The 144,179-nt window shown below is 41.2% G+C and overlaps 2 protein-coding genes across 2 annotated transcripts; one reads left to right on the forward strand and one right to left on the reverse strand.

Annotated features, from left to right (window-relative positions):
• Positions 1-28,963: 28,963 nt before the first annotated feature.
• gli2a (GLI family zinc finger 2a) lies at positions 28,964-110,414 on the forward strand. Its single transcript, XM_029459660.1, has 14 exons — positions 28,964-29,422; positions 44,920-45,059; positions 74,743-74,848; positions 83,065-83,270; positions 87,585-87,785; positions 94,212-94,413; positions 95,163-95,361; positions 97,510-97,620; positions 98,149-98,289; positions 101,050-101,199; positions 103,922-104,086; positions 104,222-104,503; positions 105,686-106,052; positions 106,257-110,414. Exons 2-14 carry the CDS (start codon positions 44,945-44,947, stop codon positions 108,542-108,544), a joined length of 4,533 nt encoding a protein of 1,510 aa, XP_029315520.1. The 5' UTR covers positions 28,964-29,422; positions 44,920-44,944; the 3' UTR covers positions 108,545-110,414.
• Positions 110,415-131,977: 21,563 nt separating this feature from the next.
• On the reverse strand, positions 131,978-143,793 carry LOC115026786 (sterile alpha motif domain-containing protein 9-like). The gene is made up of 3 exons (XM_029459752.1): positions 143,578-143,793; positions 137,532-137,596; positions 131,978-137,359 (listed from the first exon to the last, which is right to left on the reverse strand). Exons 2-3 carry the CDS (start codon positions 137,553-137,555, stop codon positions 132,842-132,844), a joined length of 4,542 nt encoding a protein of 1,513 aa, XP_029315612.1. The 5' UTR covers positions 137,556-137,596; positions 143,578-143,793; the 3' UTR covers positions 131,978-132,841.
• Between the last annotated feature and the right edge of the window lie 386 nt (positions 143,794-144,179).

The following is a 144,179-nucleotide window of genomic DNA, read 5'->3' on the forward strand; positions in this document are numbered from 1 at the left end:
CTGAGTATTTTGCACACTTTTAATTTTAATTTAATTAAGATATACTGTACATATTGTTCATTACATTCTGTACTTTCTTTTTTCTATTTTTCTATTCTTCTGTATTTGCTCTTATTTTAAATGTTAAATGTATCCTACTGTGTTTATGTTTGCACTATTACACACCAAAGCAAATTCCTTGTATGTGAAAACCTGCTTGGCAATAAACCAAATTCTGATTCTGATTCTGATTCTGATTCTGACATCATATTCTGGCTACAAATGGTGTTATAGGTTGCAAATGTGTCATTGGTCACATGACATGTGTGAAAACAAGTAACCAACCAAATATTCAACCATTTAACCCACCAGCAAAGTCATCAGTCATCAGTCATCAGTCAAGCTAATCAAACCAAGCAACAACTGCAGAGAAATTAAGAATATGTTGACTCTCCAGCCAGGCCAAGCTTAATGTCAACAGTGTTCTTCTCCACTGCACATTCCAGTTTAAAGTCCAGGCAACAGTCAAAGGAATTTATTACAGTACAGTCGCCTGCGTCACTTTTCTGTTTCTTTTCTGTTTCTTTCTAAATGTTCAGAAGTCTTTGAGCCTGTTGAAGTAATTTCCTTGTGTTAGGTGGCTCCCCTTCTATCTGAGGGGAAGAAACTAGCCTTAAGTAGTGTGTACAGTTCTAGCTGTGTGCCATGTTACCAACTCAGTTCCAAATGGGTTACAGTTTCCATTATGTCACCTCAAAATCAGACTTAAATGTCAAATGTTCTCATCGACTTTTTGTTTTCTGAGGCCTTAAAGAACTTTGAAGTTTCAAAAATGATTAGAGCTGACAGTTTGACAAGGTCACCATATATTCAAAAGATTGAAAAAGGTTCAAATTGTCCCATCTGATCATGTGCAGGGAAATATTAATTGTATTTAATTATTAATTATTTAAGCGCAGTGACACAAGCTAAGACCTGAGATGAAGTCTAATCAGCCAAGTGAAAGCATAACAGAATGCTTGTTTATTGTTTTTACTTTTTTAAATCACATCAGGACCCACAAATAATCTGATCAACTAATGGGCTTCCATCCTGCCAGGAGGGCTCCTGATCAGATGCCCCATCCACCTCATCTGGTTCCTTTCAATGCAAAAGAGCATCTACACCAAAGTCTGATGTCTGAACTCCTCATCTCGTCTCTTTTCATGGTGAATCCAGACAGTTTGTGAACCCTTTCTGTCGCTACCCAGAGGTTGGAGCTCCCTCATCAGCACAATCTTCCAGTACAATGCCTGCATCCTTGGTAAGGTATGTATCCAGGAGGTATACTAAACAGATCCCTGTAGCACCTCAAATGTCTCATTTTGATGCAAATATGTCCAATGAAAATTCTGATTCAAAACATACAATGCGATGTTATAATTTTCCTGGATAAGTGCCCTTGAAATCAAAACAGCAACATTAACATAACATTGTCCTTCAGATGATCAGCACAGGAACTGAAAAAGAAAAGGGATCTTTCAAGTGGATCTGTTACTGAAACAAACACGCTCTCTGTGGAGCAACTGGAACTGCCCGTGTCCTAAAGGCTTTGTTGAGTTTAGGGCCTACGGGAAGCCCCGGGCCCCCGACCAATTCAAGCAGGCTGCTCTCAGAGAGTGAAACCAGAGAAATGGCAAAGCTCATGGCAGCAGGGACAGTGACTCAAAGACACCCATTCACCAGCCAAACTCTCTTCCCAGGGGAGTAAGCCCTCCACGCAGAACTATACAAGGTGCTGACTATGGAGTTATTAATCTATAGTTTTGATTGATCACTATCACATGCTCGGTAAATGGTAGACACCATCTCTGACCTTATCAACTTTTCAGAGGTCGGTGTTTGTTCAATAAGTGTCTATCACTAACCTCTCACTCGCAAATACCTTCATCCCTTGGGACTGGAGTCATTAAACATCGTGTTAAAAAAGGATTAAATTAATGTTTGTAATTGCAGCAAAGTTACGTTTCCCATTTAAAATAGTTGTTTTGAGAGAATCTGGGTGAGTAAAACCAGGAAGGTCACATCAGAACATATCAGACAGTGAAGAAAAGAGAAAATGTAAAAAAAAAAGAGTGAACTCTTTCTCTCACAGTATTACATAATCACTGCGTGTGCCTCATTCACAGAACTTTCTATTTACGAATGTATTACTTATTTATGTATATAGCATCATCTGGTTGTATATAGTTTAGTTTGCCATCTGGGAAAACAAAATAACTAATTTTACTGGAGAACAGTGAAATGTAAGTTGCTATGGACTAAGTGTTTGCCAAATGACTGTAATGTGTAAGTATTCACATTATAACAAAGATTGTCAATAAAAGATGCAACTAAAATTATAATCCTGGTATCCTGTGGTGTTCATGTAAACAAACACTTGTGTTTAAGTTCAGTGTTTCTCACCAAACCGCTCACCATTGTCTTTGGACTGCATGTATCCTTGAGGCTTAACAAACACTGCATTTTGTTGCTCATAAAACAGGTACATGTACGGTGTGAGGGATGCCAAACTAAATGATTTATTTAGTTCCTTAAACCTCTCATAGGCTACTGGTAACAATAAAAGATTGTTAAATCCAGCGACTCCACGTTGCAAGCTGGAACAACAGAGTTTATTTAGAAGAATACATTTATTAATCAGAGCACTCACATAAGAAGGTAGCACTAGCAGAGCGCCAAATATATTTAGAATTTTTGAACAATTGTTCATCAAAATCAGCAGAGGGGGCGAGTAGAAACAGCTGTTGCTGCATGTCATGTGTGGCGCGCGCACCCACTTCGCTGATAATAACTGACTGTTTGTGGCAGTTTAAAGTAATTTTGTTTGTCTACTAAATATCAAAACATAATCCATTCATTTAATCCGGCTCTGCCAGCAGGTCAAAGTTTTCACTTACTCAGTGAAATAGCTCAACGTCTGCTTGATATATTGGTAGGCAACCCATCAGACTTTGTACAGGTATTCCTGGTTCCCAGACAACATGTTTTCTACTACGACTTTTCCTCGGGCACTTCTGGTACAGAGTGAAATGTTTAGATAACTATTCGATGCATGCATACCTGTGTTTACTGGAAGTAATGGCAAGTGTGATTTCACACACAGGTCCCACAGTTTCATTCTAAATGAGCCACTAGGGCAGCAAACACGCCTTGAGTGGCTACTTTGTCAGCAATGCAACAAGAGAAGCAACTTGAGTGTCTGTTTACAATGTACCTAAATTAGCCGTGTGCTGACAGGATTCATAGTGTCACCTTGTTTTAATAGAGAAAACAGTCAGCAGTGTTGAACTCATGATCAAATGTCTTCTGCATTACTTCAGTACGTGCATGCATTGTTCCAGTGAATCTCTTGTGAAATCTGCTGTGACGTACAGCAGAAAAGTAATTACATTGTGTAAACACATTGAAGGGCTATTGTTGAAAAAACAACTACTGTCATGAACAGAATCAAAAATGTATTTATTTTTATTTTTATTTTTAAGGATTACAACTTTAAGGTTGTTGTGTAAAATAAGATGTTCCTATTACAATCCTATTTCTTTCCTCTATGCGTCCTTCTGGATCATAACTGAACTATTGTTGGGGTTCCTGCAGATCATGTAAATCCTTAATCTAACTATTACCATAATCTGGATTGTACAGTAAGCGAGTTGTTTGTGAATGTTCTGTGTGAATATTGCTTTGGAGTATTATATGACTCATGTTTGACTGAAATAACCCCACCGCTGGCTGCCTGTCCCCTGCTGCCCTCCCAACCCAACATCACACACTAATCAATATCAAATATTAAGACACCATAATCTGTGTGTGTGTGCTTTCTCTGGGTCTGGGAAATGTCCAATGCCCAGCTCTCCGTGCTCTATACCTGCCACAGTCTCTGTGTGAGTCATTTAGCATACATTTAGCACATTAAACAATTAGACTGAAATGGGCAAACCCCCTTCCGTGTCCCTACATGTTCAACAGCAGGACTACACATAAGGGAGAGAAAATGTGCTGAAGACAACCATCCACAAGTGAAAATGCATAGATTACCTATACTGTGCATGCTGAAAGACACTCATACAGCACACACCTTGTGTTTAACATCGAATGGGACGTGTTTAGAGTAAAGTGGGAACCAGTAGCGCAATGGTGGTGGCGAGACGGAGGGGGAGGTTTGGTGGGGGCAAAGCAGCAGAGAGGGTTTAGCAGCAGCTGCCCAGAGAGTGACGACTGTACGAGAGGGAGGTGAAGGAAATAAAGAGCGAGGGAGGGAAGGAGGAATGGAGGGAGATGAGAATTAGTTGTCAATCAAGAAGAGTGGATGAAGGCGGAGGAAGTGTTACACTTCAAAAAATGCAGAAATTGACAATTACCTTTAGGCATTTGAAGTATTTCTCATGAAAACAAATCCACTGGGAAGAAAAAGAATGGCTTACTTAGAGCTAAAATAATATTTTTATTGTAAAATACTATCTGGGTCTTTGCTTATTTTGAGGGGAAAATGTGAAATCTACATGTTATATGACTAAATGACTAATTAATATGCCTCTTTTTTGCAGTGTTGATGGCTTCTGAGCTGCCGGTCCCACCAGCTGCCAGGAGTGTCACAGGGTTAGTGGGGCCTTGAGTCACACAGATAATCAGCTTTATTAGTGCTGCCGCTAAAACCGATTTAAGAGCAGACTAGAGGGATCAGACGGGCCAGCTGTCCACACCAGCGCCTCAACAGGCACCCCGGCCCCAACACCAAAACAACAACGAGCCAACTGTGTACACTGCCAATTCAACTGTGTGAACAGGCTTATTACCATATCTCAAACACTGGCTCACAGGATGTAAATAAAACACCGCAATTACAAAAATGTTTGCATTGATACATGTGACATTTAACATTAATTGATTTTTTTGTGAGCATGTTTGCATAGCACCCATGATTTTTTTTTTCCTATCTTGAGTTCAAATCAAAACACTTCCAGTTCTTTCCACAGGCCGACTAACTCATTAGCGCAGTCAAAACATCTCCGCATCATTAACTATTCCCTGACCCTGACCCACTACCAGCCTCATGACCTCATGGTGTTTCCTCTCTACATACAGTCCATCTCCCAGCCTGCCTCCACTGCTAATAACAGAGTGGCGAAAGGAGGCTAACTCCATATTAGACGGGGCAAGCGGGCAACTGTCAGCTCCAAGCATGACTTCAACATTACATCACGTTTGTGTCTGGGTTGACAACAAGACAGTGGGAGGGATTGGCAATCTGAGTCACAGCAGCATCCTTTATTTCATCCAGTCAGACAGAAGTTTCAAGGCCAGATTAGCCAGGAAAGGGCAAGTGAAAAACAGCACACACACTCCAATATCAGGGCACCACATCAGTTGAGATATTGCCTGATTACCCAGTTTCCTCACAATCAGTTATTCCCTTACCTTTTTTGATATACATTAAGAGTAAAACTTTTTTTTACCAAACACTCGCATGTGGAGGTTGCCTCATTTTCAGTAATATACAATTCCTCCTGATCAGCATTAAGAAATCAGGATTTCTCAAATCTTTTACAATATTGGTTAAAATATCTGCTTCCTTCTGGCTTCCAATGACAACAATGACATCATCCGCATAAGCTGATAAAACAATGCTGCTACTAAAACAAGGTAAAAACAGACCCTGTCTGAGCGTATTTTTCTGAGGAGAGGTTCAAGGGAGAGTGCATAGAGCTGCCGGACGCCTCTACACACTCTAAGAGGAGCACACACACACTATCATTGAACTTCAGCAGACTCTCAACTTTACTGTACAACATCTTGATTTTAGCTATGAATCCAGGGCTGAACCCAAACGTATCCATAACTTTCCAGAGGAAGTTGTCAAAAGCCTTTTCCTGATCTAGATATATCAGACCAGTATTTATGCCCAATAAACTGACAACCTCCAAAACATCCCGAATTAGGTAGACATTGTCTACCATGGACCTGCCGGGCACACATTAGGTTTGGTCCCGGTAGATGACCTGCTCCATAGCACCTCCCCCCCCCACCCCAGCCTGGTGGGAGAACAACACAGAGAGAGAGAGAAACAAGCAGGAAACACAGGGGACAGGGAAAACACTAGAACCACAAGGAAAGACAAGAGGCACGGCCGTGGCCGTGACAATTCTCTCTCATGTGGGACCATGTGTACTGTCTAGCATCTGCATGCATCCTCCATCATACATTCACCAGACCATGGGAGTTGACCAGCTGCCTCAGAGCAGGCTGGGATGCTCTTCGTGGTTGCGATGCATTTTCTGTACAGTTAAAATCCCCTACCAAGAATACAAAATCATCCAAGGCACAACCATTTAAAACATTAACTTTTTGCATAAACAGCTTCCTCTCTGCACCGATTGTTGGAGCATACACATTTATGAAAACAGCTGTAAAAAGGTCAAACTAACTAAAAGCAACCTCCCCTTGATAAAATGCTCAACCTCCAGTGAGACTTAAGACAGTAAAAGACTTGGAGAAGAGGAAGCCCACTACTCCACTGAGAGAAGTGTTGTGGCTTAAAATGACTTCCCCTTCCCACTCTCCCCTCCAGTCTATCTCATTAAAACTGTCGCTGTGCGTTTCTTGTAAAAAAAAAGTACATCAACATGTTTCATTTTCGCTGTTTCATATATTTGTGCTTTTTTTTTAAAGATTTAAACATTCACATTTAAAACACCCACTCTAAAAGTATCCATCACTACTGAGATGTTAAAAGCAAAAAACAAACAAATATATTAATTAAATCACGCATCATCAATGTTTATTTGTTTTTTTTACTTTTACCACAAGTTTCTTTAATCTACAATACTCTTGGTCAGTGAGTCTTTGACTCATATGGAATCTGGCCGAGGTATTAAAAATTACCAAATCTGGAAAGTAATCCTCCACCTTTACACCATGTTGGTTTTTAGTTTGTTGGAGGAACATTTTTAAACTTTCAGCCGTGTACATTTTTTTCTTCTGACTGACTTACTTAAATTAAAACCAGGCTGCTGTCCGACTCACACTCTTCCTCACTAAGACTCTCGTCCGTCTGTCCCTGCCTTCTCACAGTCTGTCCCTCTTCCCCAACTTTACTGTTTTTCGCATCACTGGATGCTTTCTTTGACTTATTCCTTCTGCATTTTGTAGCAATCTTTTGCTTTGCTGTTTCCAGTGCTGCTGCTGCCTCTTCCTCCTCCGCTTCCTCTACCTGCTCACTCCATGTAACCCTTTCTTTTTCTATCATGTTTACCTGCACCTCTTCTTTCTCCTCTACCTGCTCTACTCCCAAACCTCCTGCCTCCTTTACCTTCTCTCCTCCCAAACCACCTGCCTCCTTTACCTTCTCTCCTCCCAAACCACCTGCCGCCTTTACCTTCTCTCCTCCCAAACTACCTGCCTCCTTTACCTGCACCTCTCCTGCCTCCTTTACCTTCTCTCTTCCCAAACCACCTTCCCTCTCTACCTGCACCTCTTCTCCCTCTTTTTTTTTCCTCACTTCCTCCTACTTCACCGAGAATATCTTGGTCATTTTTTCCCCACAATTTTTTCCCACATGACTTAAATTAACACCACATACCAGTGGAGATCCCTCCGCCAGAGCCACGGCTACCACCGCCACCCCTCCAAAACCAGACGGAGTTGGGTCCCTGCGCTTCGAACAAGCTCTTGCGGTGTGTCCCTCCTCTCCGCAACCAAAACATTTCATACCCGATGAGGTGGCAAAAATCACGTAGTTGTCATTCACTCAAATCATCATCGTCAAATCATCCACTTTAACATGGAAGCGGAGGTCGAGCTTCACATCCCGGTTATTAAGAATCATATACAGCTGTCTACGGTGAGACACTACATGCTTCAGTAACTAAGACTTACATCCAGACAGAATATTTTTCAATGGGGAAACAACTTTCCCGTGTCTGGATAGCTCTCTGCTGAGAAACTCATTGGTTATGAACGGAGGGAGATTTGAAATAACAACTTTGGTTGCGGGTTGAGTGAGTGGCAGTACCTGCACAAACATCTAATTTACCACGATACCTGTCTCGATGAAGCGGAGCACCTTCTCCAACTGATCCAGGAAAATGACAACAGCGCCGTTCATCCGTGCCAGTGACTTTATACTGCTGTGTCCGACCTTTTCTCCCACAGCTAAACCAATCTCCTCTACGTTACACGGAAAGCCGTTTACCATGGCTTCAGACGCTGACCGGCAAGACACCGGCAAGAGAAAATCCCACACCACACTCACCAAAACTCAACAAAAGTAAACTAAATTAAACTATCACCAGTGAATTAAGTTAAATTAACACCCATTATTAACAAACTCATCAAAAAATATGAATCGAAAAGCACACACTCAGCGTCTCACTGACACACAAACTCCCAGCATGCACTGAGAGAGAGACAGAGAGACAGAGAGAGGAGAGAGAGAGACAGACAGACAGACAGACAGACAGACAGAGCGAGAGAGAGAGAGAGAGAGACAGACAGACAGACAGACAGACAGACAGACAGACAGACAGACAGACAACAGAGAGATACTTAAAAGCTTAGTATTATACCATTTGCTGTACTATCTTCAAAATGTTTATTCAACATTTAGTCAACATATTGATTTTCCATCTGCCTCTGAGATGGAAACAACGCAAAACAAACTCTAAGCCTTCAATATCAGCCTAATGCTAAATGTGTTTACACCTATTCACATACATATACGATCCATCAGGGAACCATTACATTTCAAAACTGTGGTTACACATGACAGACCAAAACTCCAGCAGCAATACCCAAGAGGAAAGCAGGGGTTTGAGGCATGAATGATTTGTGTGTGTGTGTGTGTGTGTGTGTGTGTGTGTGTGTGTGTGTGTGTGTGTGTGTGTGTGTGTGTGTGTGTTGTGTGTGTGTGTGTGTGTGCACACTCATAGCAGCTTGTTTTTTTTGTGTACATGTCATGATTTCATTCATGTGTGTGTGTGCACATGCTGTTTTGTTCTCTTGCATGGTCTGAGCGGCAGATTCTTCTAAACTAGGAGCGCAGATCTTACTTAATCTGCAGTTAACGGCTGTTTAAACAACCTCCATAAATGTTTAATGGTACTGCCCGTGCCCTATTGAATGGGAGGCATTTTACTTCATGCAAAAACAGGCCGCTAGGGGCCTCGAGGGCCCCCTCTGACTTGCATTTATTGTGTGTAAGAAGGCGGCCATTATCAGCCTTACAATGACACAATTCACCCAGGCTGTGTGTCTGCTATCCCATTTGGTTTGCATCAGGCCCCGAGTCCTGCTGATGGTTATCTGATTAAGAGCTAATGTCTGAAGAATTGAGGAGTTTGGACTGTACACGATGTGTTTTCTCTGGTAATGCTTAATATGCATGAAGATAATATGCACACACCTTTGTTATGTTTTATCTCTGGTAGGGCTCTTTATTTATTTATTTATTAAGTTTAATTCATATTTCATTGCAAACATTGTGTTGAAGGGTTTTTTCTTTTTTTCTTTACTCCGTCGTAGCTCACAGCTAGTCATTTTACATTTAAAGTAAATAAAACAATGACATTTAAATTTTAAATCACTAAACAAACCTTTTATGAGATCAAATATGTACATAAATGTCAGTTTTAAATATCATATTTAATAGAAAACCATTTTCCTTTCAAGATATAAGTCCTCTTTTTGTCATCAGCAAAAAAGAATTGCTTATCACCAACTGTATCCTTCATTGTCAGTGTTATTTTATAGATAGGGTATAAGGAAGTGTTTTTATTTTCAGGTTTGGAAAATTGAGTAAAACAATGACCTCCTGAAATGCCTCAAATTAAAGTGTACTGAAGCAAAGCATTCACACACAAACTCATACGCACACACAAGTTCACTTGCATTATAGGGACCACAGTCATAGTTAGTAACCCCTGATCTTTGGAGACCTTTGAACACAGAAACAGTAAGAAAATGGGCCTCTGCTCCCAAATTGTTGAGCACACACACACACACAACACACACACACACACACACAGTCAGTGGTGTGTGTAGAATGATGACCGGTGCAGTTAACAGGGCAGGACTCCCTCCACTCAGCGCTCTAGGGGAGCACAGTGATTTACTGTTCCTGTTATAAACGCTGCTCTGCTCCTTAATGAGCCTCTGACATGCTGTATGTTTTTACCATGTTTTCATTTGGCTCAGTGGCGACGGCTGCCTGATTGCTGCCCCCATTAAGAAGACATTCCCACTGACACCAGTGCACGCCTTTAGCCATACGCACTCAGGCAGAACAAGTAATCAACCAAGGCTAGGTAATAAGGGGGGTATGCAGCACCTGCTGTGCTACTGGTTAAAAACAAACACATCCTCCCACAGCCATGAGGATAATATATGATGAATAAAAAAATTTATCTGTATGAAATGTGTGTTTTACATACAGTTCAGTGTTTTTATTCAATAGCAGCAGCACATTCTGTCGTGACACAGTAACCAATTTATAATGTGATTATTTGGCCTTTCATTCCGGTGTGAGCACTTACCCATGCAAACACATTGCAATACTAAAGCCTGACTATCAAAACATTGACTAATATTTCATGCCGCAGCAGATGTAACAACAAATAGTGGCAAATCCTTAGTCTGGCCAATGAGACTAAGACTATAAAACATCTACTGGGATACTTTCACGTTCAGTTTTGTCTATATTAAACAAACACTTTCTCAGACTGGACATACTGTTTGTCATATGAATTGCACTCACCTGAGGTATGTACTGGTGCTCTAAACATTCTCCTAATCCATAGACGTTGAAAAACACATAAAAAAGCATCATTTGTAAATCTCAGTCATGTATATACATGTAACCTGCCCCCATTCACACACATAGTCCAGAGACCTACCACACAGCCAGTGTAGAAGCCAATCCAGTGCAAAGGCAGGTGGTGACTGACTGACAGCTGCCAGCACAACAGCTGATACCCAATATCTGCACGCTGCCTGTTGCAGCTGGACCAATGGGATGTGGCAGCAACAGTTGCTGGGTCGACCCAGGCTCATTCAGTAAAACCCAAGGCTCCTCTCTGAGGACCAAAGATCCCAGTGTGCCCCATTTTCCCACTCCTGCATGACCAAATCCCCTCTCAAGGTCTGTCTTGACCTGCCGTGCAGAGCCGCCAGTCCCGAGGAAGCTGTTCAGACGCCATACGACTCGTACTCTTACTACTCACAAGGCGGGATTATTCTTTTAACCTCCTGGACCTCGGAACGAAGGCACGACGAGCAGGTTTGAAAACATTTCTCTAGGAATTAAATTTATTCAGGAAGCACATTTCCCTTGAAATTTGAAAGCTGACAATCTTGACACGTATGCTGTGTACTACATATGAATAAAATAACTTTTTGTGTGCTGACTTTTGCACATTTCAAACACGTGCATATTCCAGGTTAACTCAGCATTATCTAGCATTTTCAAGATAAACAATGTGTTTAGCTGTTTCTATCCCACACTAATGACAATATTAAACACTTAAAGCAAATAAAATGCTCCAAATTGACATAACACGCATGAAAATAGATTATGTTAGAATCATACCTGTGCTAATGCATATTTGTGTGTGTGTGTGTGTGTGTGTGTGTGTGTGTGTGTGTGTGTGTGTGTGTGTGTGTGTGTGTGTGTGTGAGTGCGTGTGCGTGCCTGTTTGTGTGCTTAAGTGTGTTTTGAGGAGGAGCTGACACGAGGCAGAGACCGCTTAATAAGCATTAAGAGATGGACAGTAGAGGGTTCTTTGGCTTAGCTGTCACAGCACATGAGCTAATCCCCCCTTCTGCAGACTGACTGCTGTTTAGGCTAATTTGACCACAGGTTTTTTGGAGGGAAACATCAAGCTTCACAGGATAATTAGTGCTAATAATTTTTTTTACACATGCTTCTTGGAGTTTTCATGAGATCATAAGATCTCATAAAATCTCTGACAAGGAGAAGTGCCGGACCATCAGCCATCCTGGGAGCTCTGTCTCTCTTGGACTCCCCCTAAAAACGTAGTTTATTTCCCGGGGGCGGTGCCTCAGGTCTTGCGCCACACAGTGTGTTGTGTGCTTAATTTGCGTTCACGATTTCAGCCTCCTCCTTTGTCTGTCTCTCACTTGTGTAAAAGATGTCCTTGTCTCTTCTGTGTGTGTGTGTGTGTGTGTGTGTGTGTGTGTGTGTGTGTGTGTGTGTGTGTGTGTGTGTGTGTGTGTGTATTGTTTCCTCGCTCCCCTCTGTGTGCTTGAGTTTTGCCTAGTGTCCATGTGTAGTCTGTCCTCCTTCCAGATCTCCTTGTGTAGTCCATGGGGCTCAGGAAGTAGTTTGGCAGCTCCTGGATGTGGCTCTTCATCCTCCCAGATCATATTCTTCATACATGTTTACAATCTATCCATGATTTTGTCAAAGAAAACAAAAATATCCAAAGTAAAAAAGTAAAAGTGAAAGTTATTTCCAACATGGTCCCCAGATGGTAGAATACAAATAAAACACAACGAAGCACATGACATTCAACATAATTTTTTTTTAAACAACCCTGAAACACATCACCACAATTTAAGAAAAATACAAAATAACTAATAACAAGGACAGCTAAAATAAGAATGTCACTATAGTGTAATAAATCAGTTACAGTGGGAGAGGGATCTCTCCTCTTTCTGAGGTGTCTTCCATTGTTCACTCAGTATTTTTGGGAAGATTTTCCTTATCAAATGTCTGGTTTGTGATATTGGGCTACATAAACTGAAATTGCAAACTTTCTATTTTTTCTGCGATATATATTACGATATGAAAAAATACAGGAATTTTCACCCTAACTTTTGAAAATTTGAAAATACAGCATCAAGCTGCCGCATTTTTTAAACAAAATTAAGAGGCTTGATCTATAAATAAAGCGTGTGCTCTTGTATCAAAAGACCCACAAAGCAAGACGGGCTCCGTGTTTCAAGACAGGTCTGTCAGGTTGCCAACAATGCTGCAGCTCTGTCCCTTTCCGCAGGTACAGAGTGTGTCCACGGCCACCTGGAAGCAACGGAAATATCGTTTCATTATGAAACTATGTCATGCCTACCTAGACTGAAGGTCATTAATGGGAAATATTGCGCACTTCGCAATGTCGATGCTGAAACGACATATCGTGCAGCCCTGAAACACATGATGTCAACTGTCAGTAGTAAATGGAACACTGTTCCTGGAAAGATATGATGCTTTTCAATAAAGAGAAAACATCTATGTGCTGTAATTGAGGTAAACCAAACCGTTACAGCCTCTCAGCTGCCCAGCGGGAGGGTTTCCATTACATAGTATTGTCTCAGTTATGCAAGAGTTAAAAAAAACAATTTAATCCCAGACTATAATCCCAATGTCTGAATGTGCCTTTGCCTATGCATACAGTACGTTTAGGTGCGCATATAATAAATGTGTGTAGGCATGAGTTTCTGTGTGTGTGTGTGTGTGTGTGTGTGTGTGTGTGTGTGTGTGTGAACCTGTACCTGCATGTCCACAGGGGAGTAACACACACTACCATGACACTTCCCTCTGAGGAGTTGCTTATTGAGATTTGAAATATGTGTTGCATCATGACCCAAACACAGAACAATGCCTTTATAATTCACGTTATTGATACTACAGAGGGACACACAGGAACAAGAAGCCAAATAATCACATTATAGAAGATGTAAACTCGGCACTGTTTCACAACAGAGACCTTTCTGGCCTCTCACACGATTGGAACAAAGAAACAGAACATAGAGCTACTGGGTAAAAACACTGCACTCTAAAAGACTAACGTTATTGTCATATCAGTTGGCATACATTTTGTATTGTATTGTATTACAGTTATTATGGGCTCTGGAGAGAAGAAAATCATTGTTTCCATAATGGGTAATTGCGGAAAATCTCCTTAAATAACCTAAACTGTAGCAAGTGGTAACACGGATGATACCAAGGGGGCCCCACACTAATGTTCCAGCAATCTTCTCAGGGTCCAAAGCATTGAAACTAGCCACAACCTAAATTGATTCCAGTGAAGAATTAATGTAATGTTGCCCCAGTATCACCAGCACATAGCTAATAGATAGCAGATGAAGGATGGGAAAGAGCAATGTCAACACTGCAATCGGAGCTCCCCTTTGGCAGGCCTCCAGACCTGCTTGGCTCTTCAAATCAAGTGGTACTTTAGTGCTTTGCAATGCCAACTTGTGCATGTGGGGAGGGTCCACGAAGAGATGTCCGAGCCCGTAATCAAGCTCTCAGTCAGCCATCTCATGTGGAACACATTATTATGTGAATGCAGAATATGTGCAGATATTCGGCGTTGAGGTTGTGACCTTGTCACTCGTTGCAAGGATGCTCCAAACATAGTTCAACAAAGATTAGGGAGTGATGATATTGATTTAAAAACTATATAGGTGGAGGTGGAGGTGGAGCTTATGGCATGCTATATGAACAGCAGCAGCGTCAGCTAGGGATTTTAGAAAGCAGCAGACATGGCAAAAAATAGAGCAAAGCAGACACTGTAAATACAAAACCCTTATGCAAAGGGTGCATTGGGTATTTGTTAGGTGCTCACGATTAGTAGGTGATAATAAGGGACACAAGAAACACAATCAAGAACCAGAGGCCTCTATATAGTAGAGCTATCCAAATATCTGAACAGGGTTTAAAAAGCTCAAGAATCAACACGTAATTAGTTACATTCCGTCACTGTTGATGGTGTTCGGACAGGGGAACACTAACATTATACGCATCATTCTCTATGGACCTTGAACACACAAATGTGGCCAGTAGTTGTTAAGATATCATCTTCTGGACATCCCAATCATCCCACCACCAGCAAGGCAAAACTGCAGTATTACATCCACCTCATATTACCCAAGCACTGAAATGGAATGAATGTTTTACACCCGATATTTGAACTTCTTTCTGAGGACACTGTCAGTTGTTACAGTGCACACATGTTTCATTGTTAGGGTGCTGGTGCCCTCCATTTAAGGACAGCATCATCACAATCAGTGAAAACACAAAACACAGTTTTAACTTCAGCTTCGCAGAGGAAATCCAGAACATTTTCATCTGCCTGTCCTCAGGTTACAATGTGACCCTGTGTTCTCTAATCCACGTGTTTGTCTGGAACATGTCCCGTCTCATGAAGCAGACTTTTAAGCACAATCAATCCACTTTGCTCAGAAACCAGGGGATATACTGATAGGGGATGGAGGGTGAAAGTAAAAAAACTAAACAAAGTCGGTTAATGAACTCAAAGCACGTTCATACACAAATGTATAATACAGCTTAGTGTGACGGATTCCACTCATTCATCTCTTATACTGTATTTTTAGAAATATCGTAAATCCTCTGTCCCTCTATCTGATATCATGTGGGGTTATGCTGGGGTTTGATTTAGGTGGATTATGGCTGTGTGTGTGTGGTGGGGGGGGCTTCAGTTTGTATGTGTGGGAGAAATGTAATGACGTAAAATGCACTGATGTCATTTATGAGTAGAGCGTTTAGAGCACTGCAGAGATCACGCTGTCTAGACTCTGGTAGTGCTATAATGGGATTCAACTGGATTATTGTGATTACACTTGTAGTTGTAATACGGGTAGCCAGAAGGCTTCCGTTTCATTCACTGATGTTCCAGGTTGAATTCTTCAATGGCTCAGACCCCCACTTCATACAGGGAGGATTTTCTCTCTCCCCCTTTCTCATAAAAATGTCATCCCAGAGATGTTGGCACATCTAGTTTAGTTTATCTCATATATTTGTCCAGGGCCGTGTAGAACACCATTAATCTTTCATAATGATAAGAGATGCATTGTACCAGATTTAGCAGCTAGCTAATTACCCCCGGCTATGAGGCTAGGCTTTTTGTATATTGCTTTGTTTGTCTGTAGGATTACGGAAAAACTACTGGCCTGATGTTGATGAAACTGGATGGAAGGGTCTATCATGGGCCATGGAATATTAAGATAATGTTTTGACCGGATCTGAGTCACGGGCAAATACACAAAACTATTTTTCACTTATGGTAACAGCTCCCTGAGTCTTTTTTATATCTTCTTATAACAGAATATATGCACACTCAAGAGCACACATTTAAGTGCTGACATGTTTGTGCAAAATAATTGGTTATTGTGTTTCCTTCAATTCTACTTTTATATAAGCTTCTCCGTCCAACGAGGGGTGATGCCCGTGCAGCAGTCCAAAGCCCATACCGATATATAGTCCCTAGTGGCCATCACACACCGCCGTAATACCGTCATGGATCCAGCCCTGACAGTGGGAGTGGTCTCTATCTGCTCCTCAGCAGCGTCCTGTCGCTCCACCCAGCGCAAATCCATTGTCGCTGTTAGCTTTGGCTAACACAAGTAGCTAGCTACTGATTGATAAAAAAAAAGGGAAACTAGAAGAAAAATAGAAGTTTGGACTATTGAAAAGGCCTGAATGAAATGTCATTTTTGGTGAAGTGTTTCAAAGTAGTTCGCAATTTGAACTTTTTTATTAATTTTCTAGTATGCTACCGTATGAATCTATCTATCGCTTTGCTGCCAGTATGTCACACTCCATACAATAAATTGGTAGAGCATTAAAGATTACATTTGGAAATTATCATTGGTCCAACACAATGTCAATGTTATATATTCTGCTTGGTAATTGATTAGAGCAGACATCATCTGTTGGAGCATCATTTTTTAGTGTTTTGCCCACTGGCAAGAAAGAAAATACAGTAAGAGATCAGCAGGAGCCTGTCCTCCTCTGCCTCCAACACCTACTGTTTTTATATTTGGATCCCTCATTTTGATCTTTTCATAATACTTAAAAACACTTTACATTCACAAGTTAAAATGGTAATATAATGATGCACACTACACACACAACATTATTTGCACAATAAAAGTTATCTAAAAAGTTGTGAAGCGTTTTGATTTGGAATTATAACCTGGACAGATTGGTGCAGTCTCAGATGTGTTTGGGGAGAGAGTTCCGGGGGGGGGGGGTCCAGTGCTTGGTCCTTCCTGTGTGGTGGAAACAGGAGGTGGGCATCAGAGGAGCGGAGGATGCGGGAAGGAGTGTGGTGGTGGAGCAGGTCATGCCATGTGGTGTGACACCTGTTTAATCAGATTCAACATCTGCCTCTACACTATAGCTTCATGCTTTAAGTAGAATAATATGTCTTTGCTTTCCAAAAAAACTGCTTCAGGACTATAAAAAGTATAAATCTCAGTATCTGTCCTTAAAAATATCTACACACAGGGCATATGGTTAGGTAATAGGTCATGTGATAGGAGGCTAGAGTTTGCTCTGTGGATCAGATACCAGGGACCAGGGAGTGCTTCCCTCTCAGCCGTCAATCACAACGGGCCCTCAAGATGTTTTTTACACCTACATACTTCAAATGTAAAAGTTCCCCCGACAATAACGTGTCTATACAAGCATAAAGACTTGATACATAACACACTGAGTGACATAAAGCGTGGTCATTTGGGACTTTGACTCAGGAGGTTTTAAGTGCGCTCTTGAAGCAAATCCCCTTTGTAACTTGCTCAGATACGAAAAGGTGTTTTTACAGTAGGTCTGACAATGTTGACAACACAATGGCTGTTGTCTTTCATCATCACTCCCCTGTCTAAGACCTTCACTCACCTGTCTGAGAAAGAACCCCCCCCCCCCCCTCGTTATGTCATTTGCACGTTTGTCTAATGGTACTTCAAAGCACCTTGACTTAATCACCAAAGCTGCAGCAAGACACCACAACAAAAGCAAGAAACAGTTGGGAAACTCCCCAACCTCTGACCTTTTCCCTTATGAAACTTCCCATGAGGAATTAAAGCGCTCAGATGTGGCACACATGAACCCCTTATCCCCAGCCCCCTCCTGCCCCATGAGCTTGCATTTCACTGTAGCCACCCCTATGATCAGGGCTGCAGCAGAAACCAAGGTTGAGTCAGTTATGGTGACTGGATCATATCTGAGAGAGAACAAGTGGATCCTCTGGAGACTGCAACGTCCAGATTTCAGAGAGAAGTGGGAGGCAGAGAGTCTAAATCCAATTTCCTCATCTGTCTCGACCCTTGAGGTTCCCAGACGGTTTGGTCATATGGGAAAAACAGCCAGGTCTTTCAGTTGAGAGGAACCATCAAGTTGGCCAATCATCAAGGTTACTGCGTAATATATCACAGGCCGAGTATAATAAAAACAGAGGGAGGAAGGCATGTCAAAAAAGAATGGCCTTGATGTTATACATCTGCATTGTGTTTAGGCAACACCATTTGGACAGGTGTCTGAAAGCTCTCAGATGAAGTTCAGGTAGTAAAGGTAACTACTAATGGCCATGCAATGCTACAAAATACACAATAAAAGGCAGCAGCAAAGTTTTACTGCTGTATGCAAGACTCCAAATCATAAAACATAAAGAAAGCTGGAAACAGTCTCAACAATTTTGAGATACAGAGTTTTTCTATTCTATGATACATTTAGCTCTACATTTAAATGAAATCTATAGTACAAAGAATAGGATTATCCATATTAAATGTTTGATCAATGTATAAAATATGATTTAGACTGTGAACTAAAATAAATCTTTTTTTACACAGGACGCAAACTGCAGTCTCCTGGGTAAAAGTCCTGAGTTTGATTAGAAACATATTTGTGATATGTAAATCCAGAAGAAAGTATGTTTCCCTCAAAACTAAATTGACAATTTAGTTTTGATTGTACGGGAATGTAATTTATAGGAGAACAGGCTGATATAATTATCTGCTGCAGCCTAAAGTAAAGGTGAGCAACCTTTGGGGCTCATAAATGGACTGCATTTATATGGCGCTTTTCCAATCTTTGTGATCACTCAAAGCTCTTTACAACACATGTCAGTATTCACCCATTCACACACATTCACACAGAGTCAGAGGCTCCATACAAGGTGCACATCAGCTCGTCAGTAGTGATAACCATCGGGAGAAATGTGGGGTTCAGTACCTTGCCCAAGGACACTTCGACATGCTGACTGCAGGGGCTGGGGCTCCATGGCATCAAGATGGGCACTTGAAGGGCAGAAAAGTCACAGGGGAACGAAAGAGTTACAAAAAGGAAGTCTGAATGCAAGCGACGTGGGAGAGTGATTGAGAGATGAGTGAGAGTTTATTCCTTTCCCCTCATCTGCTGTCCTTTTCTTCTCCGAGCCTCAGACCAGCGATGTGTATCTAGATCTGGCCTGCATATCTTGGACTGATCCCTCCCCGGGGTTTCTCAAACTGCTGCTCTGTGTTTGGGCTAGCTTGAAAGAGAGCTGATAGTATTCAAAGTACCATGACAAGAGAGTGACGCACACAGTCGTTGACTTTTATCTCGAACATCAGGCAGCTGGGAGCGCAGTCCGACGCATGTCCGCCGTCTCACGTTTCTGCAGAGGTCGGTCCGAGATGCAAAACAGGACCATGGAAGGTGCTTCATAGGTCAATGGATAGGTGATTTATGAGACAGTGAAGTAGCACACAATAACAATACACTGCACGGTGTACTCTGGTGTCACCTGGTGAGATCCATTGAAGGTCTTGAAATTTCATCAGCTGGATCTCTGAAGCTCCCCTAAGCCACGGATAGATGAACTATGAATCACTAACTCTTGCAAAGAGCCTTGAGGAACAGTCAGCTGATAAGTTAATAATGTTAATGTGCCAAAGCAGTTGGTCTATTTTCAAACAGAACAACAGGATGTAGGCTTATGTTGTAATTTAGACCCTCCAAGATGCTTTCCTGCATTACTGTCAGGAAAACTGGGAATAGACTGAACGGATGTCACTAGAACTGCCTTTGGTGAAGATGCGTGTCTAACTCTTCCTCCACCCTATCAGCAGTTTAGATCACTGAAGATTGCGGGAAGGTTTTTCCCATACCAGGCTGGTCATTACATTGCTGCAGTTTTAATAAACATTTATTGTGTTTGTTTGATATGTTAATCCGTTTTCAAGTATAATAATAAGGCAGTGTATCTCTCTAGATATTTCAGGAATCTTGTAAAAGAAAGTCAAAAATACAACCTTTAATCAAATGTACTCACTTCTAATTAAATGTGACCAAAGAGGTGGTTACAAATACAGATATAGTAGAGATTCAAAGGTTACATAGTTTTATCCCACAGTGGATGATCTCACAGAGGGTCTCAAGGACATTGTGGTGTAGTTTTGGGAGTATGCTGGTTTGAGGTCTGTGTGCACATGTTGACTGTGTTCCCAAATGAATGCGGTCACATACATGTAGTGTTGGTTTGTATACCTATTTTAACAAGCCTGGATTACCAACTGGGCAAAGTGGGAAATTGCCCAAGGTTACCCCAGGTTTTCTGAGTGCCAATTGGTTTTTGGTAACTAAACAAATGAAAAGATGGTTAGTAATATCCACCATGAAAGGGATGGATTCTATGACACAATGGGCCCCTGATCACAGGCAAGTAGAAGGCCCCCCACCCTGTCTACATAGTAACCAGAGTACTGGTGAGTAAGGGCTTTAAGGTAATAATCGTGAAGATGAACATTTCAAACCATGTCAGGCAACATTTACCTTTTACCTGAGCTTACAAGCTCTGGCCTGACTTTACCTTTATAATTTTCTGTTTCTCCCTTCATGAAACACTAACTTGTCGACTTGTTTCCTTACTTTACTTCAGCGCGCGACATAAGGTGTGAGGTGACGGTTGGTGGTATTGATGCATATTAGACAAGGCTATAAGTCTTGTGATCGGACATCTCCCAGCCTTAAAGCATTTAGTAACACAATGCTGTAGTCTTTGTAGACTTTCAAGGACTCAGCAACAGAATTCAAACTTTTACCTGGTGAAACTGAATGACCCTCATCTTCATTAGACTCATTCCTTCAGTGATCATCTTTTCAATAGAATCTGTCAAATGTCCATCATGGAGGGTTTCTGTAGAAAGGGTTAATTCCAGGGGCAGGGCAATTTAATGATTGATTTGATTATTTTAAAATTAAATAGATCTATTTTCTTTAAGTTTTTATTTTATTTCTTTAAGTTTTTATTTTATTATTCTCTGATCCACAGGTTTGAATTGCTATTCTGTCTGTGGGAATCCAATGGAAGGTTTTTTTTTTGCCATCACTCATTAGGAAGGCATATGTCTGTGCTTGAGACTTGTCTTTAAACCTGCTAATAACAAATACATATTGGCCTGAAAAATTACCACGATACCAAAGCAATAAGAATTTCAATTCAGAAAAAAAAAAATAATAATGTGTTCCGAGCGACGAGCGACAGCAGATCTTTGGTTCCTCCTAGTGTTCACTGAAGGTAATCCACCTGACACTTGCACACACAACTCTGTGACATCTAAACTAAACACAAACAGTAAAAGCCCATTTATTACTTTCATTTAAAAAAAACATTACCTCCAGCTGAAAAGCTTTCTCTAATGTACGATTTTGTTGCTCCTCTTTACCGTAACAGTGGGGGAACTTTTTACTGGATCATTTGGAGACATCACAGAACTCCCTCACTGATTCCTTTCCTGAGAGACTGTTAATGTGTGATTAGTGGTCGTGGTGTGTGTTGACGTCTGATGCTTTTCCATATGCTCTGTGCCGCACGCTACCGTGACTCGAAAAGCCAGACCAGGCCATGAGTCAGAGGAGACAGGGCACTTGTGGCCTGCTACACAGCCTGTTGTGGTGAGGCATGGCTGTGAATAGCCTGACAGCTACTGTATCTGCAGCAATCTGCGGTCAGAAGTCTAGACCTCAAGTGTCCAGAACTACGTTCTCATGGACCTCAGAGGGGAGATGAAGGAAAGTCCCAGACAAAGTCATATCCGAGAGAAGCAGCTGTGTAATTCTTCATGTAGACAAGAGTAAAATTAGGGATTGAGTCATTAGAAATGACTTGTTCCCACCTGCTGGATTCTTAAAACCTCAAACAATGACAACTTCTTGACCACTTCTTCCAGTTAAGCCAACAAAATGCCTGGACCGGATGTTATAGAGCGGGTCCTTTGAGGTTGACCATGAGTCACTGAAAGGGGACAATACCCCCCCCCCCCCCTCTTTCGGTCCCCTCCCACAGCTTTGAAGTGGTGGCAGATTGTGCACAAACAACATAAACCTCCCTGCGACAAATGCTGTGATTTACCACCCAAGTCAAGGAAATGGCCACTAGGACAGTTCCATTGAGTTTATTGGGCTGTTTTGTAGGTTTCGTATGTCCGGACGGACGCTCTTTTGTGTTGGCCACTTTGAGAATGCTGGAAATGAGGATTCCCAAAGCTGAGCCAGAACAAATGCCTGGTTCCAGGCAGCTAACTGAGGCTCACACGCTCAGGACGAGTTTGTCACAACAAACTCACACTTTCCCTGCTGTGCTCAAAGACCACATGTCCCTTAATTCAGAGGTGAGGAGATGCTCTTTCAGTTTCAGGATTCACTCTTCACCTGTGATCCAACTTGAACACTGCAATCACACAACCCTAACCCTAACCCTAACCCAGCTGGAACTGATTTACCCATCTCATGAATTATAATCGTTTACTCAAAAATAATTTCAACATTAACTAAGAGGTATAGCCTAATGTTGCTGTCCTTATAAATAATATACTACACTATAGTGCAGGGGTAGCCAACGCGGTGCCCGCGGGCACTTGGTCACCCGCAGGGACTACGTGAGTCGCCCGCAAGTCATGTTCTAAAATAATAGCACTAGTCACCATGAAGCTCCGTCTAAAATTTGTATTTAATTATTTTGCTGTTTTGTTTTTTTAATCAAGAACACTTGAATATTCTTTATTTTAAAATGACAATATTGAATATGTGAAAAATGTTTTATGTAGGCTATATATGAGCTCTGACCCTGCGCAAGCTAAATCTACGATGGGGCGCTAGGTGCGTTTTTTACGCTAAACGTGGCAGAGAAGCGAAAGAAAACAAACTACTTTCACAATGATTGGGAGGAAGAATTATTTTTTACAACAGTGAAAGAAAAGTGTGTATGTCTCATTTGCGGGGCGACGGCAAAGCGGCAAATTGTGGAGACACTTCGGTACGTGTCACAAAGCTACCATGCTAACTAACTAACTAACTACCCACCTGCAGCACTGTGGGCAGAACCAGCTGAGAGTTAAAGGCAGCTTTGGGCAGCAGCATCTCTTTTCACGAGGCCGGTGAACAAGTCACAAAAAGCATCGGAAGCTTCATTTAGAGCTGCACATTTTTAATAAAGTACAAGAAAGCCTTTTCGGACGGAGAGGTCTTGAAAGGTGCAATGATGTTATTGAAAACACTGTTCTAAGACGAGAATAAAGGTTCCGCTGTGATCTCCACTCTCCGATGTTACAAAGTTAGTGGTTTGTACAAACAGGATATGATTTGAAGATGTGACAGTTAATGATTTCCTTCATTTGTTTTACAGAAGTGATACTTTGTACTAAAATATTACCGGTGTGATTTTGAACAAAATGCTACAAATGTGTTCATTCATACAAAACTGTCAATAAAGATATTTACAAAAATATCAGAGATGTGATGACTTTCAAATAGATTAAGAACATAAATAAATAATGTTGCATGTTTAAATATATCTGTTTCCTAACATGGTAAATCATTGTTAATAATTATTGTGAGGAATACTTGATATGTGATCAGACAATCTCTTCACATATATCAATATTTATTATGATTATTATTATTAATGATAATATTATCATTAAAAGGTGAACCGTGCAACTATGTTATTCAGGAAGTTTGTATCAAACAAGTAGCCCTTCGTATTATTCAGCACCTTGAAGTAGCTCTCAGTAACACAAAGGGTAGAGTATATGCATTAATGACTCTTTCATTACCTTTGTAATACAAGCTTGTCACATATGAATATTCCAGAAAGAATAGTGTAACACAAGAAAGAGCATTCCCCTACCTGTGTACCATTTTGAGGAGTGTGTACTTTATATGAGTACTTCTGTTACATGCTATAACTTTTCAGAAGGAAACATTGGACTTTTTACTCCACATTTATTTGACAGCTATAGTAACTTGTAACTTTCAAAATATCAAACTCAAAATATTATGCATTGTGAAAGATGAACTACCCAACAGTATGTAACACACGTACAAATTCTGCTTACATGTCATATTCATATATATATATATATATATATATATATATATATATATATATATATATATATATCACGTCATCACTAATACTATAATATAATACTAGAAGAATGCATGTATCTCCGCTGTGATTCGGATCCACTCCAAAATGTAAAAGGTTCTTCCTTTGCCCACACTACACCCTTCCACCAAGCGTCATGAAAATGGACCCCACAGAGTTCCTGCCGCATGAGAAACCAACAAACTAACTGAACCGAAAACACAACGTCCTTGGCATTGGCAGAGGTAATAATATAATATTATATTACAAAATATAATATAATTTAATAATGAAATATAAGGTATAGTACAAACTACAACCTCAGCAATAAACATATAGTTAAATGAATATCTCTCTGACTCTCTCAGTGTTATCTTTGTAAAAGTAGAATGTATGGCTTTAGTGCAGAAGTGATGTATGAAACACTTCAAATATTCAATTTGTAATTAACTTTTCATTCATATGGTCGTGACAAACAAGCTGCAATGCTTGGCAGACTCACTAGAGGGAAGCATTTTCTAAGAAGTGAACTCACTACTCTGTGACACTGACTGAGCAGATTCCTTTTCCTATTAGTTATTTGTTCAAAGTTATTTTTAAAATATAGCACTAAAGTATATTATAGTAAAGTACTGTGGTTCCTAAACAGCAGACACTTTTGTGACACAAAATAATGGATATTAAGTTTTTCTAATTCTAGCTCTCTTTTTTCCGTGCTTCTAAAGATCTCTCAAACGGAACAATGTGAGAAGGAACAATCAGTCCCTCTAATTTGTGAACTTGATTTGTTTGAACTTTGCATCATGGTGAATTAGATTCTCCGCACAGCACAGTACAGTGTTTGAAACATGCTTAATAAATAAAACTGACTTGCCTAATTATTAAGTACATGTAAATTAAAATGTTTAGTTTACCTTAAGCTCCTGTCTGAAAACTCATGGACGTGTATCAACATGCTGAACCCTCTTACCCTCTATGAAAGACAGAAAGGTGACCAGTCTGCTGCCGTGAGAAAACCCTGGCAGGCACAGAGCATGGTTGAATGGACTGTCAGGAGCTCAGTGACGGGCAGATAAGAAGACAAAGTCCTGACTGTGCTCCAGCAGAGGGCTTCCACACTAACCTCACCCTCTCTTCAAGGATGTGAGTGAAGTCGACCTTATTCATCCAGGTGTATGTCGTACAGATTGGAAAACGCTCTGAGCCAAAGTTGGGAAAATGTAGTTCTCCATGTTCATTGAGAACAACTCTTTGGTCCACATGTGTGTCGATCACACATCATGAGCAAATAATCACCACACCACAGATGTTATGTATCGTACAGGTCACTTTTGTTGACGCTATGATAGTGGAGGAGAATACAGCATATTAGGATCTTCACATTATAGTTATATAGATGTTTAAGATGAAGTGCACAACAGTATTTTTGCACCAATATCATGTTTACCCAATTTGTGCAGATACTTTTTTTCTCATTTTAAGCAGAAAACATTTGTTAAAACCTCAACATTTGTTTTAAAGAACTCAAAATGTGGTTTATTGTCATTTAATGCATACATTAAAAAACGAAATGTTCTTCACAGCCAGCCTAAAACAGTGAAACAAAAAACATATAAATACATAAAAGACGGTTAAAAAGGAAAGTTTCGTCCGTTGACCATTATCAGGCTTTACACAATTTTGCATTTAGTTTGGAAAAACCTCAGAAAAGCATTTGAATCATTATCAAATACTGAAATTATAACATTGGACCAAAAAACGTTTCCAAAAATATTAATGAATATGTATACAAAAAGAATTTCTCGACAATTAAATAGACATAAAAAAAATTCTGCTGGTACATTCGTGCTTTTAGCATGACTCATCACTACCCTACCAATCAATTAGTCAACACTACACAGCATTATAAAGACAGTTGATGTGTGTCAGTGAGATATTGACCACATCATCATATTAAAATTTGTTTCAGATTATCCAGTATGAGTTTATTTAAACATTATGTTCCCCATAAACATTTAAACTAATAATGAGTCACAGGCTGCAGATGCTATCACAAAGGAATGCATGAGGTAATATGATCAAACCTCCATCTTATGGCCTTCCTATCAAACTTCAAGTCATCGGCATCTCTTCTCACCTTCTCTCCCTTTTCTCTCCTCTTCCCTCTGGGATCCTTTACGGTCCGTGCTTTGCAGTTACATTCTTCTATTCCAATCAGAAAAGCCCAACAAGCTCATTAAAATTCCTGCTTATAAGACCATACCAGCACAGGGAGAGAAGGCCAGCGAGCCTGACACTGCCATTCACCCTCTTTTGAGGACGTGCGCAGGCACGGAGGCACAGGCAGCTACAGAGGTCGCTCATGTGCACAGGCTTGTTTTGAGAGTGACCACTCAGGCATGATGCAAGCACAGAGAGAGACAATAGGTGGCAGCACCTCGAGCCCTGAAAGCAACCAGGCCTGACAATCCTTCTGTGACTCACTCTCTTTTCATCCTCTCCATCTCTCCACCACTTTTTGTCCCTGCTGCTGAGCTCAACAGTGGCTCAGGAGTTTGTCTCACAAGGACCGGGGACCAGTCTGTGTGGAGGTCACATGTGATTCCCATGTTTGTGGGAAATTTCACCCACATATGAAAGACCAGGCCGGCCACTTAAAGATGTCAAACTGCCTCTTACACTTAGACTCTTTTTTTTTGGCCTCAGCATAGGGATGAGCAAGTCATAGGGAAAGATTGAAGGAATGAGTGTGAGGCCATGAAGGGATGCAGCCTCGTACTGACGACATCATTTCATTTGAGACCTGCATGTGGTCGAGTGTACGTAGGGCTATGTTACGTTACAACATTGTCGGGTTTACTTTTGAACTTTTACTTTACTTGTGTTTTTTTCCATTTCATTCTACATGGAACTCCTCATGCACTAGATTAGATAAGACACGATGCATTGTTATGAACTGCCAAACAGTATACAAAGACTTCTGGTTGGAATACGTGACCTGTAAGTATCTTTGTCATCATCTCGCTTATTTAAACATTATTTTCTTGCCTATGTTTTCAGTAATGCTGTCAAGATTGTTATTTTGTCTCTAGTCTGTAATCGCAACTCTTTTTTTTGTCTTGTTGTTTAGTTACATGTTAGTTATTTGTTTGATTGTTTGTCTTTGCTTTGTCATTCCTGTGTTATGTATTATTGTTGCTTGTACTTTTCTGTTTTCTATTTGTTTGTTGAGTGTTTGTGGTTCAAACGAGCTCCACCTCCACCAGCTACTAACAATACATGATATTATTACAACACGTCTGAAAGAGACAATGTTATGAAAGGAGTACTTTTACTTTTTAAACTTTAAATGCAACTTAAAAACTGTAGACTTTGTTAGCAAATGAGAGAAAATGAAATGTTTTATATGATAAAATACCAACAGGGTAATTCAATGTAACTAAACAAGATTACTTTTTGTTGGAAGATTTAATAAAAAATACTTTCACACCGTCAGAATGTGTTGACAAAGTAAGAAATAAAGTGTTGTGTACGGCAAGTAGTTTTTATATTGTACATGTGCAGTATGTGTATACATTAATGATGTCAATGAACGCCAGTAGTCTCCATTTATATTTAGTATTATTGTGTCTATATATTTTGTATTTCAATGACACTCAAAAAATAAATAATCATAAATTCATTCATACATTTTTTGCACGTTTTCCTTCAGTGAAATGCAGGACTTCTTTACGTTGTGTTTTTCCAGGGCTTGGTCACCAACAATATGTTTCTGCCGACCCGACAACCGCAGAGGGCCTGGAAGCTTCAGTCTGACTGTGATTCAACTGTTCTCTGATCATTTCATTGAAAAAACATTTACAAATAAAAGATAAAGACGTGTTTGCTTTAATATCTATATATATTATCTTACCAAGTTTAAAGAATTGCATCATTTCGCTTGTGTGCTTATATGTTGTGTATTCCTAAATGAACGTTTTAAGTAATAAAATAACTCGGCAAATGTGTGGCCACGCAGCGTAGAAACACTGTACACATTGCACAGAGCGGGAGGAACAGAGAGGGTTCTTTTCTTTTCTCTTTCCTTAAAAATAACAATGAATCATAAGTCACTAAATAAGTATGTAAATGCGCCGGCACGGACAGGGTTACTTTCGATGGAATCTACATGAATCCCATAATGAATGCTGTTTGTCCGCAACATATCTGTCTACTGCACCGCTGCTCTGCTGAATAGGAGGTTCCAGCTCAGAGGAAAAGGGATGGGAATAAACAAAGCATGAATTATGAAGATTGTTTGCCGTCTATTTTTTAAATCAACGAGCTTTAACTATAGGGTCTGGATGTGTTTGTTGGGGAATGTGCGTTTTGTTTGTTAGAGTGCCATGATTATCTGTCCACCCACTCACAGAAACACTAAAGAAAAACAATACAATTAGAGCTTCGAGAGCTCTTTTTTCCAACTGCAAGTAACTTGATGTTGTGTCAACAAAAGGCATTGGTTTCTGGAGCAACTGATGCCAATGTGTGTGTTTCAATTCCCGTGACCTGTAAACCAAAACTGGCTGCACTAGACATTCTTAACTGTAAAGCCCGTGAAAAATCGAACAATAAATGAAACTTTATCTAACTTTCCCCCCGTCTGCAACTGCTGGATAGAGTTAGCCCGGCCCATCTGGTGCAGCAAATGGCCCAACTCACCAGGGAGCAAGGGGAGTGAGAGAGGGGGAGATGGTAAAGGGGGGAGAAGGAGAGAGAAGGGGGGTCGGATTGAAAACAGATCAGCAGCCTGAAGATCTCAACACCACCGCATGTCTCTGCAACAACTGTCGAGTGAAGCCAAACCGCTTTTAGTTCCAAACTTTTACGCGTACTCGGGACAAAACAAAGCTTTTACCCATCATGTTAGTTTGCGCAGAGCACGCACACAAGAGCGCACCTCTTGGAGAAGATGGATTGTAAGAAAAAGTTCGGCTCGACTTCTGCTCCGCACTGAATCACTCTCCGGGATAGAGGAGGCGGTAATGCCGTGCAAACTTTGAGTGTCTCAAAACTTTTTCTTAACTCGGTACATGGAGTTTCGCGTCAAGTCCGGAGAGGCTTGTTTGCGCGTTTTGCGTTCGATGGTGCTGTTAGCTCAGTCCTAGTTTACGGGAATCAGACTCCAGGCAAAGTTTTCCTCGGACAAAAAGAGTGAGTGGAAGAGCCTCGGCTTCGCAGTGAAACAGACGGCAGCTAAGGTAAGGAAACTTTGTGGTGATGCTGACAGGAGCGGGTTTGCGAGAAGTCGCTTTAATGCGTCCTTGTGCTTCTGTGTTTTTTTCTTTTCTGCTCTTATACTCACACTTCAGTGTAGTTAAAAGTGTTTTATCGGTCACTTTCTTCTCTTTCTGTTGCCTTGCGTGTCACCGGCAGATGAGGCTTAGGGCAGCTTCACATCTCCTTTGCACTTTGAACTTATCTGACACAGGAATCCAAACATTTTTCGTCCTGCAACTTGATCCATATGGGAAGAGATGTGATCAGAAGGCTCGGCGCCAATCCCTCTACAGAGCTTTTAACAGTTCAACACTAACTGTTGTAGTGTTTGAAGTCTGCAAACAGGGAAGTTGCTTTTATGGTTCAATCTAAGATTTAAAAAAAAAAATCCAATTAAAATAGCATGCCTTTTAAATGTAAGTACATTTTCCAACATTAAGAACACCTGTTTGTTCTACCATCTCACCTTTCTAAGGCTTGAAGGAAAAATTATTAAAACAATTACAAAGTCAAACATTACGCTGTTGCAGTCTCCCACACACTCACTGCAGCACTTTACTTCTTTTAATCTCTTAATGACACAAAGCAAAGAAACAAACATGAGGCAGAAAGTGAGGAATGCAGTAGCAGCATGGACACATCAGTGACAGGACTGCTGGAGATGTGTACTTATTGTTGAAAGATTCAAAGTTTACTGTTTGCTCTCCAGCCTGAGCAGTCAACAAACACTTGACGCCTTTGTGGGGCCCTTAAGCAGCTATATTTGCTGTTGGCTTTTACTCCTATCTAACAGGCGCTGCTAATGATCTCCAAACTCATGTGTGGACTTATGAGTCCCACTTTTTTTCTTAGTTGTTTTTGGCCTACATTTAAATGAAAAAGAAACTGTTTTCTTAAAGATTTTCCCATATAATTCACATTTGAAAATCTAACTTGCTCCCTCCTTGGATGACGTTTTCTAGCATACTGATGAGAAACAGAAAAGTTGGAAAATTAAAAGAGCAGACTTTAAAAGATACGATTTAAGGACTAATTCAAGTAAATAAAAAAGTGTAAAAGTTTAAAATATCCACAATATTTGTAATCTTTTTTTTTAATTTCTAACTAGTAAGAGTATGTGCATGTGTGTTTTCCGCTTCACATGATGACAACCCCAGTCAGGGCTGAGGTGATTTGCATGAGAAAAAAAAGAAAAGGTTTTAGTGCATTTGGCCATTGTGAGGAATGAAGAGTTCCAACAGTTAGGGCCGACGGAGAGTGAAAGGAGTAAAGAATGGATGAGCCTATTCAGCTCATTCAGCCTCAGTTCGGGGGAGACCCATAGTGGCCATGTCACTTTCATCTCCACAGCCCAGCCCCTGTGTGCTGTTGTATGTATGCTGCTTTAGCCCCTCGTTTTCACACATCGCCTCTGTGCACAGGCCCCACTTTATTGATCTGGTTCCTTTTTCTCTTTTTTTGCCTCTTTTCTGGAAGTCCGCAGAAAAATTTAATGAACCAAATACTGGAAAGGGAGTGACTGGGTTGTGTGTGTGTGTGTGTGTGTGTGTGTGTGTGTGTGTGTGTGGAGGGGTATAGGCCGAGGAGGAGGAGGATGGGGGGGGGGGGGGGGGGGGGTTACAGCTTTTTTTGAAAGCAAATACCGATGAAGTCTAGCGTACAGGGACAGAGAGGAGGGTTGGAGGAGAGGGTGAAGTGGGTGAAGTCTGAGTGACTCTGAGGAGGGGGAGGAGCACACCCCACCACTCTCCCCCTCCTCCACCACAACCACCCACTCCTGCTGAGTAAACTCAAAAGTTGGAGTAAAAAAAGGAGAGAATGCCTTCAACCCCGACCCACCCCACTGCGACCCTCGTTTCACTGATACCGTACTGTACGGATGAAGCCGTTCAGCAGCCCGTCACCTCGTGTGGGGAGGAGGCTGGTGAAGAGGTGCTTCTGAGGTTTCTGTGGTTTTTGAAAAATGTTTGCACTGGAATTTAGTGGCTGTATATGAAGGGTAGCTGCTGCCTTTTCCCCTAAATCACTGTGAAAGCCCTGACCTGCTGCTGAACACACTGTAGTTGAGAGTGTCTATTATTCCCACTTTTAAGTCTCATCATCAGCGCGCTGAAGTCTTGAAGAACACGTTTTTAGAATCTAAAAATGCAGATCATTCTTGATTAGTTGAAGTAACAATAGCAAAACTATATTAAAACATATTAAATAGTAAATATTTGTAGTGAAAAATACACGTGTGAACATACAATAAATGACACTTGGATTATACGGCACGAGTGTGAGAGTTTGTAAAGAAATGTTTTGATATAAGTTTGCGGCCCACATTTACTTCCATTCATCAAGAATTGTGTGGGTTTGTTGATTCTTCGTTCACTGTGGGACCACGTGAAAACTAAAAACTAAGTAATAGTAGTAATTGATATACAAATTAAAATGAAAATATTCCTTTAATGTATTTCTGGAGTCATTTTGTGATGAGCTGTTGTTTTGGTGTACCAACCTTGCTCTTTGATCGGGAGGGATCAGAGAGAGAGAAATAAAACGGCACATTTCTCCTTCTGGCAACGACATCTTGCATTTTTTAAACTATTTTAAATTTCCAGGCACAGCAAAACAGTGAATCTGTGAGCAGCGAATGTTTGGTACTTTCACTTTAAAATGTCACTTTAACAAGTAATACTTGATGGTAATGAAGATTATTCTAGCATCAGTGATCTCGGGGACTCCGGCTGTCGTGGTGTCTTCTCTTCACAGAGGAAACAGGACTCATGTGCAGGGATGAATTGATGAGACTTGAATGGCCATTTAGGGGGCTGTAAAAGGCAGCTATGTGTTAAGCGATGGCACAGCGATCTTTCACAGTCAGCCTGCACTTGAAATGGAGGGAAAAGTGGGAGAGTGAGAGAGAGAGATGGCCGCTTACATTCATCTGTAGAGCCCTTCACTGAATCCCATCTCCTTTGCTTTGGCAGACGGCACTGGACAATCCCCGCTTGTTTTAGCGCCTGTTGTTTCTTTCCCCTCGAGGCATCCTGTTCACTCTACCTCAAGTGTGTGAGGTTAAATAGACTCACATCATATCTGGGTTGGGGTTGCACATTTCACACCCTCCTGCTTCCCCCTCTTTACACTAGAGCAGCTATGAGTGGGCACTCCAATCCCAGAACAGAAACAGAGGTCACGTTGAATTGTACCACCGGTTTCAAAAGAACACGTTCACACCATAAGGCCTCTAAAAACACACGTGGTTGAGAAACAGCGCAGAGCCTGATATGCATTTAACAAGCCATTTTAAGGGCTGTACCGTTAAATAACTGACAAGCTCATTACAGGCAGATTGACCTCATCAATCACTGGAGGCACTCCCTTTCGTCTGGAACACGAACGCACAATTGCAGCGGAAATAGGTTGTCTCTGGAAAACTGTAACTCCAAGTCATGCAACAAGGTCTAACAAGCCTCTTCAATTCTTAAACTGTAGAAGAAGAAGAAGAAGAAGAAGAAGAAGCACAAGCACAAGAAGCACTAAAGCATAGCCAGCTCTAGTATCTCTAAAAGGGAGGAAAGCTTAAACAGATTCCGTCTTGTATACAGTGTACTCTGTGTGATGCATGATGTGTCATCACCAGCACATCGCACAGATCTTCCCATCACATCCTGGCCGAACTCTTCACACACTCCTTCACTCGCATACTGAGTCATCGGAAACCCAGTTTCCCAAAAGCATTTCAGCAGTAACCTCATCATTGTCCATTGGCTTACAAAGGAACAATGGTGGTCGTAGCTCTGGGGTTTTCTGGGGAAACCCTGCCCAGGTCACGGGAGGTCACTTCATTGGTAGGAGGGGGATGGTGAATCTAATTTCATTATCTCAACACAAGATAAACTCCACTGACAATAGAAAGTGACAGGTTGTTTTTTTTATCCCAACACTTTGCATCTTTGTATTTGCCATCACTTCTCACAGCACATTTAGTCATGGGGTGATGGTTGAAATCACAATGTTAGGGTTGCAATGATTAGTCGATGAATTTTGCAACTATTTTAATCTTCTTATTTTTTATTTTGTTTTGATACATTTTTAGGAATAAAAATACCACAATACTCTGTTTCAAAACACTAGTGCTGAAATAACTAGTTGGTTGATTAGACAATAAACAATACATTATTTTGGCAAATCTTGGTATTCAAATTAAGTAGAAATAGCAATCATTTGTCTCAATTGTCATGGTATTATTCATTTTTTTCCTTTTTATTTCAGTTTGACTTGTCACTGTTGTTAACTGTTGTTGGTGGTTCAGGATCATCATATGTAGGATCAATATTGGATGGGCAATCTCCCAGATCTAGGTTTACAACTACAGATTATTCTCATTATCGATTAATCTGCCGATCTGTCCAGGGTGAAGTCTTTCACTCAGTCCAAAACCCAAATATATTCACTTTAATATGATATAGAACAGGGAAAACAGGGAATCTCCATTTGAGACGCTGAAACATAATGTTCAGAAATGTCTGCATTGGCAATTATTTTTACCAATAATACAAATAGCGATTCTTTATCTTTCAATTTACTAATTGATTAGTCGACTAATCGTTGTATGTATTGACTTTAATTGGACTTCAGGTTGACATAATTTGTTTTTTATTCCAATTTAAATGTAGCTGTGAGCTGGAATTATTTCATCCTAACAAATTGAATGAGTTGCTAAATGACTGAAATGCCCAAGTTCCAGGATATGGCCAGCCAGGACTGTGATATATAGTAATACCGTCCTGCATCAAGACAAAATAGGCAATTTTAAGAGATAATGTTGGTCTATAGTAAATAAAAATGGGTCATTGTTTTAAATAATTGGCAACATGTGTAATAATATGTTGGAATACGAGAGCTCATGGTTGCTTTTCTCTCTCCATCCTCCGGTAAAATAACTGAGATGTTAGCGCATCAGGGATATGACTGTAAGGAGAAGGATCATGATGTCCCTTCACTGTATCATTAACACTTCCTCGTCACACAAAACAGGCTTTGCTGTGTGACTGTGAGCTATTGAGATAGACTGACACTGGCTCACAGACAATGGCGTATTGTCTGCGATGTTTGCCGCGGGCCTTAATCTGATGCAGAGGCAGAGATTGGGGTCTATGCAGGGGCCACTGACAACAAAATGCAGCCAACATACAGAGAAAGAACGAAGGGAGGGAGGTGGGATCTGTTTGTGTTCCTAACTCAGGGGTTTGTGTGGGGGGGAGGGTAAGGAGTTAGTAAGTTATGATTTACACTAGGCCCTCCCATAGCTACAAAGTGCACGGAGCCTCAAGGGCAGGGCGGTTGGGCTCCTTTTCTTACGTTTCCATATGATGGGAGATATTAGATTCCAGATCGTGCTGACTCAGTGCCAGGCCACAGTCTCCTCTCGGATAGAAGCCGGAGACAAGATATGGAGAGACAGAGAGAGTCAGAGTTGAGCTTGGATATAGAGACATGTGGTTGTCTTTAGCGACAAGCTCCGCAACCGTACCCCTCCTCCCTCTCAACATGTCTGTTGCTGCCATCGTCTCCTCTCTCTTTTCTCTTGCTCTGGTGCATTGCCAAAAGGAGCTTTGCTCAGGTTTTGTAATCAGCTCATTAGAGAGAAAGTGGGATGAAAACCGCGCTGGTTACGTGTAGGGCCAGCTTGGCGTTGGGTTCTTTCCCTTGCGAGGTTCGGTAATGTCAGGCTGCTCTGAGGCTGAACTCAGCGGTGTCAACAGGTGGTCGTAGCACAGCAAAGCATTCCAGGAAAAAACTAGTTGGTAAAGAAATCTTCATGTCATTCTTGTTCTCAGTGTGGAAGTCTGTATGCATGTTTTATTTAGCAATAAAGGACACTATAGGAACCAAAGTTGCAAGTTAAAGAAGGCAACACGATTAACACACTCCTTGGGTTCACAAGGGATTGTAATGCGACTCTTGATAGATTTCATTAATGTCAGATCAATTACAACACACAATTAAAGGGCTATCCCCTGATTTTACAGATACATCTAAACGGACACAGCCCGGTTACTCAGTTGAGTCTCACGGCTCGTAAAACCTCCTTTCTGTCCCCTCTTGGTTTCCATGATCATCTTTTAGGTGTTTTAATACAGACAAACTCAGAATTTAGTCGCTCTCATTTACAACAGAAGGAGAATAAAACAGTAATTTAACTGCAGAATGCACTGTGGACGTAGTTAGATATAATTACCACAAGATCTCACCTGGTGAAATGCTCTGACAGCTGCTCCTGACACAAACACACACATACACTGACATCCCCCCAACTTCAACTTCCCGTCACCAGAGATCTGAGATCTGACTTGGACGTAGCAGCAGCTGGCTTGTATGGGCCAGCAATGCACAACCACAGACACACAGACTGTCAACTATCACTAGCACTTCTCCTGGAGTGGCAAATTCACCGCAATAAAGTGGAAGTTGAACCACAGTGAAACCTGAGTGTAGCAAATGCCAACTTTCATTTGGACAAATCTTTACTCACTGGCTTGTAGGCATATCCGCTGTGGTTCAAGCAGAGAGAGACACACACACACACACACACACACACACACACACACACACACACACACACACACACACACACACACACACAGCCAGTTTTGCTTAAGTAGTTGCAAGGTTATTGACAGCTGAAGCAGTCGAGAGTGAGTGCTAACAACACATTTAAGATGAATGACCCAGTCCAAATGCTTCAGAGAGGAAGCTGGCTCGACTCAGCAGCGTGCAATGTGGCACCAGTGACAGCTGTGACTTTTACACACAGACACACACACCTCCATTACATGGTTACAGGGTCAGTTTAGTGTTCATTCAGCTGTGAACTGTCAGCAATAAAAACATCACAGTTTAAACTCAAGATTATTTTTTACTATTAATGAATCTGCCAGTTAATGTATTGATAAAAAGTTCAGAATATAACAAATAGAAAAATGCACTTCTCAATTTTCCAGAGCCCAACCTGACATTGAATTTTTAAATTGTAAAGAAATGTTTTGATATAATTTTGCTATATATTAAGAATATCTGAGATGAGCACAATTGTTCACATTTAGCATTTTTAGCCACATTAGCAGCATGGCTCAAGGAATGACGATATCAGTTGGTCGGTCCGGACTAAATTATCTCAAAAACTATTGTATGGATTGCCATATCATTTTGTCCAGACATTCATGGTTCCCAAAGGATGAATCCTACTGATTTCGGTGAATTCTTCTCTAATGCTATCATGTGTCTGAAATCTGTTTTGTGAATTGTCTCTGCAACCATCGTGCATGAAACGTACAATCTTGGAACGCATTGGTTATTGGTCTGACGACGATTTAGCCTCTGGGGGCAAAAGCCAGCTTTTAAGGGGTTCTGGTGTAGCCCTCAAAAATCCGGGCCAGGACTTCCTTTTCCGTGGCTTATTTACTGTCCGATTAGCAACTTGAGACGCGGAAATGGAGTTGTAGTTGAGTGGCGATATCTACCACCCAAGTGTTTCAAAAGTAGCCAAGTAGTAGGCAGACTCTTAGATAACCGGTTATAAATTGTTGTCCATTCGTTTTCTGTCAATTGATTAATTGACTAACTGATCAAGCACTTCCTCCCGTAGCCATACCTACCTGTTGACATCTGTTAATTAAGGTTAAGTTTATTCTATACCATAGCATCAGTATCTGTTCTTTCACTGTAGTTTTTTGAAAACCCAAATTGCACCCATGTAGATTCCTCTCTGCCTGCTCGGGACTGTGTGTAGGCCATGAGCTCCACATCTGTTTTCTGTTGGTTGAGGGAGACGAAGAGATCAACCACAGGATATTGCCTTCACTAGCAGGAAAGGTCAGGTTCAGGGGTGGGGTAAGAACTCATCCACAGGCCTTTTCTTTGCTGTTTTAGATGCCTTTTATATTACATCAGTTGTTAGCTGCTCATTATCCTCTATCTTCTGCAATCCACTGGATGATTGGGTTTTGGTAAAGGATTTAAGTCCCCATGTACAGTTGGCAGATTGTAAAAGTTTGGAACTGATAGAAGATTATTTTGTCAAAGTGGAATGATGTGGAGAAAATATGTTTTTAAAACACTTAGTTTCTTCAATGATTACAAACAGGATTAACATAGGAACAGTCTTTCTCTAGGTCAATATGATAAATCATCTTGATTGGAATTTGAATCACCGACAGGTTAAATTTCCCTTAGTTACTGAGCCATGTGAAGCACTTAAACGGCCTGCTTATATAAAACCTGTCCCCTGGTTTGAGAAAGCATATTGTGGCAATACTCTCCTTCCCGCTTGAGTGACCTGGATCTATACATGTGTGACAGGCTGTAGTGATGTTGTTTCAACCTCTGAATCGGACTAATGGCTAATGTGTTTCAGTCAGACCTCTCACAATCTACTTCATGACCTTTTAGACCCAAGCTTCCAATCCTCACAGGGAGACGTTTCTCCAAAGAGTGATTCACTCATGGAGAATGTGCCCTGTCCCAGTCTAAACTTGTCTTCTCCCACAGGTCTCTGAAAGCTTGCCGTCCATTGCAGTGAACAAAAACATTCTCAGTCTGATATGAATTGCTCTTTGCGATGGCACCATGCAAATTTTGCTAGATTTTAAAAATGTTTTTGAAAGTATTTAGTTACACAGTAAAAATCATCAAATAAGACATTGGCTGATTTGGGCCACTTGGGGGCACCTGGAACAAGCTTAAAATAAAACAACAAATGATCACCAACTATCTAGCTAGTTGCTACTTTTGACTGCCATTTGGTGCTGGGCAGGTAGTGCACAGTGGGTTTCAAAAGCTGTTTCGCCGAAAACAGCTGCCTTGCTAGCTGAAGGATTCTAAAAACTCCCCGTTACCAAATCCGATCTTAGGGTAACTGCACAGTCGGGTGATAATTCTTGCTGAGTTTGTCGCTACGAGCGACACATTTCACATTGCACATAGTTATTTGATTATAGCTTCTTTAAAGGTTTGTTACTTTATCTCGTAAATCCAAAGGATTCTTCTAGGAATAAGCCCGATGTATGGGTACCGTAACATTAAATACAACTTATGATGGTGAATAGAACCAACCAATTTTCTCCGACTATATTAACTGTAAAAGAATACAAAAACCATATAGGGGTTAAGTGGTTTAATATACGATCTTGGTTTGTAACCAGCTTTTTGTTACATCTTCTTTCACCTGACCATGATTCCTTTTTCCTGGTTAAAACATTTAAATGATTGAAGTTGTCAGGAGTACAGTTTCAAATGTGGTAAACCAAAAGTGAAAGTTGGAGCTAACCTGCATTGCTGGCTTGACTTTATATGAAGCAGCAGTTGGAGGAGTATTGAGTTGGAATAAGAGGAAATGGATAACTATATAAACCTAGTGTACAGAGTACATAAACATGAGTTTACGTGTACAGAGAGGAAGTTGAGGTGTTATTGAAAGGTCTTGTAATAAGGATAAACCATCAGCTGAGATCTAAGTCCGATAAACACTGCCTTGTACCTCTCGGGTCAGACAGTTCATTTAATATTGATTAAGCTAAGAGGTGCCTCTCAAACTGTGGCTTACTACTCAAACACCATAATTCCTATTGTCTAAATATTTGTAAATTTTTGTACAAAAGATACGAACACTAAAAGTAACTAAGAAAAAGACAGAGAAACTGAGAAGACATGATGGGATACCATTTGACTTTTGTACCGTGTCAGCCAAAAACTAAAAATTAGCTGTGTTGTCAAAGGAAGGAAGTATGAAGAAAACATTTGGTGAGTTAAATTAAAGGTTTCTCATGAGACTGTTTCACAGTACCAGAGTTAGTCCGGCCAAGGAGGTTAGGGCTGGCCATGTGAGGGGAAAAACAGCTGTATTTTGTATGAATTATGCAAGGAGCTCTCTGGATTTAGTGAAGGTACAACTCAAGGACAGTGAAACAAGATGTCCGTGTGGACTCCCTCACCAACACCTAAACCTGTTCACCTGAGTGCCATTGTTTTTAGCCTTTTCCCCAAGGAAAGGGTTAAGAGCTGCAACAATGCACAACATGGATGGTTCTATTATGTATCACAGCTAAAATATGTTGTCATGTCTTTAAGAAAGAGTTACAGGTCACCCAAATAAGATAAGACACATATTTATTCATCCCCAAAGGGAAATGCAGGAGAGGTACAGGTAAAAGTACAAACCACACAAAGATAATACAAATATAAATATCATTTTAAATAAAAATTATGATAAAGTAAAACACTGAGTAGCTGGCCATAGATACCTGCACTGGATTTTGAATCGCTCTATCATTCAATCAAGATAGACTATCCCAGCCTATTATTGTTGCAAGCACTGTTGACAACAGAGACAACTGTTAGCACCTCTCTTAAACCTGTGGGTACTTCAGGACAACAGAAACAAGTTGTAAACACTTGACATATGAACACCTTTTAAAGTCGAACTTGTTAGTAAATGGTTGCCGATGTACACATGCAGCAGTTACAGTATGGAGCAACTTTAGCAATTATTTGCCTGGCAAAAATCAATTCACTCTCCTTTTAGCTCAGTTTTTGGTATCTTCTAACTCCTTAAGGAACTCCTTTAGCTGCTCCACTATGTTCACCAGCTACTTGCTCATTTGGTCTTTGTGTCGTTTTATTGATACAATAATGGATGAACACGACTTTTTAAAAGTGGTTTAAAATATCGTATTCTGCAAAGTAACGTAGAATAATAGCAAAACAAATAAGGTACAAGTATCTGTGCAGTAGATGAGTACATTTCCACCCCTTGCACTAAACAAGTTACTGTCTGTAACAAAGCAGCAGGCTGATAAAAAAACCCGACCAAAACAGCGCGACAAATTCTTTAAATCAGTTCTCAAAATAACACGTCAACAGAAATATGAAAAACAAAAGCATATTTTGGCTTTTGGGGCTTGTTATGTTAACCTGCATGAGTGCCACCATCAGAAACCAGAAACCTGAGCAGAGAGGTCTGCAGGTGGCGTCGGTGCAGCAGACCTCACCTATTTCTCTCTCATGTGTTTGCCAAGTGAGCAGAGTGTGGGACAGCAGTTGGTGGTGGTGGTTGTGTGTGTGTGTGTGTGTGTGTGTGTGTGTGTGTGTGTGTGTGTGTGTGTGTGTGTGTGTGTGTGTGTGTGTGTGTTGCCAGGAAAGAGAGCCTACCAGCATACGGATCACATTGACTGAAAGATAGGAAGGAAGAAAGTAAGAAGAGAAAAGCCTGGAAATATTCAAAATGAGAGGGCCTCTTTTGATGTGTGTTTGCATTCCTTTCAATGTTGGTGAAAGGGGAGCTGTTGAACGGTAGTGGAGGAGAGGAACACTTGAAACTGGCCGAGGCGCGAAGAAAAACACACACACCAGGTCTCATAACAAAAGTCCTGCGAGTCTGAGGGGGCTGAAGAGGAGTTCAGATAGAAAGAAAAGACGAGGCATGATACTGTTGTCTTTAAGTGAGAGATTAATACATAATTACACACCTGAACTGTAAACTCAAGTAATAGATCTCAGCATTCCCTCAGAAAAAGAATATTACACAAACCAGTGGAATTATCAGAAAACATTATGATTTTGACCTTGGCAGATGAAAACATAGCAGTGACTTTCTCCATTACTTCAGTCTTGTTCCTGTGTCTCATGTGGTAAAGTGGCATGTCTGGATGGTCCATCAGAGAGTGGAGGAAAATCATGATGTACAAACTCCACTATGCTCTTCTCTGGTAATATTTGCCATCTTGTACTCTATTGCCGCTCAAAAACGGACTATTCCTCTTACCTAAATAGCTATCATTAAATATAAGCCAGAACAAAGTCATTGTTCGGTGTGGGTGGACTAAGTTTGAAAACAGCATTTAAGAATAAAAGCAAACGCACAGACACAGATTCCTCACTAAACCTCACTTTCAATGTTTTTTAGATAATTCACTAAAGGCAAAGACATTTCTCAGTGGAAAAAAAAGGTTTTGTGGCTGTGTGGCAGGAAGGAACAAGAACAAAGCAGCCTCACTGTAAAACTTAGGGTTAAGGTTTCGGATATGGTTAGTCGAGCCTGACAAAAAAAGCAGCTTTGCATTGAAATGAACTAAATAAATCATTTAAAGTAGTAATCTGTAAATTCTTGTTTTGGGATTTTGCTGCTAAACAGACATTGCTTTGGTGTCCTGGCTTGGCACTTCCCTGAAATAATTTGGTAATCAGACAGTAAAGTCAATCCTGGGGTGTCTTTTCCCTCCATTTTAAAGCTTTTTGAGGTCTGTTCACTTCCTGTGATTGGTTAATACACCAGATGTGGACGTTTTCAGGATGTAGCTAGATGATAAAGACATGTTTGGACATAAGATTTATTTATGCAATATATATATTTTTTTAAATTATTATTTGACACCTTGTGAGTTTGGTGTGTGTGTGTGTGTGTGTGTGTGTGTGTGTGTGTGTGTGTGTGTGTGTGTGTGTGTGTGTGTGTGTGTGTGTGTCATGAGTGGGGGTAATCCTGCCCTGCTATCTGAAGTCCCCAGCCTGTTGTCACATGGCACAAGAGGGTGGGGAAAGGAGAGGGTGCGGGGGGAGGGGGGCTTATCCTGTCCGTGCCACAACGGGCTGCCCAGCCAACCAGAAGATGAGAAAAGAAGTGCACCCTTGTTGTTTGTTCGCCTTTGGCTCCTGCCATCTGTCCGCTTGGTGCCTGACACCTGTACCAGCCTGTCAGAGCTGGGCCTCCCTGTCATCGGGGGCAACGCAGGTTTGGCCTGTAAGGAGCCACCGGGGTGGGGGTCTCAGGGTGAAGTTGGGGCCACTTTTCAGAAATTAACTCAAATCTAGCAGCTTTACTTCGGCTATACTCAGACTGCAGGAAAGATTTGCCTCCACCGTGTGAAAATCACAAATAACATGAAATTTGATCTTTTAAATTCTGATTTGGGACCCTTTCATACAGGTCTGATTTCTTACCTTAGTCCGTTACTCTGACCTTAGTCTAAACAGTCGTATTGTATTTCATGAGACCTTTACGTCACTCTAGATCAACATTTGTCACAATTCTGCACTGGCGGGAGTCACGCGGTGAATCCAAACATGGAGGACGGCTGCGATGTCCGTGGAGGGACAGTGTTCGCTATCATCTGCTCACGAAATTTGCTGGCTTCCACATAACAACTTCTAAATGAGGTCTTTGTTATTGCTCTTTTGCACATGAGTTAGTTAGTTCAGGACTGTGACATTTTACAATACAAACAATTTGAACAGCCAAAAAAAAAAATTGGATGTGAGTAATACATCTGAATTGAGCACTAAGGTTTGCAGTGTGAGCGTAACCAGTTTTTAGATCCCATAAGCTGCACCTACTAATTCTATTTTTAATTTTTTAGGTAAATGACCTTTACAGGTGCTCGTACTCCAAACCTCTCCTCATCAAAATATTGGCTCGAGGTTCAGAGGCAATTGGAAAGCAAATAGTTGGCATGCTGTAAAAGCATGGAAACAGCTATTAATGCGGTGCCAGATGTTCATCAGACGCTGATGTTAAGGAGAGGATTCTCAGTTATTTCTAAGGGGCAGGCTGCTTGAAAGGCAAACTCTGTTGCTGTGAGCACTGGTGTGTTCATGGGCACATCTTATCTTTGCCAAGAGGGTTCACTTCCAAAAGAGCCGCTTTTTTGGCCAACTCTAAATAAGATAAAAGCCCATGAAAGAGCACATTAAATTCTATCACAAAGGTGATGTCAGAGTGACGGAGTTCTCCAAGACGAGACTCGAGCAGGTTTTGGCACAAGAAAAAAAGAAGCAGATGCAGCCTAAACCTGTTAGTCACCCACCTTCTAATCGGCTTACATTGGCTCGGTGACAGGCGACTGGCACCTCCGAAGGGTCACAGACATTGCTGCTAATACACACACGTCACAACCAAGGATGACATGTTGGATATCCACATGAAACCAAAACCAGCACTTCACACATTCGGCTTGCAAGATCACTGAACAATCACATTTTCCTCTCAATGACGGTACCATTCTCAGCTCTCATAATTATGTATTTGCGTTTCCATATTCTCATACCCTCTGGTGTTACATACAGTGTGTTTTTAAGGCCTTTGATTCGGTTTTTTATAGTCTTTCTTACAGCCAAAAATCATATTTGTTTTCCTGACTTGAAATTAATTTCCGGATAGCTGTTTCAGGGTGTTGTTTGTCTCCTTTGGGCACAAGTCAAGCCATAAACACTTTTGTTTTACAAGACTTGAGACTGCAAAAGGATTTCGTGTCAAGTTTTAATCAACTGACTTCCCGTAGCTGCCAACAGGTGTGAGGAGTGAACTGAAGTGCTTCATCGGGATGCCCCAAAGCATTCAGATGCATACTAAAATGTTATTTACTTCTCCAAACATGGAAAGAAGTCCCTTTCCTCGCACCTGTGAAACATTAAGTCAGCCCGTCTGATTACATCCGTTGCTCGGTCTTGCCATAATGTCATCTCAGCGCTCTGTCGACATTTTCTCGGCAGCGTCTGAAAGCAGGTGTTAAAGCGAAGACCGCAAGCTAGCAGGAGAGTGTGGAATGACTTCTCCTCTCCCAGGCCCGGACTGGCTCTTGTTTGTTTGCGGCAGAGGATGATCTTGTAGGTCCCACCAAGTCAAACAAATGGCACGTTGCCAAGTCATCGAAGCCATTCACACAGACATGAGGAGGTATTGACACAGTGTGTGCGGCTAAAATCTCAGCGCTAAGGGCCACTCACATTTACAATTGAAAAAGAAGAGGACTGTGAAGTAATTACATCAAACTGAGAAACCTGTCTGTGTGTTTAGGGCCTGACCTGACATAAGTTACACGAACAGAATAAGTACGTACGCAAATCACAGTGTACACATCGTAATACACTTTGATTTTTAGTACTATATTGAAAACAAAGAAGCTAAATGGTCTGGTTTTTGACAAAAAAACTAAACAGAAACAGATAAGAAAAGTCATTTCAAAATGTTATATATTCAGCTTGAATGAGAAATAGAGTGTGTGAAGAAGCCAACGTCAGGAGTATGAGCAGTTTTGTAAGAAGCATACAATATTTTATTACAAATGTAATTGTTTATCTGCCGCATTCCTGACATTAAAATCACATGTCTTATTCTAAAGAAAGCTTCCACTCGCGGCTAGTTGCTCCTCCTTCTCCACTAGCTTCTATAACTCAATGCGATCTCTTATTGAGGTTCCTGTCATCTGTCATTGTGAAAAGGTTAAACATGTTTTTGGGGTTCACTATCCCATATTGTAAGATAAATCAATATGTGCCACCTTTCTGAAAAACCTCCTGAAATGAACAAGGTTAAGCAAATCATTTGTTTGAATAAAGCAAAACTACATATCCAATTTCCTTTTTTTATGATTTTCTTTTGCATAGTCACAGCTAAGATCAGATATTTGACCTAACATTAGTGTCCTTCTTGCCTCTCCAGGTTGCAACAGAAACTGAAGCGCAGTATGGAGACTTCCTGCCCAACAGCCACTGAGAAGAAGGAGTGTAAGGATTCAGGTCTGGACGGCAGCAGCTTCTCAGAAATCCCCAAGAAGCCTTTGCCCACCACTCTGACCAGAGGTACAGCTCTTTTCTCATTTACCCTTTATACTCCATATTTAACACAGTAAAGACTTAAAGTAGGTATTACATACATAATAGCTGGTGAGAAAACCAGCAGCAGTTTCAGCTGTGTTCATTGTATCCTCTTGTATCCTTTTGTTTTTCTGTGGGATCATGTACTCCGCAGTGCAGTGTAACATTATGGCTACTCACATAAGTAGCTGGGTTGCAAATGAGAGTTAGACCAAGAGATGGGGGCCGCGTGTTTCAGAGATGTCAAGGAATGGGTGATGAAAAAATGTTATAATGAGGTCGAAAGACCTTGTTCTCACCTCCCGAGTGTAAATTTCATGAATTACTAAAGAAGGCTGGCATAGCAGTGGACTACATGGTGTATCAGAGTCTTCGTATAAAGGCTGGGTGGAGGAAAGCACCTTTGAAATGCTAAGAAGATATCATATGATATTGTGGTGTTATTTCTGCTTAATGATGGGCTTGGTGGCCTGCCACAAGAGGAGCCACCAGCATTAATTGTTTAGGGATGCAGGGTGAGAAACTAGGACGTTTCAGTGCGCCCTCCCTGGCACCTCCACAAAGAGGCCACAAGACTTTCAAACTAGCAAAGAAAGAATATTGCGCTTGCCACAACATTAATTATTAAGTCATTTACACAGTTATGACCATTGTGTGTCATGTGGATGAATTTTCATAACCTTGCAGCACTGAAAAAGAGTATTCTGTACCCATCAGGGCTTATTTGTGCTTGTGAGGCACCACAGAGGTTGCAGATTCCTGCTATGAAGGGGTCATAATTAAAAAATGAGAGCTCATGTTTTCATGAGTGAATGTGTGATGAAAACTCCTCGTAACGAGGTTTGAGGACCTTGCTCGAGCCTCTGAGGTACCAGTGTTATAAATTACTAACGCCTGCTGGTGGACACTGAAACCCCTCAGGAAGACGCACTGGCTTCATCTGAGGGGCCACTGCAGGAACATGTCATTCAAGTTTTACTGTTTAATGAAGGGCCTGGTGGCCTGCCATCACAAAGCTCACTTTGTCACACGGGGGAAGAGTAAAAGTAGGACGTTAGTATGTCATTAGATAGTTTTAATGCTCTGCTTTTGTTTTCAATATGATTATTCTCTCTTTTTATTTGAACTGGTTCTCAAATTAGTATGCATGTGGAAACAAAAAAAATGGGGCAAATGTGAATAAATCAAGTAGCTTCTTTGTAAAATGTAACTGGCTTACTTAAAGGTCTTATTTTATTCAGCTTACTTGTATTTGAAATGGAATTGCAAAGTACTCCAAGGCATGCAGACTGCATTATCGTTGTTTTAATCTTAAGAATGAAACCGCACAATACAAGAGTGTAACTTAAGCAGAAACATCCTGAGAACATCTTGTTCACCCTAATCCGTTGTGTCAGCTGGCCATGATTCTCATAACTTGTTTCATGAGAGCTCACTTTGCTTGTGTTTATAGAGACATGTCTTGCCCTGTAGACTGTCTGTGTCTCTGAGTGTGAAGACATAATGGAAGTGTGTCTGGCCGCTAATGCAGAGTGTGTGTCAGGGTCCAAGGGAAAGTAAAGTAAAGTAAAGGAAAGAGGATAGAGGCCAGGGATGCTGGCACAAAAGTGCAGGTCGGGTTCGGTCCATATGATAGGAATCAGGCTACTTTCTCAGGGCCTTGTTAATGGTTTTAAATGGGCACCCACATTCTGTGTGACAGCCTCCATCTGTCTCGCAGCTACAGGGCGTGCTTCCACAGGCCGGCTCTTGCAACCTGACTCTCGGGCTCTTGGATTTACGAGTCTGTGTCGGCTCTTGCTTTACCGTGTCAGAGTAACATGTGTCCAGATTAGGTACCAGGACTGTAAAACATCTCACGGTTTCAAAGGAATACCTATGATTGATGCACACCCCTGCTCTTCACTTCACACCAAAGACTAGCATATGGACGCTCAGATGTGCTGTGGAAGAGTGACGCTTTTAAACACAGATCCGCCAACTTGTTGTTTTACGACCCTTATTATATTGTGAGGAAGTTTTCCAAAGAGCATTTTTCCATCATCCCTCACTTTGGTGTTGACTGTACGAGGCCAGTGGAGCACACAAGCTTGCTAACACTCTTGATTATTTCTGCCTAAGCTGTGTGTTATGCTCATCTTTCTTAAAGTTCGGCCGTAGCTTCCCAACAGAGATTGATGTTCTTCAGCATAAGAAACACATTGTCCACAGATAATTATTCACAGCTTTGATGTATCTAAGGAGGATGCCAATGAGAGGCACAACAAAAAAAAAATTCCTCACTTTTGTCAACACTTGCTGTCTCACTTGTACTCAAACAAGAATGTAGCATTAAATCACCAGACCTCCAGCTTTTCCTATGAAAATAGATGGGCCGCAAGCGGGACTCCTGTGAGTGGCTCCTGTAGCACAGATGGATGAAGAAGAGAAGCGTGGTGTAATTAGTCTTGCACGGAGTAGAGTGTGTCTTTGCGATAAGGAGCCGTGTGTTAATCATGGCCAAGTCTTAGATGGAGGTAGAGCCTGAAGGGTCTCCACTGGGTCTCCGCAATGGCCACAAGGCCTTTCTCTGAAGGGTGCTCTGGAGCGGGTCATGCCCCCCCCCTCTCCCCCAGCTCCTTCCCCGTCCACAGGCCTACTCCAAAGGGACAGCCACTAATCTTCCTGAGAAAGAGATTTCTGCCTTTCTTTCTATGTTCCTAAATGAGGCTCTTACGCTGCTGTGGTTCCACAGTCCGGGTGAGAGGTGGAGGAGGGGGTTGGGGGATTCAGTGACCAGGGTTATGCAGGGATGACCGCATTCATGCCAGACCCTTGTGCCCCCTTTTGGTTTAACTACTTGGCCCTCCACCTTAGTTGAAAGAGTCAGAGAATTCATCTCCTGATGCCTGAAGTATTCTACTTAGCAAAAAAAGAAAATGAAAAATACATTTCCATTTGTTTATCAATGATTCACCGCGTGTTACCTTGAATTCTTCAGACATGCCTGCATTGTTAACGAAGACTCAAAAAACTGAGAAAATTCTTGATGATTTGAAGTAAATGCTGTTTAGCAACAGCACAACTATATCAAAACATCCGTTTACAAACTCGCACACAACTCGTGCAGTATAACTCATGTCTATTAAAACACTTCCGCATAACATTCTCATGCTTGTGTGGTGTTATACGTGGCCCCCATTTACTTAAATTCATCAAGACTTTTCTTTGTTTTTTATTCTTCGTTCACCGTGGGAGAAAAACAAAGTTTAAGCAACACGGGGTGAGTAATATATACATAAAAGGTCATTTTGTGGTTGAAGTATTTCTTTAAGTGTGCAGCGCAATGCAACTTTATGTATCTTTGCTATTTAAAGAAATACTACAGATCGAGTTTCGAGGCTGAACATGCAAGAACCACCTCCCCTGGCTCTGAAAGCCTCTAAACATGTCATGGATTTCATTTTTAATAGACCAAAGTACATGTTCGTATTCCCAGTGTTGAGAAAGAATCTGCTCTATCAGGTGTCATCTACAGTAACATTTTGTTACAGCATATCAATAATGCCTTTCCTGATACTTGAGAAGACCTGCAAGCAACAAGCTTACAGGAAGGCCTATTGACCATGTCCCAATGTTGTTTATTTTCCTGTCAGGGTCTATAGCCGCACACTTTCAGGAACTCACTGCTGTCCTCCAACAATGACTTCAAGAGAGACCGATATTGTTTCTATCCCGGAATGACTTTCAATGGCTTTCCATTTGCAAATTTATAGCTTCATCATCTGCAGAGTCAGTTTACACTTAGACGTCATGCCCAATATGTCCACCATGGGCTTTTACTTTGCTGCACACATCTAATGCAACTAGAGCTGCAACGATTAGTTGACTAATCAATCGAAAACTAGTCGTTTGACAGAAAAATGATCGGCAACTTTTTTTGATAATCCATTAATCGTTAAAGTAAAAAAAAATGATGCTGAAATAGCAGAAACTGCCCTTTGCAGCATCTCAAATATGGAGATTTATAGTTTTATATCAAACTGAATATCTTCTGGGTTCTGGGTTTACAAGACATTTAAAGACATCGCCTTTTTCTTACATTTTATACAACATAAAATAAATCATTAAAAATCGATAATGAAAATAATCGTTAGTTGCACCCTTAAATGCAACATTACATCCAGTTTTCTTCATTAACATATTGCCAACCAGCCTTCTTAAAAAAAAAAAAAAAAACCCTGCTGAAATAGTTCATTACTTCATGTGGCTCTTATAAACAGTTAACTTGGTCCCTTTCAAGTCATTCTTCCACTCCCCTCCCAGCGTCCATCCTCGCATCTCTTTTTCAGTCTTTCTTATCTAGAGTTTCATTTTGTTTACTGGCTGGCCAAGACTGGATTTAAAGATTAGACATGCTAAGTGAAAGCAGAAGGGGGACATCTTGTTTTTTAATTGTTTAGTTTTTTGGCCTTGATGATTGCTGTGTAAGCCCAAAACACAGGTTTTTGAGTCCCGAGTACTCGCTGAACTTGCAGCTTGTATCATCATTCATTACAGGGCGTTCTCATCACAGAGGGGCTGGCCTACATACGTAGAGAAGGGAACTGCGGTATTAGTGTAAATCTCCTCCGGTGATTGGTAACAATTGTTCACAAGGATTTGAAGCCTAATATACTGAATATAGATGTATTATCATTACTTTATTTTAATTTAAGTTAAAACTGAATTATACATTAGTTTCCTAGATTATTTTTAATATGTACTTGAAATACGTAAGCAAAGGAACCACAAGCTGAATCCATCCACAGAGTTCAGAGGAATTCTTAACAAGGTCAAAGCACTGGAGAGACTTGTCTAACTAGTTTTGAAAAATAATATCATAAGACAAATGTTTATTTTGGTGACTGTCATACAGGTAAATATTAAGCAGCCTAGTCTTCAAATTGTGTTTTCTGAGCCTATGCCTTTACTATGTTGACTGCATGGAGCACTGACAGCCTTTGGAAGCTCTCTAATGTGGTTTTGAAACGTAAATCAAGGCTCAAATGAGAGAACAGTTCTGATATTGGTTGTTTCTTTTGGAACGCTCTGCCCTTGCTTCAAAGCAACCAGAGTTAAAAAAGCAACGTGGTATGCTTTGGGCAATGTCTGTGAATATAAATCTCTCTGTTCCAGAGGCGTCTACACACACAGCGCCCAAAGACAACATGTTACATTCCTCGCCATTTACAAGCAGTGTGAGAGGAGGTGGAGGCAATATATGGATGCTTTAGGGGATTAACCAACACCCCGTCTGCCAGCTTTCTCTCCCTATCCCTCGAGTCTCTCCCTTCTCCCTCGCTTGCACTTCCCTTTTTCTTTTTGTGCTTCATCCTCTCTTAAACAGAAAGCTCTTTCCCAGCATGCAGAGTGTAATCCATGCCCCTGCCTCTAAGACACTTCCTGCCTGTTTTGTTTGTTGATGGGAATCAGCGCAATAAGGTGCCATGCTCTCCCCTCTTCTCTAAGGTGTCGCCTCAGGCAACCGTTTTCTTTTGACTGTAAGATGCCGCATGCTATTAAAGAACTTGTTGAAAGCCCATGCCCGTGCATTTTTATGCTGTCAACTCTTAACCTCCTTGACCCAGTGTAACTCTGGGTCTGACTTGAACTACCAGTCTGACTACTTTTATCTGCTAATGTAGCCCTAACACTCACAGTTCAAGTGAAGCAAAAATAAACGTCCGAGGAGTTTAGACGTGGTAAAACAAAAATGTGTGCTAGCTGTAAACACGGGCGGGAGGCTCTTATGTAAACAGGCCTGGTTCCTACGGGTGAGTTGGTCTAAAGGCGGACAGTTTGTGGTCAGACTCTTCCGGTTCGTATCCCCCCCCCACACCCCATCACCACTCCTCGCCTGCAGACACAGCTGTGGTCCGCCCTCGTAGACACGCTGCTGGAGGACAAGGATCAATCACAGTGCTACACGGAGCAAAAAAGCCCACTCACCCATGAGGAGTGCATGTCTGCAGTTACTGAGGCATCAATATATAAAACAATAAACACCTCAAAAAGTTTGCATCAGCATATATCTCTCCATGGAGAATATTTTATTACATTTTCCAGACTTCTATTCTTTAGACCCCCCCAACAGTTCAGATGTGTCTCAACCCGAGCATGCCGGTCGACAATAGTCTTTACATTTAATGCCTGCTGTAATTGTATTTTAGCGGAAATAGATTTTTGCCATCAATGAAATTCCTCCTGAGGGAAACGCTGCTTCTTGAAATTACAGGTCTAAGGTTTCACTGTTGCTGATCTCCAGTCTCTGCTAACATTTAACAATTAGCCATATCACTGAGAGCTCTGGGGCACAGTCACATTGCGGCAGAGTTGTTCATACAAACTGTATCACCTGCCAGCCAGTGGTTGAACTCGGGGACATGAGTTCAAAGTTTTAAATAAAACGGTTGTGGCCAGAAACAATACCAAACAACCCTGCCCAGTCAGCGGCTAGGTTTTGCAGCGAAGGAATTCCATAAACAGTTATGAAAAACTAGATTTTTACAATATATTTAATACAAGGTCACATCCCCAGGAGGGGGAATCTTTCTCCACATGGAGTGTAAGGCTGTGACACTGGCCGTCCCTAATGGTCTGATTCCAAAGACAGGACGCAGATGAGTCGCAGTAATGTGTGTGACCAGCAAAATAAGCAGATGAGGACGCCTCAGTTAATACAATGGACGCAGGTATAACAAACAGCTGCCCACAATTAATTGGCTCTCGGAATATGTCCCAAAAACAGGATCAGAGGGGAAAAACTAAAAGGCTTTTTAAACAAATGCAACATATCAACTTTTGTGCCGTTTTTGCTTTCTGCAGTTTGTTATTTAATTTCTTATTTTATATTCAACTTTTACTTTTAAGGCAATTATAAATTCAGTATGTATGGGGAAATCTAATTTTAAAGGTTAACGCAGAGATTTCAATAGCATCTCACCTTCTTCTTCAAATTGAGCTCAAGTTTCATCACATGTTGGTCACATGGTAACAAGTGGACAACAAACACTTCACTTGTACTGGGAAGGTTAAAATAATAGTTAAATAGAAAATATGCTCATTTGTTTTCTGTGTAAGTAAGATGAGAAAATTAATATCTAATTTCCGTGTGTTAAGTACGGAGCTAGAGACAGGCAGCGATTAGCTTAGCTTAGTTTACATATTGGAAGCAGGGGAAAAAAGCCAGTTTAGCTCTAGCCAAAGTTTATAAAAATACCCTTATAGAAATGTAGAAATGTACCAACAACAATTTGTGGTTTTAAGGGGGAGTTGTAAGCATTTATTGGCAAGACTTCTTCGCCATCACTGTGAGATTGGCAGGCAACCATTTACTATAGGACACCGTGAGAAGACAATGAAATATGGTAAAATTCCCTAAAAAGCTTGTAAATTGACATTTTGTTGAGATTATTTTGTCATACATAAAAAAGAATGGAATATAATTCTAGGAACAATTGTGTGTGAGAAAATGATCCACTAAAAAGGTGCAGGTACTAGGTCTTCAGGACCTTTCAACCACATCTCTGGTCTTCTTCAGCAAATGGAACTAGCTCGGGTGTCATGGTCACATCCCATTTATGACACCTAATGAAGACTGTGAGATGTAGTTTGTAGGCTCTGATAAGCTTCTAAGTAGACATTGAGTTTAATTTATTTTGCCAGACAGAGTAGAATAAAGTAGGGTTTATAATTTTTCCTGCACAGTTCCTCTTGTACTTACTCCAGGATGAAAAAGGATTTTCTGTCGGCCATAAGCATCCATTTGCTTCAATATGTCATATTCCTAGTTAGAGTTAAGTGCTTCTGGACTGCGCTACTATAGGTTACTCTGCTTTGTAATCACAGCAAAGACTGTCATAAGGCGATTGTATAGTTGTCTTGTTCCATCAGAGTAAAAAAAAGAAGAATGAAGAAAATGCTGCCATATGGAAAACTGGTTTGTAATGTCATTCATCTTACAGCTGCAGGAAACAGAAATAAAGACATTTGTTCTTTAATAGCTGGGTAGCAACAGATGATCGAGTGCTGACCCTGGCTGGGGTTGTCAGGGTAGTTTCTTTGGTATGAAAAAAAGCCACACTATCTTTACAGGATCTGTCTGAGATTTGAATCTTACATTTTTTCCCAAACATTATGTTTGCCCTTTGGCCGATACATTTACCCAAAGTGCTTCACAGTGCCACTTTAAGCTTGGATGGCCTCGGTCCAATTATATGTTGATTGTACGGGAAAGGAGATGCGTAGTTTCATTGTTACCTTCTTTGTCTTTTTTAATTCACTGTAAACCAGTAATGATTTAACCTCTTAACGGGTGGACGGCTGCCTATTTCCTGGTGTGCCCTGTGTTGTATACAGTCAGCTGTAGTTGGAGTTTTTACGCAATGCCAAATATAGTTAGAAAGCTTCGAATCTCGTCGATTTAGTGAGAAAAACTGTTTTGAGATCAAAATCACAACAGTAAGTTGTTACCTTGTTACCTTCTATGTTTTGTTTTTTAATTCACTGTAAACCAGTAAAGATTTAAAGTGCAACCTGAAACTCATGAAATCATAAATGACAGAGCAATAAAGGTTTATAAGTGAAAATGTGAAGAAAGAAGTATGATGCTTTAGTCCAGTAACAGATGAACAACAAATTAGACAAGTTTCACTGTCAAACCCATAATGTTCAACGTCAGTCATCCAGTCATTCACTCACATAATGCCAACAATGAAAATACCTTCAAACCCTCTTTCAAAATAACATCCATAACTTCTGGATTTAAGTTTTGTTCTACGAAGACATAATTACACTCCTGTTTGCGATTGAGGCTCTTCGCTTTGCTTTAGTTGCATTACGTAAGTGGAAGGAGGCGGCTGTCTAATAAACAGTCTACAAATGAAAAGGGTTTGTTGAATGAAAAGCCTGTGTGTGTTAGTATAGCGTGTAAGCCTGTTGTGTTTTGTTTGCCAGGTGATTTCCCCAACGGTGTTAGCTAAGCCTGAGAATGTTTGGCGCTGGCTTCAAAGAGCAGCAGGGACATCCCCTGGCAGTGGCGAATACAGACATGTTCACTGGAGACATGGATCTGACGTGCACAGCACTGCAAGAAGACTGTTTATCAGCTTGACCACCATCATCTTCTGTAGAAGCAAAAATGCCATTACCTGGTTCTAATTGTTCTTTTATCAATTGTAAATTTAGTTAGTTTTAGACTAAAAACCAAACACAACAGGAAATGGAGGACACCTTGGCTCTGTGAAAATGTGTTTGTAATTTTCACATTAGATTTTCAGAGTAGGTATTGATTTATAATAGTTCATGCAAGACTAAATGTTTGTAGGCTACTGTATGTGATCCAGCTATATTGTGCTTCAAAGGTTCAATGTGTAATTCCAAGCCACCTCCTCCAAAGAAATAGGGTGCAACATTTCACCTCTAAACTGGGTCTATACAATTTCTAATGTTTACATTTTAGCTGTGGTAGTTTGGCATATTTATTGTATTCTAATTTATTATTTCTATTACATGTATATGTATTGCATTTACTCCTGTGTAATGCCTGTCAGTCATTCAGCAGGGCAAGAATGCCAAAAAATCGACCAAACTGCTGAAACTCAGAGCCGGTCAAAAAACTCTGCTGTCTTATAATCTTCACGTGTTTCTGATCATATTTGTAACGTTACTTTGTTTATTGGACTAAATCCAAAATGGCAGAAACTAGAAAACGACCCGCATATTCGTCTCATCTTCCCGGTCGCGGTTCAGCCAGGAGAGCAGCCCGCCGGGGAGGAGAGAGGTCGGCAGAGCCGGCACTCTGCAGCCTCCGTCAGACGGAGCTCAAGTCTCTTCGGCTGCTGAGAACCAGCCAGAACCAACTCCAGCCCTGCAGTCACAGCTGCTGGACCTGTGTAACGGCAGCAAAGGGGAGTCTGCAGTTCCCCGGTGCTGTGGCTGAACTCCAGCTAACTGCTAAGTGAAGCTACGCTGGTTCCCGAGGCTGCAGACAGATATACACTCAGAGAAACAGCCACCTGGCAGCTGTGAGGACAAAGTGGGGTGGGGGGGGTTGTTCTTGTTTCTGCCACACAATAAACAAACTATAAAACAGACACGGAACATGGCTGTAATATTTACAAGAGAGTCAGACAGCTGTACTTCTTCTCTCTGTACGGAGGCAGACTGGAGCTACAGTGACTCACTATCACCTCTAGAGGAACAAGTGGTATTACAGACTGGAAGGTGCGCAGCTAGCTAGATAGCTCTGCAACACAACACAGAGACGTCTTTGACATAACGTCATCACTGTTACCTCTTCACACTCTGGTGATAATGTTAGTTCATTGTTTTAATGTTTTAAGTTTAAATTCTGGCAGATCTTACACATTGAACCTTTACTCCCCACAATAACGGTGTTTGTACTCTTTCATTGACTTTGTGATACTAGCAACATTGCACGTTCTGTCAGCTGCACTTTAACAACATATCGCCCAACTATAAATCCAGTTTAAGTGTGTTAAACACATTTTTTTCTAAATGTTGGCCTTCCATCCACGCTAAGCTAACATTTTTATCTGCAGAATAAGTGGTCTGTCCAACCTTTTCCCATATGTTGGCTGTGATGCACAGTTACTGACCAAAAGAAGAAGAGATTTTACTGTCTTCATATAGTTCAGGCCTTTGAGTGTGGACAGAGCCTGACAGAATCCTATTGGGGAAGGCATTTTTAAATGTAACCGTCTAAGGCGGCATCTTTTGTTATTCATTGTATTGTTGCTAGGCAACCACAAAATGCGTGCTAACACAAACCAAAAACTGGACGCTATCTAATAGTTAATCATACTGTTTCCATATAACTGATCGGACATACTTTTTACTATACTTAAACACTTACAGACATCATTTGTACATGTATTGTATTTATCTGTCACCATCTTTACTTATAATGAATGCAATGTGTAGTTGCATGTGTACCTCAGCTAAAACGAGTGAAAGATACATTTTATAAACATGTGTTGTGGGTGGTTCTGCGCATGCTTTTTCCATGATTGCACACAGTGTTAGCTTTGGCAAAACAGGTGTGAGATGCTTACTGATAAGGGTACTGTAAATCCTTTTTATTCAGCAGAGTTGTAGTCTTAGAGCGAATCTGGCCCATCTGAATTTCCCACGGAACGGAGGCGGAAGGAGGGTGACGAGGAGAGAGAGAGGGAGAGATCAGCTGAAGAGGGGGGAGTATTGTTTACATATCAAGACACTTCCTTTAACTCCCAGGAAAAGCAGTAATTTACCTAGCAAGGTTTTGCATTCAAATTTTTCCATTGTGTCTATAACCCCTTAATTATAGAGGAGGAAGTAGCCCTAAGCCCCGGACAGAGGGCGAGGGCTCACCGAGAGCCTCGGTGAGTTTTGGACCCCCTCTTCCCCAGCCTTGATCTGGATTTCTCACTCCCTCTTTGCTGTGGCCATTTTGCCTGTTCATTAGCACTTGTGGGGTGTCTGGGCGCTTGCCAATTAGTGCTCCGCTCCAAGTAATATTTCCTTCCTTGAGGCCAGACCAGCTCTACTAGTAGAGACTTATAGGCGTCTGGGCCCGAAGGATGAGGGGTGAGGGGGGTTGGCACAAGCTGCCAAAACCACAGGGACCCTTACCCTTTTTACAGACTTCATAAAATCGTCCTAACATTTGGAACATTTAATGCAATTTCCATACAGGCTGGGTTCTTGCACATAATGACAAACATGAGCAAATATTGACTAAAGTTATAAAGGTTCAGTGTATAGGGTCAGATATATGGAGACTGTTAAGTTAAGTTGTGTATTCAGAAATGTGTTGAGGGTTTGGGATTTTCAATTTGTTTAAATGGAAGTTTAATTTTCTTAAGACATTTTCACATATTTTAGGAAAATGTTGTGAGTTAGTTTGTGTTTTAGGCAGGTGAGATTCTCTTTAACAAATTAGATCTGAAACAGACATGTCAAACATTTCCTTTTATTATGAGGATTTGACACTTTTCTTTATCTTACGTGACCGTAAACTAAATCTGCTTGGTCAGTCACCTTGGCTCCAATGAAACTGTGAGGGGCATTCTTCACTTTTTTCTGACATTTTGTGGAACACACGATGAATCGAGAAAGTAATCTACATACTAGTCAATGATGAAAAAAAGTGTTAGCTACAAATGGGACCATCCCAAAAGACCTGGCATTTCAATGAATCATGTTATTAAAAACATGAAGCCATCAAGGACAATTCATGTTCTTGTTTGCACGACATGAAGGTGAGAAGAAAGGTTTTCTGAAAGCTGTAGTTTGAAACAAGTAAGGAGTCTTTTATTTTTAGAATATACTGACTTACTTTTTTTAGATGTTTTTGCAGGTGAGCATTAAGTTAAGTCAATACTAGACAGCTTGTGATTTTGTGAAATGAGCCGTGTGTGTGTGTGTTTGTGTGTTTAGCTTCGGCAACTTGTCATAGCTGTATAGACAGTGTAATTGCTGTGTGGCAGATGGAGTAACAAAAATAATACAATGTATTCATGTCATGTGACTCACCTCTTCTGGGCAGCTTACAAAACTAGCCTAGTTATGAATAGTTATGAATAATTTCTTGGTATACATTTTTCATGGTAAAGAGTTTTTGAATGATTATATGTGTGCCTCAGCTTAGCAATTGCCTTTGCTACACACTGGTAACACAATACTTTTTACATACGTGCTGCCCTTGCCACCCATGAGCCCGCACTGGGAGAAGGAACAGGGCGGTTCTGTAGGCTCATGCTCATCAAAGATTGCCTGAGAAATATATTTTATAATTTTAGTATTCAGAGCTACAAGTATTCATTGTATTCTGATTGAACTGCTTAAACATGTTAAGGTCTAGAACTCTACGCTGTCCAATCTCAATGGCATTTTAAGATATTTCAGTAAAAGAAAATTATCCAAAGCATAAAATACTAATAAATCATTGCGTCTTTAAAAGCTGCTAATGCAACATCGGTCCTTCATCCATGCTTCAAATAGACATTGTCCAACTCCGATCTTCATGATAGACAAGCATCCGTAATACCCTCTGTCTTTCTCTTCCACTCTGTTACTTTCTCTCTCCCTTCTCGTCCCTTCTCGCACTCTACTGCCACACAGTTACTAGCACCATTAGGCTGTCATAACACGGCACATATAACCTGAGGTGATCCCAGGACTGAGTGAAGCAAGCGTCCCCGGGGGCGAGGGACTGCCGCAGCCAAACAGGATTGCTACCTCATGGTCTGGGGTGATGGGTACCACATGTAAGCAGAGGCAACCGCTGGCCCTAATAGGAACTGACAAGTGGCGGTCTGACAGGGGGAGATCAGAAGGCTTGAGCTGGTGTATCGCTATAGAAACGGAGCTCTGTATCTATAGGAGCTATGGCAGAGTGGTTTGCTTTAAATAGAGTCTTTGTACAGAGGAAACACGCACTCATGGATCCCCTGCTTGGTCTCTCCATCATTCTAGAGCTACACTGGCTTGCTAGACGCACATGCTGGAATTAATACGTTTAACTGATCCTTTTAATTTAAGGGTCTCATGGAGTTTTAGACCTCTAATAACGCTATGGAGGTGTTTTTATATGTCATACATGTGCACTCAGATGCACATGCACACAGGATACGCAGTCCAGTGGTGGACACTATTCCACTGATCTACAGGTGGTGGTAATACACCAAGATACACTGCAATGCACCAAGAAAGACAGCAAACTAGTAAACATGGATGTAAAATTTTAAAAGACGAAATAAATCCGCTTTGTAAATGATTGACGAGGCAGGAAATGCACTTGACATGTTTGTTAGACCTCAAGGACACTGAACTTAAACACGACTTTTGTTTGTTTACAAGAAAACTCCACAGGGCCCCTTTAAATTAATCTAGTTGCATTATGGGTGATGTAGTCCTCAGACGATTTCTCTGGTTCTGCTGCACCAATTTTGGGCCGTTTTTTATCTGTCCATTTTGACTCCTACAATTACCAGTGCAATGCTAAATCAGCAGAGAACTCTTGTACTGTAAATGGTTAAACACACTAGTTGTGACATGTAGATATGATGTGTGCTGTTCGATGCATGCTGTGCACAACAAATGTGTCGCAATTCATACATGAACAAGGCCACTTTTTTATTCTAGTGTAAAGAATTAGTTCTGACCAGGAGTCTAAGTCAGGTAAGCATTCATAGGTCGCACTAGGCTGTCGCTTATTTATGTATTTATCCTCCTTACCAGGAAATGTCTCATTGTGAAAGGTTATCCTCATATTGCTGGGAGTGTGGCTCGTCCATAGAACTCACATAAATGTTTCTCCTCGCCCACTTTGACACTTGTGAAACACCACACAAGAAGACATGCCATCACCAATCCATGGGGGAATGTGAAAGAATCACAGCTTTTCTGGAGTGTCAACTGGTATTGATGCCAGGAAGTAGGACAGTGACACGTTTCGTGACATGGTGCATCTTATGAAAGTGCACCTCAATGTTGGTGTGTGGGCTTACATTGACCACAACAGAATGTACAATTATGCCGTACACAGCTGGTGTGTTTTACCCTAAGTACATACTTTGTGCTAATACAGCCGTGGGATGGATGACAGAAAATATTTCACGGGCTACCTGAGACATGCAGAGTGTACAGCAGTGTTGAAGTATTGGTGGCTTTAGATACATGGGTAGAAACTAATGGGTTGTACATTCTCTCTACGTTGAAGATTGCGGAAGCCACCAACATCACAACAGTTTTTATCCCCTTTACTGGAGCCATGATTCATTCCCCTCCCCTATACCAGAGCGTACAGTGCGACTTCACATGATGTTTGCTGTGAGCACTTAATGTGGTTCTTTTAAAGAGAAGGTTTAGAATAATACAGTGGCAGCATGTGGCACCCTTTCCCCACAGAAAGAACAAGAGTTGGTAGATTAAGATCGCAACTGTGCCACATGTAGATCATTATCAAGAGCCAGGCAGGAACAGTTAAAACTTCAATGTGCTCTTAGATTGGGGCTTTGAAGCAAGGCAAAGGAAAAATGCTTTCTAATCAAGGCCTTGCAAAAACAAAAGCCACAATGCCTACATTCTAAGACGACCATCTCCAACCTAAGGAGCCAGATGTTTTTTGTTTGTTTGTGTCTATTGAAGGGAAAACCAAACTAAATAGTTAAAAAAATTATATGATAAGTCGGTCTTTAGTCTTTTGTTTGTTTAGTACATTAAAGCTGAGCAAAATTCCCTTTGGGGATTCTTGAGACATGTAAAACAACAACATTTTCTAGGTTTGATAAATGGAACTCTGCACTGGAAACAGACTGTAAAGAGAATTTTTTGTTTTGTTTTTAATCGAGTCAAGATAAGCGTACAAGTCTTTATCCTGGATTTGCTCTGGAGCCTGGAGTTTGGCGTGAGTCCACACTGTAATTGCTTCATCATGTCGCCACTCAATTTTGCCGTCACTAAGATCAGCTCAGATAGCATATGGAACTCTCTCCCATTTTCGGGTGTCTTATTTTAGCCCTCCAAAATGTCAAGGTTTGATCAAGTTCCACTGTTATCATCACTGTTTTAGTCCAAGTAAGACATACTTAACTGACACTGTCTTCAATTAGTTCCCAAAATGTTTCACTTTGTATGCACTCTGGCAGTAATTCAGTCTAGAAATGGGCTCAGTGACAGAGTAAGATGGACTATATTCAAAATGCATAAGTATGGGTCACCAAACTTGGGTATGTTATTAAAATACAGTGCAGATTTTATAATTATATTGTAAAATGTTTTAGTTTTCATTGTCCATGGTATGATTGGACAGATTCAGATTATTCAACATTTAACTTGCACATAAGGATGCAGTTGGTCACAACAGGTTTAAAGGCATGCACCAATGATTGAGTATTGCAATTCCTTATAATTGGAGTATTCAAAGGAGAAAAATAATAAACACAATTTAATGCAGCAAAAAGCCAAGTTATCCAGACATTAAATCCTTAATATGGGCTAAGCTCCTAAAACTCTTGATCCTACATTTCCCATAATGCAGCGGAACAACGTGTTTTTGTTAAGAATGTCCTTGTCAGCGTTGTTCAAACTCTATGCCCCAAGTGTATGACTTAGGCTTTAGGCTGGGAAACTGACCCTCATTTTTAACATAGGTGGAGTGCACCTTTGTGAAAAACAAATGGTACTTGAATAAGTATAGGGTAGTATAGTAATAGTATTTAAAATCAGTTTTAGATTTGTTTTTTATTTATTTATTATGCATACTGAAAATAAGACACCTCACTGACTGGCATCGAAATTAATCTTCCATGAAGTAAAACTTTAACATGCACAAAAATGGTCCTTTCAACTCTTCATATCTGTAATCACAGCTCAGTCTCCTACGTCTCTGTTAGTGTCAGGTTGCATAGGGATATTGGGAGTTCAGGCTTTAATCAGAACCTACATGCTTTAGCTACATGTTCAACTACTTGATTGTATCGCTGTCATCGTCATTTTCATTCTCTTTTTCATTTGTAGCCTTTAACCTTTTGATCATTTGCCTCAATGTGGAAATGGATTCCTTTATTTTGACATTTGCATGTTTTTACACGTTTGTTGAAACATTGTAAGGGTATACCTGAATCGTTTGGAGCAAATGAACACACAATGCAGTCCAGATGCGTTTTCTATGAGTCAATGGGAATCCAATGGATTAATATAAGTCAGTTCCAGTTCCACTTGTTCCATATGAACATTGGAAGCTGTGAGAGCAGAAATACCCCTTATGTTTAAGTCCCCATTGACATCTTCAGTGGAGTAATTTTACCTGACACTAATTGCTCAATCACCAAATGAGTGTCTCTTGTATGACAGGTAGATCTTTTGTGATCACTAATGGCCATGCTAAGCTTTGACAGAGCCTATTGAACACTATGAATAACCTATGGACATTCCATATTCTTTCTATAATTTTCTCCACAGACTTGACGTGGTCTTTACCATGTATCAATACCCCAACTTACTACTTGTCATAAAGTAGGACTTTACAAAGCTTATTCCATTCCACACAATTCAGTCAGAGAAACTTCTGTATTATAGCAAAGTATTATACAGTTGGCAGGAAAAGCTCTGCTCTTTAAAGGAGGTCTCAAAAGATCCAAACTGCAAATAATAAATCTGCTCCGACACAGTAAGAGTACAACTTGAGTCAATGTGCTAAGCTACTTTGAACCACTGTCCATTAAAGAAAATAAGAGTTATATAAATGGTAGGTGTATGTCATAGACGAGCATTAGTATCATGGTGGTGTAATGGATGTTTATGTGTTCACAAGTGTTAATGGGTATAAACTTGGACCTATGTAAGGTGTTTGTCCATGCCTGACTGCCCAGCCTGTCTTAAAACAATATTACCCCTAACCATCATGGCGGTGTATTTTCAGAGAAAAGACACATGGAAGCCAGTGGGCTCTCCCTCCATCCTCTGGCAGTGTTTACTATGCTGGTAAGATTGCTCCAAGGATTGTGCACAGAAAATCAAGGACTCTCAATTGACTCAAGGGGTTTACTCCAAACATGGCAAGCATGGCCCATAAGTGGCAATCCCATTGGCAAAAACAGCTGGACTTTGGATGAAGCGGCAACTTCTGGATCTGAAAAGTGAAGTCAATGCGGAAGTGCCTTAAAACCTAAAATTATTTTTTTAATAGCCAGCAGGTGGTGACTCCACTAGTTGCAAGATCAAGTCTGATGGTAAGTCTATAAGTAAATGACCTGTCTTCTCTCTTGATTTATTACCTCAGTAAACATTTCCCTATTGACTTTATGGTCTCAATCACTAGTTCTATGTCTTCTTCAATACAGATGTTCATTTAAATAATTATTTTTTATTAAAGTAAATTATGGTCCTATTTAGAGTAAAATAGACTATAAAGCAGGGTACGCTCTAGGGCGTTGTGATTGACAGGTTGCTACCAAGTTGATGCCTGTGTGTCAGTGTTTGACTTAGAACTTAAACAATTTCACAGTGGTTTTTTCAGTTCATGAAAGTTTATTTAACTGTTTTGGCTGCCTTGAAATGTCTTTTTCAGCATCTTGTTATTGTCTAGCATCTTGTTCTTGTCTTCACCTTACTTAAACTAATGGGTTACGTAACCCTCGCTACGTCTCCTTGTAGCACAAGTGCTCCAGTAGAGTGGCTCAGAGGTCATCAGTAGAATGCTGTACTTGAACTGGGCAGATTCTCTGTAGGAATGTTTGCAAAAGTATAAATGTTGAAAAGGTGAGGACCCAAACGCAGAATGCAAGATGATCTTTCAACAAAAAGAAGACTTTATTCCAGGAAAGCTTACAAAATTGCAAAGTAACAAATAAAACCGAAAATACAGACCAGAGGGTGCGACGAGGTAGCCACGAGGGGAAACCACCATGTAACATGAATGACGACCAGACAAGTAACACTGGGACAGACAGGGATATATACACGTAACCACTAAACGAGGGAACGAGACACAGCTGGGAGAGAAAGGCAACTACACAGGTGGAAACTAATCAACAATCACAAAAGGGGGAAAACACAGAGACCGGAAGTACAACTAGACATGACACAAGGGGGAGTGCAAACTTCAAAATAAAACAGGACATAGAAAATCACGATCATGACAGAAGTGTGAAAAACAGGGTGCACACACGCCGAACTGGACAAAACTGATTTCACAATAATCCTCAAATGTTGTTATAATAGATAGCTAATAGAATCACAGTCATTTAAGTTCTGTTCTTGTATGTTAAATCCTTTTATTAATTATTCCCTTATTTCATCATAATTAAATGTATGTATTAAAACAGGATACTTATTATCCAGCTCGACGCAAACCCCTCATGAATTAAAGTTACATTACAAAACTGCAGTGCCACTTCCTTATGATTAAGAGCCCTTCTCGACCATATCCACGATAGTGTTTGTCAGATAAAGGAGATTCCCCCACAGGCTTACCCGAGGTGACTCAACTCTCTCAGTGTCACACAAGAGAAGCTAATTTTATCACACAATGCATGCTGTTTGTCGTTGCAGCTCCAGTGACAAATGATTCCTTATCTTGAGGGCTGTTGTTTGTTATTGCTGAGTAATGTCCTGGCCGCTTGCTCTTGTCTCTGGAGCCTTCAGGGGCTTAAGCTGCCCCTGCTGTCAACTGTCAGGAACCAAATCCACATTACAGTCAATGTGTGCAAGTGCACGCACCTGAGAACACACCATCCAAGATACTCTGGGTTTTAAGTACAGCCCTGCAGAAAAAACAAACTTTCTTTGGATTTGTACACAAACTCAGGTGTCATTTACCCCATAGGCTAACTGTTTTCTTTGTTTGCCATTTACTTTCTGACTTAAGCTTTCCACTACTCAGCTTGACGGCCTTTCCATTTGCCTGCATACAATCTAATGAAGACAGACATGTAGACTAACACAGAGCAAGCTCCTTTTCTCTTTCAATGTCGCAAATCCATCTCCTTTATAAACGGTTCGACCCTATTGCCAGCGAGGGACTGATGAAAGCTACATGTGTTACTCATAGGGCCCCTTGTTTATTTGACTTCCATACTTGCATTAAGGCTAAGTAAACATATCAACTGCCCTGCAGGCTGCAGAACGGCCAGAGAGATGCAAGCGTTCAGATCACTTTCACAGCGCGCCACCCTTGCTGCCAGACTGAGATCTCCCTGGCAATGAATGAACCACTGATTAAAATCTTTCAGCACTGATTTAGCAGTGGGCAAAGATTTTGTGCAGTTTTATATTCCAGTATAATCAGCCTTTGCATCGGGTATATAAAGGAGACACTTAACCAAATACTTCACAAGAAATAAATTCAAAAAGAAAGTATTTGGTTTTGCGCAAAAAGAATCTTCTTTGCCTGAGGGCCCTTTAGTAATCATTAAAATCACATGTTTTGTGTCCTGGCAGATCCCAGAGGTTGTGGCCATTATAATTCATTGACTCCATGCCCTCTTCTTCTTCCTATTTCCTTTCCTTTTTGCTTATCACTGTATAAACTGACTCTCTTCGCTTCTTCCTTCACTCTAGCCTGAAGCAAGGTAGTCTTGTTTTTCTATCTGAACCACAAGAGGCAGGAAGGAAAACTGATGCTGTTTAAATTCACCAATAACCAGTAGCACGACCCACGCACTTCTTTACATGCCACTAAACCTAAACAGCTCTGGTTCCACGTCACTCACCAGTCGTGAAAAGTGAAAAGCTTGTCTTATTTGTCTTGTATTATTTGCCCCACCATGTCTTTGCACCTTTTCAGGCTGCTGGGCTTGTCTAGCTGAACCATGGGAATGCTTCCTTTCACTGATTCTGTGTAAAACAACCTGGATGCTTCAATAAAGAGGCTCATGTCAAAGAACTAGAGAGACAAGGGGTGCTGGATGGGAAACGTTTTTCCACTGTTCTTTATCAAAGTGGCCGTGAAACTAGCGATGCAAAATGAAGAAGTTGGTTCATAAATCACTCTTCTGTCGTGATAGGTTAGGAGTTGTCCTTTCGGGTAGCCCTGACAACAGATTCCAACTGGCTGAAACAACAACAGATGGAAAACAAATCAGCAAGCATGCCATAGTTTACTGCTCAGGGCAGCAGGAATATAATGTTGGCTAATTCTGCTCTACACATTGTATGCCTTAACCACTGATTGAATTTCAGATTCTGATTTTTCAATCCGAAAAAACAGGGGTTTATCTATTTCTCTTGATTTGATATGAATGTAGATACATGGGGTGTATCACCTGAGAGCCAATCCAGTTGGTCAGAGTCCCTCTGACCTGCTTCACAGCTGTTTCTTGTTAGTGCTTTAAAACAAATTCCCAGAGCGAGATGGTTTCCACGCTCAATCCCGCCCTGAAGAAAGAGGCCAGACACGAAGGGGGTTTATAAGACTCCACGTGTGTGTGTGTGTGTGTGTGTGTGTGTGTGTGTGTGTGTGTGTGTGTGTGTGTGTGTGTAAACAGCTCGGCCTTAACGTTTTATCTTATCGGGATAGATGACCTGAGAGTGCAGGGGCCTGCTCTGAAGATGCTCTGCCTTGTGTTATGAACGCCACCAACAGTCGGCTGAGTTCATTTCTTCCAAACCTATTTTGAGCTTTAAAAGTATCAACCCTTCACTGAGCTTTAGTGAAACTCAAAGGATGTTTACAGACATTCAGTTGAGAGTTGACCTTTGATTCAACTGTTGCAGAATATAAATACATGTAAGTATCTTAGATTGTACAAATGGATGGTACCAAATGTTTTTGACAGTTTATTCTAACCTGTCACTGGACATTTTAAAGACTAAGAATTGGTCGGCTTTGTAATGCAAACAGACATGAAGAGAAAGTAGAGGGATGTCCGCTGTGTCCTACAGTAAAGTCTGAAATGGGCCACATATTTTTAGAGCTGTTGAAAACTTTGCTGCTATTAATGTCACCATGAAATTAATGGATATCAGTCGTTTATTTAATAAAACCTCCAAGCTGATGGGTATAAACATTTTTAGGGACATGAATTATTTAAACTTAAGTTATTTCTTCTTCAGGGAGAATTCCCCTCTGACCTTTTTAAGCCTAAATCCTTCTGTGTTTTAAATAACATCTTACACGTCTTTACTGTTCAAAAGGGAAACTGTTGTGTATCATTTGGTAAGACACATCTAAAGGACTCTGCGTGGCAGTTTAATGAAGTCCAGGCCTGATCCGTCCAGGAGATCCTCCCCAGGCTCCTGCTTGGGCCTGGAGAGCAGTTCTCCAGGGGGGCACCTCACCTCGTGGTGACCCCCAGTTGAGATGGCTTTAGATTGATGTGCCTCCCTCTCCCACACATTGTGTTCTGTTGTTGGGATATTTCCTTCGCCTTTCCCTTAAAGAAAAGTTGCGGAGGGGGAGTGCTGAGCTGTGCTCAGGATGCCGTCATAGGGCGCTGAGGACGCTCTTTGTGTGAACTGGCAGCTTCTCCGTCAGCTGTGTCTCAGAGGTTAAAGGACTCACGGAAGACAGAAAAGCTCCGGGTTCCCGCTGTTTGAAGTGACTTGGCTTGATTGATGCGTTTACACTTGCCAGAAACTGGCAAGCAAATGCTGTTTCGGCCCTGAGCGAATGAGGAACAGATTGATGAAGTCACACGGATGTGTGGTTTTGATGAATCAGAATAGCAGAAAGCATATAGGCTAATAGTGACAACTCAGTACTTCAAGTATCACTCCACTACACGCGCGCTATACTCTCTCACCGAGACCAGGGGTTTATCTCGTGTTCCCCTGCATCCTTCTGAATTGCAATTACCACCGCCGCACCAATAACAAACCCAGCGCATTAATTACTTGATCAGCCCTACACCTGTGCTCTAAAGGGACCAGGCGATAAATCAGAAGTCTGCACGTGAAGCTGATTATCCTGACACCTCATCAGTCTTCACAGAGAGGTCCACTGCCTGCCACAAGGAGAGGCTTGCTAAGCCAAGCTACCTGTACGCTAACTTAACACACTCACACATGAAGGGTACACCAAGCCCCGCTAAACACCCAACACTCCGGCCGGGTGATGCATGGTGGTCGTTAGTCAGTGATCCCCAAGTGCTGCTGCTGGACACCACTGATTATACCAAGATGAAAACCTTGGAAGACTGTTTTTGTTTTTTCAGTTGAATATGGGTCTCAGTGGGCTAAGATCATAGAATTTAGCTGGTGAGCTTTTAGAAAAAGAACTACAATTTCAGAAATGTAATGTTGACATTTTGGAGGGGCAAGCTTCTGAAAAAAGCAAGAGTCTCCTTGTGCCATGCTACTTCCCTTGGAACCTATTTTACACTGAATGGATGTTAGCACCACCAGCTAATGGCAACCCAGGTGAGATAAGCTCTTGGTTTTTAGAACAATTAGGAGAGTTGGTGCAGCACCTTGTAGCCAAGGTGATGGATCATACTGGTGGTGGGTTCGTGGGGTTGATGCTGAGACTAAGGAGTGATTGGCTAAGGCCAGCGTGCAGATTTGACAGAGACTGATGGCAGAGGAGAGAGGCCAGCTGGGTCCAAGTGAGATCTGTAAACACGGCAAGACAGGAACTGAGGCAGCAGAGGCCCGGGCAGCTACACAACAGCTCCTGCTAGGTGATACAACACATCTGGGGGAGGGATGAGGGTGTCATGGCAACAAGATATAAACACTGCCTTTATATCTCTAAGCCATAAAGATAAAACCCCATAAAACCCCCTTTTTTTATCTCACATTTGCTCATATACCCACAGCTCATCAGGAGAACCCTCATTAACTAGAAGGGCACTTGGTGTGCACAGTTCTCCACCAAGGCCATGCCCTATCTTGTAGTGTTAACGAAAGTGAAAAATAGTGTGTGCATCTGCTACAAGATTCTCCAAAATGGTTTAATGGGTTCTTCATGCTCCACCCTCGGACCAAATGTTATGAAAATTGGGCTTTTTCTGTACTCCTGCTGACAAACAAACCGAACCAAAAACTGAACTTCCTTAGCGGAGGTGATAAATGCAGACCTCAAAGACTTGGTATCATTGTTTTTTGTTAAGTTGTAGTAGTCAATATTTCTATATACATTCAACAATAAAGTAAATGTGTACATTAAAAGGTGTGTCTTATAGTGACAAACCAGCCCAGCTCTAAAGCTCCCCTCAGCTCTATAAAGCATTTTAACGTCTTTCAGTTTATGGTTAGGGTTTTACTGCCCACAACCTAACTGTGTTAGTTCAGTATCTCCGCCCTCATCAACCTTGTCTCTTTCAGCTGTTTTTTTAAAATACTACCGGCTCAGCAGCAAGCAGCAGACAGATACGGTCATCAACAAGCTGGTGAACATAGTGGAGCATTCAGCAGCTAAAGAGACACATGTATTTCTCAGGAGTTAGTAGAGACCAAAACAGTCAATAATATGTCAAAAAATGTATTCATGCCGCTTCAATACTAGCGCTAATACAGCACCTGAGTTTTGCTACATTACTGAGTAATAACAAATATGCTCTTATTGGAAACCTATTTCTCATCAGATAAAAGAATAAAAGCGTGATTTCTCAAACGTTAAATTTGTTCTAAACCCAAGTAGCCCTAAAATGACTTTGTCTAAACAAAATTCACACCAACATAATTGCTAATCTGAGCATGCATTCAATGTCAGCTTTAAATACTATGTACTATGGACACAGTTTGGTCTGTACTATAAAAGTGTTGAGGTTCAATACCCAGCCCTCGCCACAACTACTAACTAGTGGATATGTTTATATTTGAAATATAAACATCGGATTTCATAATGGGCTATAAAAAAGTTACAAGCTTCAAGCACCATGCCCTCTTTACAGTGCTGGCTCCAAACCCCAGGGAGAGAGTGTTTGATGTGTACATCATAACATATACTAACTTTGCACAAGTTCACAGGGACTAATGAATTTCCGCTCAAACCATCTTGTGTCATTACAGGGACCACTGGCCTAATCCACTTACCTTCTGCCCAAAATCCCCCTATCAATAAAAAAGGTATCATTTTACCCTCCCTGAGGGCTGTTAAAAGTAAAGAGCCACTCTGTTAAGACTTCCTTTCATAGATGGCAGTGGTTCCGTGCTCTCCTGTAAGCCTCTAATCCCTCTGTCGCCATCACTCGCCCATGTACTACCCTAAAGGAAGCGACGTCTTGCAAACTAAACCTGCAGGTTTCATGTTGTGTGTGTAGTGCAGGATTCTCGGATTAGGCTAAACATACACTTTTTATTAACCTTGGGCATAACACTTGCTGAAGTGTGTGTGTGTTTGTGTGTGTGTGTGTCCGTGTGTGTGTGTGTGTGTGTTTAAGAAAGGCATGTCTCTTGAACCTCAAAGTAACACATTTGTGTCCCTCTTGATGGTTGCTTACTGAGAGTGAACTGCAGAACAAATCAGTATCTGTGTGCAATTGTGAGTGTGTGAGTGTGTATGCATGCACATGAGCGTTTGTGTATAGCCGTTGGCAAGGCGCTGTGTAGTTAGGACCCAGGCCAACTTTTTCTGCTGGAATTTCCTGTCTGAATTGAGCACCCCCACTCCTACTCTCTGAGCCACTCCAAGGCGCTCGGATCGAGTAGCTTGCGAGAGAGAGAGAGAGAGGAGGAGAGAGAGAGCGTAGATCGGGAGAGGGAGAGAGAGAGAGAAAGAGAGAGAGAGAGGAGAGAGAGAGAGGAGAGAAAGAGGAGAGGAGAGAGAGAAGAGAGAGAGAGAGAGAGAAGAGAGAGAGAAGAGACAAAGAGAGAGACAGAAAGAGAGCAAGAGAAAGAGAGACAGAGAGAGCGCAGAAAGAAGAGAGAGAGGAGAAGAGAGGAGAAGAGAGAGAGAGCGCAGAAGAGAGAGAGAGAGAAAAGAGAGAGAGAGAGCGGAGAGAGAGAGAAGAGTGCAGAGAGAGAGAGAGAGCGCGCGAGAAGAGAGAGAGAGATAGCAGCATCTATCCATGCCTCTCTCTCGCTCTCTTATCTCTCTCTCCATCCCTCTCTCTCTCTCTCTCTCTCTCTCTCTCTCTCTCTCTCCCTCCCTCTCTCTCTCTCTCTCTCTCTCTCTCTCTCTCTCTCTCTCTCTCTCTCTCTCTCTCTCTCTCTCTCTCTCTCTCACGACAAAAGCTTTTTTTCCCCAAATTATTCCTAGCCTGGCCTGGCCTCTCAGGGCATTATTATTATTATTGTTGAGTACTTCCTCGAAGACATGAGCCCACTCCACTCTCCACTTCAGCACGGTCCTGATCTGGGGCTTCATTTGGACGTAATGAGAGAGTGCTTTTTCTTCTTTTGTCTCTGAGACAAGAGACTCGATGGGGCCTTTGTTAACATCGAACACCTGGCATTGTCTTCAGTGAAAGATCAAACCGGGGCTTTAAGATGCAAACTTAAAGATGTGGCAGGATGTTTGGCACGTCTGGAGCCTCATTACGGGGGCTAGGGGGCAAAGATGTGTTCAGTCTGAAAACACGTTGTGAGAGATCAGACCACTAGTTAAGGTTCTTGTGGGCTGAATTGATTTATGATATAAGATTACACAAGCACAAAAGTCCCTCAGTGCACTGTGCATGATGCACTTAACTGCATTTTGAGCATTTGCTATGTTTTACAAAATTAGCACCATACAGTAAAAGATAGCCTAGCTGAAAAGACAAAACACCAATAGCTTTAGTAATAGTTTACATAATTACCTATCTGAAGCCCGTAGCCTACAAAACACCTATATCTGGCTTTTGTGTTCAGTGGGAAAGGTAGAAACAAAACAAAAGACTCAACAGGGATTTATAATTATATAATTTATCTTATCTTATTTATTAATCTAAAAAGTTATTATTTTTCACTGTTCCAGATATGAGTTAATGACCTGACCTGAAAGTGAGGCATCATGGCTTTCATACCAAGCTTTTCCAAAGCAGCATCCAAAATAGAACAGAATTGAAAAGGCCTCCTTCGGTCAGGGTGTGTGGTTTCATGTACGGATGAGCCAATGCAACTGGAAGTCTAGTTTGGGCAATAGATCCATGATTTAGTCTAGGAAACTATCATGGTGACCATTTCATCTTCCGTCTCAATGTCACATCGTGTTACTAATGTCGCTCTGAACAGTCCTCAGCTCTGTTTTAGATATACAGTATAAAGCCCACGGTGGAGTAACCCTGCTTGCTTACACACCCAAAGGGGACAGACGGGCGGTAAATCAAGCAACTGAATCGTGTGAATTGTCCCAGCCATGTACCTGTCGGTAGCTGTCCCTGCAGTCCAGGAAACAATGCAGCTGTCTGGGTGATGGAAGGGCCTGTTCAGCCCTTATCACCCCCACATTCAGCAGTCCTAAGCTGGGAGTGTCCGCCTCTGGGGCTTCTGCTTGGTGCTGGTTATTGTTTGTGCATGTGTTTCACTAATGGGGAGAGCATTATTTATTATTAGGAATTCAAACAAAAATCCTGAGTAATCTATGATGCATCTGCGTTGTTCATTGATGACAGTGATTCTCAGTTCATAAACTACCCTATTTTAAAATAAGATGGAAGGCGTTGAAGTTAAGAGCGTTACCTGTGAAAACCATAACTTTATCAAAAGAAAATACATCACAACACAAGTGCAATGGAAAGTAATAAATTAAGGGAAAGAGAATAGGGTCCTGCTGTTAGACAGTGTAATACGTCTAAACCAATACGTCTAAAATAAACTGACGTCCAGCACAACCTTGCTGTCTTTGTCTTTGTCTTGGTGTCGTCTCCTCGTCCCGTGCCCTCCCGCCCCTCTCCACCAGAGATATGCCAGGCAGCACAAGCAGGGGGCACCTCTCAGAGAAAGCCCCAACTTCTGGCTCCACTTGTGAAACAAAGCACTAACTCCTTTTCCCAGCTCTCACTCCCTCTCACTCATTTACTGGGTGCCTCTTTTGGCTTTGTAACACAAGTTGACTCGGAATTGGCCGCCTGTCTCTTGCACAAAAGCAAGGAAGGGTCACTGGCTGAGATCCAACGGCATAGATCTTGATAGAAACACAGAGCCCTTGGCCTTCTCAGCTCAAAGACGAGAGCAGACAAGGAGCGCGGGGCACCAGACGGATTTTAACAACTCACTTTGGCTTCACAGGCAATTTTTCACTATTCTGTGGCAGTGAGGTGGGAAAACTTTACCTGGTTTTTAAGTTTTAAAGATATTCATACATTTTACTGCTGTGCAAATCTACCATGTCTTTCATTTCTGAAGTAGAAATTCATGGAATCACGTGAAGACATACAGAAGGTCTTCTGGGAATACTTAACGTAAGCCTTGAACTTAAAAAATCAGGTTTTTAGGACAGTTTTGACTATTTTGGCACAACTTTGAAAAAATCTTAATAAACTGTAATGCAAAAGTCATAAAGGCCGTTTATTTTTAAAGGGAAAACAATCATTGTTGGGTAATGCTTGCCCCAAGACAAATTCCACACCAGTCACAGTTCAGGGCTGCCCTCAGGGAAACGCTCCTCTCCCATTCGTGTGTAATCCCATCAGAATTAACTAAGAACAAGATGCTACAACGTCATGATGATTGCCTCAATCACAATAACAAAAGGCTCAATCAGGGTTAAGTAGCAGTAATGTCTGTCTTTGTAATTGGCATTATCTAAAAACAACATTTAACGTTCTGCCATAGCCTAAAGGCCCAGAGTCCTGTTACACCTTGTTTTCATGGCACTGTGTGCAAGTGTTAGCACCCTTAAGGCACATCTCAAACAGGGAGGTGTTTAAAAAATGCAGACTTTGGAAAGAAAAGCCAAAGAATATTATCATCGTTGTGATTACAGGGACAAACAGTGGGCTTTAAATGCAAATTCCATGTATACAAAAATACATTTCCAGTAAAATAGCAAGCAGATAAAGAAATACTTACCTCAATGTCAGAGAAACCGGTATTTACAGTATTTGAGGTGCTGAGGTCTATTTTCTCCTCTTTTCCAGTAATATCAACTTAAAACTTCTTCCATATTAAACTGTTGTCTTGATAAGACTCTACTCACTAAATACTAACATCCACCACTCTGTTGCTCTGAACATATTTTTTTAACAGTATTACAGTTTTTATTCCACTTTTCTATTTTTCCCCCATCCTGTTAAAATACCGTCAATGAAAACCAACACTTCCTACAAGATGTGTCACATTAAAAACCCTCCAGTAGCTGATTGGGTTTAATTAATTCTTTAACTGGCAGACTTTAATGGGAAAATGCTCTGGAAGCTTGAGGTTTCATTGACAGTAGCTTAACAGCTATCAAGAAAAAAAACTTGAATAAAAGGAGTATTTCTGTTTGTACTGACTGAATTAAGTTTTGCTGAATGACTATTAATTCTGTCAACAATACATGCGTACATCCTCAATATTCATCACATTGGTCTAAAAAGACGCCTCCATTTCCCCCCTGCCACCCAGTCCCACAGGTCCTCTCAGGTAGAGATAATGATCAGCTCTCACTGAGCTTTGACCTTTAACCCTGGTGGTCTCTGCTCCCAGTTCATCCCAGGTTTACTGGACCGTACGGACAAAGAATCCTAATAGCAACCAGGATTAACCCAAGGGAGCGGCACTGCACTATGCTCTCTGTCTCTGTCCCTCCATAGTCCATCCACACACACACAAAGACACGCACAACTGAATGTGGATTATGAATTATTCTGGATCGCTGTCCTGCATCAAACAAGTAAAACTTTTTCACATGAAAATGGAGAAAATTAGTGGTCTTTAGTCTATGATTAAAGCCCTCCTCCTTCTTTAATCAAGACAATAATGTCTACTACTCAGCCGTTGTAATCACAGTGGTTAATGAAGATCGGCTGTGTTGTCCTAATGACATATCCCTCGAGCCATCAGAGCAGTTATGGCAGGAAATGGTGGACTTGTGCATTCTTAGTCTGACACATAAAACACATTCATTGTTGTGTAAACCCTGCTTTGGTCTCATTGGATAGAGAGGGCCATTAATGAACATACACTTCTCGGGGCAAGGTTTCAATTACTGGGGGATTACAGGATGTGTAAAATGCTACGGTTGCATCTCATGTTGCGTTGCAGGCATTACACAGGATTTAAGAAATGTCTCATCATTCACTGTATTAGCTTTGTTTTTTATTTGTGACATTCTTTCTCTTTGCACTCACAGGTGCCCACCACCTCTTCCCCACGTTTCACACGCCCATCCCAATCGACATGAGACACCACGAGGGGCGATACCATTATGAGCCACACCCACTCCACACCATGCATGGGTAAGTTTCAATAGATATCACTGGTCATTGTGAACGTATATCTTCCCGAACATACCATGGCTCACCTGTGGGCCGGTTATTACCAAATCTTGCTGGGCAACCAAACATAATTAAAATCTACAAACTTTTAATTTAAATTCTAGTGGACATCCCAAAGTGTTCAAAGATACCAAATATATCAGGCTGAATTTTAGGAAAATGTTAATAAAATGATTCACAAAACTTCTAGAATATTTACATTTGATGCAATAGAATCCTTGTTTTGAATACTTAGTGTAAAAAATGATACAGCTTCAATGAAGAGTAGGTACATATGATGCTGTAAGGCAATGAATAATACAATGATTGTCCAACATTTCCAACTGTATGTTTAAAAGCATTCACCAAGCAAATTCATATCATAGCAGTCAGACAAATTTAGAACTTTGAAGATCATGTCATGTCAGTTGTTTTCCTTTTGTATTTAATTATTTATTCTAGCATTATTGTCATGTTTAGTTTTGTGTTTTTTTTGTCTTCAAATGTTGAAATTTAATAAAGTGATAAAAATAATAATAATAATAATAATAATAATACCATAACAAAGGTGTCATAAGATTGTCTTGTCAGCAGAAGGGACAGGTTACCTGTTTGTTGCAACACTTGGTGTTAAACAGTCAACAACAGTCAAATTAAGGTACAGGTATTGTTTCCAGAGCTAAATAATGTCTGAAAAGCAAAGATGGCTCAATGTGACTTTTAAAGGTCAGTTTTAACTTTTCATCGCTTTCTCTTTCTGTCAATTGTGCTACTACTGCTATTTGTCAGCACCAGAGTTGAAACAAAGAATTTCAGCTCTTTCTGAGCTTCATTGACGGAGTTGAAATACATCAAAGCCAGAAAAGCTACATTAGCATACAACAATACAGCAGAATGTTGACACTTCCTCTACCATCTCCAGTTCAGTTCAGTCACTTTATTATCCCAGATGGGAAACTTGATTTACAGTCAGTACTAACTGAACTGCTAGTAACGAGTACAAAAAATGAAAAACAACAATACACAAATGTTTCCTGTACATACAATATACAGAACACAACACCACAACAAAACAAATTATTAAAATTCTAAATTACATGTGCAAATTTCCTCCCATAAAACGTCATGTTGTGGGACTTCTAGTAGTCTCTAATAAAACAGCAAAGCTGAGATAAAGCCCAGTGAAAGACAATGTTGGGAGAAGGTGCTTCACTTTTAGATAAAACTGGCAGCGCATATTTTATATAATAAACATTCTTGTGTTATTATTGGCTATAAAAGTAGAAATCTCACTCAATCACACATACTGCATATGTATTTAATTTCTAAAAAGCGTTCCATTTTAAAACATGAGCTCACGGTTTATTGGTTGCTATAAGTAGGCTGGCCGTCCAGTTGTGTGCTTGGATTTGAAACTTGCATCCTACCCTGACCTACAAAGAAACTAATTTATTTTCTGACTTTATTAATGCAGCATTACCATAAAAGTCTTGGCTTCCTAACATTGCCTTCTTATGCTTATCTAAAATATTCGAATCCAGGAAGGTAACCCAGGAGTAAGATCAATAGAGGTTTTGTGAGGAACTGTGCTGTTACATTTAAATTCAGCGAGATCAGGTGATACACAGTGTAGGCAGAGCTATTCATCACCTGCAAAGCCAAGGGAAGGAGGGGGGGGGCAGTGTAGCTGTGCACCCACTTTTGTTTTGATTAATGTGATGTGACTCTGACAGAGTGCTCCCACTAATACATCAACACCTTGATCTAGCTGTCTTTTCCCCAGCATGCATCAAATTCACCTAATTACCGCGTGTTGTCCCGGCGAAATGGAGCAGGGTGTCGGCGCAGGGTGTCGGCGCAGGGTGCTTGGCGCTTGGCGGCAGCATTTTGTCAGTTGCCGGTTGCTGTGTGTCAGAGTTGTACTTCCTGTCTGAAGGATCGTGCTAACTCTATATGGAGTGCCTTTCATCACTGTTTGCATGTAACATAATGAGGGCTGCAGGTCATGATGTCACAACTGTCATAATGCACATCCTGCCGTACTCACTGCTTTGTTAGCTGCTTTGCTCCCTGGCTGACTGTGCAGGGGAATAGACTGGGTAAGAATATGAATGCACATACCCCATGTGTACAGTAGCTTTGAGCCCAGGTGGAACCTTTGTTACACGTCATTTCCTGACTATCTTTTATGTTTCTTATCAATAAATGCTGTTTAATTAATCTACAAAAAGGTTTGATTAGTTTGGCATTAGAGGTGTTTAAAGAGTACATCACCAATTTAGCATAGAGCTACTGTAACATTGTCTGAGTCACGATGTACAGTTTAGAGAAAATGGTCAGTACCGATGCAGCAGAACCAGAGATATTGTCTTTTTAGTACGGTGTTAATATGCTTTCATTTAGATGCTTGTTGGATTGTGTAAGGCCCCTTCAATCCTCTATTCAAAAGCTGTTTACACACAGGTGGTTCTACAAAATAATCTCCTGGCCAATATTATAACATTTATACACATTACGCAGAGTTACACAGAGTCAGTACATGAAGCACCTTTGCATCTGCATCAGCACATTTCTAAATGCTTGATGTACGATTGAAAAATAGCAACCTTGCTGTCACTGCCTTTCATGACATGCCCCCATTAGAGAGGAGAAACATGCCATTGCCTCTTGTGGGATGACAGTAGAACCTATGTGCTGTGTGTTACATATTGTGGAGTTGGGCATCTTCTGTGCAAACCCACAAGCCCGGAAAGCCAGCCACTGTGCCGGCATGTTTGACCGGGTAATTAGCATCCGAAATCCAGCCTTCCGTTCCCAGAACCTCAACGACAACGCAACAGATGAGAAAAACAGATCCCCCGCTCATTCCACAGCCCATATTTATTGGGGGGGGGGGCAAATTGCAGCACTAAAAAGGTTGAAATATGCCCAAGGTTTTTGTGTGGCAGAGCTGTGGGCTACACCGCCCCTGTACACAAACAGATGTGGTCACACTCACCAGGAAATCAGCCGGTTCAGGGCCACAGAATGTGTTGATTAAATACGGTTTACAGATCAGCCATTTGGGTTCATCTTGTTTTTTTTCCCTTCATTGTTTTAGTTTGGTTAACATGAAAAAAGGAAAAGAGGGGGGTGAGTGAGGGGTAAGGGAGGGTGCCAGATTGTCGAGTCTTACGATTGGTTGTCAGTGGTTTTGACAGACATGTTGTTATCTTATGTTGTCTTGTTGGCTCCAGCCCTGATCATCGTCACAGCTAATGTTTGAATTTAGATGCTCCCCTGAGTTACAGCCAGGAATGTGCTGCTGAAAAGACAAGGGACCCATCAATCAAAAGACTAGGAAGTTGCAAATCAATAGCCTGGAATTTCCACAGTTTATCACGTGCTCTCAGTGTCATTTTCTTGCACTCTAAAAAGACTAAATGTTATGTGACAGCAGCAGAGCCGAATAATGGATAATTACCCTCTGTATAATCCCGTCTCATTTAAGTATATTATCCCATCGTCTGACATAGTTCTACTGGACCCCTCCTTTGTACACAGTCCTTGCTTCTTAATGAATACAGTATCAAGTTGTGTCCAAATCCTCAGCATCCTGATCAGGGCCCCAAAAACAACCAAACCAGGATCTTAGCATGTCCCCTGTGGGGCAGTGTGGTGATTTATCTTGATCGCCTTGGCTGCCCAGAAGTACAGAAGGGAGTGTGTCACATCATAATTCATCCCACCCCGAGCCAGTAGGGAAAATGCCAGAGAGGCAAATTCTGACTTGTTGGTCAGCCAGGAGGAGCAGACAGAAAGGGAACTTGAAGTTGGAGTGTGGCTTTAACTGCTCACCTTGAAAACAGGTTACATGGGCAGCATCTTGTGGCAGTGAAGAGGGATCATATGCAAAGTCATCAGTTGCAGAAAGAGCCATTTAATGAATTCACACAATAGTGAAATTCACAGCAGCATATTAGGGTCATTGTAGTCAAAGAAATTAATTTTTACAAAATAAGTACGTAAGTGGGTAAGTGGTAAATCTTTTTAGATTAAAGTCACAGATGTATAACTCGTAAATTACTTCTAGTTACTTCTCAAAAATGTACCACTTTAATCTCAGAAATTGTAATTTCTTCATCAGAATATAATCCTCCCCTCTCACGGCTCCTTGTTTATCTTTTTTTAACCTATAATGGCCCTGATACGCTGTCGTAGAAATGTATTGAATTTATCAATGCAAAAATACCTTTAGTCTTCCTTTCTGACGTGAACTAGTTCATATGAAGTGCCACTCGACCCTTTCCAAAGGCAAAGTGTTTCGACCACACTCCTATGTACGTGCATTCTGGTATGTTCTTACTCATTGGGTTACTCATATGCTCAACAAGCTGCGCCATGTCCAAATCACTTTTTCTCACAGCAGAGTTTTAACAATGGAACAACAGAGCGCATGTAATCACACAGTACAGAACACAGAGACAAAATAGAAATTACCTAGCATGTCATCTACTGACTCACATCAGCTTCCTATCCCCCCACCTATCCCTATTCCCCCTCAAGAATCATCTTTACAAGGACAAACTCTTGGCACTTTTTTTTTAAGTTATGTTTTTGGGCTTTTCATGCCTTTATGATAGTGGAAAGTGCAGATTGTGAAAGGGGGAGAGAGAAGAGGAACAACATACAGCAAATGGCCATAGGTCAGACTTGAACCAGTGGCTGCTGTGGCAAGGACTCAGCCTTTATATATGGGTCGCCTGTGCTACCGGGTGAGCTACCAGGACGCCCAACTCTTGGCACTTTTTTTTGTCAGCAATGAAGAATTTAGATTTGTAAGCGCATGTGAGCACAGATTCTTAGCATGTTTCCAACAGGCCAGCCACCCATAGTGTTCAGGTAAAATGGAACTTTCTTTAAATGGCAGCCACTAATTAAGAGCCAGGGCTCCGAGGCCCTCAAAGAGCTTCCCATGCAACCTCTGCGACTGAAGCCTCTGGAAAACACAAAGACTTCAAGTAACATCTTGTCAGAAAAAGGGTGGATCGACAAGGCTTCGATAATGGTACCTGCCAGACAGGACTATTATTTGCAGCCTCCTGACAGTCAACGGCAGTAAATTTCACCTTATTATCAAGCCCTCATGCACGCTTGTGGTGGTTTGAGTGATTTACTACAGCTAGAGTGATGCGTGTCGACACACTGGTTCGCTATCGGCCAAGAAACATAACTGTTGTTGACAGATCTAGATTTGAAGTAAAAATGTTGCTAAATGGTTCTGGTAGGTGAAGCATGCTGGGGAAGGGGAACGTTGATTATATAATTATTTCTTCTCAAAGCAAGTTTACCATTGAAGTTCTGATTATATTTACACATGAAGCATTTTGAGGATGTTCATATCACATTTAGGAGGGCTCGTAGACGGACTAACATTGTTGGTTTGCATCTGGTTATGAGATTCAGGTTCCTCCATACATTAGGCAGCCATTTCTAATATTCAGTCCATTCTGGAAACATATTAGACTGTATTGCATTGTAGTTTTAGCTTTAAATGGAGGGAATGCCTGTGTGTGATTACTTCGATGAGCTTTAAGTCGCCCAGGCTTATAAGAAAGAGAGCCAGCACCAGTGCCAATTTACCCAGGTAGTCCTTCAGTGAATCACCCGAGCACTAATCTGAGGCGGCAATGCCAAGCTCTCTGTAGGCTGCTTCGAGGCGGACTGAGGGAAGCGTGTTTTTGTGTATGGAGCGTCTGTTTCTTCTCACTTCTCCCGTCCTGCCCAGAACAGAGGGCTCTTTATGGTTGTTTGTAGGGGAAGACTGGGCCTGACGGCAGAAAGTTGGCCCTCAGACAAGGCCAGCAGTCTGCAGGCGCTTACTGGAAATGGAGCGAGGGCTGGGGCTCTGGGTTGGTTGGCACGGCCCGAGATGGGCAGGGCTGGGCCGGGTGCAGGTTGGCGTCCGCACAGAGACAGTGAATGAGAGACTGAGCAGGGAAATTCTGAAGAGAGGATGGGGGGGGAGGTTCTGCCAAGCATGCTTACTAGGTCTCAGCCCCACCTTTCATAGCCACAGCTAGTGACTACAACATTGACCAGTCACACTTATTTCATCAGAGTCAATGATTTGACACCGCTGATGTATACTGGAAATGATTTACTATTTAATATTTACTGACCTTAAGGCATCTATTTTCTGTACTGCTTAGTGCTCAGTTCACAGACAGATATAAAACGTTGGATGTAACATAGTCATAGACTAATCTCAATATTTAATTCACTACCATTAATGTTACCAGCTAGTGTGATCCAGGCATCTTTTTAGACAAACCTTTGTTACACATGCAGTTGTTGCTGACGAGAATCAAAAGCACTCATATAAACACTCATGAGTTCACCGCAGCCATCAGGCTGGTGACTGTCGGCTTGAACAGCATTTGCTCTCAGGCACATATAAAGACGGCTATGCTTTTATTTTTGACCCCCAGCAATGATGTTATGGTTTCTGTTTGGTTTGTTTGTCAGCAGGATTACGTAATACACTACTGGCCTGATTTTCATGAAACGTGGTAAAGGGGTGTTTGGAGCTGATCCAAAACACGGGGCAGCTACACAAATTATTTTTCACTTTGGTTAACATAGTTAGCTAGGGCATGTGGCCTTGGTGGAGGTCTGCGCTCTCTGAGTGGTCTTCTAGTAATTACATTGCATTGTTTTATCTGAGTGTTAATGTGGTCATATTTTCAACAAAAGAATTGTTCCCGATTATGAGAATGATCCCAACATGGCCATATAAACATTTTAAGTATAAATGTTGAACTGACAGTGAAGTGACCTCCAACAGGAACTGTATTTTGCAGAGGCTACAATGCCTAACATTTTATTCATCTGTTACTCATTGTGTAAGGCCCTCCTCTACCCTACTGACAGCATCACAATGATTCATCAGTCTGCTCATTCTCCTTGAACTTTATTATCCTCAACCCTTTTTTTTGTCTTCCTCTTTTATTCTTAAGAGAGTTTGACTGATGACTTATAGTTACTATTCTTCATTGAGGATTAAATACTTTGTTTTATGTCTTGTTGTCACATACAGTTTTCATGAAATCAATGGTTTATAGGGTCCTAGGTTTCTCATGTGCTTTTGGTTTCATGCAAATCCGTCATTCCCTCGTTAGTATTTGTCATCTTCTGGGTATACCTCTTTCTCCTGGACAAAGTTAACCTATAGTCAGGCACAGCACTGTAACATACCTGTTTATTTAACCACAGTCCAGTTTCAAATAAAGGTCTACTCAAATTGTAATCCCTGCTAGTGTTGATTGACAATTGGTCACAGTTACAGCAATATACTAAGTCATTCAGCCTTCCTCTGTTAGTCATCGTTCTTTCCCCTTAGTCTTTCTGAGGAATGGATTTCTACCAGGTGTTCTCGCCACACACTGAGGGAGCGGCAGGCCTCTTATCAGAGCTGAAGCACACTAGGTCGACATAAGTACTAGTGCCCCTTCAAAGGGTTGTGCCACTGCCAGCGGCCAGCAGACATTTTTATCTTGAGTTCAGCCCTTCTGGGCTATTGAGAATTACAACACCCACTTGTCTGTATTTCTGCAGTCAGAGCTGCCAATTACCTGTCACAGATGACACATTTACTGTACAGCCCGATGTGACCGGCAGGCTGTCGGAGAACTTCTGACTTTTCTTGTCAAAATTGGCTACAGGCAGCTACTTAAGGTTTTGAGCATCCAGTTGCACTCTTTTATCATACATCATGTAATACCTGACCTTGTAGTTTTGCCCACCCAAACAGTGAGAGAATACGCTTCCTGGTAGCCTCGCAGTGGAAATCCCTTGGTCTCAACTTGTCTGTAGCTCTAGGGCTTAATAGGAGAAGGCGAACAAAAGGGGATTATTATGTATTAGCTGTGGGACTGGGGAGGGGAAAGGGTGTAAGTGGATTGAGACTGCAGACACTTATGTGGAATAACAGAAGTTAAGGCTTGTCTATGAACATACCAATGAAGATCACTCTCTATGATAACTGGGCACAATACAAGTAATCAAGTTAACACGGGATGTCTCCACCATCTCCATTTCCCACCATCTGTGTTTTTGTCTTTCTATTTATCTATGACCATCATACTCCATCTCTTCTCTTTCCTTCTTTCTCTTTATCATTTATTTGGACTGGTCTAATTTTTACTTCCTCTTTACAGACCTCCAGGACTGACAGGCAGTCCAGTCATATCGGATATTTCCCTGATCCGTCTATCACCCCACACAGGGCACGGGACAGTTGAGTCACCGTTCAGCCCTCCACATCCTTACGTGAGCCCCCACATGGAGCATTACCTACGCTCGGTACACAGCAGCCCAACCCTCTCCATGATCTCAGCGGCCCGAGGACTGAGCCCTGCTGAAGGTAAGATTTACTCAATGTAACGCCGTTGTAGCAACACCAAGATATTGACTATCTCATACCTACAAATTCTATGTTGCTAATACCACAGCAAAACATCATATTACTGTATCTCATAGAATAACCTTAACCACTATCACACTAAAAAGCTGCCTGAACAGCACTATCACACTTCAGTAATACAAAGTTATTAGGTGGTTTTCACACAGGGCTTGTGATATGTTGGACTACTCCTTTATAAATCATCGTCTCTTGGTAAAGATGTTGTACAATGTATTGACACTACTTCCATGGTTTTTAGCAGTTTGTTTTTTAGCTCTTCACTCTACATTACATTTGCACCACCTACTAGAGTTGCAATGATTAGTCAAGTAATCAATTAGTCGATCAACAAAAATAATTACCTAAACTTTTATTGATATTTGATTAATCGTTTAAGTTCCTTTTCGTGCAAAAATGTCAGACAATACTGTCTTTAGCCTCAAATTTGGAGATTTGCTGCTTTTCTCTGTTTCATATCATATTAAAGTGAATATATTGGGGTTTTGGACTAACAGAACTAGAAATTTAAAGATATCACCTTGGACCTTGAGAAACTCAGATGGACGGAGATATAGACCAAAGGATTAATCAATTAATCGAGAAACTAATCGGCAGATCAATCAATAATGAAAATAATCGATAGTTGCAGCCCTACCACCTAACATACAAGGCTTCATAAAGACAAACTGCAGCTGTCAAGAAAATTTCTCTTTTTCAACCATTGTTAAAGGGTAAGTATTTGCCATCTACTGGGCTGCGTTGTCTGGTAAATTTTGATAATAATAATAATACATTTTATTTGGAGGCGACTTTCAAGACAAAATACAAGAGCAGGACATAGAAAGGGAGAGCAGACAAACAAAACCAGAGATATGGTGGAGACACAGGAGGAAAGCAAGAAAGAGAAGGGGGGGGGGGACACAGGATGATGGAGACTACAGAGAGCAGGCCAATTTGAATAAGTGAATTTTGAGGTGGGACTTGAATGTTGTAATAGTTTCGGACTGTCGGATGTGTGGAGGGACGGAATTCCAGAGCCTGGGAGCAGCTGAAGGCCCTGGCACCCATGGTGATGAGGCGTGATGTGGGGATTGTCAGTAGACCAACTGAGGATGAGCGGAGTAATAATCAATTCCACTTATGTTAACAACACTAGTCTGCAAACACATTTTCAATTGTACATACAAGTATATACAGACACTAGGGATAGTACATTTACTTACCTATGGAAAGCACTGGAACTGCAAAGACATGCAGATACTTCTCACATGCTGTCATGGACTTTTGCTCGTATAGATGCCCAATATGTTCCAATGCCCAAGCACACATATTCATCCACAAACACTCAGCCTTAGTCCTCTTATGATGTATTGCGTACACAATATAAAAAATAAACTGCAAGTGATGTGGAAAATCCTTCACATGGCTATCCTGCAGCTGCTTTGACCAGTTAACATTAAAGAGGTGAGATTACAGTTGAGCGGGTTCACAATTTATGTCTCCGGTTCACTATAAACCAACTCTGTCTGCTTGGCTGCAGCTCACTGCACACAGGCTTGAGTTTACACAGTTGATTATTTAGCCAACGGTGATAATTAGTCTTGCACCTTATACATTCCACTACATGAGGTACTGAAGCACACCTTTCATCAAGCATGTTATGGTGTTTTTGCATGCGCGTGCATGCTGGTGATTTGTTGATGTATCAGGGACATATTTTGCTTTACGGGCAACCTTCCTGCTCATTTGTAAATACTGTATGTTTGGCAGGAGAAACCTTGAAAATTAGCACAGAAAGAAACATGTGGCGCCCCTGAACTATTCAGTTCACACGATAACAGACCTGTCCTCGCTACTCCTGTTCAAACAACAGGTTGGAGAAGTGAGGAGCCACAGGCCTGCACCCAGCACCAATAAATCACCAAGCACACGCTGCTGGCAAGTAATGCATCCCCGCCTTTCAAGAGAAGCAATGCGGAAGAGATGCTGTCACTGATAAAGTGGCAGGGAAGTATGGCACCAAATGGAGGGCACTCTGCAGCTCTGCAGAACATAAATAAAGTCTGTAGAACTACGGAGCTCAGTGGAGCATGTGTAAACCCTCTGATAGGGAGACCTGGGTGCCTGGCATTTGTTGAAGGTTCTTTGTGAAATCCTAACTGCTTAAGGTATTCTCAGAGTAGGAAAGGGTACTATAATATTGTACTGAAGTAAAAGTACAGTTACTTTAAATAGGTTTTACGCTATAAAAAGTACTTATTTAAAAAAAGGACATGAATAAAAGTTAAATGTATGTCAGTTACAATGTACTCTGAGTAAATTGTGTTACATTTTTTAAAGGGAAAGAGGGCGGTATGATGATATATGATACTGATGTTCAAGTAAAGAACATCTTTTGGCTACAAAATAAATGTAATTAAATGTCAACATATACACTAGTAGAAAAACATCAGCAAAGTGAGCCCGTATTTCCAAACCAACAGTATTCCTTTTCCGTATATGGCACTTTGCAACCTGTGCATACAAATCATTAAATAATAATAATAATAATAATAAATATACAACAACTTTCCTCTGTATAACCTTACAATAATAAAACATTGAACAACAGAAAGAAATAAAACTCAGACAATTAAACAAAAAGTTACAGACAATAAATACAAAGTCTATGGACATCCCGGCGGGTGCAACAAGCAATATCTAGCGACACGCACAGTTACTTTCGTTAGCATATGGCTCAAAGTAACACTGCCCCTAAGTACAGCCTCACTGAGCTGCTAGCATGACTGCATACTCTTACACTGTGTCTGACATCACACCCTATTAACTATCTAACACACAACATTTACCTTCTACCATTTTATATTTTCATCTACACCTTTATTTCACTTTAAAATGTAAGCACTATATAGTACCCTCAAAAATTCCCCACAATTAAAAGAAAATAGATGTCCATAACATGTAACACGACTTTCTAGTAACAAAAACACAATTTGATGCATCATATTTTGTAGAAAATCCCATTGCGATGCCACACCTATCATAACGTAAAATTATATTTAATTAGTGTCCAAAATCTCAATTTAAAGTAAACTGCTCAGAATGAACGAGGGAGAGAATTTAGACACAGCCTTCACATTATATAACTACAGTCTATAAAAATTAGGTGTTGCTTTTTACTAGTGTAACTTTTTGTGAGATGTATTTGGGATCATTGGAGGTGTAGCTAATATCTCTCATCCTCTGTGTTCATAAGTAAGTCACACACGCACAAACACATAATGCAACTCTGCTGAGGTGGTAACGTGATCTGGCAGCCATAGAGAAACCAAAGGAATATGCCTGGGTTGCTGCTGCTGGAGCACAAACACTCTGCCTGTGCACTGTTACCACAACCATGGCCTAATAGGTTCTGATGGATCCAGATTGTTTGGTTTATGTGTGCTCTTATGTGTATGTGTTTGTGCACAGAGGGTGGGGGAGGCTGTGGTTTTGCTCCCCCAATATCCCACTTGGCCCCAAACCCAGGGATCCCAACCCCCACATCCCCCCGTTTCCAGCAGCATGCATATTAATCCACCATCTACACGCCTGTCCCTTCCACACACACCCCTACCCATTGGGGTGGAAGTGGGGGGGAGCAAGAAATGGATGAACATGGGACATGGGCACAGTTAGATGTAGGAAGAGAAAAAACAATATATCTCACACTATTATAGTTCTGACACTTTAAAATAATGCTTTACTGGATGCAGGTGTTAACATAATTTACGTCAACACAACATTTGCACATGCAGCATTTAAGGCCTCCTTAGAATTATGAGTGTGCGTCTGCGTGCACCTGCACTCTGTGTATGACTTCAGCCTTTCAAACTTAGTGCACACACAACAGCAGAGAAGTGCAGGAATGTGGTATTCCTTCCCTCTGTTGTAGCACCCCCCCCCCCCCTCTCTCTGCCCTGCTCCATCTCTCCCTCTACTTCCTTTACTCCCTAGAGATAATTTCCCTTATCCCAGCAAGCCTCAAAGACATCAGACATCTTTTATCAAAAGCCTCATGCCCCGGGGCATGCACGCAACACAAATCTTCAAATCTGTAAAGCAGATCACTCGTCTCCTCTGTAGAGTCCTTCTTGCAGCCTTTCTGTTCTTGTCTTTGTTTTGCCATTCTGTAAAAGGGTATGTCAAATAACAAACTCTAAATGTGTTTAGCATCAATTTGTGGGTAATGATCACTATACTAACATTTTACATCATCTCCCATTTCTGCTGCAGTGACCCACGAACATCTGAAGGAACGCGCCCTATTTAGTCTCCCCCCTCCACCACCAGGGGCCAACCCCACAGAGTACTACCACCTGATGGCCAGTGCCAGCCAGCGAAGCCCCTATGGTGACTTGCTGATGCACACCAGTGCAGCAGCGGCAGCAGCAGCAGCAGCAGCTCATCTACCAGATTACATCAGCCCCGTGGACGGTGAGGATAAAACACCTTGAGTTTATTGCCATTTGACAGATATACAACTTAAGATGTTTTGAATAAGATCTTAAAATCCACATATTATAGTTTAACGCAGCATATTTGTGTTTCATTCGGACTCCTAAAAAAGACAAACAGCACTTACAGTTTTATTTTTTGGCCTCTTGGCAAGTTGCTTAAAGTATCATTGTTAAATAGTGGCAAATCAATACAGCTGGTATGATTTGCCACCACTGGTGTTTGTCATTTTAATTGGCAAAAGTGACGATCATTGTCTGCATAAAGTGATATACCTGCTATACCTGAAAGATTTGCACATCATGAATTAGAGGTCCGTTAAAAGATCCGTTAGATCCCAAAGAGAACCTGTAATGGAAAGCTTACTCAATCACCAGCATGATATGTCAATTTGATATTTTCATGCCAGGAATGATTAATTATCTCTAATTAACTCCCATCCCAGTAACACTAAAGCACATACATGCCTTTCATCCCTGGTACGAGACTCACGGCCAGACTTAAGAGCCATGTTGCCCTTTGTTCTCAGCACCCGACATGTTGATACCATCCTCGTATTCTTCCTCTTGAGGCTTTTTCATGGAAGAGTTCCCCACATCAAAGCTAGTGGAGCTTTTTAGACTTATAGCATGGAGGCCACGGCTAGTTGAGGGTGCATAAACACTAAAAGCCCTAAGGCCAGGAGCTCGTAAAAGCACGCGTTAGCTTGGAGTCTTTCATTCTGATGGTGTTTCTGCTGTGTTTCTGCTGTTATTATGGGTAACAACCGACAAAACAAATTCAGGGTAACCATAAAAAAGGTCAGCATGAAGAAAATGTAAATGTGTGAAGCAAAGGGGGGTTACCTGAGAGTTTCAGGCAGTTCAGGCAGAGATTAACCTTGTGGGATGCATTCATTGTCTACTTGATGGCAGTGATGAGGCAGTTTAACACTGACACACGTACATATACACACAGTGGCACACAGAAAACATTAACGGCCAGGCATATGCTCACAAACTCGTACATGTGTTTGCACACAAACTCACAGAGAGCAGCCTGTTCGTTCATGCCAGTTAGAACCTCGGCCCTCTATCAAGATGACGGTCAGGCACCAGAACAGACGTTTGATTTCAGCAGCGAAATGCATCCAAGAAACCTTCACCTCTTATGAATGGGGAATAGAAAGCGCACAGAGTGGAAAACTGCCTGTGAAAGTCAGCCTTTTCGATGTCTGATAACCAAATACTCCTCTTGGCACTGACGCCCGCCCTGCTCCAAAAGCACTCGCTCTTTCTTTCATCCCATCCAATCACCCACACACAAAAAAAATGACCCACTGCTGTCACCGCTACAATGTCACGCTCTCCAAAGTCACACTCTCCAAAGTCACACTCTCCAAAGTCACTGCATGACACTGATGCAGGCATCTTCACGCACAGGTAGGAAAACACAGCAGAGTGAAAGAAGAGACTCGCTTGGGAATTAATCTTTGAAATGACCTCAATCCCTTGGTTAAACACAGCGGTGCTAAGAGGGAAGGGTTAGGGGCCTTGCAGAAACTGTAGACCACCTCTCCTCCCTCTCCCCCTTTTTCTTCTCTACCTCCAACCACCTCAGTGACCGCTGCTGTGCTGCCTAGCCCACACTTGTTTGACGAGGCTGTTTGCTCAAATAGCCACAACCCCCCTCCCCCTCACTCTCAACACAGCATCCACACTTGTTGCCACTGTCCAGCAGCTTTTATTTAGTGTTCGGCCATGCTCGGAGTGATGTGGTCAGGTTTAGGCCACTCTGCCAGTCTGGAGGCTCTTCCATCGCGACCTCGAGAAACAGGGCCCATATTGACGAAGGCAGCCAGCTAATGGTCATCGCGGGCAGCCTCGACTTGAATCAAAGACCTCATTTAATGCCAGAGCGAGGGAGGCAGTGGCAGAGGTGGGCAGATATGTGCTTCATCCCTCACCGTTAGTTTTGGAAAGCAGTGCAGATAAAACCCATATTAAACATCAATTTATGCACTAATATTCAGCAGACCCACCACCAAAACTGGGAGCCCTCAGTGAACCCATAGTAGGGCTTCTCACCCGCCTCCCCCTCTTGCTCCTGTTTATCCTCTGGGTTAGGGAATTGCGCGGCTTACAGTTGAACCATGAAACACTGAGTACTGCTGTGCAGGAGTGTGCTGCTGGAAAAGTTGGGCACGCATCAACACTTAAACACAGGAATTTCTCTCCATTATATGAAGAAGACAACATTTAAAAATCATGCTGTGATGTTGTTTGAAGTGCAGGACGCCACAGACTTTTTCATGACCCCAATTAAATCACAAACCAACCCCGCACAATGGTAATTTGATTGCTCTGTTCAAAGATCTATAGGCTGCTTACTGAGTTTTCCTCCCACGTACCCCATTTCTATATGAGGGTTTGATGGACAGGAGTGCTAGACAAACATGGTCCAACCAACGGTTGTCAGGGCTTCACTGAGATGCTTAGCTTCTTCTCTAAGTCAGTGTCCGAGTCCGTGGTGTGTTTTTCACAGATTAATAATTTCTTGTCGTTATCTAACGAGTAACATGGAGACTGACATGAGCAGACTGGACTGAAATAACAAAAAATACCTTTAACTCCAAAGACACATTGTTTGCAACAAGTCATTACATCTAGAACTGTCTTGATACTTTTTTAATATGATAACAGATGACTTCTTTAGATGCAATTAGTTTCTATCAGAGAAGTCTTTTAAACTACAATTAGGCAGGGCAGCTGATAAACCAGGCATCTGGTATCTGAACCCAGATAGAAGTAAGACAGAGAAACAATAATTCCAATATAAGTGAAAAGACATTTAAGCATGGTTAGCATTAGCATCGGTACACACCACTACTATAAGTACAAATAAAGTCACATTATGGTATTTCACATTGGGAGTCATTCACAAGACTGTTTGTATATGAGCAAGCAGGTATGTAAGGGGTGGGTGGGCAGAGAAATATCAGAGCAGCTTGCGGGAAAACGCTGAAGCTCCCACGACAAAAGCAGCGGCCAAAGTAAATGTCTGCCATCCCAGGGAAAAAGATTTTAGTGTTGATGCAGCGTAGGGAGAGAGGCAGATAGATTTGTGTACTGATGTGGTGGTGAGGAGTGAGGGGATGGCGGGGGGACCGGTCCCCTCAGACTGCATACACAAACACTTAACTATATGTTGGTTCATGAGCACATGGGTGGAAGTGTGTGCATAAACACGCTGGCAAATACAACGGCGGCTTTGGGGTGGACACTGGGGGCTCATAGAGGATACAGCGCGAGCCCCCTCACTAATAAAATTCACAGTGTTAGTATTAGTGAGATTTAGCAGGGAAAATAAACATTTCCCCACTCCGACTGGCCCGTGGGGTGGCCTGGCTGGCTGAAGCTGTGGATGCCTGGGGCCCTGCTGGCACCAACTCAAGCTGCAGTGTGGTGGGGGGGGGTCGCCCATCCTAGAGCCCGTTCTTCATGGCGGGTGGACTTTGTTGAGGCCTGCTTCACCCTAGCCAAGGTCAAGGTGAACAAGCCAGAGATTATACACTGTGGCCAATTGTGCAGGACATAGAGTTTTTGATACATAATGATTTTATTTATCTTGGAGGCCATTTTTTGGAAGAAACTTGAAAATAAAAGTTATCGCTGTACTTTTACTAAAGTGGATTGCACATGATCATCTGTAAAAGCACACTTCATACAGTACATTAGCTATGTTGCTAACTCCTTGTATCACCAGTGTTGTAGGGGTGTCTTGATAAGGTGGTTTTACTGTATTGTGGCTCCCTATGTTAACACAAACTTGCACTTGCCTGCAAAGCCCACAGCTATGTACTCACCTCGGGCTGGGTATTATTTAACAAATGATGATATCAGTATACCGATACCAATAGAGTACTTAATTTGATACCTTTTTGCTTTATACTTAATTTGATACCCATCTTGTCAATGGAAGCATTCAGTTGTGTAAAATGCCACTGCTGCTCCTCCCTATACAAATGTTTTTTACACAAATACTTGTTTTCACAGTTTTTCTTGAAATAATGAGCGATGGAATGAGAGAAAAGTAAAGGACTTTGCTTCTCCATGTTTGTCCTCTTTGTCGTATTAGGGAGGTACTCCATGTGCTCGGTTCCAGCATGACACTGAAAACTAGCTGCTTCTGGGGATTAGCACAACCCTCCAATTAAAGTGTTCTCGTTTTCCATGAAGCCATTTCAGTCAAATCAGCACAGGCAAAAAGAATCACACACATACACACTCTTTACTCCCATCTTTTTTAATATATTTTTTCTGAACTGTATCAATGTGCACTGGAGCGCCTGTAATTATGACTCTCTATATAAATCCAGATCCCACAATTACAACCATACCACGATGTGGTCCCACGCATAGACACACACTCCCATATGTACACATACACACACATGCCATATTAACACATACTGCCGCACCGCCATGGCCTGTGCAACATCTGTTTTCTCACTCCCTGCCGGAACCTGCTCACCCTTTCAATTATAACCGCCACCTATAAAACACTATTTTACCAAGTGGTGAGATTTGAGTGTGCACGTTTCTGTGAAATGTGTTCCAGGAAAAATTAGGTTAGACCGTTGACATCCAATGGAACAACAGTGAGCTAAATGAAACTAGCTTGTCCACACCTTAGCTAGAGAAGAACAGACATTATAGACATTTAAGCATTTACATTTAGAATTCTTCTAAACTGAGGTTGATGTATAGATTGAGGGAGTGGTTTGACGATGGAGGTGGAGGGGGATGTTTTGGGCACAGTGCCCAGAAGGGTGAGGCAGGCGCCAGGCTAGCAAGCCACCAGACTGTGAGGCCTGTTTCCTGCTTTATCAAGGGGAATATTAATACACTTATCTCCCATTAAATCTGTTGGCAAGACAGCAAGCTCTCTCTGCAAAAATAGCAAATCCTTGCAGCTTCACGGCCCGTATGCAATGTGTAGCATATCATAATGAACTACTCATTCATGACAATCCATGTCCCCAAGTGGAGGATCGCGTGCCCCTACAACCTCTATGTTTTTTTCCTCCCCTCCCACCTCCCTCCTTTAACCATCCCTAATCGTCTATGTAGTTAACAAAATATGACACATTTATTTATTAACCCAAAAGAGGCACATTTCTGAGGACCTTTTGTTGCTTTCATACACATCTCTATCATCTCCACCAGGTTTTTTTAGGCCCCCAACTACTGTCATCTGCCGTCTATCGTCAAGGGGGGCCTTTTAATTAAGTGCATATGCCACTGCTTTACGACTCGCCACCTCCAAACATAATAGTTTTGGAAGTAAGATCCTGGTTTATGGCTGTAGGTCTGGCGCGTTATTACGGTGGTGCCTGGATTCATTTTGCTTGAGGGGTTGTGAGTTCCACCAGCAAAGAGTTGGGGACTGGCTACATATTGACAGCAGTGAAGTTGACATGTAGCAAATGTGTGCTTAGGTGAGTTGTGATGGGCCTATTATGAGTTTCCTGCCTCTCGCGCCTCTGATGATGTCCGCTGTAAGACCTAATTACACGTGTGCACAAAGACACACGCTAATCCTGCTTTCTGTCCCCTCACACTGCAAAGCAGCACCTGTTGGTCCCAAGCATGTGATCTGTCTCTGTGGGAATGGGAGCTACATGCCCCAGAAATGTAAAATAAGTTAATACACCTAAATAATGGACTATCAGTAAGTTTGGAAAAATAAATAGCCTTCTCCTCAAGTTCATGGGAAAGTAGCTTTTCCCGCCATTATTTATGAGAATAATACAAAAAGTGCAAAAGCGGAAGGCTGTGAACCCTACCTTTGTGAGCCAGCCTTGTTCTTTTTTTAATGGTATTCTGAGATCAATTTGTTTAAATTGGCTCCATTTAACTTGCCCAAGTACAGCAGTCTGAAAGAGATTTCTATCACAGTATAATTACTGAGAATGATTGGGGCTGATTCATTATGCATAGGAGGATGCAAATGTTAAGTAGGGGAGCTGTGTGTGTGTGTGTGTGTGTGTGTGTGTGTGTGTGTGTGTGTGTGTGTGTGTGTGTGTGTGTGTGTGTGTGTGAGAGAGAGAGAGAGAGATGCAGGAGATAGAGTGTGGCTTAGCATGGCTGTGACCTCCACTCGAATGCTCAGGGCTAAATGTTTCTTCTAACATGGTCCAGGGTAACTGCTGGTTTCTATTGAGGCCATGCAGAGGTTTATTGGAAGTACGAGGTATTTAAACATTCGTTCTCCAATCTGGTGCCTGTGAGCCGTGACAGCAGTGTCTTAAAGTTTCTTAGATTTGTTAGCAAGTGGTTGGTTTCTTTTGATGTCGTCCATCAAGGTAGCAATGCCGAGATGGCTGACATTGTCTCTTTTGTGTCTTTTTGTGTCTGTGTCCAGTATCACGTTTTTCCAGCCCACGGCTAACACCCCGACTGAGCAGGAAGAGGGCGCTGTCTATCTCCCCACTGTCAGATGCCAGCATTGACCTGCAGACCATGATCCGCACCTCGCCCAACTCCCTGGTGGCCTACATCAACAATTCCCGCTCCAGCTCGGCCGCCAGCAGCTCCTATGGGCACCTTTCAGTCGGAGGGATCAGGTAGTTAAACGGTGCACATGCATACATGTCCAGCAATTACAAACAAGCATATTTGCACATTTACAGGCATATAGAAATTTGAGCATACTAGTTAAAAAGCACAGTCTGCAAGGTCTGACAGATTTTATTAACAGTTAATAGTATTCAATAAAGCAAAATTCCTAGATATCTTACTTTAATTGCTGTCTTTTACTGGATTCCAATGCTACAGATTTACCTCATTGATTAGTAGCAAAGTAGCAAATACTCACTAGTGCACCAAATGTGTATTAATCCGCTGCTGAAAATAGTCCCCAGCAAATGCTCTAATTACTCCTATTTGAGTAAAAAACTAAAGTGTCCAGCTGTTTTAGGAAATTGCTCAGATTAAATGTTTCAATAAAAACAAATGGATTTAGGTAAGAATGTCAAAAAGTACTGAGAAGACAGACTAATGCATTGTAGATGTTGGTATTTTCATTGGATTTGTTGGCAATAAGTAACTATTGAATAAGGCCTTATCCTTTAACTATTACCCTGAAAACTAACATGCTAGTAGCTGACACTGCTAGATGATACTACATGCTACAAGCATCCTAATAGCATTCTATTAGCATGATAGTAGCCTAGCACATGGTGGGTACTTGCTTACCCACCGTTAATTGGCAGTGAAGGCTAATGTGGCAAAAACATGACATTTTGGTCCAAATCCACCAGACAGAAATATCCATTTATATTTTCCATACAATAACTTATATCCTCTTGCTCAGCCCCTCGTTTAGCTTCCCTCATCCCATCAACCCTATGGCGTACCAGCAGCTGCTGTCCCAGCAGAGGAGTCTCAACGCCTTTGGCCACACACCTCCTCTCATTCAACCATCGCTGTCCTCTTTCTCTGTTCGCCAACACCCCCTCCCTGCTTCACCTATGTCCACCTCACACAACAGCTCCAACTCTGAGGCAAACCAGGTACGAATGGGAGCAATTGTATTTTGAATGTTTCACTTGTATAGAATGTGCACAGATTCAACGCCATATACATTTTCTCTTTCAATCTCTCTTACCTTAGATCCCATTTACAAGGATGTGTAATGTGTAGGACAGATTAAAGCTTTGTTAAATCATTTCAGGCTACCACATGGAAGATTATTTTGTTTCATGTAATAGATCTGATTTTTGATCAGCGTGTGAACGGCTCTAAGGTGCATTAATGTTAATCAGAGCCTTGTAAGAATATGCAAGACTTAATCTTGAGGCAGGAAACAGCCATGTATTTTTTAGCTTACTTATTCAATCTGACATTATGTTCATGTTAGCCAATTTCTGTTTGGGAGGGAGGTTATGTAGTTTTTCTTCAGTCAACACTGGAGCTGTGGCTTGCAAGGAGCACCTAACTTAATGTGTTTTCATTACAATCAAATAAATATGCAGTTTTAGGAGTTGTTACGTTTCACTCAAAACCACCTGTACAGGTGCATCACTCAAACCGGGAACATTTTCTGTCCCCGGTTTTCTTGCTGTGGCACAGGAAGATCACGTCCTTATTCTTAATTCCGCCCACAAAGCGATTGGCACGGTGGTTTTTTCAACCGGCCAAACCACCGTCAATGAGATGAACTGATTGACATATTGAAATCGGAGATGTGGACAGCGATTCAGTAGTCTTGACTGTTTGGGCTAAGTTTGTCATGGAAAACAATGTGACACAACAATGGGAAAAAATATTGTTTAAGGACAAAAACTCAATGGCCCATACTGGAGGTGAAAATGCATTTAAAATGCCCATCACAGGCTCTCAAAGCAAAAATAATGTACTGAACTGACTGTAAAAACAATACTGTAAACAACATAATTATATGTCAATCAACTTATCAACTAATTGTTTGGAACTTATTCAGAATTGATGATGAAGGCTTGTACTGTATGTAGCCTAAATCTACAAGTTGTCATGAATGAAGTATTTTTTGTAAATTGTCTCAGGTCAGAAATATGCAGGATGCTCCCTCCCAGTTTCATCTGTCTTACTTCCTACTGTCTCCTCGGCCTCTCTTTATCAGCCCACTGTATACACCACAGCGTAATGTAATGTAAACTTCCCTCTCAGTGATTCACTCCACCTCACACTGCTTTCAGCTGCCTCCAGCTCTGTTTCAGCACAGTGTCACACTAAGAGTATATGTTTGCACTTTTTTGCATACGCTCACACACATGCACAAACACACATTCAGCTTCATTTCAGCAGTGATCACAACCATATTTCCTTCTTGGTTTTCAGCCAACTGAATGAATCATTGAGTCTCCCAGAAAAGCCAAACTGCACTGTAGCGTCTGGGTGGGATTAGGAGATCCCCCCCCCCTTCAATGAACCTCAATATACACACACAATCGTTTATCAGCTGCTTTACATTTTATATCTTTCATTTCTTTTTGTCTCCATTAGATTTTTAACAGGCCTTGTGTCTTTGTTTTTCTGTCATTTTAAGAATCTGTTAGCAGATCAAAGCCCCCCCCCACCCCACCCACCACAACCCCCGACCCTGCCACCTTCCCCCTCTGTACCAAGGGCAATAACTCTTCTTCTTTCATATTTCCTTGCGGCTTTGGCGATCATAAAGCAGTCTAAACTGTTTAGTCTCGCAGGCGGGTCCTAGTCTGACTTATGGCCCGCTGTGCCTGGCGCAACAAGGACTCCACTCATTTTTTTGCAGCACACTATCGAGCCAAAAACAATTGCGTGGTATCTCCTTTTACTCTGTTATCTGATTCCCATCCATCGCTCTCTGTGGTGACTGTGTGGAATCTGGTAGTTTAATAGATTTAATGGATTGTTAAATTAATAGGAGAATGAGTGGGAGGGCGAGTGGATGGAAGGAAGGGTAGGTTGGTATGTGTAAGGATTAATGGTGTGATTCACTCATAGATGATGAATGACAAGGTTGTTGTGTCAGTGGATGAGGAACATTTTCAATCAGTTTGTGGTTTCCATTAATGACTAAAGGACCATGGTTAAAAACCATATTATTCTGCTTTTCTTTCAGAATGTCCATTCAGAAAATCATTTCCAGTAAAAAAGAGTTGTGCCTCTTCAACAATGTCTCTTTCTTATCCATCCTTTAGAATGCCAGTGGAGACCCAGCAGTGAGTAGCACAGTCAACCCATTGACCACCAAGAGGTCAAAGGTTAAGACGGAAGCAGAGGGCCCCCTGCCCATCTCACCATCCTCTCAGGTAAGAAAATAAAAGAATGCAGACACAATAAAAGAATCTGAAATCCTGAAAAACTAAAGGCAAATGTCGCATTACACATTCCAGACCATGTTTGGTTTTTATTTTCTTGAAGAATTTACTTTATGACCTTCAAAAAATCCTAATCAACTGCATGTTTTTTTTTAGCTATCTCTATAACAGCTTCAGCTACTTACAGTGGAAAAATAATAGTCCCCTCTTAACTGCAGTTGCAAATTTGGCTCTAATTGATTATAGGTAGCGAATAAAAATGCAGCTTTAATCAATGACAAGAGGTGGTGTCACGCATTGAGATCGAGCAACAACTCATTAGGATTAAGAAACAGATAAGATAAGAGAGATGCAAAACTAGAAGAGAATGCTTTTGTAACATATTGACCACCAATTCAGGTAAAATATGTAGTTTGTGTTTGCATGTTTTTATTCTAGACATTCATACACTTTAATGAATACTCACATCTCCACTGTTTGTTAGCCCCCCTCTGACAAAGTGCTGTCCCCTTTCTCCAGGACCATTGTGGGGGGATCTTGGACCTGAGTGAGGATCTGGATAAAGACGAGTGCAAACAAGAGCCTGAGGCCATATATGAGACCAACTGCCACTGGGAGGGCTGCTCCATGGAGTATGACACCCAAGACCAACTAGTGCATGTGAGTAATAGCCTTGGTGACAAACATACATACAGGGCTCTTTCACAGATTCCTTGTTTGGTCCGAACCTTTAGACTTCTTAGTTTGATCAGAACAAAAAATACAGATCCATCGAACCACAATCTGGACCAAATAGTTAGACATTGGTCTAACTGAAAGAGGCAGTTCGTATCAGTTTGGACTTTCACACCAGGTCAGTGCGTAAGTGGTAGAACGAGAAAGAGAGAGTGACGGTGGATGCGCTCAGAGCTCACAGGTGTTGGCAATTGGAACAGAGAAGAAATTAGCAGTAAAGTTGTTGAGTGGTAGTAAATACACAGTGTAGGTTTCAGTTTGTCTCTGAGTAACAATACATCTCCTCAAGTTCCGCTTTGTACGTAGGCTATATACATGTGCACGAGAGGACGGGAGAGTCCGCCTACAAATCAATCAATTGCAAGTATAGGGAGACGCAGCTCCCGTAGGTGATGACGACAGGACACAGGGTCATGTATAGTTCTTTGATGTGCTCCCATAATTGCAATGTGAAACCAAAACTGACTAGAACAAATTTAGATAATGTAACAAAAACTTGAACCGTGGCTTGGACCTTGGTTTGGACTTTCAGGTGTGAAAAGGCCCTCATTGCCCTGTGGACTACACAACTAGATATTTCTCTATTAAAACACAAACTGTCCAATGTCAGTTTTTCATCTTGTTATTCTGGACGTTGTCATCAACATTATTAGTTTCCTTTGCTGTAGTGAAAGTATTTCAAACTGTGCCATCAGTAAACTCTGCATTTTGTTGTGTGAAAAGTTCAAACAACTCTTCTGCTACTCATTAAATCCATGCAGTTTGAGCCCAGTCAGAAAGCTGTCCAGTAACAGATCTTTTCCTGTTGGGTTCATACGTGCAACGTTAATGAGCCTGCTGGTTCTCGCCAAATTCAGGGCCGAGCCCTGCAGCTGTGCCCCCTGTCCCACCCCTCAGCCCCATGACCCCTAACCCCTACCCTCTCACTGCCAGCAACACCCCCACCCCTAAAGCCCAGAAGGACGGCCATAAATCCATCGTCATGCCAGAAGCTCTGGAGTTACGGAACCTCATGCTGCCCTTTTTACCAGGCCGACTTCTCTTCTTGGTTTCCACATTCTGACCGGCTGTCAATCATGTCAGAGCGGTGGCAGGAGGGGCATGTGTCTGGTCGACAGACCCAGAGATGATGGGAAGTGGTGGTTAACACATTTCTATGGGCTGCTACAAGTCAGGACCAGAGTTACCTTCAAGAACCTTTGCACCCAACTCCAGCTCCATAGCCACAAACTCTGTGAGAGCTTGCCAGGATTAGTGAGTAGGCTAGCAAGCTACTCACTAATCTGCGGTGGTTTGATCTTGGGTGCAGAAGGACGATGTGAAGCTAACACATGTTCAAATCCTCACAGGACCTGGGTTTTTTAAAAGGCCTTTGCTTTCTATCATTTTTACAAAATCCAACCAAACATTCAGGGTTGTACAGTAATAGCCATTGTATCTGCAAAAACTCCTGACAGCATTTCCATCAGGACATCCAGGGTTTCACACAAGGTTAATATCAGGCAACAACAAAAAAAGCACACCTGTGGGCTTTTCTGGCTTCTGCTTAACCAAAGTATTCCTGTTTCAAGAGCCCCCAAATTATGGTCTCAAAGTAGTGTGTAACCTGAAAATAGAGGCCTCCACTTGTTTCCATTCCTCCTCCTCACCTAAAATAGATCTCAGCAGAATCGTCAACCACTGAGCTTTTTCGCTGGTGGAGAAGTGGCCACATAAGTGGAGCGTTTGTGGGCCTGGATGTCCTCAGGAAATGAAGTGGTTCCTCTGGATGTGTGGATATTTGTGTGTGGTGCACGGGATGAGAGCTTTTAAGTCAGAAACAGTGTGTGTGTGTGTGTGTGTGTGTGTGTGTGTGTGTGTGTGTGTGTGTGTGTGTGTGTGTGTGTGTGTGTGTGTGTGTGTGTGTGTGTGTGTGTGTGTGTGTGTGGATGAAACCTGTTGTGACTGAGGGCATAATTGGCATTCTCTATCATGTCTACACAATGTAGTAGGAGTGACACACTGCCTCCTTCTCCAGCAGTGAAAATTATTAATTTTACAAAAATAATCGTTAAACATGATGAATTCCTACAAGGTGGAATACATGCTGGAATTATACTAAGATGTATAATTTTGTATACGTGTAGACAGAACATTTAAAAGAGACTTCTCTGATATTTAATAATTAGATTTGCAATTTAAGTGGTTGAAACTACTTTACCACAAAACTTAAGTTTAAGCAATCACACAGGAAATGTTTTGTGTCCCTCACTGACTTCCTGATCCATAAAAAGTCAAAAGTGGAAGACGAATACAAGCCTGTCACAAAATCCTGTTCCTGATCACTTTTACTGAGGAAGTTCCTCTTCCTTCAGTAACTAACACACAGAGCCTGAAAAAACAAAACAAGCTTTTATAGTTTTTATCTCCTGCGTACAGATCCATAATAACTGTCAGCCATAATGAATGGCACTGTCACTCAGTGCGTGCGTGCGTGCACATGACACATGTAAGAGGGAGAGTCTTCTGGTGAGAAACAACCCAGAATTGACTCGTTTTGACTAATTTTTAGTAACACATGCTCACACACACACACACACACTTGGTGTCTAGTTTTGACATTTATCTCAGCTATAGATAGAGACTGTCACAGACATATGATATGCTACGTTGTGATGATTTACTTGAATGAAATTGTCTCCTCAGCACATCAACAACGACCACATCCACGGTGAGAAGAAGGAGTTTGTGTGTCGCTGGGACGAGTGTTCACGGGAACAGAAGCCTTTCAAGGCTCAGTACATGCTGGTGGTCCACATGAGGCGCCACACAGGGGAGAAGCCGCATAAATGCACAGTAAGAACCTCGTATCCCTGTAAAACACTGGAGTGAACTGTTAGAAACTAGCTGGTTAATGGACTGAGCACAGGATCATCTGACTTACTGACTGCCTACTGCATTTAAAGGCGTATTTTGTATTGCCGTTCATTGAAATTGTGGGACTTGTGAGAGACAGATTTTACAAAAGAATCGTGTAAATCATAGCAGCAGAGGCCGAAATATCCTGACATTTAATCAAAAGTACCTGATCCTACATTTCCCATAATGCAACCAATTGCATATTTGTTTAGAACCTCCCTAACTTAATGTCCTTTTTTTCAAACCCTTCAACCCCCATTTGTAATGCAGGCTTTTGGTTATACATTTTTAAGCAGTGATACTCAACTTGGTCACGTTAGTTGATGTTAATTGTACTTTAAATCTAAATAACGTGCCAGAGTGCATAAAAACCCTCAGCATAGACTAATAAAGCTTGTTTTAAAAAAAAGTGTCAGGGGAGGATGACCCTAAGCCCTGAATGTTACTAACTACCCTGGCCTCCTGTCATTGTTCGGAAAGTGGCCCCCGGCAAAGCAAGTTGAGTGTCCCTGATTTAAAGTCTCTGAGCCCAAGCTGATGCACCTTGATGACATCATCATGACATAGTTTCCTATTATGGCGATGGCATTACCCGCCCTACTCTGCCTCTGATTGGCTTTCCCTGATATTCTTACCCTTTTACCAATTTCTGACTATTCGGGTGTCAAAATGATGGGCCTTCAGAACCATGGGCAGATCCCACCACAGTAGACATGATACAAACTGAGTCTGCAAAAAACAAAGTGTTTAGCGTTTTTATATGAGTTTTATAAGTGCCAGGTTGTTAAAGACTTGCGGTATGGATGATAATACACCAATGCATTTAAGGGTTAACTGGTTAACCAACTCCTGAACTAGAACTGAGAGTTTAATCAGCCACAGTAGCAGCTATATAGTCTCTACCCTACAATACTTTTATTTTCTTAAAAAAAACAAGACTAGGTGTATGGTCAATATGGTAAATTGTGGTCAAATCGTTACAGGGATAATCTTCAGTGTCTCTATTGTAAATTCGATATAAAATGTTGATGACATGTTTCCAGTTTGTTCTCCATAATGTTGTGAAGTGGCATATTACATGACATGGCTAATATACTGTATGTTTAGGACAAATAATTGAGGACATATTTAATTTAATACATTCAACAATATAAACATGTGATTTTCAACAATTTCTTGTTCTGGATTACTCATCAAAAGTTGTATAGTGTAATCAATGTTACTTTGTTAATCAGATCAGACCTAGGTTACATCCCATGACAATTTTGAACATGCCCACATCTTCTAATGTTGGTCTTACGGAAAAACAGAGCAATATAACTTTCCTGCTTCAGCCTACAGAGCGCGGTCGGGAAGAACAGGGAGACTTTGTTTTGCCTCCGGGACCAAAGTTGACGCTTACTGTAGTATTTTTCATGGAAAAACTAAAACCTACACTGTACTACTTTGCTTCACATAACAACTTTACTTTAAATTTCTCCTCTGCTTCGATCGCCAACACTTGTCTGCTCTGAGTGCATCCACCGTCTCGCTCTGTTTCTCCCGCTTGACCACACACTTGCTATGCACTGTGTCAACACCCTACAAATATAGGATTAAACACATATAAAGGAAAATATAAATGTATACTGAAAAACCAGTGGCACCAAAACTTTATATTTTAGAACTCTCTCTTTCTGGGTCGATTAAAGAGACAAAGACGTTACGAGCTGAAACACTGTTACGTCTATCTATTTTGAAAGAGCCAACTGCCAATGGAGAAACTCAAACTCGACCGACCAATGGTGTAACTTCATCACTAACCCACTCAGTTGACTTACTCAGTGACAGACTTTCACGTTTATAGGGCTGGTCCGTGCTTTGATGCGGTCCAGCCAAAAATATTTCATGTGATTTCCTTTGTGCTTAGCACTAGTGATATTTTCATGTTGATTAATCATGAGGGTTTTATTGAAGGCTTCATTTCCTGTGTGAAGATCAAATTGAGGGCCTGTTTTCTTGGCTTCAAAGCTTGCTCTTGTGAATGCATTAAAACAGATTACTTGTGAAAGAGAGAGTGAAGAAAGCTGATTGACAGTGTTGGCATGTAATTAAAATCTGCAGACAAGCAGGGGGCCATGGGTCCTTATTAAGACCATGCTGTATATTCTCTGCACGAATCCCATGTGCATCTTCTTATAACACTCTAACTCCCCTTAAGTCTCATCTTTTAAGGGAGAATCTTCCGACTTATATCCAATTTCTGAACTAGTCTAATTTGATTCTCTTTTAATTTCAAAGCCAATTACGTTCACAATGACTACTCAAAAGGAATACGAAATTATAGCTTGTACAGCACAAGTGAACACAAAGGCTAAACACAGACCTCTCTTTGTCTCAACAAAGCACACCAGCCAAAGAGCTCTACCACACCTCACACTCAGTTTAAATATTTCGCATAATAGCCCTTTTTACCACCAAGTGTAGCACTGCTTTGCATGTGTGGCATGCCACAGTAGGTGGGCACAAGTCCAAGAGTAGATTACATTTGAAAACTGAAACACACAAAGCTTTTTTTTTTGCCCAGCTCTTTTCTTTAACCAGCTACAGCAAAACAACACAGCACTCAGACATCCAGTCTCACTGAAAGACATTTGTGTCTATCTCCATCTCTCTACAGTTCGAGGGCTGCGCGAAAGCTTACTCTCGCCTGGAGAACCTCAAGACCCATCTCAGGTCCCACACCGGGGAGAAGCCGTATGTGTGTGAACATGAAGGTTGCAACAAGGCCTTCTCCAACGCCTCAGACCGGGCCAAGCACCAGAACCGCACACACTCTAATGAGGTAACCCTTAATGTTAAGTGTAGTGAGAATTGAGCAAAACTAGGGGAAAATGCAGTTAAGGTGTATGGGAATATAATTTTGTAGGAGCAAAAAAATGCAATTTAATTACATTTGGACTTGACTATCTCTTTGCAGAAACCATATGTGTGTAAGATCCCGGGCTGTACCAAGCGTTACACGGACCCCAGCTCTCTCAGGAAGCATGTTAAGACAGTCCATGGACCTGAAGCCCACGTCACCAAGAAACAACGAAGTGACGCACCTCCGAGAATGCAGCCACCCAAAGGCAATGGGGAGAATGAGGCGAATTCCAAGCTCGGTGGAAGAGGCATGGATGGCAAGATAGAGGCTAACAGTACCTCTAGAGGAGTGGAAGACTGCCTACAAGTCAAATCTATCAAGACTGAGAACTCTATGGTGGGTCCTGATTACATGAATTTGAAAAGTCATTCCACACAATTGATTTTTGGAGTTCATAAAATATTTTCAGGAAATTGATTGTTTTTTTTATTCAAACTTTGGCGTTTCATTGATTGCATATTGAAGGAAATTATGCACTTTTAGCACTCCAAATGATCAATGTCTCCTGTTTAATACAATACAATACAAACAATGCTATACATATTATTGCATGTCTTTGTTCGTTTAGGAAACAACAAAGAGAAGAACACACTTATTTGCTACTGTTTTCCACTTTACTAACATTGCTCTGAAGTTAAATGTGTACTGCTGGTACTGCCTGCATCCTTCCTAACTCACCTGTCTGGTTGTTGCTTGAACTTGCTTTTCTCAAGTTAACCTTTCTAATGGACAGACTTCACTGAGGTGAGCACTCAAACTGTATGTGTGTGGTCGCAACTCAGCATGGGCAGATGTGTGAATATGTCCTCATGTTTCATGCTACATGGTTGCATTCTTTCATGATGTAAACTTTTCTTTCTGCATGATTATCCATTTTCACAAATTAAAAATATGCTCCTTTGTATATGGTATGCACAAATGCATGTATGGAGAAACACACATACTACAATTAAACTGGATGTTTCTGTCCACAAGATCACTGGCAGTAGCCTGTGCTGTGGGCCAATGATACAAGTCATTGTCATATTAATATTCAATGGCTGGGACTGTTTTAGCTTGTGTGCTGAACAAATAGTGTCAGCATCAAGCTGTGATCAAGACTTTAGTTCATTTTCATCCAGTTTGAATTACTGTCGTTGCTGGATTGTCACAGAACTCATCTATTATCCACTTGTTTTCTTGTTGTAAATAAATCAAATGCATCTATAATTAATTATATTATGAAACTCTAGATCTACATTAGTTATTACAAAACACAATTACAATCAGAATTTCTTAAATGTGGTAAATGTAATATATATTTAATATTGAAGAATACATAATGAAGTTCTCTGAACTTGGCATGAGACTATAGCTTGTATTATTTTATTTAATATTTTGAAATTTAAAAATGTTTTTCTATCATTTTTAGTTATTCACTGGTGGAAAATGCAATGATGTGTCACTATCATTTATAGTAAAGCTTAAAGTGTGATTAATTGCCCTTACATAAAATACCTCCCTGCTATCCTCCACTAGACATATCAGTCCAGTCCTGGTGGCCACTCGTCATGTAGCAGTGAGCCGTCGCCTCTCAGCAGCGCCAACAACAATGACAGTGGAGTAGAGATGGCCTTGCACAGCGGGGGCAGCTTCGGGGACCTCAGTGCACAGGATGATTGCCCCATGGTTGACTCCACTGTTCCCGTTGGAGGACACCAGGCTGGGGTGGGGCTTCAGTTGAGGAAAGCTCTGGGTCATGGTGGTGCAGTCACCATCAAGCTTGAGAACATCAAGAAGGAAAGGCTGAAGACTGTGAGGGACTCTTGTCCCTGGGTCAACTCTGCACCACAGCCACTGCAGGGCCAACACAACAGCATGAAGCTGCCTCCCATACCTGCAGTCGGTAAGTGTGGAATGTTGAAGGAATATGTTTGCTATCTTTAAGTCCTTTACTGTATAATTGCGGTGCAAAATGTCTGATTTGAATTATGTCCTAGTCGTCCAATAGTCAAAGCAACCATATACAGAAATGCTCATTATATTGTAAATTTGAACAACTCTAAATTAGTTGGTGTCATTATGTAATAATGTCCTTTGTATCTGCCAGGTTCCATGCTGGAGAGCTCCAACTTGATCAGTAACTTAGGCGGTTCATACCCTGGACAACGCATGGGTGACCTGACTTCTTGTGAAGTAACACTGCTTAACCAGCTAAATGAGCGCCGTGACAGCACCACCAGCACCATCAGCTCTGCTTACACCATGAGTCGGCGCTCCTCCGGTATTTCACCCTGCTATTCCAGCCGCCGCTCCAGTGAGGCGTCCCAGTTTAGTAACCGCCATAACAATTTCAGTTCAGCTGATTCCTATGACCCAATCTCCACTGATCTGTCTCGCCGCTCCAGTGAGGCTAGCCAGTGTGGTGGTGTCAGCGGAGGAGGTCTCCCAAGCCTCCTTAGTCTGACCCCAGCTCAGCATTATCGACTTAAGGCAAAGTATGCTGCTGCCACTGGTGGAGCTCCACCTACTCCACTCCCCAATATGGATAGAATGAGCCTGAGGACCCGCATGGCACTCTACAGTGACTCCCAGGAAGGCTTGTTGCACCCATTTCATCAGCCACCCTCTGGAACTGTGCCTCGGCGATGCAGTGATATTGGATATGGCACACGGAGCATGATGCCCCATGAAGTACCCCCCCACCTTCCACGTCGTGCCAGTGATCCAGTGCGTCGTTCCACACTGGACCCTCTCTCCTTTCCAAGGGTTCAGCGCTATAACAGCATGAACAGCATGAATCCAATGAATGGTTTATCAGCTGAACGCCACCAGGCATTGGCATTGCAGGGCTACACTCGCTCCGATGGCAGCCTGCAACGCTACCCATTTGCCCCCAGACCACCTAGCATTTCTGAGAATGTAGCTATGGAGAACATGGCAGTAGATGGGATGAATATTGGGGGGGGGCAGAGTGGGGAGGATGACATTGTGCTTCCAGATGATGTGGTGCAGTACCTTAGGTCCCAGAATTCTGGCCCCCCAGGTCACATTTCGGGGCAAGTGGACTACCATTCCAACAATCAGACTCAGGGCTACCAGACAGGCATGGCCCCACCAGCATCATTTTATGCACAGAGAAGGATGGCCATGGTTGATGGCACCATGACTCAGTCTGGCCATCAAATGGTTCCCGGTGGCTCCCATCAGCACTTCTCAGCACCATCGGGCAATATGAACAAGAATAACATGCCGGTGCAGTGGAACGAGGTGAGCTCAGGGACTGTGGATACCACAACCAAGCTCTCCAAAGAACAGCAGCATCCTCTAAGGGGGAACCAAGCTGTTGTTCAGCAGAGGCACACGTTTGGTTCCTTGCAGGGACAAGGTCAGGGCCTGGGCAGCAACCAACAGGTAGTGCCTATGAGTCAGAATATGTCTATGCAGGGGTATGCGAACCACAACAGCCAGAGGCTGATCATCTCCCACCAGCAGCATCAGCAACAGAGGCAATGCAACAGTGGGAACTTTAATGAGCAAATGAGTCCTCAGCAAGGGTTTGGCCAAGAGGCAATACCAAATTCTATATCTGGGAGCACTAGTGTGAGACCTACCCGGAACAATTTGGCAGATCCAGAACTGCAAAGTTGCAGAGCAAGGACACAGGTTGATGGGTATTCTCATGTGGACCAAGTAGATCAGCAGCAAAACTACAGTGTTCTCTTCCAGCAGCAGCAGCAGCACAATATCCATATTGGAGGCAGAGGAATGTTACAACCCAGGCCTCCAATAGAGCCCAAGACTATTGCCAGACAACAAACAGGGTCTAGCATGATGCAACCAAGCCGAATACCCAGGTCATCTGATTTTAATCCCAGTCGTGGTACTGACACCTCAGAGGCGAGCCCAAAGAGGCCCACTGGATCAGCTGGCCACAACAGCAATTCAGAAAATCCAAACTCTGCTGTGCTCTACACAGATCAGATTCATATGTTGGAGCCAACGTCTGTCAGCTTTGATGCCCCGATGTCTCCCAGTGCCAGCCAGGCTCCTGCCAGCAACACCACTGCTGCAGCCAACATTGCATCACCAGGAGTCAACCACGTCTCAAGCAGTACAGTGGATTCTTCCACTGGTGGATCTGGTGGCACGGAGCATGCCCAGATCGACTTTGACACCATGCTAGATGATGGGGACCACTCCAGCCTAATGTCTGGCACACTGAGTCCTGGCCTTCTGCAGAGCCTCTCCCAGAATTCCTCACGTCTCACCACCCCCCGCAACTCTGTCACCCTTGCGTCTGTACCGGCAGGGATTGGCAACATGGCCATCGGTGACATGAACTCTATGCTCACAGCCTTGGCTGAAGAAAGCAAATTCCTCAACATGATAAGCTGAGAGCAATCAAACACCTCATCATCCATCCAGTCTTAACCATTTCTACATCGGGAATATATTGACTACACAAAGCACTGATTGAACAATGCAAAACTGGCTATTTCGTAAAAGAAAATCCTTCATTGTCCATAGTAATATGCTTATCTTGTAATATTTGCTTCAGATTATAATATGTTACATTAAAAAAGTAATAGTAAGTATACCTAGGGTTAAGGACAATTTCTATCATTATTTGTTAAAAAGCCATACATTTTACTTACAAATATATGATAGCCCAGGGTCAAATTTGCCATTCAGTATTTGCTGGTGTAATAGCCCTTTACAAAGTGGTGCACTGAAAGTAGTTCACATGCATGTAGTACCTTGCTGAGGACATCAACGTTGAACTGAGTACGACATGAAAACAGAGTTACCAGGAAATGGACATGATATGTAGATAACAGATAATATTTTCTCATGAAGACTTTTATGTGTATAGTTTATACTGTATGGTACTTGCTTTAAATTATGCTATAGACTTTTGATGTTTAAAATAGGGCTGCCAAAGGAACAGTAACATATGGACACCTACTATTAATTCACAAGGGATAATGAATACCTTTCTAATTACATTTTTCTAATGACATCAGTCCCTTTGAGCTAATCATGTGGATTGAAAATGTCCTTACAAAGCTAAGCTACAATTTGCTGTGACTTTTAAAACATGTACAATAAATGTGTCTAATAAGAGACTTGCAGTGGTTACATGGAAAACACACTGTAAAAAAGGTATAAAACATAATTTAAAAAGTGACCTTTTTGGTACCAGGTTTAAAACTATTACATGGCTTAGACTGACTACATAGCATTGTATATCATTATTGTACCGGCAAATTATCACAGAACTACAGTTTATTGTAACATGCAAGTGTTTAAAGCACTGAGTCAGGGCCCATAAACAAATCATGCATGTAGAAATTGATACATACTTGCCTGTTCTGAAAAAAACATTACCTGCTATTGCAATTTATGTATGCACTTAATTCAACTATCTTGCAGCATAATAAATAAACAAAGAAGTGTCATTATAGGAACCTGTATTGTGTACAACCTGACTGTATTGCTGAGTTTCAATTACACCTAGATTTTGGAATGAATGATTCTGAGCAAATTTTGCTAACACGAAACATTTTTTATAACATTTCATGAAATTGAGTATGCAATTCATACCCTTCAATTAGAAATGTGTGATTAATTGCAGGTTATAAAATTAAGCATCTGACAGCCCTAGTTTAAACATGTGGGTGTACAACGTCATGATCTATAGATATAAAGTGCTTTTTGATCACGGCCTGAGCTCTTGGGGATGGCACTGTAAAATCTGATTTCCTTCTTTGCCCTCTGGATCACAGGCATTAACTCTCCATGGTCCCATCTCACAAGGGTAAATGATTGAGAAGGACAAGGATATGGCTCTGTGTTAGTATATCAGGGCACATGAACCCTTGTGTCTGAAGAGGAGCATTCTCTAAAAGAATATACAAGTACCTCTGTGTGTTCTCAGTAGAGATCCAATCCTAATTAACACATTCATACTTCACCCTTCACTGCACCACATACTTCCCCTGGGCTCTGGATGAACTGCTGAGAGCCCAGGAAGGGACACAGACTTTGATAATGAAATCCTGTTTCGGACAGGATTGGCAAACTAGCAAACCAGCAAATTTCTCAGTTTTGTGTTGCTGAATTTCTAAGTAGCCTTTAAAATGTCTGTGTGTATGCTACCATTCACTTTTTCTATGCTCCGTGTGTGTGGGTTTGTGTGAGTGTGTGTGTATGTATATAGCTTTTGTACATTTAAAATAAACTATCCCCTTTTTTTCTGTTTGAATCCCTGCGTTGTGTTGTCTTTGATATAGCACGGTCTCTGTTCCCTGGAGGCCACATGAAAGTGGGGCTTGTATGCTAAAAATCTAATTTGGCATGTTCTCAGACTGCTGTATAAATTATTATTATTCATACTCTGTGGAGGTCCAATGATGGTGTCAAATTATTTCTGACAGGTGACTGGAGTAATTAGAGTTAATATTTCTGTGCTACCTTTATGTGTTATTAATAACTGCCAATTGCTGGTCAACTCTTTTAATCTGCAATAACTGATTTTTTTGGCCACTTGGGGGCAGTGGAAACAAGTTGTGCACACAATATTGCCATATCATCACTTTTAAAGTTGATATGGCAAACTTCTTAGCAAACAGTTGACTTTGTTTCACATCCAGCAGTTACAGAGAAACATTATCATTAATTTGGAGTGGTGTTTGGGTCCACCTGATAAATATAAGTACAATATTCTCTCTCATTTAGCTCTGTTTTTGGTACCCACCAACTCCTGATGGAGTTCCTCTCTCTCTCTTTCTCTCTCTCTCTCTCTCTCTCTCTCTCTCTCTCTCTCTTTTGTTGATGCTCTGCTAATGGACAGATAATGTATTACTTTCAGTAGTTGTGCTTTTTATCCTTGATTTTCTTATTCTGCATACTAAAGAAAAAGAAGAAGAAAAAAAACCTCCAGTTTGAAAACCCAGGTAAAAAAGGATACTCCATACGTACAAAATGCATACAGAGCAATTTCTAAAGTTAGATGGCATGTTGTCCAAAATGTACAGTGGCAGTTTGGCCTTGAAGAAATGGGTCTGAAGCAACATGAAACAGGAAAGAAAAGAGAGGAGAAGAGTTGGTGTGAGAAGAAGGAGAGGAGAGTGCTACTGTCGAGTTGAACACAGCAAAGGTCGTAAGAGGTGGAAAGCAAGGGAGAGACTACAGATAGCGGAAGGGGATGTGGGTATAAGAGAAGATGCAGAGTGCTAAAAAAAAAAGAGAACAAATCACTTTTAATTTGACAGCAAATGCAGCTGGGGACTGGTTAGAAGTGGAGCCCACTGATTGCTTTTGCCACTGGAATTCCTTATTCTCTTAGAGAGAGGATGAGAGAAAAACAGCCCCAGGGTAAGCACTCTCACCAGAGAGAAGAACAAGAGGTTAGTGAGGCAGAAATGGATGATTAGACAAAGCACACAGATGAGGAGAGATGGTGTGCTCTGAGACGCACAGCCTCATACTGTAAACAGGGCACAGACTGTACAAAGTATCCATATGTGAAACATTATAGTAATCACCCTGTTTCCTTGACAATGCTTAACACAAAATGTGTTCTTTAGACTTAAGACACCTGCTCTTTAAGATGCATCAAGCATTTATTTTACTACTTGGAGGTAGATTTTGCAAGCTTAAAAAAGCATGCAACATGCTATGGCCTTATGAATTTCCTTTTAGTTTTGTTTTGGTCTCCACAAACTCCTGAGAAGAATATCTTGCTCTTAAGCTGCAAAATGGCAAAAAAAAAGTGTGAACTACATGTGAGCCAGGGGGAGCTCGGCTCCTCTTAATAAGACATGAGCTCCCCTGAAAACATGATTTGTGAAATTTTAGGGATCTCTAAAATATTGACAATATGTTATTTTGTTATTACTTCTGTTTTTCTGCATCTTTATGGATCATGTGTAAAATAAGGATATCATTGATGTATGATTAAGATGTTTGATTAACGTGTACAGTGAGTTAATCACAGCTTTTTCACTAAAAACGTTGCCTGAGAGGTCGGTAAGACCAAAACTGTGGCCGATAAAACCAAAACAAGAGCTGAAAGAGGGGGAAAACTGACCCATCTATACTCAGATATTCAAAGAGTTTTACACAAAAATCACTACATTGATCAAATAAAGTCAGGATCAAAACCCTCTAATCAGCCAGTATGATCTTTAATTATTCATGTTCATATTCTGACCCAGTCAATTCAACCTTGAGATTAGAAAGAAATATGCAACTACAATAGTTCCTTTGAATTCTCTGTTAAAGCTGCACAATCATGCATTGTTAACCAAGATCTCAGGAACGTGGAGAGGAGGAATATAGAAGCATCCGATCTCTCTATGTGGAATCCCCTACATATCAGCTCAGCTGTCCCTAAATTGGCAAACATCTCACTCTAGGGCTCTAAAGTGCCACTGCCCGATAAGTAGAAGGCATTCGGAGGAAGTCAGCTGTTGTTAGTGACATTCGCACCCCGCACCATGACCACTTCCAGACAAAACAATACGCATCAGAGAGGCAGAGGGGCAAGGAGATGAAAGATTGCTATCCTCAGCAGACCCATAATGGAACAAATGCAAGCTGCAAAGCTTGAAAATAGATTATCATATACAGTAAAGTGCTCATAGCTTTAAAGTAGTATGCTTTTCATTGGGCCAACAGCACCAGAGAATCGGCATTGGTCAAAATGTTGATATTTTGATAATTGATAATAATAATAATAATAATAATAATAATAATAATAATAATAATAATAATAATAATAATAATAATAATAATAAGCTTTATTTCATACAAGAATTGCTGTGTTGATGTACATAAGTGTGAAGTAGCATTAAAAATAGTATATAATAGCAGAATTAAAATAGCATTGGAAATCATGGCTCGTTTCTGTATCTGTGCCGTACTTAACGACCCTCCTGCCAGGAAACCACATTCATCACACCATTCTTGTAAATGTTTTAAACTATCAGAGCCATATTTTGAAAGCATGAGATCAACAATGGGCCGCTGTGGCCTTTCAACTGGTTTACTCCCTTTTCTACCCATTCTTGGTAGTCTTTGTACTTTTTACGTTTACAGCGTCAACTTTGACCTTTTAACATTTAAAACACAGACGTATCTGCGACTTCAGATTATTTTGGCAAAATCTAGGTTTAAAGCCCAAGTTTTATGAAATCTATCGGTTAAAGCCAGTTTTTCTCCAATAATATTCTTTACTTTCCACTAATTGTGTAAAGAACATGAAACACATTTATCAGAGAAACTTTCTCTTTTTCCCGTGGTGATTGATGAGTAACAATGACTCCGCAATTACTTTTATGTCATGTTGACATTAACTTGCTTATTTTTCTGTCTTCGCCGCTGGCTGCGTGGCTCTGGGGATGGCAATGTAGATTGGATCACACAGACATACACTGTTGGTTATTCTCTGTTGGTTATTTGCTCTAGCGCCACCATGAGGTTGACAGAAATTGATGTTTGCCTTTGAAATAAGTTTATTTCTTAAAAATATATTAAACAGATATGTTCTGTCATTAAAGCCATAACCGGAGTTTGAGTCCTTTGTGGAAGCCATCTTGTGCCGATGCCTAAAGAGGAAGCATGTCTCAGCTGGAGTCATTATATATGGTGTATGAGGAGGCAGACTCTCAGTTGTGAGTGGTTAAATGATGGGTGATGTAATGGCAGCTAGTTGAGGTAAATACCAAATTATGTACTATTAATTTGTTTATTTTGAAGGTACAGCATTTATGTTAATATGTTTAAGAATACATTGAGGAATTGTTGCAATAGTCAACAATGTGGAAGATGTGGAAGAAAAACGCCTTGGCCGACATGGAGGATGGAAAAACTCAAAGGACAGTGGAGGGTGAGCCACCACCTGATGGAGCCATGGCCGCTGAATGTGAAGAAGATGAAGAACTGGTGTACCTCCCTAAAATAGTTACAGCCTGTGACGCAGGTGAGTAACTCTCTACCCCAAATTTCTTTGTAGAAATTAGAGTTTAAGCGCTGGTCTAAACAAACTGAGGTCATACATTTTGAAGAGATTAAACGGCTAAGAAGTGATATGATACCAAACTCTATGCAGGATTGGTCATCAGAAGTACATTATGAATGGCCTGTTCAACATTATCCCCTCTCCATGACTTCTGGCGTTCCAAGGCTGCAAGCTGAAACCACAACCCCCCTTCTAACAGCTGAGCCACCGGAAAAATACACTCCCCTCCAAGCTAGTGGAGCTGTCTACTCATCATCACAGTTACCGGCTCAGCTTCAACAGCATGCTGCACCACCAACCCGGACTGTAAGGCCCCATGTCGGTGAACCCAGAATACTTGACTTCAAAGAAGGTGAAGATCCAGAGAGCTTCTTTGTTCGGTTTGAGCGGATAGCCAGAACATGGGGGTGGCAGCCAGTTGAATGGGCAGCCAGAGTGGTCACATTGATGACAGGAAAAGCTCTTGAGACTTATGCTGGAATGGATGAGGAACAGTCAGAATCTTATGAGGCCATTAAAGCTGCATTGTTAATGAAGTTTAGTGTAACAGAAAAGACTTAGAGGCAGAGTTTCAGGTGGACTATTGCGCCGGTAGGAGAGACTGCGAGAAACCTACAATCGGGTAAAGGGACTTTACAAACGATGGATGTGACCAAACTAAGCCGCACTAAGGAACAGATTGGTGAAATCATCGTCTTGAAGCAATCCCTTCCTGTGCTTCATCCAGACATCCGCACTTGGGTAAAGGAGCACAGTCCCCAGACAATTTGTGTTACTTTGATGTTGCTGCTATGAATGAATCTGAATCGCTTTAATGAAACTGTACCAAACTGTGCCAAAATTCCATTTGAAATGTATATCCTGAAGGTATTTGAGGAGGTATCGGAGTGTGTCACATTTTGCTCTTTGACCTTTGAGGTCAGGTCATCATAATAAAGAAATTCGCTGGCTGGGACTGTTGTGCCTTTCTCCCCAGGCTTGGCTCAGTTTCTCATCAAAGGCTTCCTGTGTCGAGCTCTGTGCCTACTGAGATCAGAGGGATGTGACCCGCGTCTGAGTCAGGGTTACCTACTGCTCCAATAGAGCTTTGGCCCATCCTGCTGCTGCTCGCCCAAGGGTAGAACGTGCCCTGCTAAACTCTGGAAGTGCAAGAATTATGATCATCCCGCACAGAGCCTCTGGGATGTCTACGATAAAGGCCAGCATTGTGGCCTTCCTTGGGGGTGTAAGAGTCCAGGGTCAGTCTCTAACCCGGATCATGACCTCTCCTAGGTTATCCTCTATTGCCGGCCAAACTGGAGGTCAGATACTCTGAGAGCTTCGTCATGAGTAGGCCGCTGAGGAATGCCATCATTTGATTGAAGTCAGAGGGATCTTCTGATTAAAGGCTTATGTGAGTGAGAGTGAGAGTGAGTGTAGTGAGTGGATGACCTTGTGTTAACTCTTGGTTGGCAACGTTTTGAGCGTCTATTTTATGCTCTTTAGACTTTTCCTTTTCCTTTTGTAAGTTGAACAAAGAATGTACACCCACTCATCTCCCTCACCCGCTGCACTTCCCCTTTGAAATTGATGGTGTGACAGTATTCACAAGTCATTCTGTTTGATGAAGCATAATTCACTTTTGTCTGCTGAATATAATATCCTTTTTTAACTTTAATATTCTTGTATGCATAAAAAAAATTAAAGATAGATTTTCTATTGTGGCAAAGAAAAATGTACTTGGTAAAGACCACAGGGAGTATGGACAGTTCCATTTTTGCTAATGTTCCTTTGGTTTGGCTCAATCACATATTCCCCGAGCCACATTGACCCCAGCACCTCAAAAACACTGTGAAAACCCTCTCATCGCAGCATTTTTGCTTCTTCTGGAGCAAAAACACCAATAGGCCAAAGGAGGTTTCCCACTCTAAACCTGAACCCTTGACCTTGTTTAGGGGCTGGGAGACCTGGGCTGTAGCTGATGTTGCTACATAAAAGCTGTTGTGGATGGACTAGTATTTTCACATGCACAACACTGTAATTATGTACTTGAAATGCCACCTAGAACTGCAGTTTGAATAGCTACGCATAGCTGAGGGACAGTGGAATTACTGGGCTTCAAACTAAAAAAAGTATTCTACAGTAGAATTAAGCCTCACAACCTTGCAAACAGATATTTTAGCGTGTTTGCTTCCCTTAATCATATAGGCCTAGAGTGCCTTAAAAGAGTTCAGCACTGAGATAATCTTCATACCACCATCAATCAATGGAACAAAGAGAATGTTGGTGCCATAAGGCATTTTAAAGAAACCAACCACAGCATGTAAGGCTCTAGGGTCAGTTACCTTTAACTCCTGCAAGAGCCCCAGCTGGTGACTGGAGTTTAACATGAGGCCTTACCATCTCACAAGTATCATATATTCGCCCTACTTTTCCCCAGGGCTGGAGGCAGGAAAAGGGGGTCTGATGCATCAAAAAACATCAGCCCAGACAAAACACAGATTGTTTCCTTCCAATTCCATACAATACACAATGGTCCACTTGCCAAATAAAGTTCCTCTTTTCAGCGTACACAGCTGGTCTGTGTAAAATGTTAAACCACTGTTAGAAGGAAGGAACAAGTGTTGCATATATCCTCACGTGGGATGTTGGCTATTTTGAGGAACAACTGCTTTACTCTTTCATTCTCTGTCTTCTTGTATCATTTTAAATCACTTCATATTGTCAAACTGCATCTAAAAATGCATTGAAAGTTGCTGTCTACTCAAAGGTTTTTAAGTATTGCCTGTTAGAGGGTTCAGGTTAATCTAATTTGGCTTAGTTGGTAAACATAGTCAAAAGCTCTTGTAAACAAGAATGGACGAGTGCCAAATGCCTCTTCAACTGCGTATTCCATGTCAGCAGATCAAGTCATCATCAGCGTGCAATGACACACTTTCCCAGGTGATATACTCCTTAAATATCCCATGTGACCACGAAGGCAGAGACATTCAACTAGTCCAGGGGTCGGCAACCTTTACTATCTAAAGAGCCATTTGGCCCCTCTTCCACCAAATAAAATTTGTCTGGAGCCGCAAAACATATTTGATAACACAGTTTATAGATTTAATATATAGTTATACTATATTTGTTGCATTTATGAAATTACAGAATGACAATGAAAGAAACTGTTGGTATGTTTACCTGTTTTAACAAAGGAAAACACCAAACTCTTGTGAAGAGAAGGAAACAATACAGTGGCCTACTGTTTAGGCCTACTTTGAAATAAATTAAACACAGAACTATGCAGTCCTATTTGACACCTCCCCATATTTGTTGAATAAAATAAAATAAAATAAAATGAATACAATATCAAATCAAATCAAATGTATTTATATAGCCCAATATCATAAATTATACATTTGTCTCAGTGTGCTTTACAGACTGTACAGGTTACAATACAGTACAGGTTGAAATACAATATAAAAATGAATTAAAAAAAGTAGCCCACTTTGAAATAAAAAAACGTATAGCTGCAGCCTAATATCTAAAAAAGGGTAAACATAACAAAATAGGCCAGTTTGTATTTAATCATGTCCGTTTCAGTGTGTTTTCATCCAAATGGAGGTAGTGATCATTTCTTTGGCTTTTAAATAACAGCCTCACAAATGTCCCACAAAATGTTTTTCAACATTACATTTTCTGTTTGCACATTTCTCGCCACATATCAAGCACACAGGTAAGCCAGCATTGTTGACAGGGAAAGCAAATGTATCTGTCCATGCAGAATTAAACAATTCTCCTCTGAAATTTCTATTATTTTGGATTTATCCATGGTTAGCATAACGAGTTAGGCAGGGACGCATTTTTTAGTTGACGAAATATTTTAAAAGATATTTTATTTCAGTGTCACAATATCACCTCGAACTCTAAGATAAGAGGTGTTCCTTTTGAGAGATTGTCCACTGTGCAACAAAAAATACATGTTCCATGTTTTTCTTTTGTCAAAGCTACAGGGAGTCACTACAGAGAGGTTAAAGAGCCGGATGAGGCTCCTGAGCCGCAGGTTGCCGACCCCTGGCCTAGTCAATGAATTGTGTTTTTGTGTTTGTGGTTAGGGCTGGCAAAAAAATCTATGTTTTTCTTTTAGTGAGCAAATCTCATGGAAATATCATAACCAGCAATGAATTGATACTAAAACAAGTATTGTATAACACATCAGTGAAGTGGGAAACAGTTATGCTGTATATCCTAAAAAACTGTACCCCTGTTCCAAATAAATGATCAAATCAAAGATTCCCACTGTTGCACTGGGTGACATGTTCCTGCATTACCATGAACACACACACTGTCGTTTATTTTGACTCAATCCCACATTACGCCATCCTGCTGCTGTAAATACTCACAAGCAAATGTGTTTTAATCCACGACTAAAAATAGTCCCCAACAAATACATCATTTATTCCAGTTTGAGCAGTAATGTTTGTTAAACACTGCAGTGTTAAGCTGCAAAAATTACTGAGCCTTTAAAAAAAATATATATGTATATATTTGTAATCTGTTTTTAAATCTGCAATAATGAAATTCTGGCCACTTGGGGGACACATTGATATAAATTGATATGGTGAACATGTTAACATGTTACCAGTTGCCCATGTATCCAGCAGACACAACAATAACATTCATTTGGTGTTATGTTTGTGTCAACCTTATAATATTAGTTAAATAGATACTAGAAAATGTAGTCCCCATGAAAGAATATAATATTGGGCTCCCACAAACCTACACCATCCACACAGGCTGTGATGGCTGTAAGTGCTCCACAAAACTCATTTAACCCAAAGCTTGATCATTTACCATTAATTTCCTAACACTCAGCCTGCTGTCCTCGACGGAGGGTCAGAGGTGTGACTGGCATCTCTCACTAGACATGTGAACTCAATGTGAAAGTAACATTTTAGGAATTCATTCAAATCTTTGAAAATGTATTCTGTAAAATGTGGTCACAGAAGACATAGATGTATACCCTGCTATTACTTTTCGCCAGTTTAATGATTTATTATATGCAGTTAAATTAGATGTTTGATGAAGAACTATTTAATTGATATAAGATTAAATGATGCACTATAAATGCAGCTTTGTTTTGCAGTGTAAGTATACATTTAATAGAGAAACAGCTGTACAATCAGAGAATTGTAACGTTTAAACACATGGAAAGTAAAGTAAAGGACTTTTACTCGATACAGCAGCTGTAAATCAACACATCTCAACATGGCTCCATGTCTTCTTTCCCCTCACACATCATTACATGCACCCACAAGTTCATGTGTGTGACCCAGAAACATGTCTTGTCCTCTCTGAGGACACACATAGTCTACGTGTTGTATACAATAATGAATTGTGGAGTTAACTAGAGGAACCCCAGGCTGTAGCCACACACAGATTTGGTCAACAGGTATAATGCCAACATTAAAAGAAGAAGAACGGCTGTTACCCAAATCATAAGTTACATTATGAGCACAAATCATGTGCAGTTAATATCAAAAGAGGTGGAGACCATTTTAGGTCATCAGATAAGTGGTGGGGACATATATTGCGCCCATGACTGCAACTGCTAAGAGTCTTAATCGCTGACACAGTGATACCACGTGATACCAACGTTGTTATATTATTGGCTAACAAGACTTGTTAGCGACGGCACTGGCAGAAACCACACATCAGATGTCTTACACTGAGGTAAACAGAATATTAATTTCAGAACAGTCAAAATTTCTAAAATAATTATTTCTCAATCATAATATTTGTCTTTAGGAAAAGCAATATCTTTATTCTGTGCCGTGGTAGTACTGTTTATTGGATAAAGAGACTTGTTCTTTGTTCACCGTGGAAGCGTGACAGAAAAAAGTTTTCATCACAAACACAGGTAACACAGAGTAACGGACATACAGATGAACATTTTGTGGGCAAAGTATTCATTTAACTACGGGTGATCTTAGGCCAGTAACTGTAGCACATTGGTTCCTTCCTTCTGCCCCACTCTTTTGAAAGTCTTCTTCTTCTGTTAGGTTTTACACTGCAAATGAAAATGTTCTTTTCGATGAAAATGTTACTTTCTGTCAAAGATATAGCTGAACTGACACTTTTACAGCATTTGAAATGTCCAGCGCCTTATGTGCCCCTGAACATGTCACAGTTGATTATGATGAACAATGTAAACAAGACCACATGTTTAGCCTACACTGTTACAAATCTGGACCCATAAAACTGTGAATTTCACACACAGGTTATGGAAAGTCCATCAGTAAATCTCACGTGTACTTCCTGTGATTCAATGAGTATCTGGCAAAACTTTACCAAGAATGCAAACATCAAACTGTGATGCTCCCTGGCACTGTAATGTAAGAAGTGAAGTAAATAAAGATTTATTGTGAAGTAATGTTTGGGATCAGACTGTGATGTAACATTGACAAATATGAATGCATGCAGTCACTATGATGGATTACAAGTCAAGGGTTCAAGGATCTGCTAATCAGAAGTGGGACCACGTCATTGTGTGCAGGTCTCAAATCTTTGTACTCATGTCCTAAGTCATGTCCTAAATCAAGATAGGCAAGTCCCAAGTTAAGTTTTGAGTTTTGAGTCCTATGCAAGTCATACGGTGTTCTTCACCAAATGTAATGGCTTTTTTTTTTGACCTGCACGATTTGCATACTTTATTTTTTGTTGACCATTGCATAGTTTTTATAATCAAATTAAATTATTTTTGGTATCACGTTTTCCAACTGCCGCTCAGTAACGTAATGTTAGTACTTCATGATTCTCTCATGCAACTTGATTGGATGCTGTCGAGGTCATTCAAACTATGTGGATCTGGGGAATCAAGTATTGAGCACCTGGGAATGAATAGTGTTAACGTTAGTAAATTTAGAAAATGAACGGGAATCATATTAATTTGCAGCAGCTAATATGGTATGCATGCATAATTATGCATATAATGCAAAACAGCACTGTTTTTCAACTTCAGCCACAAAATTCCCTCTTTAATTCAAATAAACTAAATGTAGGATCCAATCCTTCCTAGATGAACACCATGCATGTATTTTGTTCTTAGTTGCACCCTTACCAAGTGACTGGAGGAACACCACTCACTACTTGGCTGTTAGTGTAACTCAGGTACAGTGCTAAAGTCCTCCCTGATATCCCTGCATGCTTTTAGCACTCAAAAGTGTCAAAACGGCCCATTTTAGGTGACAATGCATTATCACACATCTAATCTCTGGCTACATGGGTGGGGGTGACTAAAAGCATCATTTTGACTGACAGCAGGATACTCCTGCTGAATGCTCAAATATCCATCATGCAGCTGCATAGCTATTCATCACTAATAACAGACTTGGATGTGCACCAGAGAACAGGGATCTGAGTATGTATCACTAATCCAAAAGCCTTCAGTTGTCGACTCAAAGTAAACCCATCATTATCATTCTGCACTTATTTATAATCATTATATATCCAGGAAACCAGCATTATATTCTGTGACCATGTTGGTCCCACAGGCAATTTAGGCCCTGAAGCAGTCTCCCGCGGACTCTCTGCACTCATGAGGGTCTCAGATGTGGACTAAAGTCATATTAATAAGTTATATGTATTGTCCTACAAACTAATCTGATGTATGAACAAAGTGATGTAGTTCTTAAACTGTGTATTTAACTATGGTATACTGTATGTTTATTGCCACAATGACCCCTGTTGTAACACTATTGTACTTATCAGACAGCCATGTCAGAACTGTGATGGTCTATTCAATTCAATGGCTTGGTGAGGAACAAGAGTGAAACATTTTCCCAGCCTGGCTTCACTACCTTCTTTTTGCTCTTTAAGTCAACACGTATGTGGCGTTTCACATCTTGCCAGGCAGAAAGAAGCCTTTTCTTTTGTTAAAAAGTGTTAGAATGGAATACAACAGCTTAAGAAGGTGATAGCAGAATAATAAAAGTTTTAATAATTACAATTTGGTCACTGGTGTTGTCAGCCATATGCATTGTATGTGTGTGTGTGTGTGTGTGTGTGTGTGTGTGTGTGTGTGTGTGTGTGTGTGTGTGTGTGTGTGTGTGTGTGTGTGTGCGTGTGTGTGTGTGTGTGTGGATCCTAGATTTGGTTGTATCTTAATGTCATCAGTTAAATTACGTGCTCTGTATCCATTGTGCTGGAATCGCTAGGTGCTTCAGTGCTATTTATGACTTTTGTTTGTATTTGATATTGATCCAGCTTTCACCCCAAGTTTTGTTTAGAATTGTTTAGGTTGGGGTTTATTGTTCTGTTTGTTTGGCTTTGACGCCTCATTGCTCTGGTGTAAGAGCCCTCCTTTTGTTCCATTTGTCTGTCTAAAAGCAATTGTTTGCCAATTGTCCAGCTATATTAATAAATGTTTCTTATTTAAACCATGACCATCTAGTTTTATGTTACTCCTTTTCCCTTGCCGAGCCGGGTCATAACAGGTGACTAAAAATAACTTTAGTTAATTGCTAATTAGCGAATGTTAGCATGTAATCGCATTTAAAAAACAGTGGTTAACACAGTACGTTTGCTTTTGAAGTATCAGAAATACTAATCCAATTATGCAGACATCCATCCGGTAGAAAATATGTTTTCCTTCAAACATAGTCCTAATTGAGAATTCAGTTTAGTTGTATGGACATTTGTAGGAGACAGGGTTTAAATATTACCTGCTAAGCTGCTAGCATGGCCGTAGATTCTTAGTCTTTTTTTTAACACTAAATGTGGCCTCATCTTGTACAGACGCAGAACAGCCTCACGAGTGGGTGACAGGCAGATCTTGGTCAAAGTGGGCTGAGGCTTTTTGGTCCTAAGCCAGTTATCCAGGGGGACATGGGCAGGGGCTTAATAAGGATGATAGTCCTTTAAGTGCATAATAATGCAATGAGTGTTATACACACACAACACAAAATATATTTGTAAGCACATGATTTTACTGAAAATGTTGTGTAATTCCAACAGGAATTCAACTGTCAGTTGACCGGACATCATAGTTCCCTGCAGTGACTTAAAAAACTTGGAGCTTGCAGTCCTTTTATTTACTCTTTACTGAAAAGGTAAAAGAAAGCTAACCAACAGTGCATTTTCTCTATCAGATTAGCCTTGTTTATAAATCCAGGCTGTCACTGGGGTATGAAAGCCTCTGACTGACAGTCTTGATGGAGAAGTCATGTGAGCTGGCAGCAGTACAGGGCCCCTGAGTGTAAAAGCTGTTCCCTGTGTTCAGAGTAAAAAACCTGCTTTGTGCTGAATCCAAAAACTCTGGTTTTCCTATTCTCCTCTGGCTGCGTACCTCTGTCACAGCGGTTCCAGGAGCCAGAACCTCGCCATCACCACACTTCCCAACTCCAAAACCCCCCACTTCACCCTCTCATTTCTGTCCATTAGCAATCCAGAGGGGGAGGTTTTGCTGCAAACAAACAACAACAAACAAAAGACCAAAGTGGGGCGAGGAGAGCGGAAGGGGGTGCAGAGGGAGAACTTCTGTGTGAAATAATTGCGAGGAACAATTTCAAACAGATGTCTGTTTGGAGTTGGCCCTGGGCTTGTGTCCCCGTTAAATATAGTGATTTGATTGGAAAACAAGCAGTGTGAGATGGGCTGGCGGCCAGCCGGACCATTCGGGGGCTCTCTAATGACCCCCGAGGGTCGAAGGGTCGTCGGAGTAAAAGCAGATCAGAGAGGATGTGGGGCCGGCGGCCAGGACAGGGCCCATAAATCTAGCCCATTCTCAGAGGAAGCTATCTTTTTTCACTTCGCCATCAGAATTAAAATACAATCACAATCGTCACATTGTGCTCCCGCCAGTGTGCAAAGGTTATAATTCAAAGCTAGCAGACACAGTTGGGAGGTTGGGTAGGGTGGTAGTGGACTTTTGGGAGGAGGGTCAACAGGGTCATGTATTTCAGGCTCGATGAGAACCACTGCTCAGGGGGTTGTGGGAAACTGTCCTACAGATCTATATATTAAACTCTTTGACTGCGATGACTTGGCTGACATTCATAGTAGCAAGTGTAACAGTGAAATTAATTTATACCAACAAGTCATAGAAATGTTTATACCAATTCTCTAAATCCATCGCATGATAACAGCAATAATGTATCATGAATGGGAAGCATTATTACAGTGGGAACAACATTTGTGAAGGAACAATCTCTGATATCATAACTGACTGTGAGTTTTTCTTCCAATTTTCAGCCAGCTCAGCTTTTCACAGATGTGTTAATGTAGGGTGGACAGCTGCACTTTATGGCAAAATTGCGCAAGATGATCAGGATCATTTTCATCCCCAATGACCACTGAAGGAACACACATGCTTTTCAGTTCATCAAAAATAAAAACTTCATCAGGCTGCCAAAGAAACAGAGAGAGAGTGAAGAGAATTTTTATTTCTTTCCCGCAACAAAGGGCTCAGTCAGACTTGACTGTGAGCTGAGTTCAGTGTTACACAGCTCTGATACGCTCTCTACAGGGGAGTAACACTCACACGCCACATTTTATACAGCCTACACGTGAAAATATTCTTCAAATTCAAATCACTTTCCAAAAGTACATTGACCATTTAAATAATAACTAGCAGACAGCACTGTTTGGTTTGTCTGGTTATTCTAAAGATGACAAAAAGCCACAAACAGATAATGTAACATATTTAAATCTTAACATCAACACTAATGGGATTAGTGCCGTTTATTATGAATACCTTGACATGACAATCAGCCACAGTAAAAAATAATTTGTGACTATGTGACCATACTTTCATCTAAGGATAATGCTGGCTTTTGGTTTTTGTTAGCAAATCCTATACCAAAACCACCCATGTGTCAGTGCGTCTCTCAATACTTTCCAACTTCCTTGCCTTGTCTGTGGCACTCAGCTCACAAAAATGACAGAATTGACAAACTGTAGATTTTAGCAAACGCTACACAAACAGAGGGAAATGGTGCATTTGTTGGGGACTATTTTTAGCGGCGGATTAATACACACTTAGTGTGCTATTGAGTATATATGGAACCAAAAGCACCATGAATTTAAAATAATGTGTTCATGGTAATGAAGGACCATGTCACCCAGTGTTACAGTGTGGCTCATTGATGCTTTTAATAGTTTCTGTACAACAGTGGAGCTCTATGGCTCTATTGGATACACACATAAAACCTGTTCGTAGGATAAGTTATTTGTTGTTTTTAATCTTTTAAGAAAAATTATAATATATTACCCGTCTTATTCTTTCAATTATTGGTAGTGAACCAAAAGTTTCATTGTGGGTAATGCAGCCCCCCAGGTTAGGACAAGAAGAAGAATGCATGAAAAAAACACAATATCTCTGGTTCTGCTGCATTGATTAAGTTAGAGGGTGCAATGCTAAATGCTAAATGCAATTAAAAAAAACCTCTCTTTTACTTTCATTGTAATTTTCAAAGTGACTAGATTTTATATTCCCAAACCTTTCCCTTATTTCTTAACTTTCTTCTCCAACATGTTGTACTATGAAAATGCATCTTCTGAAGAGACACAGTAACATGCTTCATTCATTCATTATGAAGATGTAGCAGCTCTGTTCTCTGACAGAGTTAAACAGCTGATGATGTTTCACCTTGTTGACCCCGTATGCCAAAGGTGCAGGTTTTACTTTTATGTGGGTGGCATCAAATCCCTGTTCACTGACCAAAGCCAATCACAAAATGTGAACAGATGCAGTAACACTTCAGTACACTCATCCTTCATCCTTCTGTATCCCTGACTTCTCCAGAAACTACACATGGCCTATGTTTGGTACCCACAGCTCCCTTCACTACAATATGATATAGGAAGGACCTACTTATCACCAGAATGACCTTTGACCCCCAAAAGATGACCCTCAGAAGATTGTGTGCATTGTGTGCAACATGTGTTGCAGTGCCACATCTGACTTACGGCTAACATCTAATTCAATCCATCTTGACTGACACGGCAGAGAGACAGAAACACTGCATACTAATGTCCAAATGAGCTTGTTGTTGCCATTTTGTCAACCAACAAACTAAGGCTTACTAAGGACATACCAAAGGAAACAACATGGACATACTTGGAAAACTCTTTTGTTTGCAGATGTAAACATATCTCCATTGCCTTAACTTTGTTCCCCATGCTGTATAACATGGCATTCAATATGACAAAGCTATTGAAACTGACCAGATGCTTGCGATGTTTTGGTGTCTATAAGCTCCTCAAATGTAGACATACAATCTCTTACAGATGTTTGTCACTTGTTGAGCCATCTGCTGCTTTGACATGGCGTGACCCAGACGAGGCCTGTCTCCTGAGTCTGAGAACCTGCGCTCAGAAAGGCCAGAAAGTAACATACATATTCAGTAACTGGCTCCACACCTCGCTAATCAACATGACCCACATGGTAACATGGCATCTGTGTATGCAAGTCTACATGCAATAGAAATGGCTAAGTGAGAAACTGAAAAATGCCCTGTTGACACCACAAGTCATACTGTCCATCATCCAGGGAGGTGGGAGCTCTTCTGTTTGGTGAACCTGTGACTCCATCACCTGCCACAGGGACGCACCATCCTCCTCCACCCTCGAGTTCACTGATAACCATCTGTCTATTGTTATTATGCAACCTGAATGAGGAGATTCTCAAATGCATTAGCACCCTGTGATCTGCTTTTTCACATCTCAGCCTTAGGCCTATATATTTTGGTTTAAATCAAATCAAATCAAATCAAATGTATTTGTATAGCCCAATATCACAAATTATACATTTGTCTCAGTGTGCTTTACAGACTGTACAGGTTACGACATCTTCTACCCCAAAATTAAAGGGGAAAAAATGGAAGAAACCTCAGGGAGAGCAACTGAGGAGGGATCCCTCTCCCAGGACGGACAGACGTGCAATAGATGTTGTGTGTACAGGATAAACAACATAGTACAAATACAACATTTGACAGAAATTATGTTGTGTTGGAAAAAAAAGAAATAGAAAGTATGGATGAATCCAGGAAAATGTCAATAAGGCTTCCCGGTGTCCAGCAGGACCAGGTCAGCAGGCACTGTCACGATTCATGATCCTGACGTAAACTTTATCAGTGGCAACCTGCCACATGAGAGACAGACACTCCGGGGATGATACCCCGGATGGTGAGTTAGTAACATACATTTACATAAATGCATACAGATAGAGAGGGAGAAGAAGAGAGAGGGAGGGGAGGAGAGAGGAAGAGAAGGAAGAGAGCAGGGAGGTGTCCCCCGGCAGTCTAAGCCTATAGCAGCATAACTAGGGGCTGATCCAGGGCAAACCTGAGCCAGCCCTAACTATAAGCTTTATCAAAAAGGAAAGTCTTTAGCCTACTCTTAAATGTGGAGAGTGTGTCTGCCTCCCAAACACAAACTGGAAGCTGGTTCCACTGGAGAGGAGCTTGATAGCTGAAGGCTCTGGCTCCCATTGTACTCTTAGAGACTCTAGGAACCACAAGTAACCCTGCAGTCTGGGAGCGCAATGCTCTAGTTGGTTTATAAGGTACTATGAGATCTTTAAGATATGCTGGAGCCTGACTATTAATTGATTTGTAAGTCAGGAGAAGGATTTTGAATTCTATTCTGTATTTTACCGGGAGCCAGTGCAGAGCAGCTAATACAGGAGTAATATGATCCCGTTTCCTTGTTCTAGTCAATACACGTGCCGCTGCATTTTGGATCAACTGAAGAGTCTTAAGCGACTTTTTGGGACAACCTGATAACAATGAGTTGCAGTAATCCAGCCTTGAAGTAACAAATGCATGGACTAGTTTTTCTGCATCATTTTGAGACAGGATGTGTCTTATTTTTGCAATGTTACGTAGATGAAAGAAGGCAGTCCTTGAGATTTGTTTTATGTGGGAGTTAAACAACAGATCTTGATCAAAGATGACGCCAAGATTCCTTACAGTGGTGCTGGAGGCCAAGTTAATGCCATCCAGAGCTTCTATGTCATTAGAAAATGCGTTTCGGAGGCGTTTAGGGCCAAGTATAATAACTTCAGTTTTGTCTGTGTTTAACATCAAAAAGTTGCTAGACATCCAAGTTTTTATGTCCTTAAGGTATGCTTGAAGTTTAGCCAATTGATTGGTTTCATCTGGTTTAATTGATAGATATAATTGGGTATCATCCGCATAACAATGAAAGTTTATAGAGTGGTTCCTTATAATATTGCCCAAAGGAAGCATATATAAGGTGAATAGAATCGGTCCAAGTACAGAACCCTGCGGAACTCCAAGACTGACTTTGGCTGTCATGGAGGATTTATCGTTAACAAGTACAAATTGAGATCGCTCAGATAAATAGGACTTGAACCAGCTTAGTGCGGTTCCTTTTATGCCAACACAATGTTCCAGTCTCTGCAGTAGAATGTCATGATCAACAGTGTCGAAAGCAGCACTGAGGTCTAACAAGACAAGAACAGAGACAAGTCCTTTGTCTGATGCCAATAGAAGGTCATTGGTAACTTTCACCAGTGCCGTCTGTGTGCTATGATGAACTCTAAATCCAGATTGAAAAACCTCAAATAAACTATTATTATGTAAAAAGTCACACAACTGTTTTGCGACTGCTTTCTCAAGGATGTTAGCGAGAAAGGGAAGGTTACATATCGGCCTATAGTTGGCTAAAACCTCTGGATCAAGACTAGGCTTTTTAAGAAATGGTTTTATTACAGCTACTTTAAAGGATTTTGGTACGTAGCCAGATAATAGAGACAGGTTGATCATATTTAATAACGAAGTGTTAATTAAGGGTAAAACTTCTTTAAACAGTTTAGTTGGAATCGGGTCTAAAAGACAGGTTGATGGCTTAGACGATGAGATTGTTGAAGTTAGTTGGTTATGGTTGATTGGAGTAAAACAGTCTAGATATATTTCAGGAGTTACAGATGTTTTTAAAATTCCAACAGTTGAAGTTAAGTCATTACCAATTGAGGTCAGGAGGAGATTAATTTTGTCTCTAATAATTATAATTTTATGGTTAAAGAAGCTCATGAAGTCGTCACTACTGAGAGATATAGGAATAGAAGGCTCTGTAGAGCTGTGGCTCTCTGTCAGCCTGGCTACAGTGCTGAAAAGAAACCTGGGGTTGTTCTTATTTTCTTCTATTAAGGAAGAGTAATAAGCTGCTCTGGCATTACGGAGAGCCTTCTTATACGTTTTAAGATGATCTAACCAGACTAAACAAGATTCTTCCAATTTAGTGGAACGCCATTTACTTTCAAGATTTCTCGACTTTTGTTTTAGTTTGCGGATTTGTAAATTAAGCCATGGAGCTTTCTTTTTCTGTTTTATGATCTTCTTTAGAGGAGCGACAGAGTCGAGTGTTATTCGCAGTGAGGCTGCAGCGCTATCAACAAGATGATTAATTTGTGAGGGACTAAAGTTAGCATTGGAGTCCTCTGTTATATTGATATTGAGTTCTGGTATTGAATTAAGTGCTGATGGAATCACTTCCTTAAATTTAGTCACAGCACTTTCAGATAAACATCGAGCGTAGGATATTTTGCCTACTGGCTTGTAGTCCAGTAACAGGACTTCAAAAGTTATTAAAAAATGGTCTGATAAAAGAGGATTATGTGGACACACTAATAAACTTTCAATTTCAGCACCATATCCCAGAACAAGGTCCAGAGTGTGGTTTAAACAGTGAGTTGGTTCATGTACATTTTGACTGAACCCAATTGAATCTAATATTGAGATAAATGCATTATTAAGGCTGTCACTATCAACATCCACATGAATATTAAAGTCACCTACAATAATTACTTTATCTGTTTTAAGGACTAAATTTGATAAAAATTCTGAGAATTCAGATAGAAATTCAGATAGAAATTCAGAATACGGACCAGGAGGGCGGTACACAGTAACAAATAAAACTGGCTTTATTGTTTTCCATGTTGGGTTTGAGAGCGTAAGAACAAGGCTTTCAAAAGATATTATAGTTTAGTTTAGGCTTAGGATTGATCAAGAGGTTTGAGTCAAATATGGCCGCAACTCCACCTCCTCGGCCAGTACCTCGAGGAATGTGAGTATTTATATGACCAGGTGGAGTAGATTCATTTAGACTGACATATTCTTCATGTCTCAGCCAGGTTTCAGTGAGACAAAATAAATCTTATTATCTGATATTAAATCATTTACCAATCCAGCTTTCGTTGATAAAGATCTGATGTTTAAGAGCCCACATTTAATTTTTCGATTTAGTTGCACTTTTGCAGCGGTGGTGTTTATTTTAATTAGGTTTTCATGTATAACTCCTCTTCTGTTAACCATAGACTTGATTAGTTTCAGTGGTCGTGGGGCAGACACAGTCACTATGGGGATTTGAGTGGGTGACTGCCCGGAAAGAAGCACAGAGAAGTGTGTAAGACTGCAACTCTTTGTCCTGGTCTCAACTCTGGGTTGTCATGGATTAGATCCACTAATAGACTGTGTAATATTATTGGATATGAGATCTGCTCCAGCCAAAGTAGGATGGATGCCGTCACTCCTAATCAGACCAGGTCTTCCCCAGAAAGTCCGCCAATTGTCTACGAAGCCCACATCATTATCTGGACACCACCGTGAGAGCCAGCGACGGAATGATGACATGCGGCTAAACATGTCATCATTCAAAAGATTTGGCAGAGGACCAGAGAAAACTACGGAGTCCTGACATTGACATCAAACTGTGACACACTATATTATGGCCATGTGCCATATGTTCAAATAAGTTGCAAGATAATTCTGTTTTTATATTGTGTTCACGTTTAATGGAGGGATTCTTTTCATATGATTAGTGGCATGGCACAAAGTAGTTTTTGTTCTGAAATGTAACCAGCTTCTCTCGCTGTGTGTCTTGGTCTTGGACAACTATTGTATCTCTCAAGTTGTATTATGAACAACCACAGACTGCAACACACAACACAGGGTCTAATCATTGTGAGAGTGTGGCGCCCTCTCGTGTGTGATACAAGCAACAACGTCCTGAACTGGAGAATATAATGCTTGACACGATGAAGTACTTATTATAAATACATATTCAATGTGTGTATCTTTATCTTGTTATTATTATACATTTTCATATGTTTATGTGCAAAAGGCAATATCACAGTGTACAAAAGGATTTCAATATTTTACATAAAACTTCCATCTTCACTTCCAGGAGTATATATCCATGTGTACCTTTCCTCATATACAGGTTAACACATGTATATGCACCTGCATACCCACATGTATACAACCTACATACCTATGTGTACTTCTACCTCAATCTGTCAGCTATTTTTGTGTTTTACTTTCTTATTATGCCCATCCCACATCCTAATAAAAACATACCTAAATACATTAAAACCAAGGGAGCTTATATTTCTAATATTATAGTTAGTTGAGAATCATTTAAAACTGCAACATCCCCCCTAAGCCTCCTCAAAGGTGTTTTCATGTTTAGCATAAAAGAGAGCATTGTGCAATCTGGAGATTGTGGTAGATACAGTATGTGGCATTAAATCAAAGGCTGATTTCAAGATTGTATAAACTCAGATTCTGCTGTTGATTTGTTTGTAGGTCTGAATTCTGGTTGAAATAATGTCGTACTTGGAGGTATCTGAAAAAGTAATTCTGCTCTAGACCATGTTTGTCTTCTTTATGTTATTTTAATAACTAAGGCATGGAAACAAAATTAAATAGCTTAGTACAAAGCTCTACATTGCTCTTGGGATACCGAGTTTTCGTGTTTGACTAGAGAGCAACAGCTTTTGTGCATATGGTTCAGTAAAATGTAAATAACTTATTACATGGTAATGTTACAGGACATCTTTATTAGAGAAGTATTGCAAAAATCAATGTTCATCATTGTTTTTCATAGAATGGCAAAAAAAAAAAGTTAATTAAACAAAATCACAAAAGTAATGTAACACATAATAAAGAAAGGTAAAAACTATTGTATTTCAAATATCAGATCAACTCATGAATACATTTCTGAACACACGAAACCAAAAATTAAATATTTCCATATTCAATGATAGATGTCTTGGTAAAATACAAGAGAGACATTTTTATGTAAGTAAAACATTGTTTAAAGGTAATTTAAAGGAAAATGTTTGAGACAAAAATGGAACACGCAGAATCCAAGATATCATCAGATCAGATCATAAGTGCTTATTGCAGTTGTGTTGCAGGGTAAGCTATTATAAATATATACATAACTTGCGTTTTGTTAATGTTGCAAAACATTGCAAATTCTTACACAGTTGTTCAAGTACAGCATTTAAAAAGTACATCTATTGTAATAAACTATGATGCACAATATTTCATTTCATGGAACACTATTGTTAAATTATACTATACAACACATGTATTCAGTTAATGAAGAATATGACAAAAGGTGATGGTTGAATTCCTTTTCAGGTTTCAGATCATTTCAATAATAAAAAAACATTTAGATTTACAATGACTTGTGAGCTACAGTACACATTTTAGCATAAGACATTCTCAAGAGGTTTGACAAATGTTTCCTTTACAAAACAACGGTATCAATAATGTAATTACAGAGCCAGGGATACACACAGAAATGTAACATAGCAATACATTCAATATTTTTGCATCTCACTTTTATACAAGTGTGTATGCTACAACGCTACAGTATGTTGGAGCAGGATGCTTTCAAAGTTGGTTAATGTCGAGTGCAACAGGGCCTTTCATGGAGAAACCGATAAAGAATGAAACTTTTGACCCCTCGGCATAACCACAGAGATTACTTTTAAACATTGGAATGACTTCAAACGACTTCTGATCTGGGATACAAGTATCTGCCAGTATCAAGTTGTCCATTACCTTGCCAGTGGCCCTGCAAAGGCACTCCTCCACCTTCTTCTCTTTCCATATTTTGCCATTTTTGCACATGAAAGCAAAGTCTCCCTGCCCAGCCGTGATACAGCTTGTGATTTCCCCCAAGTGTACCAGTCTTTCATAGCCCTGCTTCTTTCCCAGGAAGAAATGGACAACGGGGCTCTTTCCATTGTACACTTCCTTCATCTCTGTGTGATAGGAGATCTTCATCTGTGAGATGTACATCCTCAGTGTTCTTGGTAGAATATTCTCCTGAGAGTTCTGCTGTGGCCACAACAGCACAACTGCAATGAAGTGCAGTGACAAATTCTCACTTATTGGTATTTGCTCACACAGAACTTGGTGAAGGAGATCAATTATTTGCTGGTATGACAGAATGTCTTGTGATGCCAGTTTGATACAACTCATCACAACATTGACATAGATGAAGTTGATTCTTTCCTTCACAGTTGGCCTATGTGCAGGCGCACAGACAAAGGCATACTGTTTGACAATCTTCTTTTTTGTTTCAAGTAAGATGTCATTTGAGAGAAACTTCAGAATCCCAGAGTAGCTGTCAGCTTTTTGCTTCTCCAGGTATTGTCTTGCCTCGTGTAGTTTGAGCATGTTTTGCATTGTTTTACCCTTCAAAAGAGCTGCAGAATCTGTCTTGCAGAAAAGATCTGCATACACTTTGAAACATCTGAAAAGCTCCTTTTGGGCGACTTGCTCTCGACTGTCTTTCACTCCAAATCTGGAGCCCAAGTTCACATAGAAATTGTCAAGGAAGTCAAAGTTCACCTTCATCCTATATCTGAGGTTGTAAAGTACTTCCTCAAACCGTCTGAGAGTTCTGTAGAAGTGTGTGTGTTTGGTGTGCCGTTTATCATTTCTCTCTACATCCTGAAGTTTCACCTGTCCAGAGAGAACCCCACTCATTATGTCATGTCGGACATTGTCAGAAGAAAATATGGGGGTCTTTGCCAGCACTTCAATGACAAGTACACCAACCTGAATTTCTCCCAGGCACCCTGCTGTATTGAAAGGGCAGTTGTCTTTCTTGTTTTGTAATCGTTGAAATGACTCCTTCTTTGCAAGCCTCTGTGTATCCCTGAATGCATATATTGCTGAATCAGCCATTGTGAGAAATGTGTCCAATTTGTCAGGACTAATCGTTTCTTCCTTGTAGTTTGTAATGGCATTCTTCAGCCCATGCTTGATAACTTGTGCTGATGTGTCTGCAAAATATGAGCTCTCCTTGGAAAGGTCTCTTGCTCTACGTGCCCAATCTTGTGCCTCTAAGAAATCCTTCTTTTTTAGGTAATAGTACCTGGCTAGTAACTGGGCGACAACTGCATCTTTCTGAAATCTTTTTGACGCATTTTTTAACACCATCTCTTCCACTCCTGGGGTTTCACTTGCAATATCTTGAATAAGTGGAGAGAACTGAGATTCCTCCATTGAATGATGTCTCTTCACCAAAATGTAGTGAACATCTTGCAGGAGTTTGTCTTTGCCTTGTGTGCTCTCATAGAGCATGTCTGTGTTCAGCAGAAGGTCGGTAATGTTAGCTTTGCTCACATTGTGTGTTGTTGTGAGTTCCTTCAAACAGTGCTTTGCAATACTTGAATGGATCATTGTCACTGCTTTATATACTACCTTACCCTCAACTAAGCAGGTGGCAATTAAATTGGAAAGGTTTTCAAATCCTTCTTCAACTTTGATGTTTCCACAAACTGGTTTTGGTTGAAGATCAAGAAATTCCTCACAAAGGGAGACAGAGAGAGAGGAATTGTTGCAGTATACCTTCAACAGAACTAAAACAGCCAGGAGTTGTGCATGTTTCTGATTTATGTTGAAGCTCTTCAGGGTGTTGCGTGCCACACCTTGAACATACTCTGGCTTAAAGTTCTTCTTCATGATCATGAACCCATAGAACGTGTCTGCATTCTTGTGTGTTTTCTCTATTTCGACAAGTTTTTCCGCAAACAGTATCTGCTCCGTCTCAGAGAGATTATTTCCAATGAACACCATCTCCTCGGTTTGTTCACTCTGTTCAGAGGACTCTGACCTCATACAGTTCAGAAGAATTACCTGTGCCGACTTAGACTGAAAGTTTTTCTTGGCACATTCTTTTTCTATGTGCTGCTGCAAGTCTAATACTTTTTCCTTATCATCAAAGTCATCTATCATCAGCAGAACAGGGACCCGTGGTAATTTCTCCTGATGGTCATACATTAAAAGTTTGACCACTTGATCAGCGACTTCAGCAAACTCAGCATTGCTGTCCATGAGGACAGCGCAACGGAATTTGTCCCGGAGAGCCCATAAAGTATGCATAGCCAAAGTTGTCCCACCACATCCAGGCACATGCATGAGGTTGAACACCACGCAGGCATTTCTCAGGGAGCACAAATCCGGTATGACTGTGTTCACGATGTAGTCAAACTTGTCTCGTTTGATAAAAGGTGTGGATCCAGGCTGGTCTGAGAAATAGAAATTCCACCATGAAACTTTTCCACCTTTGTAGAAGTTTTCCTCTAAGACAATTTCATCCTCGTTTCCTCCAACACATTGGTTTACGCACAAGACCTCTAAGGTATTCAGACTACGCTCCACTTTCTTTTCAAGAACCACTTTGCTTTTCCCATGACAGGGTAGGAAACGGCTGGATCTACGGTTTTTTGACAAAAGACTGAGGATAGTGCCATTGACTTCAGCAAAGCTGAGTTCATATATGCATCTACGAGAGATGTTGATTCTGCACCGAGCATCAATTAGGTCCTTCCAGGACGTAAATGCTTTTTCATTGTCGCATATACAAAGGATTTGCCCTGTGCCCCTGAGCTCCTGCCAGAATGTACTGAAAGTCTCAACAAGAGGGTCCATCTTCTCACTTACTATCGACAAAAGTAAGAAAATGACAATGAATCTCTTGTTTGGAAGCACATCTTTCCGACACAAGAAAGAAATCACATCTCGAATGGAAGCTCCCTTGTCCATCAACCACTCATCTATGTCTGAGGGTGTCTCATTCTCAATACCTCCATTGCAGAATACCCAGCTGGTGTTTCGAGTTAATTTCAACTTGTTTGCAATGTCCTCAACTCCTTCTGTGATTTTATACTGTGCTGGTAAATGGACACTTACTGTACTCTGCTGATCGAAGTGACACTGTAATCCATGTTTAGATGATTCTGGATCGAAGTCCAAAACAGCTGTTGGATTGAGTTCTACAAGAAATCCTAGTGATTCAAACTGGATTGGATGTGATTTGTTAGTTACTATCACATAATGGTCATAGTGTGACTTATCTAAAGAAAGAGTTCCACCGGTTATCATCTCACTTAATCTGGAGCCTTGAGTACTGCTTTTGATCACAATGAGGTGCTCCTCTTCAGCTTGTTTTCGGCGCTGTGATTGCTGTGCCATACCGTCAACAAATTGTTTGAACTCTTCCATCACTTTGGTGGATGAGATTGGTGTGAGGAGATTCCTGCTGCTACCGCCATCTCTGACAAAGAATTGTTTTGTTACAATTTCATGTGTTTCTTGACGTTTTACTTTTTTCTTGGCTTTTTTTGTGTCCATGTTGAAAGTGTGGAAGATGCTTTCTCCACACATCGTATAGTCAGGAACTATGTCCACCTCTATCACCCATTTGTCAGATGATGTCATATTCTTATTGAGAACCTCAACGAATCGAGGAGGTTTGATGCAATTTTGAGCAGTCTGTTTGTGTTTATGTTCAAAATTATCATCAATGGCAGATTTTAGGCCGTTTAAATAAGCCTCTTTGTCCTGAACAACCACTCCCAACACTTGACCATGTTCGAAGTTTGGCTTATCTCCTACTCCAAAATGTATGGTGCCATTGGTGCGGCTATTCATGCAGGCACCTGCAAAGCGAATAACCTCAGAAGTGAACTTGATCATTTTAGTTTCATATGTTGTATTGACGAAACCTTTATACTCGTGGCAGGGTTCAATTAAGTCTGAGGCACCTGATTCTGGAACATCAAGAATGTTGCTCTCTATGTATCTATGTGTCTCATGCTGCCTACAAAATGGATAAGGCTTGCATGGTCTTCCAGGCTGATTTGTAGAGCTTGTTGGCCCCTGTTTCTTTGATGTCCCTACCTCATCTCTGGCATGAATGACAAGTTTTGCTGGTCCAAAAGTCACACCGATTTTTTTTAAGTCTTCTGTATCTAAAAGCAAAAGACTCGGTCCATTAATGTCCTGCTGAAACAGTTTTTCTGCAACTGTGTCATCCACATCATCCAACTTCAGAGCCCATTCTTTCACTTGATCTTTACTCCACTCCTTGATGTCAGGTGGCAGATCCTCCTCCTGACTCTACAATACACAAGTACAATACATTAGGTGTAATAATGCAAAATGGCTTAATTGATCATTTTATCTTTAAATGCATGTGAATCGAATGTTAAACCTCTCTTATTGTAGGGTTATGGTTTTAAGAGCATCTTTCTTTAAAATGTTGATTGTTTCCACTGATATATACCTTTATTTCACCTTGATCTGCCATGACAGCATCGGTTTCTTCTTCACAGACGTAGATCACAAGTCCTAGAAAAATAATTTAAAAAAGAGCAATTCACAATCGAAGACTAGACACTGTACATGAAGCACTTAATGTATAACAGAAAATGTCATCTTTAAACAAATGTCTGAGCATAACAAGGACATTAGTAACGGCTCTATTATAGTGTGCTAGTTCAGAGCCTAGGTACTGATCGTGCTGGCTTACTGGCAGAGCTTTCTGCTTCGTGCAGGGCAGTTGACACGAGTAGAGGACCTGAGCGAGCTGACTACGTGGTGCATCACCTGGGTTTCAGAAAAGGCCCAAATCCTTTCTTGTGCTGACAGGAGGCTTAGTGTAAAAAACCCCAGACCTTAAAACATATAAGTATCGGTCCTGTCATGAGGACTGTTTATTAAACTGTCTCTCTGTCCCTGTCTCCAGCCTCTGCTTACTTCCTCCAAGCCACGTGGTCTCCTCTAACTCCTCTGACCTGCCATCCTCAGACCATGCACTAGATGCCTTCAGACTTTCTTCTCAATCGACGTTCTTGTCAGAACTTGTGTTCTTGTCAGAACTCGTGTTCTTGTGAAATATATATTTTCAAACCCACGGACTGTTGTAATAGTAAAATGTGCTCCAACATGTTCGGCGCTGCAAAGCTCCACAAGATTACCTCAAATGAATACACTCTTTAATATTTGGCATTCCACTGTTTTGTTGCTGTAACTGAAAGAGCAGATGAGAGAATGTTGTCTCCCCCTACTGATGATCTTCTTTGTCTATTCACCATGAGCTGTTATAATATATTGTTAAGAGGGAAGATAAGCCATTCGGTATATTATAAAGTAAACAAACCTTGGTCATAAACAAAAACACTTTAACCCTATTTCAGTTATATATTTTGATAATATTGGAAAAGTGGCATGAGTTTGTTTTTTTTGTCCAGTGCTTTAAGAGCAGGTTTAAACACTTTATAAAGCATAGCTAAATCATAGCTGCACCTATATTTAAGTAATTACGAACGCATTTGAATTAAATTTGAAATTCCAAAAATAATAATTGCATTCAGAACAATGCCATCTTCTCACAATCACATTGGCTACATAAATGGAACACTTAGGGGAGGTGAATGTGCAAAAATAATAATAATAATAATAATAATAATAATAATAATAATAATAATAATAATAATAATAATAATAAATTTGCGACCCCCCTGCAGTACCTCCGCGGACCCCCTGTTGAAGACCTATGGCTCTAGTGCAGGGGTTCCCAAAGTGGGGGTCTGATGGGGAGATGATTTTCAGAATCCTTTTGATGTGACCCCTGAGGTGATTATGACAAATTAAGACAGTGTCATTTGCAGGTGACAGGTCACTTTATAGCGCCACAGTAAACATCACAGACACAGACATGTAAGTGTGCACACGTAGACAAGGCAGAGAGGCCAGCGGAGAACCGCCGTCAGAAAGGCCATCGACTTCTGGCTCAAAAGGCATCATATGAGGCGGCATATTTAATTTCACAGGCAAAAAAGCCATACACAATCGGGGAAACCCTAATAAAACCTGCTATGAGTCTGACAATGCATGGGGATAAACAGACGCGGGAGCTAGAAGCAGTGCCGCTGTCTGACGGTACCATATCCTGCCGCATCACAGACGTGGCCCAGTACATAAAGTGTCAGCTGATTGACAGAGTGAAGAAAGGGAAATATGCTTTGCAGTTAGATGAATCCACAGATGTATCAAACTCTGCCCAGCTGCTTGTTTTCGTCAGATACAGTTTTGAGGGAAAACTTAACGAGGACATGCTGTTTTGCACCCCGCTGGAGGTTAAGTGAACAGGAAAGGAAATTTTCACAAAACTTGACAACAAACTAAAAGAAGAGGGACTGTCTTGAGATGAGTTCATCTGTGTGTGTACATACGGTCCTGCAGCAATGCTGGGGGAAAAGAAAGGACTAAAAGCAAGAGTCTTACAAGTGGCGCCCCACGTAAACTTTACGCACTGTATTATCCACAGAGAAGCTCTTGCGAGTAAATCGCTCGACCCAGAGCTCAAAAGTGTTCTTGAGACTGCGATAAAAATTGTCAACTACATAAAATCACGTCCACTCAACAGGCTGTTCGCCACTCTCTGCAACAAACTGGGATCTGAGTACCAGGGCCTGCTCTACCACACAGAAGTCAGGTGGCTTTCCAAAATTACAGCTGCGCGCCTCAAGATGGAATTGTGGTGTGTCCAATCTGACACTTGCCGATTTTCTCCTCGCTGCAGCTGGACGGGGGCACATTTGCAGCCTCTTCTACCACTGACATACGCAGCTGGTTCGGGCTGGTCAATCAGGTCTCCAACTATGCCCAGCTACCCAACACCTGGGTATACGTCTGGGTGTGGAAATCTTTGACGTCTCCAAGCGGACCTGCCCAGATTGGTCCCAACAAGGCACCGGCTACTTCCTGTCCCAAAAGCACTGCTCTTGTAACTCTAAACTACCAGACTGCTGCACCGATGGGTGGCGAATCACCTTGGCCAGCTCAAGATTCCTCTCCTCCGCTGAGCGACGGTAGTTGAAGGCGAAGCCTTGGCCGTAGCGAGCAAACCAAGTACTTCACCCAAGGGTGCGACGACTTGCTTGTGGTTACTGATCATAAGCCATTAGTCAAGATACTGGACGACCGAACCCTTGACGAAATCACCAACACCCGCCTGTTTCGCTTAAAGCAACAGACTCTCCTCTGGCGTTTCGAGATAAACTACCTTCCCGGGAAGACGAACCTTGCAGCAGATGCAACATCTCGTCACCCAGCTTCCTGCGCCAACATACACTCGACTATGGAGGGTGAGGAGCGTGCCATAGCGGCGGCCATCCGTTGAGAGGCCAAAGAGTTCACTGCATTGTCCTGGGATTGCTTCGCCAATGAGACCTCCACTGATCCCAACATGCACCGTCTGATGGACTTGATTGAAGCTGGTTTCCCCGCCGACCGCCGCAGTATCACTGATGGTGTTGCCGCCTTCTGGAGTCACCACAAGTCGCTGTACGTCTCTGATGGTGTCATAATGTACCAGGACCGTGTCGTCATCCCGCCCTCTCTCCGTCATGAGGTTCTCCAGACACTTCATGCCGCCCACCAGGGTACTTCCGCTATGGAGTCACGTGCCTGTTCAACCGCGTTCTGGCCTGGGATAACTGAAGACATTCACGTGACCCGCAAAACATGCAGCGAGATGCAAGAAGATCGCGCCATCCCAGGCTGCCACACCATCCATTCCCTCTGAAGTGCCATCCACCCCCTTTGAGTCAGTGTTCGCAGACTTCTTCGACTATGGCATCCAACATTATCTGGTTGCAGGGGATCGTCTGTCAGACTGGGTTGAGATTTTCAGAACCCCGTTCGGCACGACCCAAGCAGGCGCAGCTGGTCTTATCGCATGCCTTCGCATCCTCTCACATTCGGCGTACCCGAGGAACTATCTAGTGATGGTGGCCCCGAGTTCACCGCCTCGGTGACTACAGACTTCCTTTCTCGCTGGGGTGTCCGCCGCCGGATAACCTCTGCATACTTTCCACAGTCTAACGGGTGCGCCGAAGTCGCAGTTAAGACAGCCAAACGACTTCTGATGTCCAACATTGGCCCAACAGGGTCTCTCGACAATGACAACCTGCTCCGCGCAATGCTCCAACTCCGCAACACTCCAGACCCGGATTGCAACATATCTCCAGCGGAAGTTCTGTTTGGCAAGCCCCTGCGTAATGCGTTTGCTTTCATGAGCCGCATCCCTAAGTTTGACAATCCATCAATCCACCTGATCTGGCGCGAAGCTTGGTCGACAAAAGAAGATGCCTTGCGCACCATGTTCATCCGCACTTCGGAGTCATTAAATGAGCATGCTCGTCCACTCCCTCCACTCTCTCATGACGACCGGGTCTTCATCCAAAATCAGATGGGGCAGCACCCAACCAAATGGGACAAATCAGGGGCAATAGTGGAAAAGAGGGACGATAACCAGTACTTGGTAAAGGTCAGCGGGTCCGGACACCTAACTCTCCGTAATCGGCGCTTCCTCCAGCGATACCCTCCTGCCTCGACTGTCATTGGCCAGTCTCTCCTCGAAACCCAGCCCTCATCGAACACTCCATCTTTCCCGCCTCCAAGCACGATCTACACCCCACCGTCCCAGTTACCTGCTGCCAAATCCTCGGCGCCACTGCCACCGACGACGCCACTGTCGACCGCCTCAGCTTCCCCACGACCGTCAAGCCACCTGCCACCCATGACCTCGCCAACACGTGAATTGTCGCCACATCGACTTGCAACCCCGCCTACCATGTCCAAGTGTTCGCCCGGACTGACACCTGCGCTTCTGGCGCCAGTCCCAGAGGCAATCTCCCCCTACCATTCCCTAAGCGCAACTATGAACCCGAAACGGGAAAGTGGGTCTGATGACTTTTGCTTTTTACTTAAAAAGCAAGGGGGATGTGGAAATGTTACGTCATGGACAGTTATCTGTATCTAATTTCAGGAATATCTCTCACATTTTTGAGTGATTAATAAAGATTCTTCAAAAACAAGATTCTTCTTCACTAACCATGGATAAAACCAAAAGAAAATAAGTTTCGGAGGAAAATTGTTTAATTCTGCGTGGACAGATACATTTGCTTTCCCTATCAACAATGCTGGCTTACCTGTGTGCTTGATATGTGGTGAGAAATTAGCAAACAACAGAAAATGTTATGTTGAAAGACATTTTGTGGGACATTTGTGAGCCAAAGAAATGATCACCATCTCCATTTGGATGAAAACACACTGAAACGGACATAATTAAATACAAACTGGTCTATTTTTTTATGTTTACTCTTTTTAAGATATTAGGCTGCATCTATACGTTTTTTTATTTCAAAGTGGGCTACTTTTTTATTCATTTCATTTTTATATTGTGTTTTTTATTGTTTTGTGCATTTTTATATTATATTTATATTTATTTTATTCAACAAATATGGGGAGGACTCAAATAGGACTGCATAGTTCTGTGTTTAATTTATTTCAAAGTAGGCCTAAACAGTAGGCCACTGTATTTGTTCCTTCTCTTCAAAAGAGTTTGGTGTTTTCCTTTGTTAAAACAGGTAAACATACCAACAGTTTCTTTTATTGTCATTCTGTAATTTCATAAATGCAACAAATGTAGCATAACTATATATTAAATCTATAAGCTGTGTTATCAAATATGTTTTGCGACTCCAGACAAATCTTATTTGGTGGAAGAGGTGCAAAATGGCTCTTTAGATAGTAAAGATTGCCGACCCCTGGGCTAGTGTTATAATATAATTCACATTTGGGGGTCCTTGGCCTGAAAAACGTTGAAGACCCCTGGTCTAGTGTGTTTTTGTAACTCCTGCACCTACAGAAGAGGCAACTGAAAATATACAGAAAATGGCCCTGTTGTCCATGAGGTATCAGATTGAATTGAATACATGTAAGTGTTGATGAATGCATGTTCACTACAGTTATGAACAACTGTTTCCCGTCAACTGATCCCCACACTGCATTTTAATTCCCTGACTAATCTGTTTCCTCTATGATATCTGTCTAATGTCAAATGGTGCAATGAGATGCACCCTAGCTAGCTGCCAATGGTGGTTCAAATAAAACCAGGAAGAAGCTGCAAATGTAACTGTCTGCGCAATACACAATTCCAAGATACTTAAACAAACGGAACTATCAGAATATAATTTAACAATTGATTTTATGTGACTCATATGATGTTTTATTATTCATATAATATGGGTGTAATAGAAATCAATGAAATGTCAAGAGTAGAAAACATGAAGTTACATTCTCAAAATCACACAAACCTAAAACCTGCATGTCGCACACAATCGAGCTGGTTTACATATGCGCAGCTAGATCATAAAACTGAGCAAATATTAGTTTGAATTATTTACATTGTGCCTGTCAGAATATTTTTTAGAATACACTGCCCACATGCATGAAACATAATACAGTAAACACACACTTACCATTCCGGAAACCTGTCCGCAGTCTGCCGTTGAATGATTCATTAAATGCGCAGGTCTTCAAACTGACTTTTCGAGACAATTCAAAGGAGACATCTTCACGTGCTTGTTCGCAGAGAGAAGAGAGATCAATGCAGAATGAGGAGGAAGACAGTCGGTCTTTAACTGGGCTGTCAGTTCTAAGGAAACGAAACCAAAGCAAAACTTTGTGTTTACCGAGAAGTGATCCTTCCTGCAGGCCTGGAATGCAGAAGTTCCTTAAAGCTGCATTCTTTCTAATGGCCAGCAGGGGGCGACTCCGCTGGCCATTAGAAGTGGCATTGTGTAGAAGTCTTTGAGACAATGTATGGCATTTTATTCAATAAATAAATCCATAAATGAATAAATATAGATGTAAAATAAATAAGGGAGGCAATAAATGTTTAAAAATAAATGTTAAGTGTTTTGATTAGGTCAATAGGGTTTTATTTTAAAAAGGGCATTTTTCAGAGGACTACTTTTATTTATTTCAGGGGACTTTTATTTCCTAATAACATATTTGTATAGGTATACATATAGTCGAGCTCCGGCCAGGCTGACATAACGGGAAACAGGCTCGCTGGAGC

The sequence above is a fragment of the Cottoperca gobio genome, chromosome 21, assembly GCF_900634415.1.
Source record: "Cottoperca gobio chromosome 21, fCotGob3.1, whole genome shotgun sequence".
Classification (NCBI taxonomy): domain Eukaryota; kingdom Metazoa; phylum Chordata; class Actinopteri; order Perciformes; family Bovichtidae; genus Cottoperca; species Cottoperca gobio.

Excerpts from the sequence above, each read along its gene's own strand:
- gli2a (XM_029459660.1), top strand. The coding sequence starts at position 44,945 with ATGGAGACTTCCTGCCCAACAGCCACTGAGAAGAAGGAGTGTAAGGAT. Across the intron at positions 97,621-98,148 it reads CCATCTCACCATCCTCTCAG|GACCATTGTGGGGGGATCTT; the intron begins GTAAGAAAATAA and ends CCCTTTCTCCAG. Across the intron at positions 104,504-105,685 it reads TCAAGACTGAGAACTCTATG|ACATATCAGTCCAGTCCTGG; the intron begins GTGGGTCCTGAT and ends ATCCTCCACTAG.
- LOC115026786 (XM_029459752.1), bottom strand. The coding sequence starts at position 137,555 with ATGGCAGATCAAGGTGAAATAAAG. Across the intron at positions 137,360-137,531 it reads CAGATCAAGGTGAAATAAAG|GAGGAGGATCTGCCACCTGA; the intron begins GTATATATCAGT and ends TTGTAGAGTCAG.